At 42.6% G+C, this 128693-nt stretch overlaps 2 protein-coding genes across 2 annotated transcripts; one reads left to right on the top strand and one right to left on the bottom strand.

Moving 5' to 3' along the window:
* Window positions 1-7310: 7310 nt before the first annotated feature.
* Window positions 7311-43620, top strand: SMARCA5 (SNF2 related chromatin remodeling ATPase 5). The gene is made up of 25 exons (XM_037058463.1): window positions 7311-7511; window positions 7646-7911; window positions 11005-11079; window positions 14764-14930; window positions 18060-18160; window positions 19549-19649; window positions 20400-20579; window positions 21761-21916; window positions 22003-22134; window positions 23546-23614; window positions 24938-25047; window positions 27342-27568; window positions 29625-29746; window positions 29832-29984; window positions 31394-31526; window positions 34581-34729; window positions 34925-35044; window positions 35879-35989; window positions 36968-37081; window positions 37268-37390; window positions 38110-38242; window positions 38850-38968; window positions 39394-39606; window positions 41314-41421; window positions 42406-43620. The coding sequence occupies exons 2-25, from the start codon at window positions 7735-7737 to the stop codon at window positions 42469-42471; spliced, it is 3159 nt and encodes a 1052-aa protein (XP_036914358.1). The 5' UTR covers window positions 7311-7511; window positions 7646-7734; the 3' UTR covers window positions 42472-43620.
* Window positions 43621-50491: 6871 nt separating this feature from the next.
* Window positions 50492-71309, bottom strand: GYPA (glycophorin A (MNS blood group)). The gene is made up of 7 exons (XM_037058465.1): window positions 71214-71309; window positions 68181-68252; window positions 59732-59824; window positions 57733-57771; window positions 55184-55269; window positions 54310-54388; window positions 50492-51142 (listed from the first exon to the last, which is right to left on the bottom strand). The coding sequence occupies exons 1-7, from the start codon at window positions 71248-71250 to the stop codon at window positions 51135-51137; spliced, it is 414 nt and encodes a 137-aa protein (XP_036914360.1). The 5' UTR covers window positions 71251-71309; the 3' UTR covers window positions 50492-51134.
* Window positions 71310-128693: the final 57384 nt, after the last annotated feature.

Here is a 128693-nt window from a genome sequence, read left to right as displayed (position 1 = left end):
GCAAATTCGTTAGTTGGTGGACATCGCCATCTTGTGTGTAAAACTGAATCTGCATGTTAAGTCTCTGGGAAAAGTGGAATAAATTTATAAATACCGTTTCATGGAATTACAGCCCACTTTGGTCTCTATAAATTTTCTTTTATAGAAATTTAATATAAATGGAGTCATATAATATGTGATGTGCTCTTCTGTGGCTTTCTTCTTTTCCCTTAGCTGAATGTGTACAGGGTTCATTCGTGCGGTAGCCGTTTCAGGACTTCGTTTCCTTTCACAGCTGAATGGCTGTGCCCCATTGTCGTCAACTGATGGACACTGACATGTCCATCATGTCCACGCTGGCTACTATAAATACTGCTGCCACAAACATCCAGTTGTTTTCCTTTTACTGTTGCAAAGATGGGAGGCCTCCGAGCTGAAATGATAAAGGCTTACAGCAGGAGGAAGGGGTTGTCTCCTCAGGACTTCGCTTTGCCCATTGCCAACGCCACTGCACGCACAGTGGCAGCCACGGTACCTGAGGGCCCCTCTCATTCCCAGTCACCCCAAAGGTCATCTGCAGTCCTGCCATCCATCACTCCAGTTCTCTAAGCCCAAAACAGCCGTCCCTTCAGCTGCCACAGTCTCCCGCCCCTTTCCCTTTCCCAAAGCTTTCCTCTGGTTCTCTGCAAAACTTCACCTTGACATCATGCCCAAGTTGCCTTGATAGGATGTGGCTCCCCTGAGAATTCCACCTCAGGGGAAGCTATTCCAAGTGGAGCTATTTCCCGTCGTACCCCAGGCCCTGGGAGCAGAATCGAGTCCTCTTTCTCTATAGCACTGCTTCAAATAAATTTGCCTTCTTCCTCCCCAAACCCTAGCACTTTGGAAGCTTTATACACTACTGTTCTTGTTGCTGTGATCTAGTGACTTCTGGTCGCTTCTTCAGCGGTCACTCCCTTTCACTTCCCCATAGCTCACAGTCTGCCATCCCCTTCTCCATTCCTCTGGCAGCATTCTGGGCAGCATTCTGGGCCATGCAGGCCACTCCTGATCTATCCAGGAAGCAGACTGACAAGCACACGAGCGACCGAGCGACCGGGAGGGGTCACCGGGAGCATCTTCAAGGCCAGCTGTCACAAAGGCAGAGCTGAGTATTAAAAAACGAGGTGGTGTGTCCTGCACCCTCATGTGGCTGTGAGCCTGGGATCCCCGATTCAGCCATTGATGGTGGTGTCCTCAGCAGGATCCCTGACCGTTCTCATGGCTGGTGGTCCGGTGGCATTGTTCTGAGAAGCATTCCTGAAGGACCCCCCTACCCATCAGTGATTGTAAATTCCTTAATGCTCTCTACTGAATTCTTCTTTGCTTAAAATTACTGGGCAGGCTCATGTCTGTTTGAAATTTGATACAGGGGCCAATCCTCTTACAATCTGGACTTCATTTTCTTACTCTCATATTGTAAAACTGTAATTTAAAAAAACTTCTTAACATAGCTTTGGCTACAGATAATTCTTTTGAAAATATTTCAGTTGTGGTAGTAGTTAAAATTTAACTCTGGACCATAATACTTGGGTTCCCAGGAGTATTTAACCTAGAACCAACTCGTTTATTTATTTATTTATTTATTTATCTATTTATTTTTAAGTAGATTTTATTGATTATGCTATTACAGTTGTCCAATTTTTCATCCCATTATATCCCTCCGCCCTGCACACCCCCTGCCCATTAGTTCATGTCCATGGGTCATACATGTAAGTTCTTTGGCTTTTCCATTTCCAATACTATTCTTAACCCCCCCTCCCCATCTGTTTTGTGCCTACCATTTATTCCCTTCTTATTCTCTATATTTTTCTCCTCCTTCTCCCTCCCCGCTGATAACCCTCCATGTGATCTCTATTTCTGTGATTCTGTTCCTGTTCTACTTGTTTGTTGAGTTTGTTTTTGTTTTTAAGCTCAGTTGCTGATAGTTGTGAGTTGTCATTTTACTGTTTGTATTTTTGATCATCTTCTTTTTCTTAGATAAGTCCCTTTAACACTTCATATAATAAGAGCTTGGTGATGATGCACTACTTGAACTTGACCTTATCTGGGAAGCACTTTATCTGCCCTTCTATTCTAAATGATTGCTTTGCTGGATAGAGTGATCTTGGATGGGGGTCCTTGCCTTTCAGGACTTTGAATACTTATTTACAGTCCCTTCTTGCCTGCAAGGTTTCTCTTGAGAAATCAGCTGACAGTCTTAAGGGCACTTCTTCATAGGTAACTGTCTCCTTTTCTCTTGCTGCTTTTAAGATTCTCTCCTCTTTAATCTTGGGTAATGTAATTATGATATAGCTTGGTGTGTGCTTCCTTGGGTCCAACTTCTTTGGGACTCCGAGCTTCCTGGACTTCCTGAAAGTCTATTTCCTTTGCCAGATTGGGGAACTTCTTCGTTATTTGTTCAAATAGGTTTTCCACTTCTTGCTCTTCTCCTTCTCCTTCTGGTATGCCTATGATTCAGATGTTGGAACGTTTGACGTTGTCCTGGAGTTTCCTAAACCTCTCCTCATTTTTTTGAATTGTGTCTTCATTGTGTTCTGGTTGAATGTTTATTTCTTCCTTCTGTTCCAAGTCATTGATTTGAGTCCTGGTTTCCTTTCCTTCACTGCTGGTTCCCTGTGTATTTTTCTTTATTTCACTTTCCACAGCCTTCACTTTTCCCTCTATTTTGTGACCATACTCAACCATTTCTGTGAGCATATTGATTACCAGTATTTTGAACTCTGCATCTGATAGATTGGCTATTTCTGCATCACTTAGTTCTATTTTTTGGAGTTTTGATCTGTTCTTTCATTTGGGCCATATTTCTTGGTCTTAGCGCAGCTGTTACATTGTAAGGGGCAGAGCCTTAATATTCACCAGGATAGGGCAACCCACAGTTGTGGCACTGTATATGGGGGAGGGGTCCAAGAGGGAACAATGCCACTTGCTCGGCTCTAGGCTGGCTTTCAGTCACATCCCCCGCTACCCATGAGCAAATTAGGCCCTTCTGGTGCTGATTCTTGGGTGGGTGGGCTGATGTATGTTCTAGGACCCTATGGGTCTCTCCAACCATCTCTCCCATGAGGCTGAGAGTTTCTCCTACCACCTCAACTCTCACATATTTTTTTACAGCCAGAGGTTTTGAGGCTCTATTTCCCCACACTGGAACCCTGGGTTGCATGGTCTGTCTCACTCCCCAGTTGTTCCTCCAGTTTATCCTCACACAAATATGGGACCACCTGGTCGACCAGCCACAGCCTTGACAAGAATCTTCTCCTCCCAGCTGCCTGTATCCGCCCCTATGAACATTCTGGATGAATATTTCTTCTTTAACTCCTTGGTTGTAAGACTTCCATGCAGTTTGATTTTCTGGCTGTTCTGGTTGGTTTTTGTTTTCAAATTTGTTGTTGTCCTTCTTTTAGTTGTACAAGGAGAAAAGAGCTATGTATATCTATATATGCCTCCATCTTGGCCAGAAGTCTAGAACCAATTTAATAAAAAAGAAAATATTTTTTATAAGCAGGAAGGAAATGCACAGAGAACTTGAATTTTTAAGTTGCAAAGAGTAAGGAAAAAGCAACCTTAAGTGACTACATGTATTTACACTCAACAGATACAAACTGACCCACTGATGTGAGCTGGTGACCAATTATGAGGGGACTATATTTAAGCCTTATTTATTTATTAAGAGAAGAATATTTTTCTTTCATTGAAATCTGATGCGGACACCAGCAAGCAGTGTCCACAGCGTTATAGATGAGATGAGACAAATTCACATGGACTACCAAGTCCTGTGGAGAAAAAGGGATGGCATGGCCACACTCTCAAGAGGAGAGTGCGATGACCCTTGCCTTTTTATTGGCTTTAATTTGCATAGGAATACAGGGCACAAAAGGAAAGAAAGCTCATCAATTATTGTCAGGCAGCAATGATCAAATAGATAACATTCGAAGAACTCTGAGGGTCTATTTTGAGTCAGGGTCAAATAACTAAAGGGCCATAAAACTTTGGAAAAACAAACTCATTTCAGACTTGGACCCTTATCATTTAAATTGAGGACATTCTCAACAAAGCAAGTTTCACAGGATTTTATGCATTCTTTCTTAGGCCCGATCACCTCGGGGAACCTGCCCTTTCCAGCACAGGGCTGTATCCACTTCCAGCATTGTTTCAGGCTTAGTGTTGATGGCTGCTGACTGGTTGGGGTGGTGGAGCAGGGGAAGGTCGAGCTGGGGAAGTAATGCAACCAAGAGATTGGGAGACTTCCTGCAGACAGAATGAGGACTCAGGCTCTGTCAAAGCTGAGGGGCAAGGATCCATCACCCGCTTTCTCCATAGCTCCCCAAGTCCTTCGCTGAAGGCCTCCTCATGATCATATCTGTCTTAGGTTGTTCCTCCCTTGAGGAGTATTACCTATCATTGGCTAACCAGTTAGGCACTGGTGGCCAGGCAAGGTGAAATAAAGTGGGCAGAGATAGTGCTCCTACCAGGGAGATAAGCTTTGTCTCCTTAGTGACATAGGGTCTTAGGGTCTCTCACTCAGCCTTAGCTGTGAGGGGTTACAGCTTCTGAAACCTGGCAGGGTGGTTCCCAGCAGAAATCCCCCTATAGAGCAAATAACCTATGTGGGAGAATCTGAAAAGGCTACATAGAAGATGTGATCTCTGTCAATCCAGTGTTGGAAATTCCTATTCTTTGATATAAACTTAATACTGTTTTACTGTTGCAATGTAATAGCCAGACTTTATATATATTATTTTAGCCTTTCACAAAATAAAATAAGTACGCAATGAACAGAGGCCCAACATTCCTACTTTTGTCTTCGATTAGCTTAACTTCTTTCTGCTACCATTCAAAGTCAAAACGCTGAGATAGTCCTGGCTCTTTGGCATCTTTTGTCCCCTGGCAATATCTCTTTTTGTCCCTGTTTGTACCCTCTTCAGTATAGTACATGCTGTTTGTTCTAGCATAGCAACTCTAACGAAAGGAATTTCAGTTTTAGAGATATTGCATATTTGAGATAGAATGCTAACATGGTTTTACATTGTAACATCCTGAGAATGTGCTTAAAGCACTAATTCCGTCAAGTGTTTTCTGGACCCTATTCCCCTTACCCTCCTCCTTATTGAAAAAACATTAGGTTCCCCTGCCTCCAACTACACTCTTGATCCTTAGGCTTCAGCATAAGAATAGTTAACACTTGAAGCCAGAGCTCACTCTATGCTGGCACCACATTCAACACCCTACATGTATTATCCCATTTAATTCTGCGCTTCACTTTATTGCACTTTACAGATACTATGCTGCTGGATGGGGGCGGGGGGGGTCCTGTGTTTGTTCTTTTTTCCCTAATTGAGGGTTTCTGGCAAGCCTGTACTGAGCACGTCTTTTGGTATCATTTTCCCAACAGCGTTTGCTCACTTTATGTCTCTGTGTAACATTTCAGTAATTCCCACAATATTCCATACTTTATTATTGCCATACTTTAGTGGTGAGTATTACATACACTTTGTTGATAAAACAGCAGCAGGGTTTGAGGGGACTGAAATAAATTCTTTGAAAGAAGTTCTACTATGGGGAAAATGCTACCAAAAAGCATCGCATGCAATCATTCGTGAAAGGAAGAGTCAGCCATGGGCAAACCTCATTGGTGTCTCATTTTGAGAAATTGCCAGAGCCAGGCCAACCTTCAGCGGCCACCACCCTGACCGACCAGTCAGCAGACATCAACACTGAGGCAAAAGCCTCCACCAGCCAAAAGGTTATGACTTGCTGAAGGCTCAGTGGATGGTTAACATTTTTTTAACAAAAAGTATTTCACGTTGTTTTGTAGACATAGTACTGGTGCAGACTTAATAGACTCACAGTCCAAATAAACTTAACTTTCGTGTGCACTGTGAAACCCAGAAATTTTTGTGACTCACTTTATTGCAATATTCACTTTATTGTGGTTGTCTGGAACTGAACACTATCTTCGAGGTATGCCTGTAAGAATAAAAAGAAAGCTGATTTCGGATAAGTTACATAACGTCTGCATTCACATAGCTAAGTTCTGAAGCCTGCTCTGGAACCTAGGACGCCCAAGGCCTGTTGAAAGTGCCTAAGGCTGTGCAAATAGTTAGTATTGATTATCTGTTAACACTTCTTGAGAAAAGATGAAGGTACATTTTTACTTAATATTTGGTGTTAAGGTGGTCGGTGATATAGGCTGAGAAAGAATTCACAGAGAGAAAAAAATGCAGAGAGCAAACTTTTATTCTTACTTTTACCAAGAGAGGGAATGGCCTCGGTGCAGAGAAGCACACCCGCCTTGAGCATTAGGGGCTGAGTTTTTACTGGATCAAAAAAGGGGTAGTGTTGGGACCTGGGTAGTCATGGCAATTAGTTGTAATCAGATTTCAGGCTGATAGTGTAGGCTTGTTTGGCTTTTATTTTTGGGTTCAGGGTCCTTGTCCACGGGGTCTGGTATGTCCTGTTTGTGTAAGTTTTAAAACACCTGCGCGGGGGGGGGATGCTTTTAGTAATCTTCCCAGGCCTGAGATTAGAAATCCAGAGAAACAACAGCTAATTGTGCCCCACAGACTGGAGAGAGACAGCTAGCAACGGTGGAGAGGGTCTGACACGGGCTTTTTGTCCTTCTGTTCGGTGGTTGAGAAGATACAACCCACTGACCTCTCTTCCTTACCTATTCTCTCACCTACAACTTGGGGCGCTTACTTTCAGCATAAAAACTCAGAGGAAATACCACCTAACTCTGTACGGAAGAGAAGTAGAAAGTATTTATACATGTTTGATACAGTTAAAACTGTATCAAACATGTATAAATGTTTTTACAGTTAACATGTAAAAACTTTTTAGACATCACACTGACGAGCACTTCTCTGTACACAACAAAACACTGAAACGTCACGTGGGGTAACTATAGTGTCGTCAACGCTGTGGCGTCACGCCGCTAAGTGGAGGCAGAAGGAGTTTAAAGCCTGCACAGAGTCATCCAACTTTCATTAGGCGACTTCAGACCTGGGCGAGCTCTCGGCGAGTGATGCCAGCCCGCCGTGGCCAAGACACCGCGGCAGAAGACACTGGGCCGTTAGGAACACGTGGGAGACTGCGCTCGCGCCAGGCCACGGATCTGACGCACGAACCTAAGTCACCAGGCTCGCCATCGAGGCCTCGCCCATTCCTGTCCCCGGAGCCCGCCTGGGGGCCCCGAGGGGGCGTGGCCAAGGGTAAAACGTGGAGAGTGCGCAGGCGCAGTCAAAGCCCAGTCAATTAGCTAACTATCAGTCTCGCGAGGGTTGAAAGTCGGTGGCGTAGGTGGGTGTCCTGGATGCGGGCGAGACAGACGGTATCGACCGAAGAAGCGGCGAGTCCGCATCTTCGCCTTGGTCTTTCTGTGGCTTTCTTTCCCCTTAGCCGCTACTCCCCGCCCTCCTGTAAATAAGCCCGCCTTTCCTGACCTCAGTGACCCGGTGACCCCGCCCACTCGTCGACGTGATTCCCGCCGTGAGGTGAGCCCCGGCCGAACCCAAGCCCTGCGGAAGAGGACGACGACACCAAGGGGAGGTCGCTGGGCTCGGCTCAGGCTCTTCGCGGAGTCCCAGCGCCTGGGGGCATCTGGGTGGTCCTCTCGCTCCTCCATCAGCCCGTGGCGACGCAGCCACCCAGGCCTAGGCCTTCTCATCCGTGCCGCGCCTGGTCTCCGGCAGCAGCGGGTGACGCAGACGGAACATCATGTCGTCCGCCGCCGACCCTCCGCCATCCCCGCCTCCCGAGAGCGCGCCCTCCAAGCCCGCAGCCTCGGCCGCCAGCAGCGGGAGCAACAGCAGCAACAAAGGCGGCCCCGAGGGCGTCGTGGCCCAGGCCGCCCCCTCCGAGGCCGGCGCAGGCCCCGCGGACTCGGAGATGGAGGTGAGGGTGGCCGGTGCCGTGGGGAGCAGGGAGCTGGTGCTCTGCTTGCGTGTTACTGATCGCAAGCAGATCTGTACTTTTCCTCCTGCGCCCCGACTCGGCCTCAGGCCCCTTGGACCTGACATGATGCTTTGGCCCTTGCGACCTGTGCTGAACCTGCCCGGGCTGACGATGGGTTTCTGGCACCTCACGTTTTTAGGGACTCTTGCCAAATATTCGAGCGCTCTTATTAAACAGATGTTCTTGATTACCGAGACGGAGAGGGTTAGTTTGTTTTTTCACCCCGGACTCCCATAATTCCCTCCCAAATCTAGGTTTTAGTTCCACTAAACTTGGGGGAAGGGCGAGGAAGCGACCCCTTAAGAGTGAGGGATACAGGGGGCGGGGAAGGCATTTAAAAGCTGCGCATCCCAGGACTTGGGCCTCCCTTTCTTAATTCCAGTCCTTGCGAGGGCGGTAACAGTTCTGGGTAGAAAACAATGGCGAGAGCTGGATGGCCTAGTGCGCAGTGGGGATGAGCGAGGCGCAGCTGCTCCGGGGAAGGGAATGGTGGCCCCTCCCCGGCCCTGTTCCTTGCGGAGGGGAGCCACCAAGCTGTGGCAGCTGCCTCGGACCCCGATTTCATGTGAGGGGGGAATGGAGGGGTGGGTGAATGAATTAGTAGGTTGGTCGGCTTTCAGTCCAACTCAGTTCCTCTTCGGAGGCCTTGGCCTTCCTTTGAACATTGATATAGCTCGCCGCGGAGTCGGCCCCTAGGGTTGGGGTTGGCCCCAGGGCTGGGGAGAGTGCTGGGGCGGGGCGAACAGATTCCGGAGCGCCAGGCGGGTCTCTTGGGCGTGCTCCAAGGTTTTTCGATGTCTGGGAACAAAGTGCTCTCTTCTTCCAATTTTTATTCTTGGCCTTCGACCGGTTTAGGCTTTAAGCCCAAAGATTTCTGGTATTTTTCCATCCTGGGATAGGCAGAATGAAGGTAATACGCCTCCAAAAATGAACCTTAATGTAGGGTTAACACAATAAAGGAACGGTGGTGCAATTTAGCAATAGTTTTATCTGTCACCATAGGTCTAATTTAGGGAGACGTGACATTGTGTTGCTGGTTTTTGAAAGCACTTTCAGTGGTGAGGTAGATTTTAGTAGAATAGGACACCTGATGCTCTGTAGTTTTCAGTGATTGGAGATTTGTCTCAAAATCTTACCTCCTTGTAGCCTTTTTTTCTTAAGGTTTTGAATGGTTCTTTTGGACTGATTATCAGGGCCGTTGAACCTGTTTTCTGTGGGTGAGGGAGGTTGAAGTCTGTAACACTGAAATTGTGTTTAAATGAGCAGTTCTTTGCAAAGTCATGTTCATAGTCATTAGCTTCTCAAAAGAATCTGCCATTCAAATTTTGGAATAATAACATGTCTCGCTGGCGATCTGATTTAAATATTAGAAAACTAATTTAAAACCTAAACTGAGTATTTTGATGAGTTGCTGTTTTCAAGTTAAACTATGAATATTGATCTGATAACAAGTGCCCTGTGAAGTCTGGGACATTTTTCTGTGCCCCATGAGGAAAGTGGAATCTGTGGTAGAACCTGGGTCTGGCTCCAAAACTGACCTGTCATTGATCAGTTTGTCTTAACCGGCTGGCTTTAGATTTAGATTGTTTTTTTTCATATTACAGTGCAATTTGGGAGGAGGGTCTTTTAAAATAAATGTACCTTTAGTCTTTTTAACCGAGTTTAGAAATTATTGAGGTTTCCTGGTAAAAACTAGGTTTCAAGCATACATGTGTAATGATAGCTGACCATCTGGATCTGTTTCACAGTTGAAAGAAAAAAAATTGATGCCATTTCCTTGTTTGAAAGTAGAATTTTGAGGTAGGTTTTTTCCAAAATCAGAAAATAATTGAAATCTTTTATTCATGCTTTTTTCCCAATAAAACTGACTTTCCCAGAAGTAATAACTAGCTTTTCCTGTGTATTCAGTTAATTTTTTCTTTTTGCTTGGTACTGGTAGATAGGAAGCGATCCTGGTTTTTTGTTTACTTTGCCATTTTTCTGGCAGTGTGGATGGAGCCTGTCTCCCTCCTCACGCCTCATTGTTGACTGGCCTGGTAGGGAGGTGCACCGGATGCCCCTGGTCACAGTTGCCTCCTTCCTGGAGCCCAGGATTTTTTTAAACTATGAAAGAAGTAATGACTACTTTGGGAAACCACATTTTTAAGGGTATATTTGGCTTTTCAAAGTACCATTTTGTGAGGTAGGCAGCTTTGTTATTTTCACTCGTGGAGACCAGATTTGTGATGAGTTTTCATGGGTCCCTAATTTAGATTCTGCTGTTAACACTGTGCTAAAGGTTAGTGATGAAGTTCGACTTGACCGTAGTCACTTGACCTTAATTCTAGTATTATACTAGCCTCTTCCCAACTTTTTAGTCACACATACCTTTATTAAGCACAGTTTGTACATCATTAATGAAAATTATACTTTTTTTTTTTACCAGCTGTTCCTTTGAATGGATGATTGGAACTGTAGTATAGAAGTTACTGCTGGGTTTGTCTGTGTGTAAATGGTTTGTGGCATTTTTTATGTCTGAGTGAATATATTTGCAAGAATGGTACATTTATTACCAATTTAGAAATCAGATTGTTTGCAACTTAGACTACATGGAATTTTTTTGTTATTATTCCAGAAGATGGAAATAAGGGTGACTAATAATGTTATTTTCCAAGTGTACCTTGTTGTAGCACAGTAGATACTGCAGTCTTATGATTAGAAGGACATATATTTTCTTAACTTTTTATACTATCTTATTTGACTTCATAATTCTTTTATTAGAAACCTTTTCTGAAAGTAATTTTGTTCTAGGATGTTGTCAACAATAATCTTTGTTTTATTCTTGGCAGCAGCTATGCAGATTGCATATTTGGGTTAAATGGTTTGTGCTATTTTAGTATTTCATTTCCTATCAGGTTAAAATCTAGCTGTTAGATGTTAGTCATTTAAGTGTCTAGAAAGTTGGAGACAGGAATATATTACTTAGAATGTTTTGGGGCAGAAATCAGTCCTTAACTATTCTGGAAAAACCATGATTTTTTTCTCTCCTACCAGGAAGTATTTGATGATGCATCTCCTGGAAAGCAAAAAGAAATCCAAGAACCAGATCCAACCTATGAAGAAAAAATGGTATGTTCTTGTATATGACTGGAGTCTGTGATGCTGACTTTTTATTAGCTGATTGCATGCACCAAACTCTATGTTTAATTTTTGTAATTGAGGCACAGGTGGCCAATTGAAATATGTGTAACATGGAAGACTATAAAGTTTGTATCATTTGCCTATATAAAGCAAATTTAGAAGTATTACCTGAATTCACATAATGTTATGCAATTATATGGCTTGTGTTAGGAGAATAATATATGCTCCTTATCCATAGCATTCAGTATGCATGATATCTTTAGAAAAGAGAACATTAATGATGTTATGCTGGAATCCTGAAAGACCCAGGTTACATTTCATATCTTCTAGGAAACTTTGTTGCATGTGACTTAACCAGTATGTAGAAAGAGCTTTAAATTTAAATTCAGATTTAGTAACGTGCTAAGTAATAACTTTATGTGAGGGGGGAATGGAGGGGTGGGTGAATGAAGTTCCACTCCACAACACAACACATTTGTCCTGTCCCGTTAAGGGCAGGACACAGTGTCTTTGGTAGAGTTTAGCATGTTTTTTTGAAACTTACTTTGTCCTATCCTTTCACATTTTCTTCAAGATCATTAAATATGTTTGAATCTTTCAAATAGTTTCAAAATCAAGTATAAGTGATTTATTGCATATGGTTTCTAGTATGCATTGTATATGTGCATACCTCTAATTGTCCTATCTCCTATATTTGCTGTCAAACTTTCTTAAAGAAGAAGAGATATTTGCCAGCTCTACTTTTTCACTCTTTAACTGCCACAATTTAGATTGTGTTAACACCGTGCTAGTGAATGTAATGGCCAATTCTTTGGCTTAATTTTAGTTTTATTCTCCCTGATCTCACTTGACTTGGACCTCCTCAAAATTTTTACTTGCCTTGAGAAACCCTTTTTTATATGATGATGTCCTTTGTCCTTCATTAATTGGAATAATTTCTTCTTAGACATTTTGGTCTTTATCATTAGTTTTCATCTACCATATTTATTTGTAGCCCAGATGCCTCCAGCCATCGTGCTTTCATTTGCTTGCTGGAGTCCCTTTGGCGCCTCTCACTCAGTAAGATCCAAAGCTGAGTTCATTATCTCCCATGCATCTTAGTGTCATTCAGTGAATGACAGTTCATCTTACTGTGTACCTAAGCTGTCCCTGACAGTATCTAATAATTTTAATAGTTTTGGAAATTTAATCTCATAAATATAGAGTGGGACAAAAGTAGGTTTACAGCTGTGAGTACATGAACAAAATTACTCTTGTATTAAAGTTGAATAATTATTGTATTACTTTCCGCATGAGCAAGTGTAGATCCACTTTTGCCGCATCCTGTATTTCTCATCTTTCCCTCAGCACTGCCCAGTATTCCTCTGTAGCATGGTTTCACTGGTTTCTTCACCTCCTTTCTTATGATCTGATCTCTTCTGGAGCTCTTCATATTTTTGCAAAGTAATATTTATGACAAATCCGATGATAATTGAAGGTTTTCAGTGTTTTATTTATTTATTTTACAGTACCTTTCATCTTCATGGTGGCCTCACTGCAGATTCTCATTTCTTCTGAGTTTTTAAATCTTCTCATTTTATTTCTTTTTTCAACATCATGATCTTCACTTAATTTTCTTCTAAATAAGTTCCCATATCATCGGCTGGTTCCTAACCATACATAATTCTTAATAGCCAGCCATCTGCTTTCTTCATTCTTTAACCCAAGATGCTGAGTATTATTTGAGGATGTGAAATCCTGTATTTTTTTGGTTAATAAGACACACCTAGGTTTTAGAGGAGGAAAATGAGGGGGGGGATTTGAAGCAAAAAATGTGGTAAAATATTTAATAACAAATAATACAATATTTCACCAATATAAATGTAAACAGAACAGCATTAACAACCATTATGCCTCCCATATTTGGAGGGGGTGCATTTTATAGTCCAAAAAATACTGTAATAGTACCTATTGTACCAGAACAAATTTGTGATATTTTACTCCTTGGGCTTTCAGTATTTATTACTAATAATCCCATTTAGCCATTCCAACGCTTTACTACTCTGATTAAGCTTTGTACTCCATTTCTACCAACACCCTCCTTTTCTGTAAAGACTTGCGGGTCTGTCTTAACTCAGCTTCCTTTCCATTTCCCAACGTGCATGGCCTCTGCTGTCCTGTGTCACTTCCTCTTGTCTCAGAAAGAAGTTTCCCCAAGGCTATTGATTTTAGTCGTCTATTTGATTTTATAATTTATTTCCTTCAGGTTACTTATTTCATTCTTATGTTTCTGATTTTTCATGTTAGTTTTTTTCCATCTCTCCTATTTAATACCTCAGGTCCTTTTTATTTTAATCATATCACTCTCGGGCAACAAGGACTTGTCTTGTTTTCCCCCTTACTGTTTACCATAGTTCTACTGAGAGTATATTCTGTAAATATTCTGACTTCTTAGTTTTTTGTAACTGGTTTATAACCCCACCAATACTTGAATGAGTAGTGGGAGGGAATTTTGAAATCATTGCATAGAATTTCTGATGGAATTTATTCTTACTTCCTTAAGGCAATAATAGTTCTCAAACTCCACCATGCAGATGGTAATAAAGACCCTTGGATGTTTTTGATGTAATGGGTCATCAGTCACTTTGAAAATAGGCTATCTTAGACATCCAGAGCCATTAAAATGGGGTTGTGGTTTTTTTTTAAGATTTTATTTATTTATTTTTAAAGAGAGGGGGAGGGAGGAAGAGGAGGAAAGAAGCATCCACGTGTGAGAGATACATTGATCTGTTGCCTCTCTCATGCACTGGGATGAACACGCAACCCAGGCATGTGCCATAACTGAGAATTACACCAGTGACCTTCTGCTTCATGGGCAATGCCCAACCCACTGAGCCACATGTCTGGTCATTAAAGGTTTCTGAGCATTAAGAGAGGCATGCTACGATCTAAGAGAGGGTAACTCTTCCCCTTTCTCTGTTGAGAGGTCACCTCTGGTTGAAATTTCAGTGCTACTCACTTCCCATCTTCCCTCGCCTTGCTTTATTTTACCTCTGAGCATTTATCACCTCCTGACAGTCTTACATAATTTACCTATTATGATTATTTTTAATATTGGACTAATGAAAAGTTCAATAAGAGACAAAGTGCCTTTCAGTTTTCACATTGGTGTGATTTTTTAAATTTTTATTTTCTTTTGAAAAATACTTTTTACAACACATTGGTATTTGGACACCTGTGTATTTGCTTTGCTAGGTATTTGCTTTGCTAGGTAAAATGTCTGTCTTTGTAATTCATTGTAAAACTGACGTTTTAAACTTTCATAGGCAGAGATGTAAGTTTATAATTCAGTAAGTTTTATCACATATACACAATCATTTAACCATCACCACAATTACGTGAAATAGTTTCATCATCACAAAAGGTTTGCTCCTGCCCTCTTCTCCTTGCTATTTCAGATCTGCCTTCTATCATTGGTTAGAATCTCATACGGTAGACTCATGCAGTATGTATACGTAGTCTTTTGTGATTGGCTGCTTTTACGTGGCGTAAAGCTTCTGAAACTCACCTGTATTGTTGCATGTGTCAGTAGTTTGTTCCTTGTTATCGCTGTGTTCATTGTATGGAGGGATATTGAAGCCTTGATTTCTGAAGTAATATTTCTGATAAAACGTATCTTAAAATTTTTTGCAGCAAACTGACCGAGCAAACAGATTTGAGTATTTATTAAAGCAGACAGAGCTGTTTGCTCATTTCATTCAGCCTGCTGCTCAGAAGACTCCAACATCACCTTTGAAGATGAAACCAGGGCGCCCACGAATAAAGAAGGATGAGAAACAGAACTTGCTATCAGTTGGCGAGTGAGTAGTAGTTTATATATATATTTTTTTTTATGTAATTTTTTTTAATTTAACTTTTGTTCAAGGACAGTTTTCTTTCTTGTATTCCCAGTCCTGCACCCCCCCCAGTGCTCCCCACCCCCCTTCCATCTCCGCCCCCCACCTTAGTTATTGTCCATGTGTCCTTCATACTTATTCATGTGAGTCCATCCCCTTTTACTCTGTGCTTCTCTCCCCTCTCCCCTCTGGACCCTGTCAGCACGTTCTGTATTTCAGTGTCTTTGGTCACATTTTGCTTGCTTATTTGTTTTATTGTTTAGATTCCTGTTAAAGGTGATATCATATGGTATTTGTCTTTCACTGCCTGGTTTATTTCGCTCAGCATAATGCTTTCCAGCTCCATCCATGATGTTGCAAAGGGTAGGAGCTCCTTCTTCCTTTCTGCAGCATAGAATTCCATTGTGTAAATGTACCATAGTTTTTTGATCCAGTCATCGACCGATGGACATTTAGGTTGCTTCCAACTCTTGGCTATTGTAAATTGTGCTGCTATGAACATCGGGGTGCATAGGTTCTTTTGGATATTTTATTTAAAAAATTGTTTTAGTTCTGTTATTTACTTGGCCCCAGTTGGTTTGGGCAGAATGTAGTTTTACATGCATAAATAAATACAATACCTATAATGCATTCCTTTTTATAGCTTTATGCAGTTTGTGGATTGCAACAACTGTATTGAGTAGGGAATTCAACTGTCATGCCATTCCTTGGCAGGAAACGAATGCAGAGGTTAAGTGACCTGTTTAACATCACATGGAAATAATCAGATTAATCCACGTTTGAATTTAGATTTTACTTGTTGTGTACTGTGGTCTCTCCCAAACCACATACCTATATCAAGGATATTACTTTTATTTAAGTCTTGGCTGGTCTGTGGCATGTTGTAATGATTTATGCCACAACAGTTTGTTTAAAATTGTGTTACACTTAGTTGTCGTTATATAAATTGATGTGTGAAGTTGTATGCCACCCTTAGGAGGCTGTTCAGAATGTATGAAATAACTCTTACATGTTAAACTTACAGGAGATGTTACTACTTTTGAACTAGTTGGATAACTTAAGATGATAGATTTAGGGCAGTCTCATCTCCCTGAATGACCATGTGAAAAGTGAAGTGTGATAAGCAATGAAAATTCTGAAGTTTATGTAAAAGAGGAAATTATAGACTGTTATCAACCATCTTAAATTTACTACACAATTTACAGAAACGTGAGAAGTATGATCTGTGTCTTGAAGGAATTATCAAAAGCATAAACATAAGACCTAATTTTATTTGTTTTCCACTCATCCCATGTATCTTGCTCCTTACCCATTGTCTGAGGGGGAACCCGAAAAAAACCCGTATCATCTTTGGGGGGATGGGCCCCTTGTAGTACAGGCCTCTGAGTGTTCTAGGAACTCAGGTGGTGGTGAATTTTTTCTGAAGATTCTTTCAGCACGTTTGCCCATTTCATGATGGGTGATTTAGGAGCGCACCTACCCGTACCATGCTGAGTGTTCAGCAGCTTTTGACCAAAAACTGGCATTTGCCCCACCCCTCTATTCACCGGATCTCACTCTGAACAACTTTGTTTCCCTGGCTGAAAAAAATCTTGAAAGGAAATGTTTTGCCAACGTGGAAAAGGTGAAACAAAATGGCAGAAGCACTAAAAGGCATCAGAATCGATGAGTTCGATCACTGTTTTGAATGGGGAGAAAATGTCTCGATAGGTGTGTTACATCAAATGGAGAGTACTTTGAAGGTGACTGAAGTTTAAACCTGTAAGAATAAATACACACATTTTATTTTATAATGTCCCTCAGGTGAGGATTCTTTAAAAATTTTTATTTATTTATCCTTAGAGGGGAAGAGAAGGAGAGAGGGGAAGAAATATCAATGTGTGGTTACCTCTCATGTATCCCCTGCTGGGAACCGGCCTGCAACCCAGGCATGTGCCCTGACTGGGAGCAGAACCGCGATTGTTTGGTTCGCAGGCCCGCGTTCAATCTACTGAGCTACACCAGCCAGGGCAAATATACACCTTTTAAATAAATTCTGGGATTTTTGGACCCCACCCCCCTGCCCTAGTATATAACCAGAGTGCTATTATTTAACACCTTCGAAACTTCATGAGAAGACTTGGTACTTCGGATGTGTGTGCATTGTTTCAGACTTGAGAAACTTGCAGCTGTATAAATGGCATCAGTGTCATCAGAGGATGCTCTGGACTCGTGAACTGCAGTAGATACTGTAATGGGGCAGCAATATGATGTCGTAAAAACATTTCTATTAAGAGCCTATAAGATCAAGATATTCTGTGATATATATAAAATTGTCCAGCTTGATCTGCTTGTCAGGGTTGTTGGGGAAATGGAATCTCAGTAGATTTCTACTCTGGATAGAAATTAGGCTATAAATTGGATTTAGGGGTCATAAGAGTAGCACAATCTGATGGTCTCATTTAAAAGAAAATGTTTGTTGATCATATAAAGCTATAAAATTGGATGCTTCAGAATTGGGGAATAAGTAGTTTTACTAACCTAAGATTAAGAAATCTGGCAACACAACTTTAGAAAATTAGTTTTTGAAGGGATGTATCTGACCCTTTTGGGATATCAAATCTGGTGTTGTGTGTTCTGAGTAATTCTGATGAGTTGCTGATTAAGAGTCATTAAGCTCCTAAGTGTCTATTCTGAATTTTCTGCAGCTTTTGGGTTAAAATTGTAGTTTTTAAAATGTAATTTATGGGGCAGTATCTTTTCTGGCAAAAATACTTAAAAAGGTAACTTTGAAATACAAATTACGAGGTTTTACTGGCTGCATCTTTTCTTAAAAGTAAATTATCACATCTAAGTTTATTGTATTCTGGTTAACTTAAGGTACTACATTATTTGAACAGTTTTCTATTTTGGAAAAGCATGTAAAACATTTCAGGTTTAAATTTATATTCTGTATTTCTGTGGTTCACTTTCTTAATCTTAATGTAGATGCCTGTTAAAAAATCACTGTTGTGGGGTCTTGGTCAGCCAGCCTGTCAATGTTAATATAGTAGTAATAGCTAGTTAAAATTAAAGCCAAAACTTACATCTCATGATTTATTTTAAATTTGACAGCTACCGACACCGTAGAACAGAGCAAGAGGAGGATGAAGAGCTATTAACAGAAAGCTCCAAAGCAACCAATGTTTGTACTCGGTTTGAAGACTCTCCTTCGTGTATGTTATACATATTTAATTACTTGATGTTTAGACCAGTTCCCGTTTGGGTTTTTCTTAGCTATAATTTATTAAGGGAATTTTTAGTAATCTTTCAAAATTTACTGATTGGGAAGTCAACCACATTTCTGACAGACACGACAGTGTGTGAGCGGTCGCGGTGCGGCCCTTCGGGGGGACGTAAGATGCCGCCGTGTCCATCCCTGTCGGCACGGGCACGCGAAACTCCAAGTAATTTTGCCTTAATATTGTCAGAGGTAAGAAAAGGCACGTGTAAAGGTGCTTGATGAAGACTTCTCTTATACATCTTATGATTTTGTATTGATTTGTTTAAAAATAATTTTTGAAATTTGTTATTAGTGATTTTGTCCAAAAGAAAACATGGTAGTCAGGTTTAAGTTTTACCCGTATGTGATCTTGATTTGTCCAGCGGCACAGGAACTTCCGTTTGTCTTTACTGAAGCCCAGCATTTTTTTCCACCTTCTTCTCTCACCTGATGACTAGTTTGTGTGATCATAGTAGTTGTCAGAAAAAAAAATGCTATATGCATATATAAAAATAAGGGTCAATATAGGACATACTATTGGGATTTGCTTTTTAATTGTTGTTAACGTGAATTCTTAGCAAATTAAACTTACACAAGACCAGGGTCTGGTTAGATCAAGTGTGTCTTCACTTTTTTTGTGGCGGGGAGTGCTATGGAGTACTCAGTTTCCATCTGTTATTTTTTTTCTCATACAGCTGTAGACCAGAGACAGTTACACGGCATAAAGGGAGAGGAAATTGAATTATTTGGGCTATTTCTTTCTCACAATCCTATATTGTAATTAGTTTTCCCAGCATTGGTTAGCTTTTCATCTTTAAATAGTGTTTTTCAAAAGAAGATGGGATACCAAAGTATTAATTTAAAGAATAAAATCAAGTGATTGTGGTGTATATACTTGATAATTGTTGTGGGTGGGGTGGGGGGAGTATGTAGTAAACCCTGAAAGAGATGCAGAAGTTTCAGAGAACCTCTGTTTGGGTCAGGAACATTTGTGATGACATTAAAAAGGAAATAGAGTCCAGAGTCTCCAGGACCAGGACCAGGACCCGGGCACGCAGGAACTGAGCGATCGGGCAGGTATTCTGTCCACGGTCATGTTTCCTGCAGGTGACTCTCATCTTTCAGATCCATCTGTTCCTGCTCCTCTTGGAACCACAGCAGCTACCTTTAGGGGTGTGCAGTGATACTGGAACTTGCAAATTTCCCATTCTAAAACCCAGGAAAGAAAGTGGGCGTTAGCCCGTGCAGGCCCAGACCAAACTCTGAGTATCAGATGCAAGGTACAGCCTACTTATATTTCTTGTCTTTAAAATGTGCCTTGTGTTCTTTCTTTTGTTTTAGATGTCAAGTGGGGTAAACTGAGAGATTATCAAGTCCGAGGATTAAACTGGCTCATTTCTTTGTATGAGAATGGCATCAATGGCATCCTGGCAGATGAAATGGTATGTGGTCAGTAGTTCTTAAGAAGGTCATATTTTGTGACGTAAATATTTTATAGCATTAAACTTGTGGAAGTGAAGGCTGTATACGTAGCTTTGTTGATGACGATCGAGAACTGGTAGCAGACTCATTGTCTCTCAGACTGACACAAGCAGCTTTAGGTGTGTCAGTGGAACCTGTAACACAGTTATGGAGAGTTTTTTATCTATGAAAGTAACATAGTTTTAAAAATACATTTTGAGAAACATGCTTTGGGTTGACTTGTAATATAATGATTTGGTTATTTCTTCGTGCTTCTATAAAAAACAGGTGAGGTCATTGAATGTTTCATTTATTATCAATAAATTTTTTTTCAGGGTGGTGGTTTGTATAGTTCTATCTCATAAAACATTTTCTCTTGTTGTTATCATATCATTTAGTGAATGTTTAAAAACATTTTTATATACCAGTAGTTCTGAAACAGTTAATTGCTTGGAGATAGGATAGAATCAAAAGAAATGGGTTTCGGTTCTAGCCGTGCTGGGTGACCTTGGAAAAGTTACTTAAACTTCTGGCTTTATTAGATGGTAAGATAAGTACCTCTTTCATATACTTATAAAGATTAAATGACATAGTACTCATAAACTTGACATGTACCAAATTTTGGCATTTATCATCTATTAAAACATAACTTTTAAATGTATATGTCAGGAAGTATAAATATGTGTCTGTTTTGTTTTTAATTGCTTTGTGGTTGTTCTGAAATCTTTCAGGGCCTGGGAAAGACTCTTCAAACAATTTCTCTTCTTGGGTACATGAAACACTATAGAAACATTCCTGGCCCTCATATGGTTTTGGTTCCTAAGTCTACATTGCACAACTGGATGAGTGAATTCAAGAGATGGGTACCAACACTTAGGTCTGTTTGTTTGATAGGCGATAAAGAACAAAGAGTAAGTTTCCAGCTTTTGGATGTAAAAAGAATTTGAATGTAGGCTTGGCAGAGGGGGACAGCTGGAGGAGGTATAAAGACCTGGGGTACAGTAATAAACATGGTCTTTACAGATAGTAGTAGTTTGCAAGTGTGGTGCTGTCTTGGTGGTTAAGAGTCATACGGGGAAAGGAGCTACAGGCTGTAGAGAACTGTAAGAGTGTAGTGCATCTCTCCCGCCTTTGGGAGTGCTTGTATGAGATCAAAGTCTGTCTCATTCTAGCAGCATTTTTTTTGTTGTTGTTGAGAGAAAATGAGTGAAGTGGTTGAAAATTTAAGGAGCCAAATTTTTAGATTGATGCATATAATGGTACTAGTCATAAAACAGTAGTTTTTAAAGGTAGTCCAAGTCAATTACAGTAATTTGGTGAGTTGGTATGATAGCTATCGAAGTAACTTAAAATGTCGAACCATTGACACATCCTTTTAGAGGAAGAAAAGGAAACAATACTATTAAAAATACAAAGCTCGTTTTAAAAATTAACTCAAGCTGTATTTAAAGTTTTTCCCTATCATTCACCTATCAGTGGTGATTATAAATTGTTTTCTCCCTTTATAGATGCTTTGAATATTTTAGGTTACCAAGTTGGTTTTTGTGTTTTGGAGTCCAGTTGTTTAACCACTGTTGCTTCGCTTTCCTCGGTTGCTTGTAAAATGAAAATAGTAATAGCAGTGTCTTAGTACATCCACAAGTACGGAAGGTAGTAAATGCTTACTGCAAGCTGTCCTTCAGTCCAGTCCACTGTAGTCAGAACTACAGGACCGCCCCCCCCCCCCCCCCCCGATCANCCCCCCCCCCCCCCCCGCCTAAACCCGTCTCCTAAGAATTTCAGGACCTAGTGGAATCAAAGAGAAACTACTTTAAGAGTCTGTTGAATTTTGCGCTGAATAAGTTTTCAATTATTTTTTACTAAATGGCTCCAACACTGAAATGGTTAATGAAGTTAACTTTAGTGATAAGCTGATTCTAGATGCTTGCATAATATAGGTAACTCTAGCCTTTTTTAATATTCTCACACCTTCTTTGTATTAGATTACTTGTCATCCACAAATTTAATGTATAGTTTATTTCTGCCTGAGATATGTGTGTATACATATATATATATATATATATATGTATTTTTTTTTTGTCTTGCTACACAGGCTGCTTTTGTCAGAGATGTTTTATTACCAGGAGAATGGGATGTATGCGTAACATCCTATGAAATGCTTATTAAAGAGAAGTCAGTTTTCAAAAAATTCAATTGGAGGTACTTAGTTATAGATGAAGCTCACAGGATCAAAAATGAGAAATCTAAGGTAATTTGACACTTACTGTGAAAATTATTTGTGCTATTATGTGATCAGTATGTAGTGTATCGTGATGATGAATTTGGTTCTTTCAGTTGTCCGAGATAGTGAGAGAGTTCAAGACTACAAATCGACTATTACTGACTGGGACACCCCTTCAAAACAACTTGCATGAGCTCTGGTCACTTCTCAATTTTCTGTTACCAGATGTTTTTAATTCAGCTGATGTAAGTATTTCTGATTGTTCTCGGATTAGATTTATGGTGTTTTTGTTTAAATGCTATACATTTTCTTGTAATAGAATTGGCCTGCTTTTCAGCACTGCTTGAGAAAATCATTAACTTTTTGTGCCTTTACCAAGTTAGCCTGGTATAACCTAGTACGCTTTTTACACATCCTGAAAATTTACTTTTGTGCCTTTTATTTTTAATTTCATTTTATGTCATTGTTTTCTCTCTTTGCAATGTCATAGATTTGCGTTTCTGATGGGTGATCATGACCTTTGTTTCAGTGGTTGTGGGTAGACTGCTTATGTTCTTAAGGTCCTGCTCTGGGGTTTCTCCAAATGAGTTTTTGTGCCTCTCCTTGCCTGTGTGTTAGATCCCAAAGATGCAATCTAAAACTTCCCAAGACAGCCTTCAAATTTGTTGAAATATGCCTAGCCATTTTTTCATGTTCTAACAATTGTAGAACCTGACCAATTGCCTTTATATATTATTCGCAGTGAAATGGTTGATTAGCTATTTGAACAGTTGGTTGTTTCTACAAACATAGTATTTATGTCAAGAGTTTATGCTCTTAATAATTTCAGATTTTTGCCTGACCAGGGTCATTTTGAACCTTTTGTCCCATGCCGGGAGGGGAGGGGAGAGAGAGTTTTGAAGAGTTCTGTGTTAGTTTGTTTATTCAAATAAGTTCTTAGGTGTTAATTTTGGTTTGGTATGTTAAGGAACATTTTAAAAGAACAGAAATTTGTGTTTTTGAAAGATTTTTAGTCTCAAAGTTTTTTAGTTGTGCATGTGCACACTTTTGTCTGAGGTGGTTTCTTTTTTTTACTGTATTGACACTGAATCACTTCTGTTAAAGATTTTAGTTAACCATGAATTTTAAGATTCTGTTTACTAACTTAGAAAATACATATATAGTAAATATACTGAAGCGGTAAGGAAAACTAACTTAAGTCGTACCCAAACACTAATGAAATGTTAGTAATCTTAATATCACTTTTAGTAAATTTAATTGAAATTGACGTTGTTCTAGAAACCTTGTATCTGAGTCATCTGAGCTGTCTTAGAGAACAAACTGTAAAGTGATTCTAATTTTGCAGGTTTTCTGAAACAGGAAGGATATTTTTCAAGAATATTAATTTTCTAGTTTTTATAAACTTGCTTTCTGATTATTTTTGCTGAGAATTATATCTTGATATGTTTTAGAAAAATGTTGGGAAGTAATATGATTCTCAAATTTGTTGAGTTGTTAATGACAATGTACATATGAAAAATGGGATTGAACTAAATGATTTTTGTGGTTTACATGTCAAGTATTAAACAGTTCTAGAAATCGTTATAGCTAGCATGATAGGATATTTGCAGTTAATAACATCTCTGATCTTAGGGTATTTTTTATTTGTTAATCTAGGACTTTGATTCCTGGTTTGATACAAATAACTGCCTTGGGGATCAGAAGCTAGTTGAGAGGCTTCACATGGTAAGTGTTCGTAGGGGTTGGAGCAGGTTTCCGGAGGGTGGTGATAGAGACTTAAATTAGGGGGTGGCACCTCTGTTAACCAAAGAGCACAGTGGCTTCAGAATCCCGTCTGCTCGCATCCTGCCACTTAACTGGTCTTGTAACAGGGTAAGGAGTGGTGTGGGGGGTTTAGTGTTAAAGCTTGGCATGCAGTCCTGGATTAATGACAGGAAAAAGTAGTCCCCTGGGGTTAAGAAAAAGTAAGTGGGGGAAAGAAGAGCTGCATAAGGATTAACATAAACAAGCTTCCAAAGGTTAGTTCCATTTACATTCTTTAGAAGAATCTAACAGGTTCCATTTCGAAAGGCTAAAACTCCATCTGTTCTGTTTCGTTATTGTTATTATTTTAGAGAGAGGGGAAGGAGAAAGAGGGAGAGAAATATCGATGAGATACAGTGATCGGTTGTCTCCCTCTCGTGCCTAACCAGGGCCAGCCAGCCTGCAACCCAGGCATGTGCCCTGACTGGGTTTCTGACCCCTGACCTTTCGCTCTGTGGGATGATGCCCAGCCAGCTGAACCACACTGGTTCGGGTTCTGTTTCTAAATCCAGTGACTGTGTAAGCAACTCCTAACAGTACATTGTGAGCAGAGTTGATGTTTTGCTGTGAATTATAGTTCTGTCCTTCCTGTGAAGGTTTGTAAGTGGAAGTTGGTAGATAAGAGAAATTTCTCTAATAGACTCCCAGATTAAGAAATCCTGGCCAGCAGGAAAAAGCCAGACCTTGTAAGTGAGGCATATAAGGCCTTTCATGACCTAACTGGAGTTCTCAACCACTGACGTTTCGGTCTGGATAATTCTTTCAGGAGAAGAAGGTGGTTTCCCTGTTTAACAGTATCCTGACACTTGTGTGATAGGTACCTGTGACAAGCCCCAATGGTGATAGCTGAAAATGCCCATAATTACAGATGTTCTGTTCCAGAGGCACAGTTCCCCTTCCATGATCTAACCTTTCTAATGCTTTTTCAACTTCTATTTTACTTCTTTATAGAATATTTTTTTAATTACAGCTGACATTCAGTATTATATTAGTTTCATAGGTACGGCATAGTTCTTAGGCCTTTATAATTTACAACATGAGTTATATATGCCCTTGTGTTACCCTTCAGGAACTCACTAGTAAATTGTTACATATATGGAAGGAGAAGTTCTAAAATTAACATTATATTCAAGCAGATAAATTTCTTTCCTGTATGATTAATAGGCAAATGTTAAGATCTTGAAATTAATTAAAGTTACAGATGAGGTCATCTCCTTTTTTGTTGTTGTTTGTTTTACTCTTAAGGTTTTGCGTCCATTCCTCCTCCGTCGAATTAAGGCTGATGTTGAAAAGAGTTTACCTCCAAAGAAGGAAGTAAAAATCTATGTGGGGCTCAGCAAAATGCAGAGGGAATGGTATGTAATATCACTATTGATTCTTCACTAATTTTTATTTGTATATTTTCCTAATTTGTAACTTCCAGGAATTTCTGTTTGTTGAATTGAACTCAGCCTGAAGAGTTTTCTGGTCATCCAACATAGGGCTTACCAGTCAAATTTATGGAACTATTAGATGATAGAATCGGGATGAGAGGCTTAGGAATCTGAAAATTCAACTTGAGATTTATTGAATGGGAATACAATAGAAAGCCCTCTACTTGAGCCTTTCAAAAAGAAAGCTGCACAGATGTGAGACATGTATGGTTAACTTGGTAGGTCATAAATACTGGATCATATGGGTTGCTGATAGTCTGATGAAGTTACAGATTATTTGTACGAACATCAGAAAAATTCAGTACTTTATTTTATTCTGCAAAACTACATTTACTTAATTAACTGAAAAGACTCCATGCCTCACCCTGGCTGGTGTTGTAGTTCAGTGGATTGAGCGCGGGTCTGTGAACCAAAGGGTTGCCAGTTCGATTCCTAGTTGGGGCACATGCCTGGGTTGCGGGCCAAGTCCCCAGTTGGGGCACAGGAGAGGTAACCACACATTGGTGTTTTCTCTCCCTGTCCTTCCCTTCTCCTCTCTCTCAAAATCAATAAATAAAATCTTAAAAAAAAGATTTCATTCCTTGTTGATGTCTTGTTCTAGGCAGGATAAAATGTCCTTTTGCAAAATAATGGTGATGATACATGGTAGCTATTTTCAAATACGTACATAGGACAAAATTTAAAATACTTAAAAACCCTTACAAGTTTCTTCTTTTCCTTGCCTAAGTTTTATGGGTGTATGAAATTCAAAGTGCTGGAAACCTCTTAGTATTAATTTTTATTCATTTGTTCTGTGATGGCTCAACATGAATCAACAGTGTGAAGTAGATGCAGAGATGCTGCGACCTTGGCCGTATTAATATAAGTAAAGTGTTTAATGGCAGGAAATCTAATAGCCACCCTATTCTTTATTGGTTACTCCATGTCTCAGGTATACTCAGTTCTGTCCTTAATATTGATAGGAATTTACACAGGGGGCTGGAGTTGTTGGGAAACATACTGAAAGGCTGTAATTTATTTTTTATAATGTGAATACTTTATTGTCTGGTTTTTGTTTTAAGATTTTATTTATTTTTGGTGGGGGAGGGGGAGAGCGATCCCCGAGAAACACTGATGTGCAAGAGAAGCATCACTGGGTTGGATGCTTCTCGCACACACACAAACGGGCATGGCCCAAGACTCAGGCGTGTGCCCTGACCGGGCATGGAACCTGCAGCCTTTGGTTTCACAAGCCAGTGCTCACCCACTGAACCACACCACCCAGGACACCAAAGGCTGTAATTTGAAGAAATGGGTGTGTTATTTGGGAAAGAACTGTCATAGAGCGCAGACCATCTTAAATGTTCTTAAAACTTCCGAAAGGTTTTTATAGGGTAGCAAAGATACTAGACTTACTTTGTATGGCTCTAAAATACAAAACTTAAAATGAGTTAGTGCTAAAAAGGAAGACATCTTTTTTAGTTAAACATACTGGTAAACTTTACAATAGAATTGTAATTGTGATTAGAAGGACCACCTTTAATTATATTTCATACCCCATAATTGGAGTTGTTAAGCATAGGTTGTGTAGATTATTTAACGTGTTGTTCAGAGGTTTCCAGGTTCTTAAACTTTGGTATTCAGGCAGATTGTTCCTTTCTGCGGGGAATGTCTAAAGGGTTAGTGTATAGTCAAGGCTTTCTACTATCTGGCTTGTGGCTGGAGCTTTATTGCCCTATCCCATGTACTTCTGTTTATACTTAAGTCATGTTGTATTTATCTTAGGCTCATCGTTATGTTTTACCTCTCCTGAGTCTGCCTTCCTCCTCAGATTAGTGTTCTTACCCAGAAACTGTACTTGCTACAATGAATAGTAAATAGTGACGCTGTCCTGCTGGAACAGACTACAAAACAAAATTATGTCTAAAATATACAAATTATGCTTATTAATTATTTTTAAATGTGTTGTTTTAATTTATCACTAGATAAATTTATACTATATTGGGCCTCAAGACCCAAAGCATAAGTGTCAACATTAGAACATTGAGGGCAATAAAGAAAAACAGCAAGAAAAAGAAAGAGGTTATGTATGGTAAATGCCTAACCACACCTTAGAAATGGATGGGTTGTTTATATAGGTATTTTCGGGTTGAGATGGGGAAGGGGATTGAGCGTGTAAGGTGGTAGGGACAGGAGAGAACGTGTGAGACCTCTTACGATATTTTTCTTCTCCACAGGTATACTCGGATATTAATGAAGGATATAGATATACTGAACTCCGCAGGGAAGATGGACAAAATGAGGCTGCTGAACATCCTGATGCAGTTGAGGAAGTGCTGTAACCACCCGTACCTCTTCGATGGGGCCGAACCGGGCCCGCCTTACACGACAGACATGCATCTCGTCACCAACAGTGGCAAGATGGTGGTGCTAGACAAGCTGCTTCCCAAGTTAAAAGAACAAGGTACCTGGGTTACTGGTATCAAATGAAGAAGTAGTGAAAACTTCTGTAAATTGAAAAGAGCTCCGGCATTTCCTAAAGTTGTGATGTAGAATGTTTTAGTACTTCTGAGTTCCACCTTTCTCCAAACTACAGGCCTTAAATCTTTTAGAAAGTGATTAGGGCAGCGATAGATATTCCTTGGATCGAGGGGGGGGAGTTCTTGTACGAGGTCTGTCCAGAAGGTCTCCAGCCATGTAATATGAAAAATAAAAACATTTATTGAAGAAGGTACAAGAAACATTGTACATAGAACAGGACACCTCAGTCCCCTTCAAAGTAGGCACCTTCGGGCCTCACATAGTTCTCCCAATCACCATCAGCTGCCCCAGCGTATTTCCCTGAAATTCATCAATGGTCTCAAATCTCATCCCTTTCAAGGATGATTTTAGTTTTTGGAAAAGCCAGGAGTCGCAGGCAGCAAATCTGGGCTGTAAGGGGAGCTTAGTCACCTGGATGATTTGATGTTTTGCCAAAAAATTGCACGAGATATGATGCATGAGTGAGCATGTTGAAACTGCCAGTCACCAGTTGCCCATAGCCACAGCCTTCTAAATCATCTGAATAATTTCCGCAGAGGAATGTTCAAGTATAGTGCAAAATTTGGTGTAGATTCATTGCTCTTGTCACTTAGTCATTTCGAATGTGATGGCCACATAGTACACATGCTCACACCATGGTGTCTGTTGCCACTACTGACTAGTACAGCGAAGTCATCTTTGTTCACTCATGAGCATTCCAGTCCGCTCTCCTGGGCTGCAACGTCACACTGATGTTGCACAAACTGTTCTTGTTGTAGTAACAGTGGCCGGACTATTTCTGGACAGATCTCGTATATGCTTTCCCAGAAACACCAACTCCTTGTTGTGAGATGCCAAGAATGCTTTTCCCACCTATGCACAGTTCCCAGATCTGTGTTGTGCCTGTGGTATTGGTTTTCAGTTATTTGGTTAAATATTACATGCATGGATCCAAAGCAGTTTTATTTACAGCATGCTGGCTTTTTATATCAAAGTGAATATGTGATAGGTATGGGCATATTAAATGAATGTAGAGCAAACTTAGTGTGAAGCCAGCGTCAACAATAATAGACTCATGGCAAAACTTGTTTTTTATTTGTATTACATCTGCTTGTCTCCTCAGATTTTGGATATCTCCATTTGTGTTTCTCTGTGTATCTTGATAAGAATAATAGTTACAGCAATAGATGACTCTCCTACAGGATGCTGACTATGAAAAATACAGTAAAAGTTGTTAGTGAATTGGTTTTATTTTTCCTTTTTAAAACCTTTTGTAAAAATGTACTTTCTAAAATGTTGTAGAAAGTGAAGTTTAATTACTTTGAAAGTAAAGTAATTAAAAGAATTGAATTGGTGGGAAGGGGTGGCAATACTCAGATATTCGTGACAGCCATAATAAATTCTGCAAGGAAAATGGAGACTGTTGAACATCCTTGTGTGCATCTGGGGTTGTGGAAGGTGGGACACCAGCAAATTATCAGCACAGGGAATTTCATTGTCATTTTTTCCAAACGATCCTTTTGTCTTCATACATTCTATGGAAGGTGCTGCACAACTGGCTGAAGCAGTGGGAGGCAGTTGAATAATGTGAATCATGGAGATAAATGAAGGGCTCTCAGTGGAGATGTGAGGCACTCAGGTGTGGTCCTTCAGTGTGGGGTGGGTCTTCAGCACTAGTTGAAGAGCCTCAGGTATTGGGTGGGGGGGGTACGCAGGGCTGTGCACGTGGAAGAGCCGTGTGATTATTTCTATTTCAAATACTTTTTTTATTTAGTGTGCTGTTAAATATTACCTTTTTAATGTATGTCATAAAGGGAAAAACGAGGAATGATTGACTTGGATAATAAGCAATGTATGAGTATAGTTTTTCTTGTAATCAACTAGGTAACTTAAAATTAAGGGATAAAAGGTTAGTGTTGGTTCTGAGTAGCTTTAAAGTTTTAAAGAAATGCCTCTTATTGTTGAAGCTTCTGATCACATACCGTTATATTCACCAACAGGTTCACGAGTACTAATCTTCAGTCAGATGACAAGGGTGTTGGACATTTTGGAAGATTATTGCATGTGGAGAAATTATGAGTACTGCAGACTGGATGGTCAGACGCCCCATGATGAGAGACAAGTGAGTAAAATCCAGGGAGGGGAGATAAAAAAAAATTAGATAAAACCATTTGTTGTCTGACATTTCTTTTCTTTTATGTCTGTAGGAGTCCATCAATGCATTTAATGAACCAAACAGCACAAAGTTTGTTTTCATGTTAAGCACACGTGCTGGTGGCCTGGGTATCAATCTTGCTACTGCTGATGTAGTAATTTTATATGATTCAGATTGGAATCCCCAAGTAGATCTCCAGGCTATGGTAAGAGATAACAAATACACTTGTTCTGTGCTTACAGATTTTTTATGAGTCACACTTACAAGTTCCCTGTTTATTGGCTAGAACTAATCACATAACTGACTACAAGGGAATTGCTTATAGATTCGGCCTAGGATGAAAGGGAAATGGGTTTGCTGAGCTGCTAACCTGCCTGCTACTTTAGATGCTGACCACAGCAGAAAGACTTTTTCTTTTTAAAAGGCGCAGGGAGATGAGAAAAAGAGGGGGGGCAACATTGATGGGTTGCCTTTTGTACATGCCTTGGAAGGGACGAACCTCCAGCTTCAGCATGTGTCTTGAGCAGGAATTGAACCCATGGCCTTGGAGGTTGTGGGACGACATCCAACCAACTGACCCACTCTGGCCTGGGAAGGAAGGCCCTTTTGTGAGGAAGTTTATGATCTGTAGATTTAGTAAAAAACTTAAAAATTCTTAAGATACTGCTAATGACTTGACCATGATATTGGTGACCATAAAAACCCAACTGTTAAATATCTGGTTTTAGTCACTTTCTTCCTGGAGTCTTTGTAAGGGTGGCTAGGGAAAATTGATCAATTAGGGATATTTGGTAGGAATGTGGTTTGTAAACTTCCCAGACGTTAACAGAAAATGGAATTCTCATTAATTTGATGACTTGTCTGTAGTTAATTGGGTAATATTTAAAGACTGATGTTTTTATAATGGTGGAATTTATAGCAGTGAAAATTTATATTTAGGTAGAAAAACATTTTGAATTTAAAGCTAAGAAAAAATGATTTTTTAAAAACTTCTGTCATTTAAAAACTAATTTCTTCTTGCCTAGAGATGTTATGTGTATTTTATCTCGACATAATCTAGTAAAATTAGTCTGGTAGTTTCTAACAGAGTCAGCCACTATGGTGTGCTCCATAGTTTCTAAAAGTTTTCCTTTTAGATAACCAAATAGTGTGATTGAAACTAAGAAAGTGAGAATTTAAGGAATAGTAAGTTTCTTAAATAGTTAAGTTTAATTACTTAACTTTGAAAGTAAAGTAATTAAAAGAATTGAGTTGGTGGGTAGGGGTGGCAATACTCAGATATTAGTGACAGCCATAATAAATTCTGCAAGGAAAGTGGAGACTGTTGAACATCCTTGTGTGCATCTGGGGTTGTGGAAGGTGGGACACCAGCAAATTATCAGCCCAGGGAATTTCATAATCGTCTTTTCGAAATGATCCTTTTGTCTTCATACATTCTATGGAAGGCGTTGAACAACTGGCTGAATACTGTGAATCTGTTTTTAGGTATAATTATTTTGTTACATAGTTTTTAAAAGCTTTGTACTTGAAAATATGTAAATCTTGTTTCTCAGTATACACAAATGTTATTATATGAATTTTTAACGTACTTGGAAAATATGATAATTTGCCTAGGACCGAGCACACAGAATTGGACAAACCAAGACAGTCCGAGTGTTCCGCTTTATAACTGATAACACTGTGGAAGAAAGAATAGTGGAACGTGCTGAAATGAAACTCAGACTGGATTCTATAGTCATTCAACAAGGTGAGCCTCAGAACCTTAAAAAATTTTATCACATGGGATTGATGCATGTTTTTTTCCTGGATTATTTAGGAGATTCTTATTAAGCATCTACTGAATCAAGCCAGCAGGCAGAGATAGTAAGCTTTGGTTTTGCTAAGAGGAGGATGAGTTTGGGCTTAGGAAGGTTTACGTTTGAATATGGACTCTGCCAGTTAGTGGTTCTTTCACACTATCTGAGCCTGTTTTTTATCTTATTAAATGGGGATAGAGGTAACTACTGTTTCGTATTTTTAAGGATTAAAAGGGACAGTGTACATAAAATTACTAGCATTCAATGTGATGCATATTGACTAGAGCTGTGGTGATTATTATTTATGTGTACTAAGCACTGCATTGATTGTTCTTAGTGGGACTGAAGAAATAAAAACAAAACTCAGAGAAGCTCATTATATTCTTTTTCTAGTCTTTATTGAGCTCCCAGCAGATGCCAAGCACTGTTCTTAGTGCTGACAAGATAATGGGGCGTGAAACTGACAACCATTCCGGCTTTCAAGGAGTTTGTAATTGAGTAAGAGGGAGACGTGGAATAAACAGTTATGTGAATGGGACTGCAGGAAAGAGGGGTTTTATTCTGAATTGAGGGGAGATTCACGTTCTCACTGTAGATCAGCTTTTAAAAAGGAAGACATTTATATTTTCATGAAGCTTATAGTAAAGTTGGTGATGGGATTCATAAAATGCCAAAATGGAAAAAAAACCCTCCTTCACTAAGCCCACATTCCTTTCCTTCTTATACTGCCTCATGAGCATCTACTCCTTACCTGTCTGTAAAACTGGGAGGTACACTGTTGACATGTTTACCGAGTACTTCATGTATGTGTCTTGGTTTTGCCAACCTGTCTCTAATTTCCATGTAAATGTCCCATTTCTTTGATTTCCTGTAATACCAACCATAGTATAGACTTTACCATCCATCGTCTCCTTTAGTTTTCATGCCAGTTTGAGCTTGAATTCAGGTAGAAGCAGAAGCAAGGCACTTGTCCACCATTTGTAATTCAAATGTCACTGCTAGGATGTGACTCAGGCAAGGGATCAAGAACTATGTTAACTATGTGGTGAAGCATTTAATTAGGAAAATCTCTGGGCACTTCCAGGGCTGGCCAAAGAGCGAAGCTACTCGTGTACGATGTAATGACTGAGTTGGGGGTTTTTTACCCTCACATTTATCTGTGTGTTTAGATGTGGTTCTTGTTCTCAATTATTTTCATCTATGAATCGTGTTTGTTTTTAAATTAAAATATTAATTCCTGCCCTGGCCAAGGTTGGTGTGGTTGGAGCATTGTCCTATAAACCAAAAGGGGTCGTAGGTTCGATTTCCAATCAGGGCATACACCTAGGTTGAGGGTTTGGTCTCCTGTTGGGGCACATACAAGAGGCAGTCGATCGAGGTTTCTCTTCCCCTCTCCGATCTCCCTGTCTAAAATCAATAAGCACATCCTTGGATGAGGATAAAAAAATAAGTAATATTAATTCCTTTATAGTCAATTTAGAAAATCTATTTGAGTTTTTCATTTTTCAACTTAGTTTTTTTATTTGTCTTTTCTAATTTACTGGGGGAAATTTTGTGCCTAGTAGCTTTGTTAATTCCATTTGTAGATATATCAGTCTAGCAGCAAGCCTTGGGTGCATAGCTCTGTGATACTGTCTTAGGGGCTGAGGGATGTACTTCAAAATAGGAGAAAACCCGGAAGTACTTCTCCCTGTCCAACAGGGAAGTCATTTCCGTCAGCCTAAGAACATTTTGACAAGTGTGATAGGCTTCCCTCCAAAATAAAATACCGTGGATACAGAAGGTCCCCCCCATATCCATGGTTTCACTTTATGCAGTTTCAGTTACCAGTAGTCAACCACAGTTCAGCATCATTAAAGGGAAAATTCCAGAAATAAGCAATACATAACTTTTTTTTTTTAAATCATCACCTGAAAATATGTTGATTGATTTTAGAAAAAGAGAGGAGGAAGGAAAGGGGGAGCAGAGAAACAGCAATATGAGAGAAACGTTGAAACTTTATCCTAAGTATGTACTTATAGGAAAACAACATAGTATATACAGAGTTTAGTACTATCTGTGGTTTAAGGCTTCCACTGGAGGCTTGGAACATGTCCCCTCTTGGATAAGTGGGGACTGCTGTATACTGTAACTTTGCAACTCACAGATGTTTGGTTGTGCCTTCTATTATGGACTTAAAACCATAATACAAGTTGCAGCCAACAGCTTGGACCTTCATCCACCTGTTACAAGGGGTTGGAGTACAAATGCTGAAGCCTTGGATGAGTGTGTGTGAGTGGCCCTGAGAGTGGAAAAGTTCTGTGTGGTGTTTCCTTTTGTTTCGATGCCTTTCTGAAAACACGAATTAAAGAGTTGGCAAAGTTCTCGCCAGTTTAAGACCTAACTTTTCTGATACTGAGTTTTTTCTGTATTCAAAATAAGTTGGCCCTGGCCGGCGTAGCTCAGTGGATTGAGCGCGGGCCTGCGAACCAGCCGATCGCGGTTCGATTCCCAGTCAGGGCACATGCCTGGGTTGCAGGCCGGTTCCTTGCAGGCTAACTACCAGCAGGGGACGCACAAAAGGCAACCGTACATTGATGTTTCTCTCCCTCTCTCCTTCCCCTCTGAAGATAAATAAATAAATAAAATCTTAAAAAAAAAAAAGCTTTCAATGCTTTCAGTTCTTAAGATTGAAGTTTTCAGAAATTGGTGTATGTTTCTGTCCTTATATAAAATTTGCCAATATGGAGGGTTTTTTGTACTTCATCATTCTAAATGGATTTGGGGGTTTAGTATTAACATCTTTCTGCTTTAAGAAACTTCTTCTGTTTATAATACTCTCATCCATTGATACTTTCTAGAAGATAATCTTACTAATTTCGATTTTCACATATCCTATATGTGAATAAACCGAAATGATTGATGTTTGAGGCAAAATGACAGCATTACACCTGACGTTGGAATTCTAGGTTTCCAGTGAAATAAAGTCGGTTAAGTTAACATTATACAACATAACCTGTTTTTAGGAAGACTTGTGGATCAGAATCTGAACAAAATTGGGAAAGATGAAATGCTTCAAATGATTAGACACGGAGCGACACATGTATTTGCTTCGAAGGAAAGTGAGATCACTGATGAGGATATTGATGGTATCTTGGAACGGGGTGCAAAGAAGGTGAGGTACAGATTAAATGATGATGTTCTTAATACATAACATTTCAAACCAAAACTGAGGAGATGTTTGTTCCGTGAATTACAGTAATTTTCGTAAAAGGAAGCTTTTGTATACTGTGAGGCCTGATCCACGTGGACTATAGTTCTCATGCTTTTTAAATTCTTAATCTAACAAGGTGTTTCCTTTGTTCCCTAGACCGCAGAGATGAATGAAAAGCTCTCCAAGATGGGTGAGAGCTCACTTAGAAACTTTACCATGGATACAGAGTCGAGCGTTTATAACTTCGAAGGGGAAGATTACAGAGAAAAACAGAAGGTAATTTAGAATTACTTGAAGGCTTTATTTTGCTCACAACGTAGAATTTTAAATGTTAGTTATAAATTTGTCTCAAACAACAGTCATTTCTGTTATTCACATCTAAATTATTATTTCATGTTAAATTTAATGTCAAAGTTTTAGTTTATAACCCCTGAAATGGTTTAAAGGCTTATGTTATGAAGAGTACTGTATACTGTTTAGTATAGTGAAGTACATGGTAGGGAAATACGTTGTATGGGCATGTATGCAATAATTTGATACATTTGAAAATTAAAATTATTGCCAAAAATTGTGACTACCTTCTTAGAATTTGTTTTTCAAATTTTAAATTCTAATTTTAAATTGGCTGATAATAATTAAAGAAATTTCATAAGCAGTAATTGAAATAGAGAAATTGGAAGTCCCTCCAGAGTAGATGAAAAAAATGCTACCTAGTGTTGTCATTCAAAGGTTACCTAGTGTTAACCCTTAAACATGTATTTCTTCTGAATATTTTCTAGGCTGAATATGTATCAACATTTTTCTCCTAATTTGGATTGTAGCATATGTTCTGCGGCATTTTTTTCACCCAACATAATTATTAATTTGGCCAAAACATCCTTACTGAATAGCTCGGACTGTTAATTAAGACTCTGTCCTGAGTGTTAATCACACACAGTGCGGAACAAAGTACCATAGTCTCTCTTGTCGAGGTTATGGCCCAGGACTTGATGGCTGTCTTTCCATTTGCAAACAGTAGTCTTAATGATACACTCAGTATGAGTTGTATTCATGTAAGATGTACGGCTGTTTGTAATAAAGTGGTGCTTTGAATTGTTTCCCACGTGCTAGATCGCGTTCACAGAGTGGATCGAGCCCCCCAAACGAGAAAGGAAAGCCAACTATGCAGTGGACGCCTATTTCAGGGAAGCCCTTCGCGTCAGTGAACCTAAAGCCCCCAAGGTGAGTTGACAGCGCACAAAAATTTCAAAAGATACTGGAAATGTGAATTTTTTTCTTACATTAGGATAAAAACAGATTGAGAATTACATTTTGTGGGTTTTTTTTAATGGTTGCTTAGTTACAGTTGTCCCCATTCTCTCCCACTGCTTTCCCCTGCCCCACCCCTGTTCCCAAAGACAATCTCCTGCCCTATTGCCCTGACCGTGGGTCCTTTGTACTTGTTCCTTGGCTTGACCTTCCCCCTCTTCTGCCCCTCCTTCCCCAGTTACCTGCCTCCTACCACCCCTCTGGTCACTGTTAGATTGTTCTTTATCTCCTTGTCTTTGGTTCTTTTTTGTTCCTTTTGTTGATTAGGGTCCACTTATAGGTTAATCATATGGGATGTGTCTTTTCACAGCTTGGCTTATTTGATTTAGCATAATGCTCTACAGTTCCATCCATGCTGTCCCGGAGGATAGGAGCTCCTACTTTCTGCTGTGTAGTATCCCATTGTGTAAGGGTACCATGAGTTTTGGGCACACTCACTTACTGATGGGCACTTAGGCTGTTTCCAGCCTGGCTGGAAATTGTGCTGTTGTAAATTGTGCTGCTTTGAACATTGGAGCGCATAGGTTCTTTTGGATTGGTGTTTGGGGTTCTTAGCGTATAATCCCAGAAGTGTTGTGGGACTTTTTATTTTATTTTATTTTTTCAAATTTTATTTAATTATTTTTCAAGTACAGTTTTCTGTCTATTACTCCCATCCCATCCCACCCCTGTGCAGACTTTTTAATAGTGTTCCTTAATTGTTAGATGTTTTCTATAAATTAATTGTGAGTCTGTGCATTTAAATTTCGATTTTTTTTCCCTGTTTTATTGAAAAATTCACTTGCTTGAAAAATTAATTAACTGTCTTGGTTTATGGAATAAAGATGATTAGAGATAGATTTAAAGCAAAATAGTTTCTTTATGGACAATACTATTTTTCTTATTCTTTAGGCTCCTCGGCCTCCAAAACAACCCAATGTTCAGGATTTCCAGTTCTTCCCTCCACGCTTATTTGAATTATTGGAAAAAGAAATTCTCTATTACAGAAAAACTATTGGTTACAAGGTAATACAAATAATACTTTGTTCGTAACTGCTCTAGTTTTGAACTTAATAAATAAATGTAAAATACTGGTATATTTTCTTTCCTGGTTGGATTAAAATTTGTGAAATGTCATGTATTGATAAAGAATCTAGTCCACATTTTTTCTAAAAGTTACTGATTGGTGACATAGAAAAATGTGTTTTTTAGGTGCCTCGAAACCCTGACCTACCAAATGCAGCGCAGGCGCAGAAAGAAGAACAGCTGAAAATTGACGAAGCCGAACCTCTTAACGATGAGGAGTTAGAAGAAAAAGAGAAGCTTCTAACACAGGTATAACGCTGTCCATTGACACAAAATTTAGTAACTTACTTTGTAAGATACTATGTTCAGTTGTGTTGGGATATACAAAGAGGTACAAGTTTTTGCCCTCAAGATGAAGAAATTGGAGATGATAAAGTGTGGGCAAGTGGATAAAGGCTGTGTTTTATTGCCGTTAGTTGTTAGGGTGGTTGCAGAGATCATGGATTCGCACTGGTGCAGTGGGAGTCGTTTTGATTACCTTTCTTCTAGTGTTCTCAGCTTCCCTGTGAGTCTTCCCATGTTGCTGCTGACTCGTAGTTCTCAGTTATGTGTCTTTGCTCGCTACTCCTGTTGCTTCATGTCCTTTAGGGTTCAGTAAAGGCCTTTCAGAATCTGACCTTAACTTTCCATTAAAGCTTCATTTTCCCACCTTCTGTCTCTATTCTGTAACTCATGTTTTCATTCTTCCTGGCAAACTCCTGATCTGTCAAAGCTCAGCAAAAATGTCACCTTTCATACAGTATTTCTTGCTCTCTTCCCCTCAGCTTTAATGGGCTATCTGAGCAGTATATGATGAAATGCTAAAATGGGCACTAATATACAGGAAAAGAAACCACCACTTTAAAAGAATTTAAAAAAGATAAAAGGTGCAACTGAAAATTATTTTCTGTAATACAAGCATTGATAAAATGGAAAGCATCTTTTCCACATTCATTGTGCTGTGATCCAATATTTCTGTTGCTATGCAGGGATTTACCAATTGGAATAAGAGAGATTTTAACCAGTTCATCAAAGCTAATGAGAAGTGGGGTCGTGACGATATTGAAAATATAGCAAGAGAAGTAGAAGGAAAAACTCCAGAAGAAGTTATTGAATATTCAGGTAAGTCTTACTATTTTACAAGGTATAAATGTTTTCCGGCTTGTAGAGAACTGCTAGAAAGTTTGTTTTCCTGCTGTGAATCATGTATTTTGATAAGCTAAATTTTGCCTCAACTTAGAGTCTTGTTTTGTTCAGTTTCTTAAAAACTGAGAAAGTGTTTTCCTTCCTTAAAAATTGTTTAATTTTTTTACCCCAGCTAGGTAGCTATAGCCAAGAAAATAAGAATAGGTTACTGAATGCCGTGCTTTCGTTTATGTCTCATCTGTCTCCATAGCTGCTCAGGTGTCAGATATTATGTGCCTTTGCCTTAAGTCAGTTGGATTGTCGAGTGAACACGTGTGGTTGTGCTGTGCGGAGTCAGCTTTGGAATTTCAGAGTAGCGGAAATCGCAGAGTTGGAAGTTACTTACTCAATCATCCAGTTTAAGTCATTTTTTTTTACAGTTAAGGAAACTCAGAAATTATAGGTACCCATTTATTTTCTGTTACTGTTTGGGAGAACTGGAAACATTTCTTAGCAAGTAAAAAGGGAGCATTTATGCTAACAAGTTACATCGCCGCCCCCCCCCTCCCCCAATCTCATCTGTCCAACCTCTGCTCCGTCACAGCTGTGTTCTGGGAGAGGTGCAATGAGCTCCAGGACATAGAGAAGATTATGGCTCAGATCGAAAGGGGAGAGGCAAGGATTCAAAGAAGAATCAGTATCAAAAAAGCACTTGATACGAAGGTACTTTGCATGTTAATAAATATGGCACGTAATAAAATAACTCCTACCTGTGAATTTAAGAGTTAGAAAAACTTTAAAAAGGAAAGGACAGATGATTTAAAATTAAAATTTTCTTCAAAGAGAAACAAATGTCAATAGTCTCTCAAAATAATTCACTTCAGTATTTGAGTTGATGTATGTCGGTCGGAGGCATTGGAAGTGGCTCCCTCCTACGTAGTATCAGAGTCCGAGTCTCTTTTTCTCTTTAGAACAGTAAACACCAAAACGGTTTCGGGATGAAGGTGATCTGATGCAATTGGGGTGTTATAGATAGAAAGTTCTGATTAGAGATAAAATATGTAGAGCTAATACTACTAAAGCTGAATTTAAAATACAGATTACATAGGATTTATATTTTATACAATATAAAATCTGACTTTTGATAGATTGGACGGTACAAAGCACCTTTTCATCAGCTGAGAATATCATATGGCACCAACAAAGGAAAAAACTATACTGAAGAAGAGGATCGTTTTCTGATCTGTATGCTTCATAAGCTTGGATTCGACAAAGAAAATGTTTATGATGAGTTGCGACAGTGTATTCGCAACTCTCCTCAGTTCAGATTTGACTGGTTTCTGAAGTCCAGGACTGCAATGGTGAGTGCGCGGGCCTCTGCTCTCACGTGGCCCACGGCTCTGAGTGCTCTGCTCTTCACACTCTCTAACTCGGGTAACTTCCTTAAGAGAAAATCGTGGGTCAGTTTTTGTTGCAATATTGTTAGTATCATAAGTTGAATCAGTTTCTTAGAACAGTTCACATTCAGTTAAAAAGCTACTGTCATAGGTAACTTAAGTTTATCGGTCCTGTCCTTTGGTGTCACATACCTTTTAGCTTCACGCTGTGTGACAGGACTAGCTTTTGGTATTTATGTCCCTCGTGTTCTGAAGACGAGGGAATGTCGCTGTCAGTGTAAACTTCGGGATGTGATGATGGCGGTTTAAAATCTGCGCCGTTCAGACTTCGGTTTGTAAGTGGCATCTGCCCGTGAGGATGCCGAGTCTGGGTTGAATGTGGTGGAACCCTTGTTATGTGCTGATCTGATGCTCAGTTTTGTTTTTATTTTCAGTATCTGGCTGTTTCAGTTGGAAGTTCTGTTTCTCAAATGACCTACATTAGAATTCAGAAAACTTATCTTTGATGAATCAGTCTTTTTCTTACATGTCTTTAGCACCTTTAACTTTTAACTTTAGCACGTTCTGCAAGAGGATGGCAATGCCCAAAAGCTCTGTAGTCGTAAGTTTGGGGCATCCTGGAATAAACAAAGTTTGAACGTCTTTATGTTTGTAATGCAATTTTCTTCTGTGTATTTAAAATTGTCAACCTTCAAGATGTAGGATAGTGTGCAGTCTTTGCATGTTTGACCACGTAAGGGTTTTTGGGGTTTTCCGCCACTAAACTTCTAGAAGGGCGGCTGTTTTCTGAAACCCTAGTTTGGGAAATGTCATGCTGCCAATGGCCCCTTAGGATAAACAGTTGAGATGGGACCCTTCCCTAACCCCTTCTGGCAGACGTGCCTCAGTGCGTCTGGTAAGGGGGGCGATGTGGCAGATGTTTCCAAACCCACTATGGTGTATTCTAGAAAATGGCATTTTTCAGTGATTTTGCTGTGACTGTGTTGTATCACTTAACCACAAAAGAAAAATAGAACAACTTTGCTCAGTAAGGGGGGAGCTGCTAGTCAGCAGGGACTCAAATAGACTCCTGTTTCCTTCAGAGTTACGTGCTGCTTTGCTGCACTGTACTACAGAGTCTTCTAGGGCTGTATGTATAGGTTACTGGAGAGAGGCGGAGTAGAGCTTTCATGGGTTTCCATGGCTATGTTTTTGAAATTGGGAAGGGTGACGTGCGGTACATTGTTTACCATAATTCCACTTTTTGGTGCTTTTGAGGGAAATACTATGTACGTATGTCTCTTACTAAAGTTAGTTTTAATTGATTTGACCCTCAGATGTGCATGCTGCTACTTGTTTGGGTATAAATTACAGTTCTCAAGCACAGTCACTAAATGGTGTTGCATTTATTACGGGATGTTCATTTTCACTATTTTCCTTCTTAAGTGAAGGAAGGGTTTATGAAACTATACAGTAGTATGGCTTTAGTGAAATAATGTTTTACAAAATTTTTTATCCTTGTAACATGGATTGTATATGAAAATCAGTTTCTTTTGCTTTTAAAAATTTTATCTATTGGGAATGTGTGGTTTTATATTGCCATATTAAAACATTGTGTGTTTCAAAACTAGTCATGAAAACTTACAGATGGAAAATACAAATTTGCCATGTAAATTTCTGTTTGCAACTCAGGAGCTACAGAGGAGGTGTAACACCTTAATTACCTTGATTGAGAGAGAGAACATGGAACTGGAAGAGAAGGAGAAGGCGGAGAAAAAGAAGAGAGGACCAAAGCCTTCAGTAAGTAGTCACAGATACGTAAACATTTGTGTGAGCACTTAATGTTTTTTGTTGTTGTTTTCTTCTTTTTTTTTTCCTTTTTAAGAATGTGTGCACATTACTTGGCTATCATTGATGTTAGGCTTCCTGGCTTCCTCCCTCCCTCGTAAATCGTGGGGGAGATCACACTATGATGGTAGTCCACAGTGTGGGGGTTTGTGAAAATCTGTGGAGATATGTCTCATGAATGCCAAGGGTATACACTTGACCCTAGGGGAATTATAATTTTAGAAATATTATAATTTTTAAATATTTAAAGAGACATTAGGAAAGCCAATGGCTTTACAGCTTTACAATTAACTTGATTTGTTGTCCTTGCAATATCTTAGCAGCGTGAAAGCACAACTTGTAGAAAAACTATCCTGTTACTTACTAGTACTCATCTTATAAAATCACGAATAGACAGATGTTCCTGGATAATGTCTGATATTTATGTAACTTTACAAAATACTTTTTATTATTGCTTTCTTTTGGAAAGAGGGCATTTTATAAATTTGATGTATTGGTTTACCACTGCTAATTGTGAGTTATTAATTTCATTATTAGCATTAAAATTTTGTATTTTGCCCTGGCTGGTGTGGCTCAGTGGATTGAGTGTGGGCCTGTGAACCACACAATCGCGGTTCGATTCCCAGTCAGGACACATGCCTGGGTTGCAGGCCAGTTCCCAGCAGGGGACTCACGAGAGGCAACCATACATTGATATTTTTCTCCTTCTCTTCCCCTCTAAAGATAAATAAAATCTTTTTTAAAAAGGGAAAATAAAAATACTTTTTAAAAAATTTTTTATTTTATAATATGAGGAGATAAGATGATTCTGGGTAAGAGCAGCTAATACCTGTTACTATGCGGCAGTCGTTAGTGAAGAGCCAGAGTGTGTCTGTCAGTATAGTTCATGCTGTTGTTCATCTCGTGATGATGAGTAACCCTTCTGTTTGCTTGTAGACACAGAAACGTAAAATGGATGGAGCACCTGATGGTCGGGGAAGAAAAAAGAAGCTGAAACTATGAATACACACTTGTTTCCTAATCACTAACTCTAAACCAGTAGTTCTTTAATTTACGGGTCTTCATAAGATGTACTGTACAACGCTCAATTGTTATGTCATTCAGAGACATCAGGTTCATCTGTTTACTGAGCTAGAAACTTAGTGTGTAGTTTCACTTTTTTAAATGCAACAGCTGTGCTGAAATTTTTTTTATCATTAACACTTGAAATAATAAAATAGGCTTCATTTATTAATAAATGTTTCATTTGATTTATTTTTCTATTAAGTTTCATATGTGAAGATTGTGACTTTTCGTTTATAAGCTATAATTTCTACACTTGTAAGGCTTAAAAAAAGCAAACAAGACAAAAATTGCAAATGACATTTGCCCCCTCGGTTGTCACTTGGTGTGTCACTGTTTAATTCACTTTGCCTTTGCCGAAGTTCGGGTGTCATCTGTGTAGTGCTGTTGAGTCTCACCGGAGAGATCCTGGCAGCTACATTCTCCTCGCTTGTTGCGTGGCTAGGATGAGGGCAGGCAAGAAGAATCATTACGACCTGCGCGCATTTCTGTGCCGCTTTCTGTTTCTATGGTTGGTTGTGAGGTGAATGTGCCCCATTCCGTTGGAAAAAAGGCCTTTTAGTTGTGTAGCCAAAGACATTTAGTATCTTCTGGTTCCTTAAGGTGTTATGTACCATTTTATAAGAGGAATATTATTTTTTTTAATTGTTTGGTAAGAATTTTGACAGATTACCTTCTAAAGCAGCCACAACTTTGATGATGTCAAGACGAAGGTGATTTTTTTTTTTTTTCTGGTCAGAATAAGATGTGAATGTCAGGCTATTTAAATTGAAACCTCGATGACAAAGTGTATCCCTTCCAGTTTCCCTTTTTTGAGTTTTAAAGAATTGAAAAATTTATTTTATTATATTTTAAGGTAATTTCTACATGTGAGCAGCAAGACCGACTATAGTTCCGGTTTTCAATTTTTTATGGACAGCCTTGACCAACCGGGGGCCCTGCCGCAGGACCACCCACATGGTGGGGTGGGGCGCCCCCGTCGTTTGTGTACAGTTTTATATGTGCAGGTGGGGGACAGACACAGCGCTCCGTTTTTCTAAGGGAATGCAATAAATGTAGCATCGTGAATAAATATAACTTTTATAATCCTCCAGTGGTCTTTGCTGTCCACTTCTTTATTTTTCTTTTCTCATTTGATCTTAATTCACGTATTTCCTTAGGACCTTCTCTTCCTAGGACATTCTTTTCCCTTATGGTTAGACTCTCTCCTGAAAAGTTCTATCAGTTGTCTTCATCTGCCCATACATATATAAGATTTATTTATAATGCTGATTTATATAGTAATGCAACTAATAATGCTTACTTTTAAAAAATGTGGGATTGCTATCAGTTTCAAACAAAACAGTGCTTATGGCAAGTTGTACAAGAGTTTGAATTTATTTTGTACTTCCCCGAATGATTTCTGTACTACCCTGGATTTTTAAAGTAACTTACGGATATAATGTATGCAAAATTTGAGGAAGCTTACTTTTCTTCATGAAAGGAGCTGTCAAGGGTCGTAGCCTCAATTTGGAAGAAATAATTGGAAAAATACAAGCCTGAAGAAAATGTTATAGGGGTCACACAAGTGATATTTTCAGAGGCAGAGAAGCCGTCTAGAACTGGAGGAGGGACAGGCGGGAGGAGGTGGACGGTGGGTACGCAGAAGGAATCGCGTGTACTGCCGAGCCCCCGTGAGCCTGGGGACTCAGGAAAGAATCTGTTCCAATCTGTTCCAATGTAGCAGTTCGGTTCAGCCAGCTTGGTGTTTAACAAAGCACTCAAGCTGTTGCTACTGCATGTTCATCTAGAGTAAAGCAGAGCCGTGTTTTGTACTATTACTGAAAGAGAAACGGCTCAGACCATTTGTTTTAAGGAGGAGTTATGTTGGAGAAGATGGACTAAAAATTGGAAGTAGCTTTCTAATTTCCCAGTTTCCACAGAGTAAGAAGCTTTAAACATAGAATGGTGCCTGAAGCCAACCTGCAAGAGGCTGGGTGTTCACATGGGCAAGCGGGGTTGCCGCAGCCTGTGATCCAGAACACTCCGTTCAAAACTGAAAAGGCTCTGTGTACTGTTAGGAACATTGTGTTCTGTTCAGACCCAGATAAAATGGTTACCATGTAATAATTTAAACGAGTATTATTTAAATACTAATAAAATCTTGAAGGTTAATGGACATTTTTCCAATAGCAAACTTTAATTTAGGGTTCTTGACATATAGTAGACAAAATGTGCCTGATGCTCAAGGTTTTTTTTGGAATTTTTTAAAAATTTGTTAGAAGAGAAGGGAGGGAGGGAGAGAAACATTGATCTGTTGCCTTGTGCACACTTCGGAGGACTGAACTTGAGACCCTGGCCTGTGCCCTGAGTGAGAGTCAAACTGGTAGTGACCTTTCTCGCTTTGCCAAGCGGTGCCTGACCAACTGAGCCGCACTGGTCAGGGTAGTGTGCCTAAAGTAACAGCAGTGCTAACAGGCTGCTTATAACATGTTAAAGTTATGTCACTTAATAAATCTGAATGAGACAGCCCTGATTTAGGGTAGTTGCATTTAATGGGCCTCTAGATGTTTGTTTTCCTTAAAGGAGACGAAGTGTCTTGAGGGTGCTACATAAAGCATATCAAAAAAGTAGACCGGTCAGTATTTTTAGTATTGAGCACTTTGACCAGTTAGCCTACCAATTTATAGGTAGCTTTCAAATATGTTCCTCGAATAGAATGACATGCCCTGGCTGGTGTGGCTCAATAGGTTGAGTGCATGGGAACCTAAAGGCTGCTGGTTCGATTCCCAGATGGAGCACGTACCTGGGTTGGGAGCCAGGTCGTCCCCAGTTGAGGACCATGCAGGAAGCAGCTGATCCATGTTTCCCTCTCTCTCAAAAATAAAATCCTTGAGCCCTAGCTGGTGTAGCTCAGTGGATTGAGGCCTGCGATCTCGCGGTTCGATTCCCAGTCAGGGCACATGCCTGGGTTGCAGGCTGGTTCCCAGCAGGGGACTCATGAGAGGCAACCACACATTGCTATTTCTCTCCTTCTCCCCTTCCCTTCAAAAAATAAACAAAATCTTTAAAAAAAATCTTTGAGAAAAAAAAAACATGCTTTATAGTGTTTATATTGTCTTTAAAATGCTAACTATGCAAACACTTTCACATGTCCTTAGTTTGGAGGGTTCAGGTGTAGCAGCATGTTAAGGAACGTGTATTAGTCCCATTTCTGCAGCCCCTTGACACGTGACACCATTTCCTGCTGAGTGTCTGTGGGGGAGTCGACGCAGTGCGCAGTCTCAGTGTGTCTGTGGGGAGTCGACGCAGTGCGCAGTCTCAGGTTGAAGTGGAAGGCGAATCAAGTGCCGAATTCCGCACTTGCTCCGGGGGTGGAACACGTTCTTCTCAATTAAAGCTGGGAGCAACGCCTGAAACAATGGTGTAGCCGACTTCAACCAGTCTGTCCCCACGTTCGGGTTCGTGCAGCCAAGGTTGAGAACCTGCTCAAGGTTAGGAAGTGCCCCATCCCTGGTGAAACAGCAGCCGAAGCGTTCTGATGCCCGCGCCGTGCGCATGCGCCTCTCACACTCTTTCCCGAAACCTCTTCCTTTGCCGACTCCTGCATCACCGACACTGCAGGTGTCACTCAGGAAACGTGTCTCCCTGAGTCTGGCGGAGTTTGAAAGCTGTCAACTCGGGGCCTTCAACTATGAGCTCTAAAACCACCTGGGAGCTTGTTCAGAAATGCAGAATCCAAGTCCTCAAGATGAACTACTGAGTTAGAATCTGCATTTCAGTACGGGCTTCGTGATTCGTACACACACCCCCTTCAGAAAAAACAAAACAAAACAAACAAAAAAAACGAAAAGCAGTGTTTTTAAACACTTTGCCAAAGCCAAATACATTTAATAGCCATTGAGCATATTTTCTGATTAATGTGACCTCAGGCTGGGGGCTTGTTTTTTTTTTTTAGTGTAGATGAGGAAGATCATTCGGTAGTATTTCAGAGAAAATGTTTTTATCTTGAATTGTGGACACGGAGATAGCTTACAAGGGGTTCCTCCGGTGAATTTTTAAGTCCTCACAACGTAGATAGGTTCTGCAACTTACAATGAAACCGACTTCACCTGATAAAAGTCCCTAAACCATCCCAACAGCGTTACAACAAACAGCATTCGAGGAACCGCTGCAGTAGCGTTGAAGTCACAAAGCCACACCAAACGCGCCTCCTCCCACCATAGTGAACGTGGTGCTGCTTCGAAGGTCCAGACCTGTAGTTTCTGGTCAGTCCTGTTTGCGGAAGAGCCTTGCCACCTGGGAACAAGTCGGGCGTGGCGATGGCGGTTCTAGAACATGTCAGGGTGACGTGTTGACTATCAGTGCCCCCGTCTTTATCAGCACCTGTGTCTTGAGATGGAGCGAGGATCTCAGGGTTGGTTGGCTCTTGTGCATTTTAAGGTTCGGTCCCCAGACAAGGAGAGTGTGGACATCCCCTCTGCTTTTCCCAAACACTGTTCACATTCTCTCTCGATATATAAATTGTATGGCTCCACACTTTATCCCAGTTACTGCTTTAGAAGAAAAGCCTGCTTTGAGGAAGTTTACAAAGTATAAGTGGTGTGAGGCGGGGAAGTTAGGGGCTATTGTTAAAATGTGACTGGAGGGAGCGGAAACCGACAAACCCTGGCTGGGTCCCTGGAGGAAGTGCCTCCTTGAGGTCTGTGGCCGACTGAGCACCAGTATCCACATTGTCAATTTTTCTAACCCGAGCCTCTGCCTGTGCCCTATCCTAGAAGATGATGTAAGGTGTTAAGTATCAGCTTTTAAGCCCACGTATTATTAAAAAGTAGTAATCAGTTTCTCTGGGACTAAAGTATAAACTTTTATTTCCAAGAATTACCATTCAATACATTTCATGAAACTGGCCTCAAGATGTCTCATCAACCAGCCCCATAGTCCACTGGTAGCAGTAATATTCCCTGTTTGTCACTCCCTGTCCCTCCCTAAGGCAGTGTGTGCACTACTGACCCTAAGCACATGGTTAGTAAAAAGACCAAGAGTCTTGGTCTTTGAACCTGTCGTCAGTCGGGGGGGGGGGGGGGGCGNCCCCCCCCCCCCCCCCCCCCCCCCCCCCCCCCCCCCCCCCCCCCCCCCCCCCCCCCCAAGAAGCCAAGGAGCCACATTTCTTACATGCTGGGTTGTCCTTGGGAACATACCCCTCTCCTTCTGTGATAGGAACACCTCAGTGCTGCAAGTGGAAGAGTCGCCTGAATTCCCAATGGAGACCACTACTGCACAGCCACAGGTCACTGACCCGAAAGGGAACATGTAAGTCTGGTGTCATGGTGACCAGAAGGGAAAATTCAGACCAGCTGAAGAGTGTTCCTGAGTTTGGCATTTAACCCTTCCTCCCTCCCTTCCTTCCTTCCCTTCCCTCCTTCCTTCCTTCCTCCCCCCCTTCCCCTTCTCCTTCCTTCCTTCCTTCCTTCCTTCCTTCCTTCCTTCCTTCCTTCCTTCCTCTCTTCCTCTTTCCCTCTTTCTTTTATTTCTTTCAAGCAAAGCTGTGTTTGCAAATGTTTTAGAAGAAAGAAAAAAATCAAAGACCTAAAGGAGACATTTTCCAGATTCTGTCAAGAGCAGCCAATATATCAGAGGCCGAATAGAGTTTTCCTAGAGTTTCCTAATAAGATTATGAAATACTATACAAGTCATTAAAACAATAATGGCATGGATCTCTGAAGGTTTTATTTTTTAATAAAGAGGTGGCTTATCCTAAAGAAATGGGACACTGTCGATGTCTGTAACCAGAAGTGGTATTCTGGTGTGACTTAAGTTTTCCCTTACCAATACGTGCAAACAGAAGGTCGCGAGACCAGTGGTGGCACCCTCGCTGCTGCTGCTTCTACTGTATTGTAAATCAGGTAATACTGGGTTCTCATCATGACGATCCTGAGGATTAGTAGTAACCACATGGGGTACAGGCTCGGGGAACTTCCAGGTTTGAAGAGTTCCGCAGAAATACATCAGCCATTAGTTCAGGGCGATGAGAGAATCGGACGGGCCAGAACTGGGAAGGCTCCCGCCCAGGGTGCAGAAGCGTTCATCGTCCTCCATGCACTTGGCATTGTGCTTCGGAAGGTTCTTCCAAAAACAGAAAAGTCAATAGAATTCCAGCTGATTTTTATCTTACTGTACTTCCTTGCCTCAAAGTTGTGGCATGAGACTCTTTGACATGGTTTTTGGTTTTTGCTTTTGTCTCCTGTAGCCTGCGGGCTCTGTCGAGGCTGACGATTGTGACGAGTACCCAGAGTCACGGGGTCAGAGGAGATGGGAGGCCTGGGAGGCCGAAGCCTCCTCAAGTTGTTCTTTCGTGACTCCCTGGAGCCTGCCCTGCACTGTGGGGACGCCTTACCTATTTTCATTAAGAGACAATTTTGCTACGTCTATAGTGCTAACAGTGTAATGGTTTTATGGTAAGTGAACAAGACTCAACAGGCTACAAGGAAAAATAACTTTCGTTATGTCTCCTGGGTTCCTTCAAATGTATTCCAGGGAACTGGTTCCTGCTTCTCTGTCCAAAGACGGGTAGACCCTCCTGCTATTTTGGGCACTGTTGGGAGTGGGCGGGATTTTGTGTTGATTTTTGCTTAATGATTTGGCTCTTAGGAGTTTCTTATGAGAAGTTTGCTACATTTGATAAGACAAATGCGTAGAATAAACAAGGCTCTTACTCAGCTCCTACATGTCAGTGTCACTAAAATACCCCTTTCCTCTGCCATCCCTTGGCTTCCCGTGGCCTTCTGTGCTGGTGTCTCCCACCTTTCTCTTGTCATCGTCCCCCTGATTTAGACCTTTTGCTCACACCTATGAAGCAAATGCCCAGGCCCAAAGAATAAGCTTTTCTCATCAGCTTTACTCTTATCCCCTACTCCAGTCCCAAATTTTAAGAAATTCAGCTTGAACGTGTCGGCTTCATAGGTTGAATTTCTTTACTAGCATCTTATGCTGATTTAGTTTTAAAAATATGAAGAGAGGAAAGGTCATTTCTTCCCACAAACTTTACATTCAAACGTGAAAAGTCCACAGATAGAAACACAGGGAAACTGATGGGAAAAGGTCCAGGGGTCACAGCAACTCTTGCCTTATTCTTCTCGGGCTCTGGCCCCAAGGGCACAGTCACTCCACTCCCTCGGTTTCAGCTTGTAAATAACTTCAGCGACAAGGTGGGTCTCTCGTTTTCTCTGGGCTCAACACTTTATTTTTATTGAAAAAAGTACATTTTAAAAAGTGTGTTGTCTCGGTGCTCGGGTCATCCGTGTGATGCCATTAACCCAATCGGGCCGTTAAGACTGCTTTAAAGATGCCCGCCAACAGCAATGTGTTGTGTTAAGGCTTTATTTTACACAGCCCACACAGTATAAAAACGCTCTCTGAACAGACCAGTGGGTAAAGATTCAGATTTCTTAATTCATTAAAAAATAAATTTCAGTTGCCAGGCCCAGATGTGTCCACAGTATTATTCACTTAATTATCATCCAACAAGGGAGAGCTGTGTGGGTTTTTATCAGTGAGAAGAGAGAGTGTCATAGGAAGGTGCATCTTTGTTTTTACGCCACTTTTTACGTTTCACTGCCCATGAGTGACAGAGGCAGAGCACAGAGCCTTAGCCTCACAGCTAGAAGTTTCTCTTAGAGTATTCAAACCAACTTCCAAAGCTTTGTTAATGAGGAAGTCTAGGACCGGACAGATTAAAGCAGTTGATTGAGAACATTAGAAAACAATGCAGTGGAGACCTGATCAAATATTCACCTGCACGTCCAGTTGGCGCCTCTTGTTGCATTTACAGAGTTACTAGGTTTTTTGGACAGTTCTTCCTGTCTCTCAGGGTTCTCTGGCCATTTACATGGATTACTCTTCTAGGGGACACAACGAATGCATTAGCCAGTGGCCTGGAGGACACGATGCCATAACATCAGATGCATTTACATGAGCCATTTAACGCTTTGCTTCTTTTTAATGGGAAAAAAATTTGTATTGATTTATGCATGAGAGGGTAAATACGAGTGTCATCTTATACATCTGAGTCTATAGCTGTGTCTATGCACATGTACAAACGTGTACTTACATGTATGCATGTGTGTGCATGTATGCATGTGTATACATATGCAAAGCATTTCCAATAACACACTTTATTATTGTGACTAAAAATATCATCATCACTAGTGTATTACCATATCTTGTTTATTCAGGAATGAAGGAAATGATAGGATTTAATTTGTTTAAAGAAATGAAAATAGACTCAGAGCTTAGGCTAAGAAGAGAATTTAGATTTCATCTATGAATTACAAGCCTTTGGATCAGAACTCTGAACCCCTGACCTGGAAACATTAAGCTAACACACGAAAGTGGGCATGAAAGAAAACACTTGTTCTTCTTTTTGAAATATTAGCGAGTAGAGGCTTTTTCCATCACTGAGTCACTGGACTCATCAGGAAGAACTTTTCATCCTGAAATTGAACAATCTAAGGGTGTCCACGGTTTATTAATGTGTTCAATTTACACATTAGTTTTTCACTTGACCGAAGTTTCTCGTCTTCTAGTTCTTTCAAAGTTTGGCTTGGTGAGCAATGTATCATTCATTATTGTTCTGTGGAAGGATGACAGAGAAAAAATACAAAACAATAGCATGAGACACAATTATATTTAAATACAATAGGAAATTAATGCATACAATAAATTTCAGAATTTTATCTTCTTACAGTGTTGATCTTACATATAATTGTTAGGGAATGAAAGGAATTTGCTTTTGGACTAACTTTGCTAGAGTTACGTGAAAAGATACAGAATTTCCTAGGAAATCTATTCTACAAGCTTTTGGCAAGAACAAACAGAATCGCCCCGCCCCCAGTGTCTAAAGAGATGATAAACCAAGGGCGAACTCGTGTAGGGGCAGAATAGGTGGGAAGGCAGTGACTGATGAGTTGAATTACATAAGTTCAAGCAAACGTTAGGCTGAGCTCCCTCACCTGTAACCTCTCCTGGGAATAACTTTCTTGGACACAAAAACAAGGATTCGGTACAGAACTCACTGCTGAATCCCTCTCTTACTCCAGCATGTGGAAGAAGGGCACTGGGCTGGTCTCCTCCATCAAATCTTTCTCGGTTGGAAGATGCTGGGTAGATGCTACTCCCAGAGAGTGCGTGAAAGGGGAGGGGGGAGCCTTTGCTCTCGTGGAAGCAGCGCGTTTTCCACGGTTTTCTTCTCTCGGGGTTATCATAAGGACCATGCATCCCAAGCATTATCCAGTGGAAAATGGACTGGTAGAGTCACATATGGCCGCAGGCAGCTGACTCAGATTCCCTTATTCTCATGTCCCAGCATAAACCAAGTGCAGGTTCAAGGAGGTGAAAGCTGTTCATACTTTGCACCCCACCCCCGCTAGTTATTGGTGAGATGGCATGATCACTCCCCTCTCTTCCTGCCTTCGGTCTATAAATTACTTTAGAGATGTATTCTCCTAGAGTGAGACTAAACCACTTTGAAATAACCTGATGTATTTTCTAATGTTTCCTGTGAGGTGGGATCCGATTTTAGAACCTGTTTCACTAACTTAGTAGACATGTTTAAGTAACTTTATTTGCACAAGCACGGGGGAAGGAATGAGCCTAAAATTTGGTTCATCTGAATTTCCACTGCCTTTACCCACTTTTGAGACAGGAGTAGAGAACCGAAGCAGTAACCAATGCCCATGATTCCCTGGATACAGCGTATTTTGGTGTCTTCCATGTCTTTGCTCATGCTGCCCAACTGCCCTGTCCTGAGAACATCCGTTTCTTTTTTAAGACAGGCCCCAGGTGATTTCCTCTCCAGAAGACTTTGCTACCTGCCCCAGTTTCTTTCAGATGCTGTCGCCTCTCCTACCTTCAAACCCGCCACTGCAGAGACCACATTCCCTCTGTTTCCCCACAGGTCTCTAAAGGGCAGAGACTGGTATTGGCGCATCTAATGTGAGTACAGTGCCCAGCACACAGCAAGCATTTGATACATGTTTGTTGCACTTAAACTTAGAAAGATATTTTGATGTACTTTGGTGGATTAAATTGTCCCAAACTACCATGGGCTAGGCCACAGAGGGACTCAAGATTGTATGGGGAAAAAATAGAGGAAACGCTGCCCACCAGCTTTGTCACCAGAATAATAAGTCGTGGTAGGCATATATAAAAATTTAAGCAACAAAAAATGAGGCTTTGGGGGATAAGTGCTCCATTTTAAAAAACACTGTGAAAACTTTTTTAAAATTTTGAAACAATGCAGAAAGTAAATAGATATTTTACAGATATTTGTTCCAGCTGCAAGACCTGGAAGAAGGTAATCTCAGTAAATGAAATGAATCCGGCGCATGACTCGGAACTTACGTTAAGTATCGGCAGATAGGATTTTAATTATCCTTATAGCCGAGAGTTGTGTACATGCCCCTCACTCTGCAGAGCGTGAACTTCCTAGGACTGAGTAATTTTCCAGCAATCATCCTGCAGCTTTAAGGACGCCCGTGATGAGGCGACGCCTACCCAGAAGTAATGTAGCTTTGGTAAGAGCTATAATGTAGCTCTTTACATCTCTGTTTTCGTTTATGATTCCCAAAGTCTAGAAAGCCTAGCAAGTCGTTTGAAGGTAGGAACTTGGTTCAGGGTTAAAACTGGAATCTGGACGTTTGCAGGACCTCGGTTCTGTCCTGATGAATGGTGACCCTGGGAAAACCTCCCCCCGATGTTGCAGAAGACAGAATCGGATGCTTTTGCCTGAGCATTGAAGCCCATTCGCAGAGACTGGTTCTTGGTAGACATCTCCCCAGTAGTCCCTTGGGTTTATGTTTCAGGCAAATGTTAACAGAAACCAGGTACTAAGCTGGTGAGGTTATGTAAGAGGCCTTAATGAATGAAATAAATGAAACCGGCTAGGTATTCACACCAACACTGGCCGCGGCGGCCACTTTTCAGCTCTTGTGAAGGCTCTCGTGCTGGTCGGGAGGCTCCAGCATAGTTCAAGTTTACACTTTTTTTTTCTGTAAGAGATACCAACATGTGGATGTTTCTTTTAAATGTAAAATCTCCCACTTTTTTAATGCTGGCAGTAAACACTTTGTTTTTTTGGGGGGGAAACATTTCATGGGGCACCGCTGTTCTAGATGAACAAAATACTTCCCAAGTTCCCCGAGTGAGGCATATTTTCTTAGCAGCTGGGAGTGAAAACGAAAACAGGAGCCCAAACAATTGGCCTGTTGCTCAGCGGAGGTTCTCTGGGGCCGGAGCCCGCACACCAGACCGTAGGTAAAGGCGGCAGCACCTACTTGGCCCACAGTTGCTCATTTCATCCCCATGAAGCTCCGTTAGGCTGGCTTTACCACTGCGTCTCTACTGAGTCACCGCCAAGTATTCGAACCGTTAACTCCGTATGAGCAGCTTGTGGAGGCTGCGGGTGCGGGAGTGCGGCTTGAAGACGGGTCTGGCTCGGCTCTGGGGACCCTAAACCACACCCACTGCAGCGTCTGCAGTTTGGAAAACGAGCTCACAACGGAGCTTCATCTTTGCACAGTGTTTGTCTATGTTTTTATTGAAAGATGGTTTATGCCTGAGAGTTTCATTCTGCTGCAGACAAACGTCCACATTGAAAGAAAATGTCACAGAAGCAGCACTGATGAAATAGAATACAAATGCATCCTGACTGGGCACACCCTTCCCAAATCAGAAAGAGGTAACTCCTTAGTTTACTACCCTTCCCAAAAGGCAGTAGGCAATCAGAACAGTGACACCGACCTGGATTTCCTGTTTCCACCGAGCTTAAAGGCTCGTCTGCGTTTTGTGGGAACTCAGGTTGTATAGGAACGGAACTTTTCTACAAGTAAAAAGCAGAAAAATATTAATGTTGCAACTTTATAAACCAAAGGCCCTATCAAGAAAAAGGTCTCAGATGAAAAACATTGTTGGCTAAAGTTGTCCCCTTTTGGTTAAAATTCACTTTGTAGAGGTTTTTTAGTTATTCTTTCAAAGATATTACAAACTTTGGTATAAACTTGAATTTGTACTTCTGTGTAATATTTGTCATTTCCGTAGGTGAACTGCACCACAGACATCAACTCTGTCGTATAGTAAAAAGCTAAAGTGAACAGTTTTTTAAGAAGTGGTAAATGCTGTGTCAGATGGACTTAAATTTAGCTTAAGTGATTAAAAAATTCACTCATGCCTGAAAATTTGTGTGTGAAAGTCTGAAAAATTTGTTTCAGGAAATAAAATATGGGAATCGGAAAAAGCAAATGTTTTAAAAATATATAAATCTATCATGTTATTTTAAATATTTTTCATACTCAAATTATATAATACTATAATTACAGATGTCATTATTTCGATAGCCATCAAAATATATTACATCAAGTTAGACAAAAACTGTGGAGGCTCTTTCATTGGCAAAGAGGGGTGGATTTTTCTGGCGGGGGGGGGGGGTTCTTTATAGGGCAAATGCAACACAATTTTTTACCAGAGTAACTCAAGTACCTTTTCTGTGCCCAGTTGAGAAAGATAGATTTTTTATGCCATTTTGTTTCTCTGTGACTTTAATTGAACCCAGAGGAATAAACCCTCCTGGTGATGTTCACCCCAGTATTTACAGCAAAATTAAAAAGTGAATGCTCACCTGCCTCATTTTGCGGATGCCGTAAGCAAGAAGCAGTATGACTGTGATGATGGCAGCCATCACCCCAAAGATAATGACTATGATCACTGCAGGGGAAGAGAGAGGAGTCAGTGACAAAGTGTGACATGGATCGACACAGACCGGCTGAAAAACAGGACAGGTGAAATCCAGGTCACATCACTTTGCCTTCTTATAGAAAGAACATGAACACACTCTCATGCATATTTTGTCTTTCCAAAAGGTAGGGTTTTTATGGGAACCATGTGAGAAACTGAACCTTCGAAGAGTAAAGTCTTTTGTTCAAGGTCACACATCTGGCAGAAGCATGACCCGAGGGTTCCAGCTCCGGGCCCGGCATTCTTTGCGGGGTCTCCCAGGCGTCACAGATGCACAGGGCTGGCAGCCATGAGGACATGCTGCCCCAATATGGGAAGAACCAGAAAGGGTCTCATAGTTTCAAAGTGACGAGAGAAAATGATGTCTCGGCGTAGAGAGGTGCACTGCACAGACCACAGAATCAGGATCGGAAGTGTCAGAGGGAAAAAGCAGTTTACGAATGAGGAAGAGAAGTCTAATGAGCTTCAGTTACTTACCCTTGGCGAGACAACTAGTGAGAAGCAACTCAAGGCACCTACATTCTAAACTTCTGTTCCTTATACATTATCCTTATGCACAGTTTATAATATAGTCACTAAAAATATATGTTCAAATCTTCTACTTGGTTTCTTTGGAAACAAAGTTTAAGTCAGCAATACTCCCGTATATTCATAGTACCCAGGGTTTGGCAGAAGTAATGCCTGCGTGAGTGTGAGTGGTAGGGTAATGTACGGTGTGATAATTTGTCGTTTTATGTTGAACACTAAGTGTCCTGTGCTGTGCTTGAGTGTGATATTGTTATGTTACAGAATGACGTGCTTATGATTTTGTAATAAAATATTTTGTATTAAAAAGGGGTGCGATTTTGTTGGAACTTGTATTTGTAGTGGTTCCAAGTAAGGTACACAGAAGGCAAAACATACAGGTCACATGGCTTATTTATTCGGCTAATTTATACTTAAAACTCTCATGACTGATTAAAAATTAGTAAAAGTACCCCCCCTCCCCCCTCACACACACTGGTATTGCCCAGCCTTCCCGCCCACATAGCTTTAATTTATGAGATAGTGATTCAGTTCCACAATCCAGTTTCTTTTTCTTGTGTGAAGATTGGACATAGGCCAAGTGCAAAGGGAGGCTTAGAAATGCACGACAGTAAACAAGCACAGTCACAGCTGAAGCCAGAGCCGCAGCAGCCCCGAAGGTGGGACGCGACAGTGCCCAGTTAGGGAGGGTTTGGCAGACAGCCCCAAAGTCTGCAGACAGGCAGACAGGCCGCCATGGGGCGCAGAGTGCATCGGGACCAACATGTGAATGGCCTGTGTGTATTCTTTTTTTAAAAAAGATTTTATTTATTTATCTTCAGAGGGGAAGGGAAGGAGAGTAGGAGAGAAACATCAATGTGTGGTTGCCTCTCGTGTGTCCCCTGTTGGGAACTGGCCTGCAACCCAGGCATGTGCCCTGACTGGGAATCGAACTATGATCGTGTGGTTCACAGGCCCGCGCTCAATCCACTGAGCTACACCAGCCAAGGCAGACTGTGTGTATTCTTGATGTGGGGCCAGTTAATGAGACGATGTGAAACTCTGCTTTCTTCACAAGAGGGGTGAGAGAAGTTCAGTTGTTTTATAAGCTCTTAAGAGATTTTTCTCTAGTAACCCTGGGGGTTAGAAAGCCAAACCATCTACCCTAAAAGAAAAAGTATTGTGAAGTTATGTATTGCTATTTCCAAAGTGTTCAGGAAAATAAGAGCCTTGGCCAGGGAGCTCGGTGGGTTGGAGTGTCGTCCATACAGCAAAAGGCTGCCGTTCTGTCCCAAGTCTGGGCGTGTGCAGGAGGTAACCAATCAGCGTTTCTCACATCGCTGTTTCTCTCCCTCTCTCCCTTCCTTCTTCTTTAAGATCAGTTTAAAGGGAAAAAAAATCCTCCGATGAGGGTGTAAAAAAATTTAAAAAAGACAAATACCATATGATATCACCGTTAACAGGATTCTAAACAACAAAACAAACAAGCAAGCAAAATGTAACCAAAGACACTGTAATACAGAAGGTGCTGACAGGGTCCAGAGGGGAGAGGGGAGAGAATCACAGGGGAAAAGGGGAAGGACTCACATGAACAAGTATAAAGGACACATGGACAATAACTAAGGTGAGGGCGGAGATGGGAGGGAGCTGGGGAGCACTGGGGGGGCAGGGCTGGGAATACAAGAAAGAAAACTGTACTGGAACAAGAGTTAAATAAAAATTAAAAAGAAAAAAAAGAAGAAAAGAAACGCCTATTTTTAATTTTAAAAAGAGCATATTTTGTTTGCCTTTACAATTTTGAGTGATTCAAGTTAACAACACACTCTTTTGTTTTTAACATCGACACTTCTTCTTTTCTTAGGCCCGGGGAACAAGCAACACCAGACAGACAATGGGGGAGATGGTCAGCTCATGTAAAGAGTGACATACCTAATTCTGAGAAAGGATGCTCAAATTGTTTTCTTGCTCCTAAAAAGACAAAATGTCACAATTAGTCAGAATGTATAAGTTGGTATCTCTAAGAAAATACCACTTTGGAATTAGGTGGTTTAGTGGGGGTTTTTCCTTAACTGCGTCTAGGGAGTTGTTGTTCAAATCTCAACAGCTGGTAAACCCCGTGAGACACTGTTCCCATCAGCACATCCCACACCCACTTTCAACCACCTGACGAGCTTTCACGGGTCAGAAATCAGGAAAGCATCTCATGGACTAAAGGGCAGGGCGTGAGAAAATAGTGAAAGAATGCCTATTAATTTCCATAAGAAACAGAAGTGCATTTTTAAAAATGTAAAAATAATTTTAAAAATTAGAAAAAATTGTATGTAAAGATGGCGGACAGAAAGGAGACACATCGCGCCATCGCCCAACACGGCTGCATGTATGTGGTGCAGCCCAGAAACAGGTCGCACCACCAATGGCTTTGTAGATCTGGGTCGCAGCCACCAGCCAAATCCATACCCTTACTGGGTCTCATCTGCGGTTTTGTCGATTGTCCCCCTAAATTCTGTCTGCGGAAGTTTCCAGTACTTCCTGTCTCAATGCTTCACCAGGATTAACCTCTCCCTGAGCAGTCCACACTTCACATTTCTTTGTTCTGCTGTCTCCAAATGCTGTTGGATGTTACAAGGCCCTTTTACTACCGCTGCCTTGCAACGCTCTGGAACTTAATCATTACAAATAGCATGTTGCACTCTTTCATGTTCAAGGTCAAGGACTCAGTTAGGTGTGGTCGTTCTGCAGCAGTTATCTATGAAGGTTCACTGGGCTTGTCTTCTCTTTCTTTGTGACAGCTGACACCTGTCACTGGTGTGTGGAGCCCTGGTGCAGAACGAATGGGGTTTCGGCCCCTTACTGGTTGGGCGACCTTGGACAAGTCATTTAACTCCTTTGTGCTTCAGGTTTCTCTTGCGCAAATGAAGATGATACTGCCTATCTCTCTGAGGTTCCTATGAGGATCCAACCAGGTAATGCCTGAAAACTCTCAGCACCACGGCCCCCATGGTTAGCTGTTATTTGTGGAACTCGTGGTCTGGAGTGCTGTGTGTGTGTGTGTCTGTGTTGGCACTTAAATGCTTTCTGGTTTGACACCACCGTGCTGACTTCACGTTGAAATCATTTTGAAAATTTGATTGTTTCATTGGAGCTTCATAATTTGTTCCAAGCACTTAGCCTAATTTTCTTCTCTGTTAACATTTGCCACTTCCATATATCTCAGTGCCCTGTCTCGATGTTTCTACTGGTTAAAGGGTCCCATAGCTGCTCCCAGTCTTCTGTGGGGCTTTATTTTGTCTGGAGACCCTGCTGCAACCGCCCCCCACCCCCTTGAATTTTCCTTCCTGCTCTCAAACCACCCCTGCGAAGTCATCTCCCCTGGCAAATAACCGGAGAGCTGATGCTGCCTGACACCCTCATCTCAGCACCCAGCTGGGTTTAAGGTTTTCGGTAAGTAGGTATTTCTGGTGTGTCAGGCTCCGAGCTAAGCAATTTTATACACATGTCTTCTCCCTCTTCAGAGAAATACCGTGAGCTAAGCATAATGGGCCCCATTTAATAATGAAGGCGACAAAGGCCCGTTGAGGAGATTCCTCTGGGCCAGCAGCTGGGAGAGCTGAGTGCCCCCCCACACCCGGATTCACCACAAGCCCTCCTCCCCCCCGGCATTGGGGGCTCACTGTCTGCAGTCCACCTTTCCATGGTCACTTTTATCCCTTCCACACTTTGCTAAATGGCTTCAATTTCTTTAACTTACAGTGTTGTTTCTGTGAGATATTTCAGAAGTGAGAACTACTCAGAGGCACAGAGACTGTGTCTACCTACTAGCCTCTGTTTCTTAGACTTTGTCACAGTTTCCTAGCAGCGACAGAGCCCATGAAGCAGTGTTGCATCATAGCAATAACTCCAGGGTGACTACGTGAAAATACAGACAAACCTGTTTGCTCTTGTCCTGTGGCGGGCTGACTTCTGGTAACTGATTGTTCTGTTATACTCCCAGGGGTAGAATAAATTTCTGGGGCAGCCAGAGCTGTATAAAACAGAAGTTGAAGAAGGCATGGAGAATGAGGTGACAGAGTAGAACACAGAGCACATCACAAGGACAAATCCGTCCCACGCCGCTCCCATGTGCATGGCGTTTCATGTAACTGGGGAAACGCTCTCCGTTCCACGCCTCCCTCAGTCCATCTCCCAGATACAGTCCTATTTCCTTAGTAAAAATGAACACCAAGACACTCTTTTTTTAAAATGGAATTTATTGAGTGACATTGGTGAACAAAACTATATAGATTTCAGGTGTGCCATTCTATACACATCATCTGTGTGTTGCATGGTGTGTTCACCACCCCAAGTCATGTCTCCTTCCATCACCATTCACTCTCTTCCCCCTTCCCCGCCTTCCTCTCCCTCTGGCCACCACCGTGCTGCTGCTTGTGTTTAGGAGGGTGGTTGGCGTTGGTTTGGTTTCTGCAACAAAGACTCTCGTAAATTCAGTTTTCTCCTTGCCTCATAGGCAGTAAGTCATGTCTAAAGTTCCTCACCCATACTTCTTGTCTCTCTGTGTACACCCTCAGGTGTCTAAGCTACTTTCAAACTTCAAGGTAAGGAAGCCAGAATTCCACAGTGTGTACCCCCGACAACCGCCAAGAGCGTTCTAATGCTTCATTTGATAGCCACGGCCCTCGTGTCTATCTGGGTCTCCCAGGTTTCTCAGGCCCTAATCAGCTAATAAACATCTGTGGACATACTCAGTCCGGCAAAGTTGTAAAATTTCTGTGAATACGTGGATTTTAAACAGGGCTTTTTCCAATAGACCCTTTAGTCGAGTCTCCTTGATAGAAAAGATCCAACTAAACTTGTAACTACTAAACAACAGCCATGGTTTGCCTAAATCTCTTAGGGACTGGATTATGAGAAGGGTCTCGCCCTCCCTTCCTCCCTCCCTCCCTTTTTTCCTTCCTCCCTTCTGTCCCCCTCCTGAGCTCTGGGCCCATAGCTTTCTGTAGCTAAATCAACAAGTCTGTTTACATTGTTTTCAGATTAAAGGCCAATTTAAATATTGTTCTATTTAATTTAGAAGGCACTTCAACATTACAAGGTCACCTGGAACATTCACTGCAGCTTCCTCACTGTGCAGATAAGAAATTTGATGTCATCAGAATGAAATGACTAGCTCAGGTTAACACAACCCGTCGGAACAGAAACAGACCCAGGACTGCCCGCCCCCACCGTTTTCCTCTCCCAGCAAGTCTCTCTGCCTGGCTGAGATCTTGTCGGCAAGATTTCTTCCATGTTTTAGCTTGTGACCTGGTGAACACTGGGGTGCATGGTGCGCACAACAAGGCAAGCAAATCTCCGAAGATTCCCAGCTGTCCTAAGGGCTCGAGGTTTGGAGACCATCGGGTATTTTTTATTTTGATGGTTTTTTCAGACTGGTGTTGTGGCACTGCTTCCATTCCGTCCCTCGGCCCTCAGTGTCCCCCTGCTGCTCAGAGAAACCGGGTTCTGCTCCAGCACCGTTGACACGCAGGCCCTTTTCTTACACGCTTCACCTTTCTCACAGGGACACATGCAGACGACACATGCAGACTACACCTGGCAAAGGCCACCTCTTTCTGCTGGAGAAGGACATTGACCTTGAAGTATTATGGAAGGTGTATCCAGCACGTGGTTACCCAGCAACAGAGGGCTTTGGACCAATCCTGCACATTGCCTTAGCTGCACTGTGCTCTGAAAAACTCACATCATGCCTACTTGCAATGAAGCACTGGCTGAACCTTGAAAGGCAGGTGAAGTTTTAAGCAAAAATGCAGAGAAAGGGGAATTGAGGTAAAGAAAGAGCGTGGGGAGGAAGGAGACCGGGGACAGCTAGCAGGCAAAGGTAGGCAAACCTCTCAAGATTGGCAAAGGCTTAACGTTCAAGTGGAAAATTAGTGCAAAACAAAATAGAGAGGTAGGCCTCAAATCCCTAGTTCAGATTTGCATGGTCGACTCCTCTCACAGTTTACACTTGCGTAACATCTGAATTGTTCCAAGCCTCTTTGGTCTCTTATCCGCCCTGCCCTGCCCCCACATTGGCTCAGGAGCACTGCAGCGGCCTGAGATGTTTGTGCTGGGCGGGGTGGGGGGTGGGGGTGGGCAGTGAGAGGGCCCTGTGGCTGCTTCTCTTGTACCAAGGAGGTGGGTCGACCTGTGGGCCCAGCACGCTGGTAGGGAGGCAGCTGGGGAGAGAGGTCCAGCCTCCTAACATTCTGCTCTGTGCTGTATCCATCGACACCACGTGGCTTCCCTAGCAGTGGGTGTTTCTAACGTGGAATGTTCATAGAAAGAGTAACAGCACAGTGCAATGTTGGGCGAGTCCCCCACAGGCTTGCTCTACAGAGGTGTCAAACTCATTTTCACCTGGGGCCGCATCAGCCTTGTGGTTGCCTTCAAAGGGTTGAATGTAATTTTAGGACTGTATAAATGTAACTACTCCTTAACTGTTAAGGAGTTGAAATTACATTTGGCCCTTTGAAAGCAACCACGGGGCTGATGTGGCCCCGGGTGAAAATGAGTTCGACACCCCTGCTCTACGCCAAAGCTTCCAGTACCCGGACTCCTGTCCCAAAGTGATAAAGTCAGCTCATGCAGCTGCTGGCTTGGTTTTGGTTCCCTCCTGACTTGCAGCTGATGGAAGTCTTATCTTGCAAAAGCAAACTCTTACAAGGTTATACACCCTGTGTATAAAATGCCTTCAGTAGTTTCCAAGTCGGAACACTGAATTTTCTGGGTGTTGTGGTTTTGGGCTGGTGTTGACCATGAACACTGACCAATGCATTTATTCATGGAAGTTCCACACCGCTGACGTGGGGTATCACGGGGACAACAACTCACATCTGCTGATTGTCATTCAGTTATTTTTCTGCTAAACCATACTGTTTTATACAGAACGCAGGCATGAATGGGGAGCTTGCCCATTCCAGATCACATTTGGAGAAGGCTACTGCCGTGGAGCAGCATTTTAAGGGAAATATTCAGTTTCGCTTCTGAACCGAAGGCTTGAAAAACTCATTCTGGGTCAAGTTGTAATGATATAATGATAGGCCCCCCCATCTGTTGTCACTCATTCTTCATTTTTGGAATGGTTTTACTAAGCTGAGGTAGCCAATTATGACGTAGAACAACTGAGCTTTCTAGTGGATTGTGCACTGTGGTAGTGTTCGAGCCTGCTGTTTTGAATATTCTGTTTGACCTCTCTGGTCAGTAGCTCTTAAAGGAAGGTGCAGCCTGGGGAACGAAGCAACCAGCGGGTTAGGCGTCCGACACATGGTTCTCCTATCGCCTTTGTCTAGAACTAAGGCAGCTTTACAAAACCATCTGACATCAGCCTGACATGCTTGAGAAATAATAGCCTTCACCATCTGCCATATTAAATGTGGGTATTTCTTGTGGTTTGACTTAGAAAACCTCCTCTCCCCCACATTGGATTTCACCCCATGCCCTTGCCAAGGCTCCTTTCCTCGGTGTGTGAGACAGAAGGAGTGGGCCCCCTCTGGTGGAAACCAGGATTACAGGCCCAGGTGCTTGCGCCTGAGTCCAAAGCCACCTGGGAGCAGCTTTAAGAAACCTGGCAGGAGCCCTGGTTGGTGTAGGTCAGTGGATTGAGTGCGGGCCTGTGAACCAAACAGCCACGGTGTGATTCCCAGTCAGGGCATATACCTGGGTTGCAGGCCATTTCCCAGCGGGGGACGTAGGAGACACAACCATACATTGATATTTGTTTCCCTCTCTCCTTCCTTTCCTCTCTAAAGATAAGTGAATAAAATCTTTAAAGTTAAAAAAAAAAGCAAATCCCACAGGATTTCAATGTGAAAATCCACAGTCTAAAAACGAGTTTTTAAATTGTAGGCTGGGCTCCCTTAATGCAAGACTTGCTAAACATTTTCTGTAAAGGGATAAAGAATAAATGTTTTTGGCTTTGTGGGCCGTGCGGCTGGTCCCTGTTACAACTTTAACTCTCCTGTCACAGTGTGAAAGCATCTGCAGGCAAGAGGTTAGCCAAAGCGTGGATGAATCTGGCTGCGTTTCAACGGTTATTTACAGATGCTAAATTTTTAACTTCATGTAATATTCACATGCCACAAAATAGACTTCCTTTGATTTTTAAAAGAGTGCTTAAAAATGTGAAAACCGTTCTTAACTTGCAGGCCACGCAAACCCAGGCGAGGGCCTGGATGCGGCCCACGGCTGCAGGTGGCTGGCCGCGGCGTTGTTGCCGTCGGAGTCTCTGAGTGTGGGACTCGCTCACCCATACTTCACAGAGACCCTCAGATGACCCCAAGGCGCAGGTGAGATGGTGAATTCCTGTGTTAAAGGGTCATGAACTCAGTCCACTGGGTTGTCGCTGCCATTAAAAAGTTAAATTGTCTGGAACCGAACCATGGGTGTACCATGCATGGTAAAGAGGTACTCTTCCATGGAGTGTTCTTTCATACATGTGTGTGTTTATGTGTGTGTCTCTTTGTGCAATGACTTGCAGTGTGCATTCACTGTGTCCTTATCATACTTGAATATGCATTGTGGTTGACACACCTGGTTATGCCCTATCTGAACACCTGGCCTCCAGAGGGGCTGGGGGAACCCACAGCCCGTGGCACAACTGAAATCCATTCAAGATGCCCATGAGCTATTGGCTGATTATATCCAGCCTAGAACAAGCTTCTCTGGGCTGTCCAGGGCCCATAAAAGCAGTTAAAGTTTCTAAGTGCACTGAGTCACTGAGATGGGTGGGACTCTGAGAGGGTACACCTTTTAAAACATAAACAGTAGCATGATTACCAGTGTCCAAATACATATATACCTTCAAAACATGACAGGATAAAAACAAATAAACTATAACATATATATCAAAAGGTCAGAAATAAGAAGTCAGTTAATAAAGTATGGGATGAAGATAAAATACACTAAATGTCAGCTGTGAATTCACACAGGCCTGTGGATTAAGTTTCCGTATTAAAAGACACAGACCTTTAGATTAAGTCAAAGCATACAAAGAAACAAGAACAAGAACCCAGCAGTTTATACAAGAGCACAAGGAGCTCAAGTAAAACAAAAGGATGCAAAATGTGTAAAAAAGTACAAAGATATATTCGGCAAAGTAAAGTAAATAAAAACAAGTTACAATTTTAATATTACACAAAGTAGGATTGAAGGCAAAAACATTAGAAAAGATCTAGAAGATTAATTTGCATTATTAAAGGACATGTTACCCAGTGATTCTTAAGTACGTATGACAATTAGAGCCTGATAATATAACAAGAAACATAAAGCAAAAATAAGAACAGTAGCAGTGAGCAAATTTAACAGTCTCCTCCAACTGTGATAGATCAAGAAAGCCAAAAATAAGCCCTGAGAGGACCTGAGGAACATCCACCTTGCCATCACAAGTCAGTAATGCAAACCTCTTTTGGGTGATAAGTCAATGGGGATAAACTTTATCACAACTTCTGACATTCCCATGCACACATTTTGAAGTGACAATGATGCATTGCCTGATAAGATGTTTTTGAGGTCTGCATCAAGAGGCAAATTTTTATTAAATGAGACTAATTAATTAGCCCAAGATGTTATTATTATGAGATTGTTATTAATAATGTGAGAAGTTAAAATAATTGTGGTCATTTGGGGGAATGTTTATTTAGGAGATGCACGTTAAAATATTTAGGGATAAAGTGTCATGATGTCTGTAGTTGACTTTCAAATGAGACAAGAAAAACCCATTTATTTACACACTTATAGAGAGATAAAGCAAATATGGAAAATTATTCACAATTATTAAATGGAGGACCGGTGACCAGCTTCTTGCAGACCGAGCCTCCTGTTCAGAACAAGTAGAAAAGCTGAGCAAATGCAAAGCAAGGGGGGCAGGCAGGGGCTACCCGGACAGCGGCGTGTGCAGTGGTGAGCTTGACATTGACCACCGGCTTTCCTCTGGAGACACCTGTTTGTTGCAGGTGGAACCTGAGAGGCCGTGCAGTTTGTCAGAGATTTTGCTGGTCTCTCAGAACGAGGGGAACTGGGTTCAGGGCCAGGGAGGAGAAGGAGCTCTGGCAAAAACTGATGTGGTCAGCTGGGTCCCCCAAAAGGCTACCCGTTTCCTTCTTGTCACCCCAATCCTCATTATCATGCATCCCGACTGTATTTAAAGTTTTGATATTTTATTCACCATTGATATTTTTGGAATTAATTTTGAGTGTTAAAAAATACTGCATTAAAATGTTTATCTTGTTGCCTAAGGTTTGAGCCGCTCCTTAAACTCTGGGCTGCAGGTAAATGTCCCACTTGCCTCCCCCTAATCGTAGCCCCGAATCCCCCACGCAAAGTGAGCGAATTCCACGGCATGACAATTTTTAGAAAGGCTCCAATCACCTACCCTATTGGCAAGGATGAAAAGGGCTCTGGCACAGAATTTGGCAAGAGGGTATGGAGGCAGGTACTCTCCAAATTTATTGATGGGTATATACATTGGTATAACTTTGGGGGAAGCAAATTTGGCAATATTCATCCCAAGCTTTAATATGTAGATAACTCTAACATGGAAATATATATCTACAAGGATGTCTATCCTAGCACGCTTAACATACTATGGAGTAGAAGCAACCTAAACATTCAAAAGTAAGGTAGAAGTTAAGTAAACCATGGTTTATGCCTCAAATGTAATATTACGAAGCCACAAAAGTGTTTTACAAGTGTGTTTGCTGATATGGACAAAAATGCTCTCTGAGTGAGAAGAAGACAGGTTTCAGAATATTCCACAAAGTAGTTTTTAAGTATGTCTTTGTTAAGCTATCTGGGGAAACACCTGAAAGATTTGCACAAAAATGTCAACAGTGCTGATTTCTGGAGAGCGGAGTCGGGAATAAACCCTTGTCCTCTCCTGGGGAAAGAACCAGAAAATGCCGGGTAAGGACGGGCACTCCATCGGCAGACCTCCCGGGTCAGCATCCAGCTTCCCGGCTCAGTGACTACACGACTTTGGACCGGTTTTTAAAATGTTTTGAACCTCTGTTCCTTTTGTCTGTGCAACGGAAACAACCTACTCCATATTGATATGGTCAGGATACGATGAAATAACCTACATAAAGAGCTTAGCACGGTGCCTGGCCCATAGAAAGTATTTAGTAAGAACAATTAATAGCATCAAATTCTCATTTTTTCTTAATAAAGATGTGAAAACAAAATGCATGCCAGCCCCTCTCTTTACTCTCTTGTATTTTTTTTTTTTTTGAAGTATAGAACTCCTTTTGTCTGTCACTGGATAAGTCACTTGATTCTCATTACCTAAGGTCAAAGGTGGCACAAAGATAAGTGGAAAATCTGTAATTGGAATGGAAACTGTTGAGGGATATTTACAAGTCTCAGTGACAGGAAGTTAAGAGGACAAAGGTCTAATGTGAACCATAAGGAAGTCTCCTTTTCAGGCCGGACTGGAAGAAACAGCTCAGCAGAAAACCTTGAACTTGACTTCTCCCTCATTTAAAACCAAGGGATCTAAACTTCTCTTCCCCTGAGTCAGGATCGTTTGTTTTTCTTGTTCTACCTAATTAATCGATTCAGTTTAAGAACACCTCAGTAGGCTTATGCATACCCCTGTGGAGAGGAAGCAAGGCCTTTGGCTTCGGCCCTTCAAAACAAACTGCTGAGTTGGAGTCTGGCCTCAGCCTGCGCTGTGGGCATCGGTGAGGTGCTAGGGGGCTGCGAGAAAAACTACCATGTTTTATGACTTGGGGCTTACAGTGCTTTTGAGCTCATTTCCTTTTCTGAGGCAGAGATGGGCCTGAACACTGCCCAACCCCCACGATGTGGTGGAAGTCTCCTTTCCGATACTCTTCGCAATCGGAGTGTGGTTGTGGGCCACTAGGGGCATCTTGACGGGAATACGCCATGCCCAAAACTGGAAGTTATTAACCACGGGTTATCATACACTCTCCGCCAGTTGTTAGTCTTTTCTCTGCCAGATCCCTGACATCAGCTGTAGCACCTGCCTTAACCCAGTTGGTTTGAGTAGGAATAAACCACGATGAAATGAATGCTGAAATTCCGCTTTTCCTCCCTTCATGGTTGCTGGCGTTTTTAATGAAACAGGCCTCTTAGAAAGCAGAGATTGGTTTTGTTCAGTTCACTTGTGAAAAAACGTTTTAAACTTTTCCTGATTACACGTTGCGGTTCTCTTTGCAGAAAATACAGAAAGCGTTAAAAAGGAGGAAAAAAGTTACCCACAGCCCCCACACGCAGGGGTGGCCGGAGGATGTTTCTTTTAGTTGAGTTCATCTAACACAGAAAATTACACAGGTAGGTATTTATTAAATATGTGGATTCGATAATAATGGCTGGAAATCTATTACCTAGTTCCGTTGTTAGGAGATCTATTGTAGAGGTGGCCTCTTCTTCAGAGGTGACAACTGAAGACATATAACCTATAATGACAAGTTGAGGAAATTACTTAAAATGGGCTTCCCAAATAGGTTCATACGTATTTTCAAAAACCCTCTAGAAACCAAAGTGAAAACAGATTTTGCACCAGCATGTTAAATTCAGTTTTGCGACTTAGAACCAGTGGAAGTTAATTCTGAGACACCACCATTTTTTTCCCTCTCTGAGGATGCCCTGTTCCAAGGCGTGCAGAGCAGAGCGTCCATGTCTCCTCAAAGCCCCGACCTGACACCAAGCTGAAGGGGCTCCCAGTCTCCCGCCTCTCGTGCCCTTTCCCCGGATTTTGCAAGCTTGGCCCTTCCTCACTATGCGACTCTCATAATGTCACCGACCGGAGGAGAATTTCCTGCCACCCATTTCTAAAGCAGCTCCTGCGTTATGTCCACGACCTTACCTGGTCACAGACATAATGTTCTTTGTCTTGTCTTACACTGCCAGTTACTTTTTTAAAAAATTTTATTTATTTATCTTAGAGGGAAAGGGAAGGAGAGAGAGACATGAGAGAGAAATATCAATGTATGGTTGCCTCTCGTGAGTCCCCTGCTGGGAACAGGCCTGCAACCCAGGCATGTGCCCTGACTGGGAATCGAACCACGATCGTGTGGTCTGCAGGCCCGCGCTCAATCCACTGAGCTACACCAGCCAGGGCTGCCAGTTACTTTAATAGTTTACTTGTTCTGGTCCACACCTGTGTGCCCTCTGCTGTCCGCAACACCCTCTGCCTGCCCCCCCCCGCCCCTCCCCCCCCGCCCCGGGAGCTGCTTTGTCTTACTGCTCTGGCCTCGGTGCTGGGCCTTTGATTGGAATTACTGAATGCACAGACAAGTGAATGATTGGAGATGAAGTTATTTGCAAAAAAACCCCACAAACCCTTACTTTCCATGTGACAATGACACCTGAGGTAAGGAATATTGGCTTTAGCCTCAAGATTATTGGAGAAAGCGGAAGCATCATTTCTTTCTCCCTAGCCATTATGTCTACCCTGCCTCAGGTTGGCCAGGCTCCCTCTTCAACCAAAGAGTGAAGCGGGGAAGCCCTCTCCCCACACCTGGCCCCGATTCTGTAAAGCAGCCACATCAAGAGGCCTTCTTCGAAGGGCTTCAGAAGGTTCAAAGGTGGTAACGGCATTGGCCTTGAAGGCCCAGCGGGCTTCCTCCAGCCTCGCCGGCCTCCTCCTGAAGTGGCATCTAGGGCAACGATTCAGGATGGAGCAGTTGTAGACGTGAAGAATACCTTTCTTTTGCAGGAGCCCTCAAAGGCACATCCGGTTCTTCCAGACATTGTGCCTCGCCCAAGGAAAGAGTCACGTCTACTTCGAATGAGTAGCCCTACTCCGCCCTCTGAGACAACGCAAAGAAGACCTCTTCTCTCTTTTGTGGAAAGCCCTACAAATATTTGAATATATAAAGACCCTCCATTGGGTCTGTTTAAGCTACATGTTTTCATACTTTGCTACTTAAAACAAAAATTGGATCAATCCTCTGTTTTCCTGTAATTTTCCTCTTGTCAGAACTCATCATTACAGACCCTGGTCTGTCCCCTAGTCTATAACTATTATCATCGCTAAATACTTACTGAGGACTGCATTACGCGCTGGGCGCTGGAAGAAGTGCATTACGTTAGTTCACGCCTGTGTTCCGTCCTCATGTGACTACCGTGCAGCAGCTACCAACATCGTCTCCATTTCATAGATGAGGATGTCGAGGCAGAGCGGTGAGGGGTTTGATTTCAGTGTTCCTCAACTGTTCAGATGTTCAGCCGGGTTCGAACCCAGTTCTCTCTGTCCCTATACCAGCACTTTAACCATTATACTATTTAATACTCCGAGGGATATTAGCAGATGCTGGCTCTCTTCCCTGCCTCCCACAGAGTGCCCAGCAGACGCCCGGTACTTGCTCTGGCCTNCAGCTACCAACATTGTCTCCATTTCATAGATGAGGATGTCAAGGCAGAGCGGTGAGGGGTTTGATTTCAGTGTTCCTCAACTGTTCAGATGTTCAGCCGGGTTCGAACCCAGTTCTCTCTGTCCCTATACCAGCACTTTAACCATTATACTATTTAATACTCCGAGGGATATTAGCAGATGCTGGCTCTCTTCCCTGCCTCCCACAGAGTGCCCAGCAGACGCCCGGTACTTGCTCTGGCCTGAGTCAGAGCAATGTCCGACAGCCTACGCGTATTTCAAATGACGGCCTCTCCTTACCTCTGCGCTGGGCACTAGCGTTGCCAGCGCATGAACACTGCATTTCGAGGGGATGACCGCCGTGACATTCTCGGGAACAGGCCAAACAGAATAATAATGTAACACAACTTAAGAATACCCCTATGCTATTTCTTTCTTTTAATGAATTGATTTAGATGTATCCCCAAACCACAGAACTCCTAAGCCAAGGGGGCTGTTTTTTCCCTTCCCCTCCTCATACCTCAGTCATAGACCCCCAGAAAGAGAAACGTGACCCCTGGGGTCTCAGAGCTCATGCGTGTGGCTTGTACCCTCCTGAGGGGAGATTGGGGAAATTATAATTTCTTGGAAAACTTTTTAAACATTGAGGACTGTGTATCCAACTTCATCCTCATTAATGACTCTTGCGTTTGGAAGTTAACCTCCTTAAAGCACCAACAAAGCAACACATTTATTCATGCCGAAATAGTTCTCATAGTATTTGATAAACATTTTCAACTTCTAGCGAGGCCTAGAATGAAATCGTGCTTCTCCTACCGGAGAACTCCGACCCAGCCGCAGTCACCGGCTCCCTCCCGCCAGTCCCCCTCCACCTTGACGTCTGAGTCCCAGTGAAATGTCCCAGCAGCCACAGGACGGCAGATTATACTCACTCTTCTAGTCATTGAAGTCGGATGGAACTGAAGTGTGATAGCTTACATATTAATCTCTAATCTCATATCCAATGTAATGGCATCAGGTTAAAAAACATTTTTTCACTTACCTGACAATAGGAATCCGATTATGACATTTCGGTACATCTTGGGATCATAAGCTGGCTCCCAAAGTCAGTGCAAGGACAGCAGCAGAGAACGAAAGTGTCAGTGTGCGGCCCAGCCCGCACCCTTATCTCTCAGGCCCACCTGCCTGGGCCGCAGCCCCTGATAGGCCCGGTGGCATTTTAAATGAGGCAAAGTTGTTGAATGTTGTCTTTCCATAAAGATACATGGGCATCTGCTTAACTGGGATTATTAAAGTATTAAGTGGAAGCTTCACGTCAAGGCACTGGCTGCGACGTGCTCATTTTACTTTGCCTCAAGTCCGTGGGCACTACCGCGGGGTCTCCCAACAGCAGTCGGGAACCCCCAGGGGGCAGGCAAGTACTGGACTGTGAAGGTCCGAGGCCAGGGCAGGAGCCAGACCGTGGTGGCTGCCAGGGAGTTAGGAACTTGCCATGTTTAATGTGGGGATTCTTCAGTGCCAGGATGGAGCTGGCTCCTGACGTGTGAAAGAAATGCGTTTCAGAATTTCAGTGACTTCCCATATGGGTGCCCTGAGGTTTGAAAAACTCAAACCCGTGACAAAGTCATACAGCAGCGTGAGAATACACGGGACACAAAAATCTCTAATTCAAAAGAGAGCGTGAATTGAACAGCTGCCCAACCAATGAGTGTTTCTCTCTAAAATGTGCCCCACTGAGCAAGCAAAAGTTAGTGCCAAGACAATGAATACGAATGCTCAAAACTAGACCCAGACAGGCAAACCAAAACCCTTGTTGTAAACTGGGTTAAAATGAAGTTGGTGGGCGGGGGGGCAATCTGAGGAAGATCAAGTTTAAAGGCAAATAGAAGAAAAGCAATGTGGATCAGATCTGAGAGAGCTCAAAAGAAAGGATTGGATACTCCAGCCGAATTATCTTACTTCCTGTGAGAGTGTATGTGAAAATTGTCAAATACACCACGTTTACAATTTTACCCCAAAATGTGGTTTTAAAAAAATTATGAGCCCTGGATGGCATGGCTCCATGGATTGAGTGCTGGCCTGTGAACCAAAGGGTCACTGGTTCGATTCCCAGTCAGGGCACATGCCTGGGCTGCAGGCCAAGTCCCCAGTAGGGGGTGCTTGAGAGGTAACCTCACGTGGATGTTTCTCTCCCTTCCTCCCTCCCTTCCCCTTTCTCTAAAAATACATAAATAAAATCTTGAAAAAATGTTATGAAATGACATTTGCTCCTTCAGGAAATTGAGTCACAGTGAAAAAAAAATCAGGTGTGTGGGGGGAAAGATGGAGATAAATATCAACTAACATCCTAAGTGGGGGGCAGGGGGCAGGGAGCAACATGAGGAGGAGGAGGTAGGGAGCCGAGAAGTGGACTTGGAGGAGATTAAGACTGAGGGACGCAGAGGGGGCTCTGAGGGACAGTGCAAGGGCCTTAAAGCCTCAGAATCCTTGAGCCTATCTCACAGCCCTGACAATTCACGTAGAACAATGCAGCGACATCTACAAATAATTAAAATGGCACCAGTATTTCCTGTACCCATTCCTTGGTTAAATCCAGTCATGCTGTTGTGGGTGGTTATCTGGTTGGGTTGCAGACACTGTTCTCAGCAGACAGCTACATGAAGGAGAGTTGGTAGGTGTTCATATAACGAATAAAGAATGATTTCCCGTGGTTTTACGTTGATAAGTGGAGAGCAATTAACATGAGCCTTACAAAATGCTATTTCCCTTTGAAAGGAAGTAAAGAAATCGGTCACCACCCTCCCAGTGGACTATTAGGCAGCTATTAAAACCATGTTTTCAAGAATAGTTCATGACGTGGAAACTGGGGATAAAATAGGTGAATGGAAGCAGCAAGATCCAAAACCGCATATACAAAAATAAAACCCTATTTGATTCTTTTTAATTTTTCTTCTGGCCTGTGTTACTTCTGCCTGAAACATTCTTAATCTTTTCTGTTTTAAAAGATTTCATTTATTTTATTTTTAGACAGAAGGGAAGGGAGGGAGAAAGGGAAAGAAACATCAATGTGTGGTTGCCTCTTGCACGCCCCCTACTGGGGACCTGGCCCACAACCCAGGCCTGTGCCCTGACAAGGAGTTGAACTGGTGACCCTGTGGTTCTCAGGCTGGCCCTCAATCCACTGAGTCACACCAGCCAGGGCTCTTATTCTTTTCTCACATGGCCTACTTCCATGCTGCTTAGGGTCTCAATTTAATAATACTTTCTCTGGGAAGCCTCCCCTGACTTCCTAAGTCTTCACCAGGGGCCCCTCTGCACTCAGATTGTATCCTGTTCTTCCCTTCTCGTTTTCGCATCTCCACTGGACTCTAAGTGGGTGTGCCCTCTCCTGTGGCTATCTTATCACCAACGAGTGTTTGGGGGCACAGTTGACAATGAATATTGGCCAATCAATAAATAACCAATGAATATTTCAATGTACAGGGAAGCAACTTCTCGTGGGCAGTCTTGCTGGTAGGAGCAGAGGTTGGTCTTTACATCCTATGTCATATCTTAGAGTCAGGTTACCCCAGCATGGCGGTCTCTTGCTAAGGCAGGGAGAAAAGTTAAGTTAGCCTAGAATCCAGCTTTCATCCCCCCGGTCAGCCTGGAGTGACTGGCCTTCGAGGTCACTTTCCTGTGACCTCCTGCTTTCCTGGAGAGTCACTCCTTTCGTCTTAGATGCACCAGTGCATTTATCGTCCTGCATGACCCTTTTCCCTGTATGTGCGGGTCCTGTCTCCCTTGTTCTATTTTTAGCTTCAGACGCAATACCCTACAGAGCCCAAGGGGCAGTTAATAAATCGCCGTCCATGCTGAGAAGCAGAGGATATAAGTAGTCACCTGTATGAACTTGAGGCCACGGGAGAGGAAATGGGTGCTTTGCTCTTTGAAATTCAGGACTGGTCAGGGCTTAACGTGTGGAGCGGGCACGGACCCGGGTCCCGTCGGGCAGACCTGCTGACCTGATCGCTGGTGTTGTCATGGGCTCTTGACTAGGCTCTGACTCCTGGTGACCCTGCGACTGAGGGATGTGCACACTGTCCTGTCCCCAGCAGCCCTGCTCGGCTCCCATAGACTCATCCCTTGGCCTTTTCCGGTGGAGTTAGCCCGTCTCAGGTTGGTCTTGTCCTCTTTTCGCTGTCTTCCGTTTTTCCAACATTAACTTCCAGCATTATTTGGAAAAGACTTTCAGAGAACCCTGCCTTCCCATGAGGTGCCTGAAGTAGGACAGCTTCAATGCATCATTTCTGCCTTCAGCGAAGTTTCAGGTTTAATTTACTCAAAACCCATTGAGTTCTCAGTGTAGAAATGGGAAGTTGGACACAGCATCGGAGTGCGGACGTACGACTCTACACTGACCTCTAGTGGCGCATCTGCATAATGCAAGGACAACCGTGAGACCAGAAAATAACGACAGGAAAAAATGCACATCAGATGACAGCCTGCTTTTCAGGCATTTTCCCCCCATCTTCTTTATATTCTAACTGATACACGTGTTCTGGATCACCATAATTTTGTCCCAAGTGTTTTTTAAAAACATATTGACTTAGTTGTCAACATTTAACAGGAAGTGGGTATTAACTAAAAATCAGAAAGGGGATTTAATGCAAAATGTGGTCCCTCTTAGACAACACGAAGACCTGTGAAGAGTGAGCTTGTGTTCCTACCAAACGACTGTCACTGCAGCTGAAGACTGGCTGCACCGGGGACAGGCAGGCTTTCCCAAATAAGCTACCACGTGCCCTCCTGACATTCTCGGCAGTCAATTTAGACTACATCATATGCTGATAAAACCTCAAAACTTCCGTGTCTTATAGCAACTGGAGCTCATTTCCAGCTCCGATGACATTTCTGGGGTGGCTGCGGGTTCTGGGATCCAGACGGAGCAGCGCCCCTCCTGGAACCTGCGGTGCTTGCTCCAGAGGGAAAAGAAAGACAGTCACGTGGGGCGAAGGCTTCCAAAGCTTCTGCTCACACATGGTGTGTGTTGTTTTTGCTCACGTTCTATTGGCCAAAGCAAATCCTGAGCCAAGCTGACGTCAATGGGGCAAGGAAGTCAGTCTACTTGCTCCCAGGGGGAAGTCCTGCAGGGCATATGGCCACAGTGAGAATATAGAAAACACTTATGGGAAGGGCAGTCAGTAACTGAGAACAACAGTATAATTAGCCACACTCATTGAAACTCTCTGCCTGGGTCCTTTCTGCATTGGGCTTGCAAATCCAGTTTAACTAGATATCCACAAAAGATAAAGGTCAAATCTATAGTAGCTTCTTACATTTATTTTTATTGAGATGTAATATATACAATTTTAGGTGTGCAACTTGATGGATCAGTTATACACATACACACATATACACACATACACACAGGTGTGTATGTGTAACTACCACTCAGACGTTCAATACATAGAACGACTTTCACACTCCCAGGAATTTCTTTCTTGCTCCGTCCCAGTCAATGCCTAGGCTGTCTCGAGGTCCTCTGACTTCTAACACTGTTGCAGATCACAGGGTTCATAAGGATATGTTGGTTTTCAGATTTCTCTGGAAGACTCTAGTGGAGAGGTCAAGTAGGAAGATGGATGATTGAATCTGGCCCTCAGAAGAGGCATCTGGACCAGACATAGAGACGTGGCCATCTTGAGCCTGTACCGGAGAGAATGGAGGTGGTGATGGATAGGAGACAAGGAGAGTTTGTAGTGTCTTCAGGCTTAACAGGCAAGCCCCACGCGTCTCTCACCTAGCCTTGGGAACTGGAGACATGAGGTGATCAGGCCATACTGTCTCAGCTAAGTTCCAGGTTCCCATAGCATCTACCTGGAGGACTGGAAAAGGGGGCTTTTGCTCAGAAGTCACCCCTTTTCTTGGAGTATCTCCCTCCCTTTCAGAGGTGGGCCCACAGACAGTAAACGTGTAGGATTAGCTCATTCGTGGATACCTGGTTCAACTTAAGCCCATCTGATTCCCCTCTGGAGAATGTTTTATTGAGAAATACAGGTGATAGAGTTAGCAGTTAAGCTCTGCTAATGATGGAGTTCTTGGGGGAAAAGCAATGAAACTTCCCCGGGCTCTGTGGGACTGCCTGGGCTCCCACCCTTTCTGACGCCCACAGTCTATGAGGTGCCCCAGTGCCTGTCCATTCAGTTCTCTGCTTCTGTGAAGCTGTTTTGAAGTGGGTTTGGGATACTTGTAACCAAAGAGTCCTAATGAGGACAGGCTTTGCTGTGTCTCATTAGGGGATCATTAACAGCATGGAGCAGAGACCAAGGCTGAGCTGAAGAGAGACACTGGCCAGGGACCACAGGAGGCAGCTTTGTGAGTCTCCATGACAGGAGGGAAGAGTGTGGTGCCCACACTCCCTGGAGTCTCTGCAGACTGGTCGGCATCAAGCGGCTGAAGGCCCCTTTGTGCGTGGCTAATCGTGTGGGGATGTTTCGCACAGCCAGTGTGCCCCTGGGTCCTGCCATGACACTCCCCTAAGTGAGATGTGAGCCTACGCTGTCTCTGCCAGACAAACCCTGCTGTTTTTTTTTTTTTTTTATAACTATCTGTCTAGTGGAGAAGGGATTCAATTACCCTTTAGCCTTAAAAATATGCCAAAGGATAGTGCTGGCCTTCTGTGGCTTGGAACGAACTCATAATGCACAAATCTGTTTCTCATTTACGAGGTTCAGCCAAATCACCAGGGTTGTTTTCTTCCTCCTCATAGAATGTGACAGCTCAGAAGGCCGGCATTCCATGCTGATTCTGAACGTGGCGGGGGGTGGGGGGCGGAGAAGGAACTACTGGGGAAGTTTGATGTCTGTCTTTATGGGACAGAAGCTCTCAGAACCACGGGTGATGGAAGAAGCCATTTTCAAATACTCAGTTAACTTCCATGTTACCAGACTCCCATTCTATTGGCTAGTACGACTTCATGAAGGAGTCGTATCATGGTGTTTCTCATGCACCGTGACTGATGCTAGACGGAGTTTAAAAGGATGTGCAAGAGAATAAAATGTCTTAAGAAAGAAAGCAAACTTTGTGGAATGTAATACTTCAATAGAGACTTAGGGATTTATGTGTTTAAATTTTATATATTATAATGATCCTGTGAAAATGCCATAGCTAGTAAAAAAATTAGAATCTAGAAATACCCTAAAAGTTATTTCCTAAAAAGACATGAGGCCGCCAATGGGACACCTACTTGACATGGTTATTCATCTTGGGAGAACAGTGAAGGACGAAATAAGTATGTCTCATTCCGCACAGAAAAAGGACGTAGGCTCTGCTGGCAGCCTCGGCCTTGGGTGAGCAGGGTGGGAGAGCTAGCTCTGTGCACGCCCCCACGCACTGTGAGTGGAGACACTGAAACGCAGAACGTGGTTTGAGCTGGTTCTTCTCAATCAGACCCTGGGGAGGCTGTTCTTTAACACCGTTTTCCTGGATCCCCTGAACGACTTTGTTTATTTATTTACTAGTCATTCTTTTTTTATTATTTATTTTTAGTTTTTGGCTCTCGTTAGCCAGCACCGATTTCTTTTGCTCGCAGCCATACACTCCTGACCAAATACCATAGAAGGCACGCACCTGGGAGATGCAGCCCGAAGCTGTCGGTCCGGGTCGAGGTCACCCCCGAAGACCCGGTGCGCACAGATTCCACCCGCATCCTCTAGTTCAGGCCTCGGTACATTTGCGGCTTCTGTACCTTTGTACCTTTGTACAGGCGGAGGAGCCAGGCTGCACAGCTCCTGTCTTTCTGGAGGTCGTGCTTCTGCTCCTGCCACACTTCATCTCGGGGGGGCGGGGTGGGGGGGAAGCCACAGTGGCTCTTTGGAGCTATCGGGAGGTCAGCAGTAGCTTCCGCCTGTGGCCCGAGGGCAAGGACAAGTGGCTGGACCTGGAACGCGTCCTTCAACGTCACCAAATGATGCTCGGACAGCCGAGCCCTGGCAGTGGTAATCAACTCAGGAAGTTGGTTTTTTTTTTTACTTTCTGTATTTGGTATGAAGAAACAAAGCGTATATGAGTGTGTTATTCTAAAACATCTTCCTGGGAGGGAGGGGCGTGCGGAGTGGTCGCTGAGCACAGTGCGTCCTTTTGACAGCGCGGACTCAGCAGCTGGGCCAGGACCTTCTGGTCCGCAGTCAAGAGAGCAGTTCAGCGTGCGCCTCCCTTTCTTCGGGGACTATGAAAACAGGTGGCCCGAAGGTTTCTTCTCCTTGCTCGCCCCGCCATTGCAAACTTCACCTGAGCATTAGTTACCTTATCAAGAGAAGAAACAGGGAACTTGTATCTTCCCTGTGGGTGCAAAAGCCCTAAACATAAAATCGCCTTCAGCAAACACTCTCCACCCACAGTCTTTGGCGGACAGCTGGGGAGTGGGTGCGCTCTGTCCCAGGGGCGCCTCTAGCTGATGTGGGGACACGCACCTGTTCGCAAAACAGAGTTCCTCGGACCCCGGCAACTCTCTATGAATTTATATTTTTGAAGTGGCGTGACCTTGAGTTAATGGACAAGGGCTGTGACGCAGCCCCATGTACAGCATTTTTTATTATTTTTGGTTTCTTGTTCAGCCACACGCCCCTCGGGGGCAGCCGTCAGCTCCTGGCTCACCACATGCTCCCTTCAGACGACACCATCCAGGTGCTTGGGGACCATTCTTCCTCTTCCAGAGCTGTCTGGGAATTTGATTCTATGTATTGAGTGCTATTCTGTTTTGCACATTTTTTGAGCCAGAAATTTTATTTCTTCTGAGACTTTATTTTAATGTCATAGTGCTGGAAGAGCTTAAAGATTTAGCTTCAAGGATAGTAGGAAAAAAAATTTAAACAACCTAAAGAGCCAACAGGAGAGAATTGTTTAAATAAACTATAGTGACACAGTAAGAGGCCAGTTAAAATAATATGGTAGAAAGACATGAAAAGATATTTACAACATACTGTTAAAAAATACAAGTTGCAAAATAGATGTCCTGTATGATCCTTTTGTGGAGAGATACTTACTTTTTTGTCTTGTTGGGAACGTCTGTGTAAATGGAAATAGACCAAAAAGGACACCCTCTCAAATAGTATTTTTTGAGAACTTGTTGGGAACTTCTATGTAAATAGAAATAGACCAAAATGAATTTCTATGTACATGGAAATAGACCAAAAAGAACACCCTCTCAAATAGTATTTTTTCTTCCTTTTGCTCAGTAAATATTCTACCACAATGCTAGGTTGCTGTTTACTAATAAGAAAAATCAGTTATAGTTATTTAGAGACTGGTTAGAAAAATTACCCAAATAAACAGATACATTCTGACATTGGAAAATTGATTCTTCTAGAACAAAACGTGGTAAGTTTGTTCTCAGTTCTGATCACTAGAGGTCACCAAAGTCATAAAAATTATTAGTCATTTTTTTCTCTGGTTTTTTTATTGAGTCACAGAGGGGTGTTTCTGGCCTCTCCTGTTAGGCAGCTTTGAAGCATTTACTGGAAGACTTCTTGCTGCTTAGTCTTAAGTGGAATAAACTGTTTGGACTAGTTTTTTTTCCCCTAACATTAAATATTCCCGGAAACAGGCAGCCAGCCATCTATCTATGGGACCATTCAAAACAGATGGGCGTTCTGGGAGAATGTGGTTTATTTCCTCCTCTGATACCCAAGGGCCTATTGGCCGATACCAGGTGAATGCGAGTTCTGAGGAGTGTTGTCGAGACAGAACCTCAGAACACCCAGCAGCGCACACACCATTTCAAATGAAACAGCACGGACTGTTTCAAGGAAAAAACGTTGTGCCTTTACCAGTGACACGGATGCCATGAGAGGGCATCAATGAAGCAGAACATTCAAGAACACCATTGCATCTTTGCCTAACAGGCCACACTACCTTTTTGCATATTAATAATTCTGCATTTTTAAAAATTTGACATAAGCCCAAATCCCCAGACCCTGAAATTATGGAGAGGTATGGGAGATTCCAAAACTAGATTCCTGTAAGCATTCAAAGCAACTGTCTCATTCCAAAGGGGCCCATGCAGCAGAGAAAGAGATCTGTAATGACCAGTTTCAATATTGTTCACATGCTCACGTTTCAGGGAGGTGTCATTTCTATGAAAAGATAAGGTTTCTGTAATGGAACAAGATGCAGCGTGTGGACAGTGTCTGATGTGTGTTTGTCAGGAGTTAAATACAATGGACAAAGATACAACAGGAGAGAAGACTCACATTTTTAGTGTTTCAAATACCTACAGAGAGGGAGTTACCTGGTCATGTAGATGAGTCTGTGTTTGAATCTGCCTTTGGAAGGCTGAGCTAAACGAGCCATTCTTCCCCATCAGAACTCCCAGTGCTTAGATACCTGACAACTCCAAGGTCAAGGCTTTGGTACAAGCCATAAACTTAGAGACTTCGAGCCAATGTCAATGTGACACATTTTGCATTATCTTTATGCAGCGGATTCTTTTTGACTTTGATCTCCGTTAACTTTGAAGTATTCAAGGTCCCTACTTTCCATAGGTTTTTTTTTTTTTTAATTTTTAAGTTAAATTGGGCAGGCGGGCAAAGGAAATCTAAACCTTAAAAGAAGTGAAAACAAGTAGGCAGAGTCAGTTATATATTTTCACTACTTTGTTTAAAGTAGCACATTGCTGTACTTAAAAACACTTCACATCACTGAGTTATTTACTAAGTTGTAAATAAAAGTCACCTTCTCCTCTGTCTTAGGAGAGACATTGGGGAACATGCCGTTGGGGCCTGTTGTGTGGTTTGTGTGGAAAGTTCAGGCAGATGCAAAACTGCAGATTGTTGTAAATGATGACCTAAAAATGGTCGCCACCAAATAGTCATTAACTTAAAGGAAATATTTATACAGGGATTCTAATAGTGGAGTTCTTATATCTGAAAGTTGGCTCTTTTATAGAATTCCACAGACGATGTATTCCGATGTCTACTAGAAACTTGGATTTGCATTTGTATTTATGTATAAAGTGACTCAGACTCGTATCTGAAACACGCATTAATCTTATTTCACTCTTATTACGCTGCAGATACATAAGACTATTTTTCATATTATCAGTAAGGCAATTTCATTTAATCACAATGGACATATATGCAACCAATCACACACATGCATGGGTGTGTATGAAATCAGCATTTAGCACAGAAATTGAATCACTTATGCATTGTTTATAAAATTTTTCTCAGAGCATATGAAGGGAGAAAACATTTTTTGAGAGATTTAAAAATTCATTCCATCCAGGCTCCATTTATTTCTTCTGTGATCCGTCACTCACCCATCCTCCTTCATCTAAATCTGCAAGTGGAACTTCCTTCTATTAAAGAAAACATCCAATTTATATTATACCTGGTCCTTAGCAGAATGACCTGGAAGTAGTTCATTATTTCAATCCTATTCTAGGAAGTAGAGGAAAAGTATGCATGCCTTTCAATCATCTCAGATTGATCCAAGGACAAATCCAGGCTCCTCACCGCACTCAGAACCTGAACCGAGACGCACTGAACTCGGTGCCGCTGAGTTACCCAGCGGCTCGAGAAACATTTGGCTGTGGAATTGAGCCTCTGCGTGGATCCACAGACAAGAGGTCTCATCCCCTTCACCTCCCCGCGGACATCGGAGGAAACCCAGAAAGGAATTTATTTACTTGTCTGTAATTGAGAAGCTTAGGGATGAGACTTTAAAGAAGAAAATTTAGAGACACGACGGCGATGTGGGTAATGGTATGTAGGCCTCGCTACTGGTGCTCCTGAAAGACAATTGTGCCCATCGAGGGAGCTGTGTGTGGCGGACGCCAAGGCCCCCAGGGCTTTGACTGTGTTCTTCGGGTGACACTGGGAATCACTTCGGCGGTGGAGGGTCGGACTCAGTGCGGGGCAGGTGCTGGACTTGGGGCATCGGTAGTCTCAGCTAGGATTCTAAAGCAGTGTCATGCTGGGCGACACACTTCCCCTCTTTGAACCTGAATTTCCGCACCTGTGAAATGGACACAACACATGCCGTGAGGGGCTGTTGTGAAGCGAGAGCCCCCGTGTAAAACACCCACCTGCTGTGTGGCTCACAACCGCTGTCTCACACAGGCCTGCTTCCCTGCACGGAAGATTGCTGTGGCATTGAACGACCGTAGCTGTAAGTGTTTTGTAAGCTACGAAGTGTCCATTCAGTAGCAGTCCTCATTCATGTCACTTTTAACCAGTGTTTGGCACGCACTCAGCCCTTTTGGGGAACCCGAGGCAGCGAAAGAGCCTGGCAGCGATGAGGGAATTCTGCCAGGTAATCTGAAGCCCAATGTAAGAATCTGCATTTCCTGCCAAGGAAAATCACCTGATGATTAACAAAGAATTGATTTTTATTAGTTGGAACAACGACCATCTTTCTTCTTCTGAACACTCTAAACTGCCCCAAATGTAGTTAAGAAAATACAGAGAGGGCGAGGGCGAGGGCGAGACGAAGAAAGGGGAAAGGATGAACGAGGTGGGCTAACACTCCGCCAGGTGGGTGGCCGAATAGATGTGATCCTAGTTTCCTACAGGAATGAAAATTCACGTTCAGATGTAGCTTATTTTGAAAGACACAGTTATTAGACCAATATCACTACATAGGTCTGGAAGCAGCGGATTGCTTGAGCTGGTGATACACTGTCAAGGACCAGGGGGCAATTCCTGAAGTGTCTACGTGTGGGTGCGCACATGCCTGTAGGAAACATTTAAATCATGCCTACTAATTCATAAGTCCATCCTTGAAAAAGCTGGTGCCACTGGAGGACAGCCCCTGAGAGAGTAGTGTCCTGGCAGGAAGACTACTGTGTGTCCCCGAGGGGGCACTAAGGACAGAAACTGAGTGTGTAAGTCCTGGCAGCACGGACTACATACAGGTTCCCGCTGTGAGCAGGAAGCGACCGGAATTTGTTAAATCCGCGTTAATACTCTGTGGGGGCGTTTCTTTGCAAATCAGGGCTCTAACATACAGTGACTTTTTCAAAGTCTCAACAGATGTCTTAGAAGAACGGAGGTCCTACGGTGGTCTGAGACGGCACCCGCCACAAGGGAAGACACTGTGTCCACATGAGAAGAACCTGCTTCAGGCTGAAAGCATCGCGTCCCTGCCCCTGTGACCTCGGTCAGCTTGCTGCAACTACAGCTTCAGTGTCTTTATCTAGAGGATGGCCATCATAACGCATACTTCGCAGCCTCGGTGTGAGGACTGGATGAGATAATACATGTGGACATGTCAGCCCTGTACCCAGTCAATAATTAGCCATGACCATGAGTAATATTAATAATAAAACACTCTGGCATCAAGATCGGGGCCTCCAGCCGAAGGCCCCTTGTGGAATGGTAGGAATGCAGGGGCTCTCCTGAAGAATGTTCTGTGTTAATTTTAACCGAGAGTGAAAACCCGGCTGCTCGGACAGAAAGAACCAAAACAAAATGCGAATCCTACTGTAATATGTTCTCTGCATGTCTCTTCCTATAAAGCTACGTTCCACTAAGTAGAAACAGCCTCAGCTTAGAAGATGCCTCCCTCCAACTGCAGACATTGCCTTTGTGCCCATAGAACTTAAAACATCCTCTTTGGGTTTTGCCCTGGAGAAGGCATCTTTCTAAAATATGTCTTGTTTTATTATGCACTAGTCAGCTGGAGGAGATCCATTAAAAGTGCTACATCATTCCGGTAAATATCTGTAAGGTATATTCAAACTTACGTTTGATCGACATTTAGCTCTTTTTGGTAACTTCAGCCAACAAAATAGATGGCCCTGCATTGATAAGGGAATTCTATAAAATAATCCAAAACCAAATTTAAGACAACACCCATTTTTTTCCTCCCAGGAAAAAGTTTTATAATAATGAACAAAGAATCAACTTTATTATTTGGGACAACTACCATCTTTCTTCGTCCAAGCACAAAAATATTCCAATGTAGGCAACTGTTGAAAGACAAGGGAACGATCATCTTCAACACGGTTTAGGTTTTTTTGTTGTTATTGTATTTTTTTTTCCTGGTGCTCCCGGAACTGGCCACCAGTCCTGTAGTGAGGGCCAATTCCATTGCCAATCTCCCTGGGGGGCGGGGGTGGGGGTCCCTGAAGGAAAGCAAAACAAAACCCCAACCAGAAGGAATGCTCCAAAGAGCCGGGAGAAGGAATCATTCTCGCTTGAGGCAGATTTCATCTCCAATTCCCAGGTCCTCTTGGATGGTTCACTGACATCGTTGTTGCTGAGGCTCTGCTTTGTCACACTCAGAGGTACCATTTGCGTAGGTGGTTTTTTTAAAATTAAAATAGTTATGATCTTTTGTACATAAAATATTGGTATGACAGTGTTCAGTAATGCAGTCATATGAGAGGAAGACAATAGTAAGTGATTGTAGCTGAACAAAATCAAAGTATCTTTAGTTCTTCCAAGAACAGGTGTGCCCCCGGGCGGTGGTGGTGGAGCTGGAACGGGGAGGGTGATGTGAGGGTGGGTCCCTGAGAGTGTAAACAAGGGTGAGACAGAGCATAGCCTCAGATGGCCCCAGGCTTCTGGAGTGCTAGACTGTGTGGATGGCGGAGCTATGCCGAGAAGACACAAGAAGAAACAAAAGGAGCACAGCAGTGTGGAGGAAAAGAGAATGTGTTTGCATTGAATGGCTGAATGATCAGACAAGACCAGTGAGCAAATGCATATTGATTTTTAGGGGTTCAGGCTCAGGATACTTCACGAGATTTCAGTCAGGCTCTCGGATGGTCTATAAGCTTCTCAAGGCCTTACTGGGGCTGGAGAAGCCATGTCCAAGCTCATGCACATGGCTGTTGGCAGGCTTTCTGGTGGAGGCTGGAGGCTGGAGGCGGGTCCTGTGGTAAGGCTGCTGACAACATGGCAGCGTGCACCCCTCCTGAGAGGGAGAGAGAGAGAGATCAATATGAAAGACACAGTCATACAAGACCCAATCTTAGATATGACATTAGGTCATTTCTGTCACGCGCTATGGATTGCACAGACCAGTCTGGTCTTGCGTGAGAGCAGACTACACAGTGTGTGAGTACCGGAAGGGAGGGTCATTGAAGGGCCCCTTGGAGATTGGCCACCACTGTAGGGCGATGCCACTGAACAAAAGGAAGGATATAAAGAGACCTTAATTATTCAAGAAAATGCAGGGAAAGACAATGTGAAGACATCAGAATATTAACTATGTCTAGCTCTGTTGCAAGACTATAATATTTTAGTTGCTTCTTTATAGTTATTAATATTTTATAAACATTTTATAATTGACATGTGTTTCATTTATTATGTTCTTGATAAATGTTAAAAAAATTCAGAAAATACATTGAGTTTTTCATTTTAATTATTTTTACATTGACTGGAAGATGTTCCAATACAATTCATGCTGTTTACTGAAAAATACTAAAGTATTTTACTAATTAGTAAGCTTAGGATCGAGAGATTATACTTTGATTTCTTATTGAATAGCTCCAATATATTTCCTATAGTCAGTATTTTATGGAAGTTCAAATGTACTAGCTAGGGTCCTAGGCTGACGACCATTAATATGTTTTTGTTGTTTAGTTTGCCCGCTTTATCAAAAATGCTGTGTCCTTAGGCTAAACAATCAGGGAAACTTCTAAAATTCATTAAAATTTTTTTTAACATTTTATTTATTTATCTTTAGAGGGGAAGGGAAGGAGAGAGAAAGGAACATCAATGTATGGTTTCTTCTCATGCATCCCCTGCAGGGAACTGGCCCCTACTGGAAACTGGCCTGCAACCCAAGCATGTGCCCTGACTGGGAATCGAACTGCAATCATCTGGTTTGCAGGCCCGCGCTCAATCCACTGAGCTACACCAGCCAGGGCTAATTTTTTAAATTATTTATTTTTAGAGCAGGCAAGGGAAGGAGAAAGAGAGGGAGGAAACACCAATGTGTGGTTGCCTCTTATGTGCCTCCTACTGGGGACCTGGTCCACAACCCAGGCATGTGTCCTAGACTGAGAATCAAACTAGACCCTGTGGTTTGCAGGCCAGTTCTCGATCCACTGAGCCACGCCAGCCAGTGCATAAAATTCACTGATTCTTATGAATACATACAAGGCATAGTGTTTCTTAGTCAACTGTACTACAGTCCAAGAATCATGAGGAATTTGAAGGTTTTTTTGAAGGAAAGGTTGTTGTAAATGTTTATTTTTTACTTGCACCATGAAATCTAGGCCCTGCCCCAACACACCGAAGGTTGTCGTTCGGAGATGTGAAAAGCAATACAGAAGTTTCACGGAGTTTCAAGAGCTTGCTGCACGGAGTGGGGCATGTTTGAGGACTTCCTTAGTCCCAGAGTGTCTGTGGACTCTCCAGCAAAGATCTTTCCTGGTGTCCTAATGTTGACTGGTATTTCCTTCTGCGGGGTATCCGCTTTGCTTTCTTCCTGCATGAGAGAGTGCAGATGTTCCTGAAAGCATCTTTGCATGGCTTGACTTGAGCAAGATGCTGAGAGAAGGGGGAACAACTCAAAGGGAGCTGTCGGGGCTAGAGAGAGGAAAGCAGTGGGGCAGGGCCTTCCAGGTTGTGCTAACATAAGCTTTCTCTAGAAAACAGCTTCCCGTGTCTGTCTGTCTACCTGTCTGTCTGCCTGTCTCCCTCCCTCTCTATGAGAACAGGTTCTTGCTGTTACTGGGGAGATAACATCCTACAACTCTTCCGAATTTTCAACATCCAAATATGTCCATTACGATGACACTCTCGAATGTTCTGTGTGTCTCACTGAGGTCCCAAGATCGCAGTGCAATATGTTTTTATTGGTGAGTGTTTTAAGACATGAAATTACTAAAGCATTTCTCAGTGTCTGAGACACAGGAGACCTGCATATAGGGAAGGCAGTCCCAAGGGAAAAAGAAGACCTGATTTGACTCCAAGTAAGTAAAATGAGTGAGCGAGGATGAAATCTGGACAAAAGAGCTCCAAGTGCAACTGTGAATAGGAGTTTGCAGCCACACCCCCAGCAGGTGGGTGGCTACAGGAGAACTGAATTCTGCTCTAGGGAGCTGAGGATTCACTAGAGATGGAGAAATGCCTTGTGGCTATTACTATCAAACAACCAAGTCAAAGAGACAAATTTAGGAACATTGTGATGATAAATACATTCTAAAAGAAGAGACTGTACTCTCCAAATGGCAGGTAAAGCCATGCACTCAGTTATTCAGATTCTTGTTTGTGTGCTAAGAAAGATTCATTCCAACGGAAGCACAGTGGGGCTGTGAGCTGTGCATTTGTTTTGTCACTGTTGTTGTTTTAAGTTTAATATTTATTGTATTTTTGTTCCATTGAGCTAGGCATTTGTACTAAACCAAACCAACTCAGGGTGCTAATGAATGCAGAGACTTCTTGGCTGCGGTCAAGATGCAAGGCAGATGGAGAATCTATAAAGGTTTGTCTGAGAAGAAAAAAAATAGCCCACTGATACCAACTTCCTTCCAACGAGCACAGATAGAGTAAGATGGGGAGGAGGCCTACTTAGAAATGCAACCTTCAAATTGTGGTTCCTAGCCATGAACTTCCAGCTTCTCCCAACCAAATCCTTAAAGGTGTAGGCATGTGAGATTAATGAGGAAGGGTCCACAGATGGATGGATGACAATGTGCATCCCCTTTTAAAACAACCGGTCACTCTCTCCTCTCCCTCTTCCTCTCTGATCAGGCCAAACTGACTCATGTCTTCATGTTATTACGCCCGGTGCTTCCAGAAACTAAGGACATATGTCTGCTTTCCCCTGAAAGGTGGCTGAGATCCACAGAGTCAGCTATGTGGGATACTACTCTCCGACCTATCCCTCCCACCCCAGAACCTGGTTCTCAGGTTATAACGATAGCGTAGTAGGTGCTCTGCACAGTTTGTTATGCTGCTACTTGTTATTAACCTTGAAAAGAAGTATATAAATTTTCTGATACTTATGCCTTGGCTTTTAGTGAAAGGAATTATTACTTATCTTTGTGTGGATTAATTAGGTCCATTAAGAAAAAAAAAGCATTAGTTTGGTAGATTCCCTGTGTTAAGATGTCAGGGTCTCTTTGCAGAACGAAGGTGTTCTCCTTGTTTCCCTGCCAATTGTAGAGATGGGCAGAAAAAATCTCTATTCCAGCTCTGCTTCTTCTTTGCCATGTTCCTTATCACAGGGTTAGTCTGCGCTTTGCCCCTGGTTTGAAACACAGTGTCTATACAAGTGACTAACCAACTATATTTATCTAGATAAGGGAGTTGGTACAATGTTGTTTCCCAGGAATAGACAAAATTTGTTTATTGTTGCTCTTTCATTAAGTAAACAAAGAAGGACGGAAGGAAGGGAGGGAGGAAGGAAGGAAGGAAGGAGAAGAGGAAGGAAGGAAGGAAGGAAGGAAGGAAGGAAGGAAGGAAGGAAGGAAGGAAGAAAGAAAGAAAGAGAGAAAGAGAGAAAGAAAAGGAGGGAGGAAGGCCGGAAGCAAAGAAAAAAGCTGGTTAAACAAGAAATGAACTGGAAGTCAATATGTTTGATTTTGTCAGCTATTGAATTCATGTTTCATGTTTATTTGATGATATAGGAGCTATATCACAACTGTTTTCCTAAGCAATATGAACTAAACAGACAAAGCTATTTTTAAACCTTCTTATTGGTATAAAATGCATGTTAAAGTGTGCATTTATCTTAAGTGTATACTTTTTGAAAAATATTTGATTGATTATGCTATTACAGTTGTCCTGTATTTTCCCCCTTCATCCCCCAGCATCCTCCACTCCCTCAGGTAATCCCCCCACCATTGTTCATGCCCACTGGTCATGTGCAGAAGGTCTTTAGCTACTCCATTTCCTATACTGTACTTAACACCCCCATGGCTATTCTGTAACTACCTATTTGTACTTTTTAATCCCCTCACTTTTTCACCCATTATCCCCTCCCCCTCTCATCTGGCAACCTTCTGGTAACTAACTTGTTTTCTCTTGTTTTTAAGAGTCTTTCTTTAAGAATATTAAAAGCAGCAAGAGAAAAAGAGGCAGTTACCTACAAAGGAGTTCCCATAGATGACAGCTGATTTCTCAAAAGAAACCTTTCAGGCAAGAAGGGGCTGGAAAGAAGTATTCCAAGTCATGAAAGGCAAAGACCTACATCCAAGATTACTCTATCCAGCAAAACTTTCATTTAGAATGGAAGGGCATATAAAGTGCTTCCCAGATCAAGTTAAGGGAGTTCATCATCACTAAGCTCTTACCATATGAAACATTAAAGGGACTTATCTAAGAAAAAGAAGAAGATCAAAACTATGAACAGTAAAATGACAACACACACAACTATCAACAACCAAACCAAAACAAAACAAAACAAAACAAAAAAACAAACTAAGCAAACAACTAGAACAGAAACAGAATCACACAAATGGAGATCACATGGAGGGTTATCAGTGGGGAAGGAGCTGAGGAATGAAGGAAAATGTACAGGAAATAAGAAGCATAAATTGTAGGTAGAAAATAGACAGGGGGAGGTTAAGAATAGTATAGGAAATGTAGAAGCCAAAGAACTTATATGTACGACCCATGGACATGAACTAAAGCGGGGGGTGGGGGATGTGGGTGGGAAGGGGTGTGCAGGGCAGAGGGGAATAAAGGAAAGAAAATGGGACAACTGTAATAGCATTATCAAAAATATATTTTAAAAAAGAGTCTCTTTTTATCTTTAACCTTTGGGCTTTTAATAGTGATATGTCTTGGAGTGGGCCTCTTTGAATCCATCACAATTGGGACTCTCTGTGCTTCCTAGACTTGCATGTCTATTTCCTTCACAAAATTAGGAAAGTTTTCTTTCACTATTTTTTCAGATAGATTTCCAATTTCTTGCCTTTTCTCCTCTCCTTCTGGCATCCCTATAATACAAATGTCAGACTTCTTAAAGTTGTTCCAGAGGCTGTTTATACTATCATCAGTTTTTTTGGATTATTTTTCTTTCTTGTTCTGCATGGTTGTTTTTTGGTTCCTAATGTTCCAAATCATTGATTTGATTCTTGGCTCCATTCGTTCTACTGTTGTTTCCCTGTAAATTGTTCTTTATTTTTATTAGTGTATCTTTTGTTTCTCACTGGGGTTTTTTATGCTGCTAAGGTCCTCACTAAGTTCCTTGAGCATTCATATAGACAGTATTTTGAACTCTGCATCTGATAGATTGCTTATTTCTATTTCATTTAGCTCTTTTTCTGGAGTTTTGATCTGTTCTTTCATTTGGGCCATATTTCTTTGTCTCCTCATTTGGGCAGCCTCCTTGTGTTTGTTCTTATGTATTAGGTAGAGCTACTTTGACTCCATGTCTTGGTTGTGTGGCCTAATATAGTAGGTGTCTTGTGGGGTCCAGTAGAATAGCCTCCAATATCACCCAAGCTGGTGATACTGGATACCCAAACACACATTTCGTACACGCTGGGTACACCCTTCTTTTGTAGTGTAGTGGTTGCCTCTGGCAGATCAATGGAAGGGATTTACCCATTCCAGTCAGCTGCAAGGACTGGTTGTGACCAGTGACCACCCATCTCCACCCTCTATGGAGGATCAGCTGTGCAGGGGCAGGGTGGTAGTGCTCCGACATGATCTGTAGCTGTGCACTGGGTGTGTTGGCCCTGGGGTTTCCCAGGTGGTGCAGGCCAAGGTCAGCCACCACTTATATTTTGCCCAGGGCCACTGTGTCAGCTATAAAGCAACCTGAGATGGTTGTTACTTGTGCTAGGCTTGGAGATTCCCAGGTGAAGCCAAGCCGTGACTCTAATCTGGCTGCTGCCAGGGCTCACTAAAGCCAGCTGTTGCCTGTTTGATAGGATTTGGGAGCTAAGACCAGCCATTCTTATGGAAAAGCAGCGTGGGTGGGTCCATAAATTGGGTGGGGTGGAGCCTTTGTGGATCTCCAAGGTCAGTCACACAGTGTTCGCCAGGTCGATGGAGCCTCTGATGTGGCACCAGCCTGCTGGCTCTGTGGTGGGAGGGCTCAGAGAAAGGACAATGGCTACTGCTCACTCCGATGCCAGACACTTCGGTGTGTGCGCCACTGGTGGCCTTCAAGCTGCCACTCCGGTGCTGGAGCTCAGAGGGAGTGAGTCTGAGTAGGTGAGTCTGTGTGTGGGTTTCCCCAGAGAAACTGCTTAGGGCCCCAGCAGCCTCCTCCCTGCGGGTTTTTGCAGCCAGAAGTTGTAGGAACTTATCTTCCTGGCATTGGAATCCTGGGCTGAGGGCCCTGGTTTGCATCTGGAACTCCTCGCTCCTGAGATGCCTCTCCTGAATTTTTATCCACACGGGTGCGAGGCCAGCCCATTCTGCATTTGCTCCCCTTCTACCAGTCCGGATGCATGTGGTTTCTTCAATTCCGTAGTTGTCAAACTTCCACTCAGCTCGATTTCATAGTTGTCAGACCTCCATTCAACTCAGTTTCTGACGTCCTAAGTGATGGTTTTTCTGTATTTTAGTTTTAATTTTGATGTGGTTGTGCAGAGAAGCGAGCCATGTTTGCTTACGTCACTATACGACGCTCTGATGAATTTTTCCCAAACTGAACAGACCTGTGAGACTAGCACCCAGATAAATGGCAAACAGACATGACCATCCCCCTACAAAGCCTCCACGTTCTTTTCCAGTCATGAGTTGAACCCCTGCCCCAACTTCGCACAGCACAGCCTCGTGTTACCTCTTCGTGTGATTTATACAAACGGAACGATACAGTAGGGACTCTCTTGTGTTGGACTTACTGCACAATTTTTGCAAGATTTCCTCTGTTGCATGTACTTGTAGATCATTCATTCTCAATGCTGTACAAAATTCCACTGAGTAAATATGCCACAATTTATTTATGTACGCTACTGCTGATAGACATCTGGGTAGTATCCAGGCTGGTTTGGAACTATCACAAATAGTGCTGCTATGAGCATTCCAGATAAGTCTTTTTTTCTTCGGTAAATTCTAGTATGTATATTTGTTGAAAAAAATATATCTACCTAGGGAAGAATTTGTGATACTGCTAACCAGTTTTACAGAGTGGTTGTACCCAATTCACCCTACTACCAGCATGTGTATTCCTATCTTTGCCAATACTTGCAATTTTTGTCTTTATTGCTTTACCCAGTCTGGTGGGTATGTAGCGGTACTATATTGTAGTTTAATTTGCATTTTCTTAATGATTAATACCTGAGAGCATTTCCATGTGTTTATTAGCCATTTGGATATCCTCTTTTAAGCAGCCAGTATGTGTCCAAGTCTGCGAACCCATGTCTCTCCTGAGCTGTCTGCATTCTTCTCATCAGTCTGCGGGTCTTTAAATGGTCTAGATAACAGTGCTTTGTGAAATATATGTATATATATAAAATATGTACACATATATTTCCTATTCTGTGAGTTTCCCTTGTCCTCCCTTGATGTTGTTTTTGAGAAACAGAAGTTCTGGATTTTCATTAGAAGAAATTATAAAGCGAGACCAGCATGCTAAGCTTTAAAGAGAGGCGCTGTGGTCTCACTGACATACAAAGGGTGAGATTCCCAGCGCTGTTGGACTGTGTGTCGAACTCCCAGAAGTCACTGGACACGGCTCTGCAGCTGGCTCTGCCCGGCCATGGGGGCGGTGGGGGTGGGGTGGGGGGGTGGGGAAGCCGCTGTGGCCCCAGCAGTCAGGGGAATAAAGGGCAGAGCTCTGGAATTGCACTCCCATCATGGTGTGAGAATGAGTGATGGTGGCCAGACCTGGCCAATGGCACTGAACAGCACAGTTGCCGCTGTCATGGTGGCGATGACCACGACTCCTTTAGGCCACTGTCCGTCTCCTGAAGATAATAAATCAGGGAATTAACTCCGGTGTTTGATAGCACGGAGAGGATGGCAGTGAGAGGTACCATTTTAAGTCCAAAATTTACCTGTTAGAGTCTTTTCAGGCCCTCAGTTTTTAGGTTCTATAATCAGTGACATTTTTAATGAAAATCAAGTCATGGGAGAGTATTATTTTAATGCCTAGTATTGGCTTCTATCCAGCCTAAGGCTCACGTTAAAACAACAAGCAAACAAAGCAGATTACAGCTCTCTATGCAAGGGCACGAATGAATGGATATGTTTCCTGGAAAATGGAATTTACTATGGGAAATCTCATAAATAAGGCATATTTAAAAAAAATCTTGGCTCTAAAGTGATTTGGTGAAATGAGTGTTTTCCTAATAAAACAAAATAAATTCTTGTCATATTATTAAACATTTTACAACCTCAAAATGCTGACTGTACTATGGTCTGGTCAGGGTTGAAGCAGAGGGCACAATTTCTAGAAGCCGTTCCTTCAGTCCAAACGTCAAGCGTTGTTCAGCTGTTTTCTCCCTTGATGGGCCTCAGTTCATCGCCTCCGTGCGCGGCTGGGCCTGTTCCCTGGAGCAAGGGCCAGTCACCCTGCATGCGCTCTGTGCCTTTCTTACGTTCTCATCCTAGTTAATTAGAGAAAACTTTGTTGAACACAAAGCCCTAGTCGAAATGAACAAATGAGCACAATAGTACCTCGTAGGAAATAATACGTCCGGGAAGCATAGATGAGCAGAAACAAGAGGTTGAAACATTACGCTTATTATGACACTCTTTCAGACGTTGCAGAATCTGTCAACGGACCACTAGGTGTTGACCCACTTTGCTGACTGATCAGCTCTTCAAAGGCACGTGCGTTTTACTCACCCCTGGGGCAGTCTCTGTCTCCAGCAGGTTGCCGCACACGGAACACAGGGCCGGCTGACACCCGTGGACCGACTGGAAGTCGGCCTCAACCTCTGCACACGTTACGTGTGAGTTCAACAAATGTTGTCTCTTATTCACCTTCAAACTACTTGGAATGTGAATCTTTTAGTAGTAAACTTTTCTCTGTAAATATGATTTTTTTCCTGTAAAAATGTAGTAAAAGGAAAGCAAAGCAAATTGGAACCCTTAAAAAGTTTTAAAGTACCAACTCTCTCTTCTAGGAATGTGTAAAGGCAGGAGGTGGCCTCCCGTAATTTCTTTACGGGTTAAATTTTCTCTGGATGTGATCTTGCTTCATTTTGAAATACACGTATTTTTAACAGCGTATGTGGTAAGCAACTGGAAAATTGGTTTGAAGAACATGTGATATGAGATTTCACAAATGTTTAGGATCACGGTGCTGTTTGCATGATGAGGAGATTTCATAAACACGCCATATAGCACCCACTTATGGCTCAGTATGCCTCTGCAAAGCTGAGGTGGATTCGCTAACACAGACAAATTCTCTCCCCAGTACTGGCTATGTCTTGTGGAAATTTAAATAAACCTTTGACACGGACGCAAGAGGGAAGTTTTTAAAGATGCTATGCTTGCTGTAAGTGCATGTAGCTTGTAGTTTTCAACACCAACTAACTTTCAGACATCCCTCTGAAGGTAAAGAGTCCGGTTTTACCTTCAACATCAATTCTTTTTTAATGTGCCGCATGTCAAACCTTTGCTGCTCAAGGTACTGAATTAATAGAATTTTCATTGTCTATTTAGCCTTGTGAAACACTCATTTTGTTTACTTACCTTCACCATAGAGTAGAATTAAAACTATAGAGGGAAATTTTTTTTTTATTAAACGGTTGAAAAACATCTCCTATTCTGTGATATCTGTTTCTAATTTGTCTTTGGGGAGAGGAATGCCAAATAGTTGCCTTCTTTCCCCTTCAGACATTCAGAGCCTCACCAAACTGCAGTCGAACCAGGATACACACCCCAGCATGGGATTCCCCACCCCCTTTCAGATCATAGTCAATAAATTTGATTAGTTTGTAAAGCTTTCCAAGCCACCAGCCCGCAAAGCAGGTTGAGTCAGTACCTTCCCTCTCTCCCTGTTCCCGCTAGACCACCAGGGCTCTCGTTTGTATTTTTAAACCTGGGTTAAATTGTGGCATAACCACAAACCATTGTATGCTATTAACAGTGGGGTTCCGACGAATGACTGACAAACAAAATCTTAGCGCACGCGGTCTAGTTCTCTCAATGGTAAACACATGTTATTAATGAAACGTTTCTAACGGGCACAGGCAGTTTGAAGTCTGTCTTGACTGACAGGACTATATTTTGCTATCTGGGCTAAACAAACAGAATAAAACATTTTTAAAATGGCCCATTAGACCATGTTTTGGTGAATCACGAAGGTATAATTTGACGCTCTGGATTCTGAACTTAACTGCCCCTCCTCGGGACCTGGCTTCTCGTGGGAGATTCCTCCAGGGTTCAACGACCGTGCTTAGTTTCTGGGTCTCTCTCTTCAGGTCTGGGTGGTACTCATTTCGAACCTTGGTCCAGCCTCACAGAGAGTCACCTCGGGGCACAAAGGACTCGACACAGGAGTTACATGGGTTCCTGAGGGGGATCCAGGTGAAGATTCGTTTGATGGGCAGCTCTGAGGCCCTGAGTCTGACTGCTCGGGGAGAATGGCTGCTGTGAGGTGGGATGCTAAATGAAGGTCAGATGTGGTCCGTGTTCAGCTGCCTCTAGGTAGATGAGCAAGACTTCGCTCATGCATATTTGATGTTTTTTTCTTTATCAGTAACACTGGCTACTTAGTACGTAGGCATCCATGAAAACAGACAGGGAGTCTTTTGTGCCATTTTTCCAAACTCCTGTTTAACATAAAGGGACAGCAAACCCCAACCCAAACAAAACCACACCGGCACGGCATGTCAGATGTCTTTGGAACATTCCACTGTTCAGGACCACCAAACTGGAGCCCGTGATGGTGGCGTTTCGTTTTGATCAAATTGGGCAGTGCTGCCTCAAGCTGGTTTGCATTTCTTCTCTTCAAATTTCCCCCGACTCCATTAGAGGAACCAGAGAAGTACAGAGGAACAATGTACCATCCACGTGTTCTGCGGAGTTCTTTTGGAAGGGCACTGAGTAGTGAGAAAATGAGGGATGGAAGCTGATTTCAGTGTGAAATACCAGTATCATCAAAACAGTTCCTAATCACAAATATTTCTTGGAATGACGTGTCACTGTCTTTAACCACCTCAAACTAGCCACTCGAGAGTTAGACTTTATACGAATCACATATCCAGGCTGTAAGTTATTTTTGTCCCTGATTTAACTGGCTGGCCTTCCCTCCTCTGAATCGACAGATTCGTGTCATAGGTATGGTCTGAAATTAAGCAGAGAGAGTGCACACGTTAAAACAGTTTGGGGGCGACGCTGAAGACAAGAGCCTAGGCTGTGTTCGAATGGATGAACGTGTCCACGAGTCAGTCTGAATAATCGTGCTTGTGCTTTGGGCCAACCTCTGTTTCTTCTCTGGTTTATTCCACACTGCCTTATTCCCCCCAAGGGCAGTGCCTGCATATTCTGCCCTCCACTTGCCCAGTCAGCTCACCCGTGGTCTGTGCGGTCTTCTCTACCTGCTGCGATGGTCCTTAGTGTTTACTTGTCTCTGAGGGATGCCACAGCTGGGAGCACTGGGGTCCTGGCACCACCATTTTGGTGCCCAGAATCTTCCTACTGCTCTCTGATGGCCCTTCAGGACCCTGACCTCCTAGGCAGCCTCCCGTCACTCTTCATTAAAGCCTTCCTACTTCCTCTTTGTGTCTCCAAGTCTCCTGCTCCTGGACTTGATAATGTAAAAACAGTCAGGCCAAGGTGCTAATGATGGACTCAAACCCTCTTATATGTATTTCAAAGTAGAATGTTTGCAAAGACCATGTTTTAAAGCTCATTAATTAATTGCAATGGGTAAACATGGAGTAACTGCCCTAGTTATCTGTTAAATGCTACCTAGACCCCACGTAATCTCCTCTACCTGAATGCTCGGTGTTCAGAGATTATGCCTTATAGTCTGGTTACTCACGTTTCCATTTCTCAGGTAAAATAAAACAAAAAAAGGTCTACTTTTTTGGAGTTTGATTAAAGAAGCGTGATCTATATTCACCTGATTCAACTAGTGGGTAGAGAAAAATAAAGTGTAGCTTTAACATATATGTTACAATAGGGAATTAAAGAGTTAAAAAATTGCATAGCTGGTAGGGAACTAAAGGAACGAAAGCCAGGGAAATGTCAATGACTAACACAGAATGAGGATTAGAACCCAAGTCCTTTTGGCTTTTCAATTCAGTGTGCCTGCACAGCGTCTTACATTACAGTGAACTGATAGTGTATACATTTTCTAACTATATTACTCCTAACATAGTTCATGTAAAGGTGCATAAGTTTGGTGACTGGTAACTTGGTCAAATAGTACTTATAGTAATGGTACAGATACATGTGCGTATACACACACATACGTAAAGACTTGGGGAATCAGACACTGATCTTTAAATACTTTCAATTTGTTCTTTAAAATTTTTTACTCCTACACATTTCAGGATAAGAAAAATCTAGTACTTAAGTCATCATCTCAGTATTAGGAAACCAGCCACAGCAAGACATCAACAGCCATTTCTCGCCTCGGCTTTTAACTTAGTGAATGGAATGCTCTCTCGTAACACGAGTGCTTCAAAGATTTAGAAGAGGAACCTGAATTATTCATGAATAATTCTTAGGTCTTATCCTAAACGAGGCACTACAGCATCACTGAATACTTCATTCACTCATTTATTCCACGAGTATTTATGAAGTATCTAAACATATTAAGCCAGGTACGCTGCTGGGCACTGGGTAATGCACAAAGTGGGATTACATGTTTCTGCGTGTGGGGGTGCCCATTAATCCTTTCCAATCTTCGTGTTCTTTTCTTTTGGCGGGGGCACGCTACGGAACTGCACTTTCCAGTCTCCTTTTCCATGTTCCGGCCAACAGAATAAAAGTGGAAGTGTCATGTGCCTCTTTCAGACCTGCCTCATAGATCTGTCTGAATCTCTCCCTTCTTCCCCACCTGTGACATAAATGAAGGGGACTCACAGAACCTAGAAGAGAGAAGGGAATCACAAGAAGACAGGGGCCTGAGTTCCTGAAATGCTGTGTAGAACAGAGAGGTCTTCCAGCACTGCCTACATGTGATTTCACACAAGACGTCTGTTTTTCATTGTGCTAAGTCACTAAGATTCTCTAAACTGCTTGACAAAGCAGTTGGTTAGTCACTGTGTCGGTTTTGCTGTATAAGAAACCCCATTCTGTGTTGGCAATTCGGACGTGACTCTGCTGGAACAGATCTTCTCCTCTGCCCAAGGCACCGGCCCGGCTCACTCAAGGGGTCATGGTCAGTTTGCCAGTCAAGTAGAAGCTGGCTGGCACCAAACGGCCTCTCTCCCAAGCCTGGCAGTTGACGCTGGCTGTTTGCTGACCCTAGGTTTGCATGCTAACCTGGACTGCAAGAGGAAAGGCGAGCTCCACTTCATAAGCATTTTTCAAGCCTCTCCATGTCTCACATTTACCAGCATTCTATTGCCCCCGACGAGTCATACAGCCTGTAGAGCTTAGAGTCAGCGTGGGGGACCGACGTGAGGTCAAGGACATGGACAGGCATGACCCATTGGGAGCTAGTGTTTTAACAACCCCCACATCTGATGAGTGAATTGCTGTTAAGGAGCTCAGAATTCTGAGAGAGAGACATATAAATAAGCAATTACGACGCTCTATGAGAAGTGTTAGAACTGAGACATGAAAACAATGCTGCAGGCACCCTGGGCATGAGGGCAAACGTTCAGTTTGTAAACGAGCAGGATTTTGTTAGGAGCACCAGAGCACAGGGCAGTTGTGAGAAAGGGGAAGGACAGTCTAGAGAGGGGAAATCGTGGCACAGGAAAAGCGTGGCAGTCAGGAAGAGTAAGGCCTGGGGGGGCAGGGAGGAGTTGAAAGAAACTGGGGTTTTGGAAGGAAGTACAATGAGATGAGTAAGCAGGACGGATGGCAACCAAAGTTTATGCCAAGGAGTTAGGAGCTGACGCTGACAATGTTAGGTCATTGACTATGCTTTATCAGGGGACTCAAAACTTTGGTAACCACACCACTGTTGGCGACACAGAAAGATTCGCCTGAATGAGACTTTGGGGGGGGACAGGCGGTGAAGGTGGTGTCTGCTGGCACAAGGAAAGAAAATGAATCTCAGTGCACACATCTGAGTGTGCAAGAAAGACTGTTTTCTTGGTTCTACTTACAATTTTGCTATGATTATTGTATTCGTCATTACACTTAATTTTACCATGATTCAGCAGATTTTCTGTCTTACACCTCTAATCTGTGGGGGGTGACAAAAATTGATCCATCATTTCAGGGCTGCCTATTTACTTCAGAGTTGTGGATAGGCTCGGCAGGGCAGACCAAGGCAGAAGCACCCAGGCCTGCACTGGGCACCCCCACAGCCTCTGAAGCAGTCTGCAGTTGTCTCTCTTTACCTTTATGCTATTGGGGGACATAGGGGTCCCTCTAGGGAATGTGTGCCATAGAGAACAGAGGGGCTCTGTGAGCCTGCCCCTGCCCCTTTGCGCCTGGGCAGTTTCTTGACTGAGGATGTCTCCTTTCTTGGGGCTGTGCCAGGAGACAGACACACGTCTTCCTTGCTCCCAGACTCTCCAGGTGGATCTGAGAGGTTTATCCACCATGCGGAATGGCTCAGAGACTGGGAAGCAATCTCCTCTGTTCTAGTCACTGTTGCTACGTAATAAATTAGCGTAAAATTTAACAGCTTCAACAACCTTTTATCATCTTACAGAATTGGTGGGCCCAGAATTCAGACAGGGCACAGCCGGTCCACCGGCTCTGCTCCACGATGTCTGGTCCTCAGCTGGGGGACTCAATGACTGTGGGCTGAGAGCACCTGGAGGCTTGTCCCCTTGCGTGTCTGGGCTGGGATGCTGTGCAGATCTGATGACCGGAGCCTCTCTGTGTCACTCAGCTCCCTCAGAGCACGGTGGCTTCAGGGTCATCAGAATTTTTACATGGCAGTTCCTGGCACTAAGAGCCTGTGTTCTAGAAAATATGGTGGAAGCTTCATTGCCTCTCAGGGTCCAGCCTTTGAAGTCATGCGAGTCACATCTGCCAGGCTCGACTGGTTGAAGAAATCCAAGGCCCATACATATTCCAGATGATGGGACACAGACCCTACCTCTCATGGGAGCGGAGTCAAAGAATTTGGGGGCCATGTTTTAAGATCACCCAACTCTCTTTCCTAGCTTTATCTCTGAGGTTCATCTGCCCTTTCAAGCTGGGGGTTTTGTTTGCCAGCAGCCCGAGGCCCCGTGTGGGGTGGCAAGAAAGGGGTGAAGAATATTGGCTCCGACTCCTGATGTCTTCTCCAAAACACTTTATCCGCACCGCGGTCCTCTCCATTTACGGACAGCCTGAAGGTTTTGAAACTCAAAAAGCCAGAAAGAGGCAGAAAGAACACTCTGTCTTTTGTTATCACATTTCTTGCCTACAATCGAAGCTCTACCGATAAACCCAAGCACCCGAAGGGGAGAGCACTGAGGGGACAGGGGAGGGGACACTGTGGGAGGGAGAGCCAGCTAATCTATACACAGCACCTCATTGTATACAGTTAATGTGTGCTATTCCACCGGACCTACGACAGAAAACAAACACAGCTGCCATTGCTCTTCTTTGATAATTTCCCGGACGATACCACCATTCCTGTTTGAAATAGCCTCTTTCTATGGGGTTCTCACTCTCTTTATTTTAAAATATTTTTAAACTTTCCCCCCCAATTTAATAGACCCAATATCCTGCAACTAGGCCAGCAGTTTTGGGGCACAGGAACTCCTACCCTTTAAAGCATATCCCAGTCTATAGTGCGGTCCCTCTTGCGTGTTTCCCACCATGTGTGATCATATGGTTCAGACTTCGATTCTCTTCACTCTACAGATAAGATATGCAAGCCCGTTTGAGCAAAGTGAGTTATCCAAGAATCCTTTGAATCCGCCATCAAGGCCCATTGACAGGCTAAGAACAGTGCACAGAGGCCTCTTAGGGTCTTTCGAGTCAGGATGAAAAGCCTTTCCAGAGAAACATGGTGTCAATTCTGAAGGGCACAGGTGCTGTTAGTGATTGCACAGGTGTTTAATTTTTGACTTTTGAGCTACCGGTTGGCATATAATGTAGTTGCTTTGTTTGTTTGTACATCTTTTGTGCTGTATGTCCACAGAGATTTCTGACTCCGTCACAGCAATTGGGGAGTTTGAATGTAGTAATCAGTCCCATTCTTGAAACCGGGGTGGCAGAGGTGAGGCCAGGTGTGAGCTTCTTAGAAGACACTTGATTGCATGATAAAACGGTGAATACCTGGGGACTCTTAGGGCTCTCTTAGAGAGGGAGAAGTGGGGAGTAGACACAAGCAGTCGTATTTGTGACAAAGTGGCAAACTTGAAGCGTGTAACCTAAGGCCCAATGTCAACGGTAAGTGCCTATGAGCCTAATACTAATTAATTCCAGAGATGGCCGGCCATCGGCCCAAGGACTGAGATGCTAAGTGTGTTGAGAGTGCTGCTGATTGGATTTGATACAATATCAAGGAAAAGGGCAAGGCAGCCAGTGTGGACAGCACAGTGGCCCCCACGGCCCCCTCTGCCAGCTTGTGGAGATTACCAAGAAGAGGCGTGGGCTTCAACAGACGGTCAGTCCAGACGATACTAGACTCTTGGGAAATGCGCCCACTAGATCCTATATCAGCAAAGAGGAGAAACAGGATCCTTGGTTTTAAAGATAATAAAGATAGATCCACAATCCTCTTTGGTAGAAGTACAATGATGGCTACAGGTTTAACCCGTCTTAGACAACTGGGACTTATAAAGAGGCTTGCAAACAACTGGACAAATGGTCACTGGGAACTTGATGTGGGTTTTTGCATATTCAGGACCCTTTTCTCTGCTTTGAAGCCAAGTGGATCTCTGAAATCCTAGGACTTTTGGCCAGTGGGAAGCACAGTGTTGAGAAGCTAACATTTGGGAACCATTTTTCTTTTGAGTTAGAGCAGGAATCTGAGCAAAATGCAGGGTGAGTCAGCTTCTAAACAAGGCTGAAATTCATGTTAATAAAGCTTACTAGACTAGCAAGCCTGAAGCAGCTTATTTATATATTTTTAACATTCACCTTAAAAAGAAACATTGGTCTATGGCTTCATAAAAGGCTGTGCTGAAAACTCAGCAAAGGCAAACTTAAACTGCCTCTGGCCTTTTTCTCCAACTGGGGCTCGTAGCAGCACCACGTGACAGCACAGGGAACCAGGCACCGACCGAGCTGCCAGATAGGAATCCTGAGGACCCTCCCTGCCTGGCTGCTAAGGAACTTTTGACCTTGGACGAGTCACTTCACTGCTCTAGGTCAGAAATAGGCTAATTCATTAGGCAGAATGCCTAAGGCACTAAAATATGTTAATCGCTACTTTCATCGGACCTTAGGGTTGAGGAATCTGAGTACAGTTAATCCACTTGCCCCCAGTCAAATATTGAGTCAGTAGGCTGGGAGGGGCCTGTGTGCACTTGAGTGCCAGGCGGGGAGCGAGGGTGCTCCCTCCTCGCTGCACTCCAGACTGCAGCGGTCAACCTGGCTGTGTCTAATGTGAGGGCTCCCACTGTTCGTGCCAACCAAGGATAAGTACCTTCAACTCTGGAGCTCTCAGCAGGTCTTTCTAGCATTCAGGTAGGCGTACCCCACGAGCTTTACCTGCCTCGGCATCTCTGAAGCACAGTCTACAAGCAAGCACAGGGCATAGGGAATAATCCTTTGCAATGAACAAATATCTTTTCAAACCCTGAACATGCTCAGGGGAGCATCTATTGGATTAGTGGATTAAATGCATTAGTCGAAATGATTTTTCTAATTTTGCATTATATAATAATGAAAACCTCAGAGTGACGGGATCCTTTACAGAGCCTGGTATTGCTTTCTAAAAGAAAGTTTAGAGAGAAGAGAGGAGACTGCAACATAAAAAGCACCGAATCCTTTGGCTATTGGAATGTCTCTTGCGTCATCTAAGAGACAGCAGGGCAAGTTTCTGATATACTCAGGTCAGTGAGGACAAAGAGCCAGGTGATGGGCTCCCAGGCTTGTGATTCCCCAGTGCGTTTTCCTCCAGAGCAGTTGAGGAAGATGACTTAATTTGCTGGGGCCTTGTAGAGCCGATCTCCTAGCCTGAAAAAAACTGCAGTTGCAATTAAGACCTCACACCACGTACAAAAAGCCTTCTTTTTATCTCCTCATGCAGATAAGGAGATACCCCTACACAGGTGAGATGTAGTTACGACCTTTGATGGTGGTCATCCAGGGTTACGACGACCCTGTTTCACTCACTGGGAAAGCATGCAGGCTATGAGGGTCTAGTGGGGGTGATCTCGCGATAGCACTGGCCCCTTGCGTCCACAGCCTGGGGACCCTGAGGAGACCGTCTGCTCTTGGCTTCGCTCTCCTTCCTGTCCACACATTCAAGGCCCAACGCAACCCTCTGAAGGGCTTAGGACTGCCTTCTCCAGAGTTAAGTCTATTTAACCAAAACAGCACAGAACTGTGCCTTGATTCACATTGGCCTAGCCCTGACCTTGCCTCCTCAGCTGAATGATGGGCTTTGATCTTGAATCTTGGACATGAAACCTCCCTTGATTTTGCTTCCCCAGGACCCTAGCACCTTCTGCCTTGCTCCTGCCGGTCCCATTCCCCAGCAGCTGAGGGCGTGGGCAGAGGAGGCAGGGAAGCTGAAGTTCAGGTCTTTGCTTTATGTTTATTAGTGGAATGACCTCAGGCAGAATTGTTCCCAGGGTATAGTAATAATAAAACCTATCTCCATGGGTTAGTGTGAGGATTAGATGAGATACAGTATGTGAAGAACTTAGCACAGAATTTGTAAAGCTACTCAATAAGTTCAAACAATGAATATCAATATCAAAAGTACATACAGAAATATAACAGTTCTATTGCTCTCTGTTCCACTGATGCAGAATACAAGTCTTTCCTCCAAACCTGGTTTGTAGATTTTTTTTCAGGGGTTATCTTTGAAAGGGTCTCCCAGTCTCCTTCAGAACTGAGCCAAACACAGGGTACCTGGTGGGGAGTGAATAGAGTTTTTGACTGATTTGAAACCAGAGCAAGGTATAAAATAACATCCTATTACGAGTGCTCAGAGTGAAACTTTGTCCATGCATCGTGGGACAATTCTGAGCACTATTCCCTACAGCAACTCATGATCTCGGGGCACGCCAACCACGGAGACCGGAACCAGGACTTCTGCGGGCCCCGGGTTCCGAGTGCTCCGCACAGAAGCCTGCATTAAAATCGAGCTGTCGGGGTGGCACTCAGGAAGGATTGCTCAGTTTGTATGTTAAGCGGTCTTCAAAATGGTTTAAATAAAACACTCATGCTCATCATTTTTCATCCCTAATTGTTAATTTTTACATCAATTCATTTGAGAGAGAGAGAAAAACATCAATTTGTTATTCTACTTATGGATGCATTCGTTGGTTGCTACCTGTACGTGCCCTGACTGGGGAGCAAACCCACAACCTTGGCATATCAGGACGATGTTCTAACCATCTGAGCTACCTGGTCAGGGCTTGACTCCTCATTATTAATTAGATCACCTAGCAGTTGTAAAATGCCACCAGGCATAGCTTTTCTCTGTCAGATACTCCCTAAAAACAGTTTTTGGGAGAGTAAAAGCGACACACATCAGCCATCACCAGTGAAAAACATCTCTGTGGGCGTTTATGTGTGGAAAGTTTTTTGTTTAAACACAATGTGGTTAATAAACACAGATTTATGAAATCCTTTCTTTCATCAATGAACTATGGCAAACTTGAAATACATGGATTATATTTCTGAGTGTTGAAATTCAAAAGGCAGGAAAATGTCTTAGGAACAGATTCTCAACAACAATCACGATTTTTACTGGTTTGGAGATTCACCCTGACATTCTTCCCTCATTTATATTTAGGCATCCAAGTATGTGACTTCTCATCTTTTAACTAAAATAATCTTCACAGTCTACATAAATTGCCTTGCAATGGAGCCAGAAAAAAGAAAGGTAAAACTATCCAGCACATTGTGTTTGCTATTAGTAATTTGGGGAGCTTGAATATGTAATTAGTCTCAAAGACAATAATCACTAGTGTGCATTCTTCAGAATTAGAATTTTGCTCATGAAGTTCAAAGAACAACACTGTAAATTCCACAAGAAGAAATTCTGTGCTTGGTTTGTTTCACAGCATGAATAATGCAATAGAGCCTCTTCAATCACCATTGGCTTTACTGTTAATTCTTTAAGGTGAAGAGTGGATTTTTTCCCATGGTTTTCTTCTTTTTTTCAATGATTTGTTCTGACATTTTCCAGGTATTTTCCTCTTCCCTTGCCTCTTTTAATGATACTTTTCTATTACAGTTGCAGTAAGGGATTTTGGGCAGTTTCTGAAATCAGGTGAAAGACAACTTCATTTAAAAAAATAGTTCTAAAAAAGTTTTTGTTCTAATGAGCAGTGTTGATTTAGAATATCAGGACTGGTTGTCTGGAAGAAAAGTTTTACAAACATGGTGCTTTCGAACTGATGTGTTTCTTGGACTTGCAAAGCACTGTCTTGGATGAAAGCACATTAGGGTAAGATTTATTGACACAAGGGAAGCAAAACTCAGGACACTCAGCTTGCTGCATAGTCACCTGGCACGAGACGGAATACGTGTTCTCCAGGAGGCTCCTAGATCATCACGTGTGTGTGTGTCCACGCGTGCAGCTGTGTGCATTCAAATTATGCTTCCTCTCAGTGCGATGCGATGTTCTCCATGCCAGCTTCTCCCTTTGCCACCACACTTCTCCTTGTGCCTTCCTCCCTTTGATTGCTGTGTGGCTTCCCTGGGTCAACAGGTCTCAATCAGGGAGGCAAGCCTATTAAAAATCTGTGCATATTGGGGATATCCTCTCTTTTCTTCCCTATCTGAACAGCCTGGGGCAGCAATACTAGGGGTATGGATCTGTAGTTTCACAAGGCCTGCATTCAGAGTGTGGCAGCATGAGTGGTTAGAAACAATCAACCTACCATATTTTGCTGTGTGTGTAATGTGCACTTTTTTGCTCACGTTTTTGAGGGGAAAATAAGGATGCATATTATACACGGGTAGTGCTAATTCCGTATCTATATCAGATATTCCGTATCTGTTTTCAATTCTTTTATTTATGCTTATGCATTAAAAGTGTAACTCCAGAGAGCAATAATGATATCTGTAGGTTCAAAAATAAATGCTAAAATTCCTTTAGGATACAAAAAAACAAGTATCTAAATATAAATAAAAATTGAATTAAAAATTAAAATGAGAGATTTTTTCCCCCCTGAGAGTCAAAAACATGGGTGTACACTATACATGGCAAAATATAGTGTTTTGTTTCATACCTAAGCCATTACTTCTGCTTTAGCTACTGGATAAAACTGGCATTTTAATCACGGACTGGCTCCTCCTCATTCACACATTCAGAATTTAGGCAACTGTTCAGAACTCAGGGAGAAGGGGTATCATTCTGGGCACCCTCAAATCCTAACAGTTATGTGAAGAACCATGATCCAAATTTCCCCACTGATACACTTAACCTAGTGATTTTCTTAAATAAAGAAGGGTTGAAACTATATCTCAGGTCGACACGGCCTCGGTCTTTGCATTCCTACAACTTTTATTAGGTGACTTTTTTAGTAGCTGTAAAATAGTTGCAGTTTATGTCACTATATAATTATTATGTCAGAATTAAGTCCTTTAAAAAAATCTCCAAGTGTCTACAATATAAAGCTTCTCTGAGAATTTCTAGAATTTCAACTATTTATATATTGCCACCATGTGTGTGCAATTAAATTCTTATAAACAATGGAGTTTACTCATTCTCAGTGAGGCTGGTTCCTGACGACCGTGGTACAAGCACCGGGTTGGGAAGCAAACAAACTAGAGCCAGAGCACGCTGACCCCTAATGCATAAGCTGAGACGCGTCACTTAACTTGTCTGGATGTGGTCGTCTTACCTGGACCTTGGGAAAAACACTGTCTGCCTTGCCTTCCTCAGAAGATTGATGTGAAGGTGAGATGATGTGAAAAACTGATGCAACATGAAGTGTTTGCAGCTCTCTTCACCTGACTTGTCCTTGAAGGACCCTTCAGCATAGTTGACCCCCAACCCCGACCCGCTGTACCTCTCAGCATTTGTGACACTCACTGTCTGTTTTTTTCTACCACTCTGGCTTCCCTTTCACATCTACTGAGCTGGCCCACCTGGTCCTTCTCCACCAGACCATCCTAGCCTGAGTTTCCCAGAAAGGAGATAAAAGCTTGCAGGCAGAAACTTTATTCGGGCAGTGGTCCTAAGAAGCAAGGTTGAGAGACAGCAGCGTGAGACAGGAGAAGAAGAAAACCAATGCAAAAATGAGTTGCCATCACTCAGTGAAATTAGTGCTGAACCCTGCAGGAGCTTTTGAGGAGCCTTAGGAGAGGCATCTCAGAACTGTCTGCCTGGGGAGGAAAAGCAGGAGCACCTGTCCGCGGTTCTTGACCGCCTGTGAGTGACCCCTGGGCAGTAACTGTCCCAGACTTCCTGGTTACACACGCGTGGTCACAGAGTGGCTCCTGAGAGTGTCCTGGGCAGCCAGCGGAGAAGCTTCAGTCTTGGCAAGAAGCTCCGGGGCTGAGGAGAGACCTTGTCAATTTGTACCTGTGCGATGAGCGTAGAGGAGTGCATGCGACCAGTCGCCACACACTGGCTGAAACGAGAGGGAGGGCAAAGGGACTAAAGGGTGCACAAGAGGTGTGCATACACAGACACCTGGGGATTGCTCATCCTACACCCTCTTCTCCCTTCCTATATCACACTTTGCCTAGGGGGTCACATCTATTCTTATGGCTGAAATAATTATTTAGAAGCTTATTCCCAAATTCATAGCATTAGCTCAGGTCACAGTTCTGATTTCCATGATCTGTTTATTCTGATCTCTACATGGCATCAACTCTAGAATATTTCAAGGAAAACACAGCTCTCTATGTGTAGAACTAACTCTTGATCTTTCCCCACAAAGGTATTCTTTCTGCAGTATTTTTGTTTATGTAATGCATTTTGATATATTCTCTTTTTATTCTCTTCTCCTTCTCTAGTCTTCAGCAGTTTAACAAATAGTACCTCCAATTGCTCAAGCTAACACATTACTTACCTTGGCCATGTAAAAAATTACCACAACATTTAGTGGTTAGAAGAACACTCTGTTATCTCCCGGCTTCTGTGGGTAAGAAGGTCAGAGGCAGCTCTGTTGGCTGGATCTGACTGAAGGTCTCTCCTGAAGCTGCAGTCAGGATGTCAGCTGGGGCTGCGGTCATTTGAAGGTTCCACCTGGCCTGGAAGTCTCACTTCCAAGCCGTCCCCTCGTGTGGATATTAGCAAGAAGCCTTCATTCCTCAATGGCTGTGAGCAGGAAGCCTCAGTGTCCTGCCACACGGGCCTCTTTGTAGCGCTGCTTACTCCGGAGCAAGTGACCCAGTTGGGAGGGAGCACGGCAGAAGCTACAGTGTCCTCCATGACCTTGGCTTGGAAGTCACGTGTCATCACTATCGACTCATTCTGTTGATCACACAGGCCACCCTATGGTGACGTGGAAGGGACTTACACAAGGTATGAATTCCAGGAGGTGGGGAAATTGAGGACTGTTAGGGAGACTGTCTACCGCCACAAGAAACCTGAGAGTAATCTTGGATCTTCTTCTCAGATCCATGGTCTCATTAGGTCTTGTCGATTCACCTCTTAAATACATCTCAAACCTGTCTCCTTCTCTCTCCACTGCCACGTGGCCAGTCAAGTCCACACAGCGCTTTGCTAGGGTGACAGTCTTCTAACAGTCTTTCTTTTTTTTTTTAAGAGGGGGGTCTCTACTCATGTTCCCTTCTAACCTATTCTTCAGAGTAGCTAGAGTGAGTGTTTCAAAATACGCCACATTATGTCACTCTTGCAATCCCCCAATCATGCCACATTACTCTTAGAATAAAGTGAAAGCTCTGACTAAAGCCTGCAGGGCCATTCTGGTTTTGACCCCTGCGCACCCATTTCTTTGTCCTCACCGGTCGCTGCTGTCCCCTAATTCTCTATGATTCAGGTCCCTGCCTTCCCCACCCTGCATGCCTCTTCACCAACTACTGGCATGTCCACTCTTGTTTGACTAACTTTGACTGATCTTCAATAATCAGATTAAATTTTAGGCAGACCTTTCCTAGCTCCCCAATTATGTCACATCCTCATACTCTCTAGCCCCATCCCTTGTTTAGGATACTTATTGATATTTACCATCGGAAATGTTGCAATGTGTTGGTTTGACATCTGTGGGCAGGAACCATGTCTATTTCACTCATACATGTTCTATCCACAGAAATGCACAATACTTACTGTCGCATAGTTATTAATTAAACAGTGGTTGGGTAAATGAACGCTACACCAGAGAAAGTCTTTTGTTGTCATAGTTTAAACAAAACATAGTTTTGTCTGCCTATGTCAAAATTTCCCACAAGCTATGAGTGATTGTTTATCAAAGAATAAAGAAGAATTCTACGAAGGATATAAAGTATGGGTCACTGTCCTCCTTGCCATAAACTTCATGGAACAAGATACAAGCAATCAGAAAAATGGCAAACACAAACAGAGAGAAACAAACAAAAAGTTATTTCAAACAAGGCCACGGAACTCACGAAGTATGTTGTTGTAAGTGAAGATGCCAACACAGACTTGCAATATGGTTAGAGTTCAAGTCAAACTGAACAATAAATGACTTTACATGTAATGTTTTGCTTTCTAGGTGATTAATCTCCTAGTAGTGACAAAACATGAAGATACAACTAACGTCTTTGAAAAGGTCACTGTTCATTTGCCGTGCTCTGAGCACGATTAATCAAATGTAATCTTTTTATACAAAACAACCCTTTCTTCATGCTTAATGGTATCAAGCTGAAGCTGATTACACACGGGAAGCTGAGTGTTCACACATGATGTCCATACAACGGACCACTCCTTCAGACAAAAACATTTCAAATCTTGACCGAGTTACAGCTTTTAGAAGTTATTTCCCATCCCTATCATTATTTATCTCTCACCCATGAACACTGGTGTTCAGCACTATGTAAATCTTACTTTTTCAGGAAAATCAGTGGGTTTTTTTTCTTTAAAATTCAATTGTTATTTGTACACGCTCCATTGTGTGACCCCCCAAGGCGCTGAAATACTATTTCTTCTCTCTTCCTTTTCTCTCTCTTCTCCTTCCTGTCTTCTCCCCTCCTCTCCCTTCTAACCAGCCACACATCAACCCAGGGAACCTAATGCACTTAATTATCATTTTTCAAATTCATCCCTCTACAAACTGTTTTTTTCTCTAAACATTTAACAAGCCTAGCTGATGAAGGGGGCAAATGATCTGCTTTGAATCTACAAAGGGCCAATTATAACCATCTTATGTACATCTATAATCAAGAAAGATTTCTCTTTCAATTTTTGAAGTGAGAACTAAGGCCTCTTTGAGAATATGAACTTTCAGTGTTGCCTCTGTGAGTGACTTCTCTTTGCTTAAAGAAGCAAACTTAAAAATTACCTTTCCATGGTCAGTGGAGACCTAACTCTTTGGAATGAACATGTAATTTCTTAGAAGGTGATGAAAGAAACAGTAAAAAGAAAATGAATTTCAGCACTGGGTCATATAAAACATCTCTGGAAGCTCTTACTACATCTGCAAAGTTGATCTGGCCTAATGAGCAAGTAAATGTTTCCTTAAGTAAAGGGGAATATATATTTTTAAAAACCCTACATACCATTTAAAGTGAGTTACAAATACCTTATAGCAACAGGTTGGTGTTCCAACACAAATTTTGCATGGATTTCAGAAGTATTGATAGAATGAGACCTTAAGAAATATGAAGGGGGACTTGTTGATAGAATACACATGTTACTATGGTGATATTTTGGATCATACTGTTCGCCAGGAACATGGTGTAATTCTGGCTAATTTCAGTTCAAATTAAAGGCGGTTGTGACAAAACAGAAATGTCTCTAGGTCACATCAGTGTGATTTACACTGGGAAATTAGATTAGCCCTCACGGCAAACATCAGCTACAAGGCATGACTACACGGCTTCATAAATCTTTCTGATTTAGAAATGGAAAATGTGCTCTGGTAATGTAATCATTATTAATTAGCGCCCTCCATGCTCAGGATGCTCATTTGGAACGAGAAAAGAACTCGGAGCGTCACCCCTCTCACTACTCCAACAAGTCCCGACCAGGGCTCTGATCGTCAGCTGGTGGGGTGTGGCGCCCACCCAAAGAGCCAGCACGGATGGCATCTGGGTGAAAGCTCCCCTGGAGCCACTGTGCAGATGTTAGGGCCCGTCTCGGCCGGGTCTGTTTCACGGCCTACTTGATGGTAGATTCTGTTCAGACCTTGTGTAAGTTGATGTCTTCGTGTGGACTTGCAAACAGCACTTAGGAGGCAGATTTATTGTTTCTGTCCCGTGGAGTGAGTGGAAGCCACTGGTCCCAGTATTTGCTGGGTGACATTGGGTGTTGGTGGGTACCCAGGAGCTAATCCAAATGCGTACTTACATAATGCCAATTAATGTTCCCAAGGTTCAGGTGCTAGGAAGGAGCTAGCAAAATATTTATTTGAATAGTGTTTTTTGCTTATCTTCTGAATACGGCCTTCTGAGTTGTCCTTTTTCTGAGTTGTCCTTTGTATATGTCAAATGGAGATGAAAGCAACCCCTCCCAACTGTGTGCTGATGGGACATGTAGGGGGTGATAACATCCATACAGCACATCACGGTGGGCGAATGGAGTTGTTCGGGGCTGGAGGGAACCTACCAAAGACTTTAGGCCGAACCTGCTCTCAGGAGAATGGAGCTGGTCATTATTCTGGATGCCCATAAACTGACACCGGAGGGTGGCACGGCTGAAGAATGGGAAGCTCTGGCAAACCCATCTGTTTTTCTGCTGTTTTCCATAGAGGCCCACAGTTCTCTCCTCTGATTCCGGTCTAAGTCACCTGCACCAATTCAAATCACACAGTTACACGGCCCAGAGCTGGATCCAATGTCAGGGAAGAAACATGATACGTTTATTTAGATATTTATCTTTTGGTTCCTACAAACGATGGCTCAGGGTTAAACATTTTAGTGTCATGTTTATTTTTTCTAAATAACAACCACACGCACCAAGCAAATAACAACAAAAGTACGAGTTCTATTGCAGCTGGCTGTCAACTACAGTCTCTGGAACTTGATGAAGTCACACCCCTATTCCAATTTCCCAAGGGCCAATAAGCATTAGATACATTCTACAGAGTCTAAATCTGGGAAATATTCTCCTTAAAAGTAAGATAAACCATCAGTTAGATATTTGACTCCCCAATTAGAATACCTTCAATATGCAAACAACTGACTGTTTTTCTGAGTCAAATGAGACCTACTAGTGAACATGATTCTGTTTATACTCAGTAGGTTGGTAGGCCTCAGATCCCCATGGGTGAAGGTACTTTATCTGATTTTATTTTCTCTAATCTGTGGGTAGCACACCTTCTCATACCTTATCTGTGTGTGTGTGTGTGTGTGTGTGTGTGTACATGTACACAAACGTTTGTATGTATACAGCCATAATGGAAAAGTATTCTCTAAAGCAGAAGGCTAGAGGTCACAAGTTATACTTTATTTTAAATATTCTGTATTTCTTTTAGCCCTTGTCTGCATAGATTCAAGTGAAATTTAGTATGTTATTTTATTGGGAATGATCAATTCCATGGGGTTTATCTCCTGAATAATATTGAAACCAACCTGTCAAAATAGCCAAATACAACAGTGAGAAAAACAGACCCCATTTCTCAAAGTTTTAGAGACAGCTTCGTTTCTTTTTTCCTCCCCCAAACCATTGTGCATTTATCTGTGACTGCCTGGAACCCCGAGTCAAAAACTCATTGCGTTGTCCCAGGACCAAGAAATTACAACTGAGGAATGTTAAAGCTGCAAAGAAAAGCTTAGAGGTTAACTTGTTTAACCTCATAATTTAAAAAAGGAAGACACTAACATGGAAAGATGGAATGACTTTCCCTCCCAGTTACTAGTGGCAGAAGGACCGGGACTTGAGTGTTCTGTGCTTTTGCTGGTATACCGGCTATATCTCAGAAGAAAACAGGATTAAGTGAAATGAAGACTCAGGAAATGATCACTGAGTCTTTCATTTATACATATTTTCTAAGTACTCTCCCTAGTAAGGAAGGTATTAGCACTATGCGTATATTTTTTCATCTGAGTAAATAAATGGTATCTTTAAAAATTGCAAAAATACCAAAGAAGTTGCATATCAAGAGTTTGTGAGTGTGGTTTGTGTATGAGGAAGGGTTGTAGAGTTCGTGTCTTGAAAGAGCTGTGGAAGTTCCAGCGACCTTCTTTTGTTTTTTTTTCAAATATTTTATTTATTTATTTTTAGAGAGAGGGGAAGGGAAGGAGAAAGAGTAGGACAGAAACATCAATGTGTGGTTGCCTCTCATGTGTCCCCTACTAGGGACCTGGCCTGCAACCCAGGCATGTGCCCCGACTGGGAATCGAACCAGCGACCCTTTGTTTCACAGGCCTGTGCTCAATCCACTGAGCTACACCAGCCAGGGCTCCAGCGACCTTCTTAAAAACTTCTACGCAAGTTACACTATGGTCTATGCTCTTTTTGGAATTCTCTCCTCCCCTTGCATTCCTGAGTCCGTTAGTTATTAGATCTGCATTCTTTCTCTTTTGCTGTGCCCATTTCTCACTGGTCTCCCAAAGGCGAGGCTGCTGCTGGCTTGAGTCCTTCACTGTCCACTAACTCACATTCACACAAGCATGCGGGGTGGGAGAACTGGCATTGAACTGGGAGTTTGGGGACAGGTTCCGGAGCTGGCTCTGTTCTCCAGTATGAGTCCTTGAGTGAAAAGCTGAAGACACAGTTAGGTAATTTCTATCCCCCTCTTCTAACATGCCTTGGGGTTTATTATTAGAGTTTTGCCGGGACGCCAGCAATTTTAGTCTGGAATCAGCAGCCCACTCTGTCCCTTCCTTCTGCATTGCAGGCCTCAGCAGCAGTCAGCTTGGGGCCTGGTCTCCTCCGTGGGTTTGCCACGGAGCCGTGGGAACTGGACGGGAAGCGCTTTGACGGGCCACATTGCCACCGTATCTCTGTTTTTCCCTATTTGTCCATGCCAGGAGGGAGATAGATGTTGACACAGCGTGCCTTTGCTCTGTGTCCCTAATCGGATTCCAAACCTGTGCCTGTGGGGCACTGGGTGTGGCTGCCGGTGTGACCAGGAGGAACTGGTACTCGAGTGTGGTGTGGGGTCATCTTTCCACCACTGCCGCTGTGACCTCTCCACACCTCTGCTCTTAGTTTCTCCCTCGAATACAACAACAGCTAATCACTTTTATGTCACCCTGAAGATGGTTCTTGCTCTATTCCTCTGGGTGAACCTGTGTGGCCACCTTGAACTCTCCACCGCCGAACCCTTGGTCCTACACACACACCCATGCGCACTTACTGTTGTGCATTCACGTGTGGCCTTGTTTCTTTAAAAGCAGTTTCTTAAGAAAGATGATTGTTTTTTTCTTTTAAATGTTCACGATCATATAAACTGGAAGAGATATCTGTTTTAGGATTTTAAAAGAGCATACAGTGAATTATCTGTCTGGAAAATAGGTAAACTTATGAGCAGCTTAGCTAAGAGTCAAGATATCTTTATAAGATGATAAAATCCATACTTAAGGCAAATATCAGACTTTATACATTTTATGTAATGATTTTAGGCTGAATATTTCATTCAAATGTCTTCTCTCTGTTACCCGAAAGTTTGAATCTTTTTCTCTTTTCTTTAATGATCGGAATGCGTGGGGAAATGGGTGTTAAAACCAGACAAGAAGGTCACTGAACATGATTCCATGTAGTTTTAAACTGTGAGCATTCTATCCTCCAGTGTTTTAAAAACTCAACACTTTTCTACATTCCAGACCATGTGTGGTTGTGTTTAAGTTCTTAAGGACCTAGGACATTTTGCAGCATTTGAAACTTACAACCTATGTAAGCTTTTTGAGAAGATGTGGCCCACAAATATGGATTCGGGGAGGGGCCCACCCAAGTGTAAATGTAAGTGAACTGTAGAGCAGAAAAATAAATAAATAAGTAAAATTCCAGATTTCCGTAAAGAATTCTAGAACCCCTTGGCCAGCTTCCCATAATCTATGTGAATCTCAAATAGTTTCCTGACTTTGCTTTTGAACTTCAGCTGGAAGTTCTGGTTTTCTAATAGTGAGGTATTAAGAGAATTTGGCTACCATCTCTTCCCCAATCTGGGATCTTTGTCCAGCAGATGTTTCCAGTTGTGTTAATGGTGTTGAGTTGTGCGTGGGGTGTGGTCATGTGGAAAACCAGAGAGTAGTTTGAGAACAGGCCAAACATTGTTGCTCACAATGCGCCAAATTTGAACTCAAACTTCCAAAGGTCCAAAAGCACATTTAGCTTCTCCTGGAAAATGCAGGCTCCAGAACCATCCATCATTCTCAAAAGAGAATTGAGTTATTTTTGCACACCAAGTCACTACTCCACGAGCCGACAGTCTTTTAAAAGTGAAAAGATGCATAGTGTGTCAACACTCTAAAACCCCAAAGCAAGCTCCTTTTGTAGATTAAAGAGACTATGACCTGAGGAGGCAATAGCCTAAAAATACTGTCAGCGTAAAGCCCACAGTTGAGACACTGGTAACGCATCCAGTATCTACAGGGAGGATGAAAAAAATTGAGCCAAATGGTATTATATTGCTTCTGGGGTTTTCCTTTCTCTCAGTGTGGATGGGAGCTTGAGGTTTTATCATAAAGGGATAAAACGGCAAGAAATCATTTACTGGCTTGCAGTCATGGAGAAAAGGCACTCACATCTGTTTCTGGTATTCAGTTAAAGAATCTCTCCAGTTGATAATTTGGATTGGAAGCAAATTGGTTTGTTTTCATAGGTCCTTTCCTTCCAAGCTCAGATAAAACAAACCTATCCTGTGGGTCCCATGGTTTGCATTCTGAATTCTTGGTTTACATGGCAGGGAGTTCCTCTATTATATTGCTAACACATTATCTATCTCGAAGAGAACGAACCAGCTAAGAGTTAGCAGGATTTATATTATATAAGCTTCCATGACTGACTACACAGTGTGTGTGTGTGTGTGAGAGACAGAGACACATTAGAATTTTTATGAATTTCTAATGTAATTCTGTCTGTTAATTTTATACTTGCTTTAAATGATGACTTGTATCTACAGCAGTTATCATGACTTCTGGCTTAGAAGACTGCCCTAACATTTACCTGGCAAGATAAAAATAAGGATGCAATCAAGTGATTGAAGGTGACAGTAACATCGTGTGATAAGGCAGGTGTCCTTTTCCTTACTTGACTTTTGCTACTTGAGGAATATGGAGCTGTTTTTTTTAATCAGTCAGTAATAGATGAAGAGAATACCATACGTAGATAAGTTCTCAAGCTTGTTTTTAAGGTCAAGGAAAGGCAAAGTCCGTGTCTTCACAGACTATCAAATATATTAAAGGGGACAAATGCAAAGTAAATAAAGAGAAACTAAAAAAAAGGTATAATATACATAAACACACAAAAACATGCACAAACATGCTAAATATGGCTATTTATTAGGTTTGGTGAGAGGCTGAAATGCTCAGGCCAACTAGAAGTAAGCCGGGACATAATAGGAAGTGGTGTTTCTTAGGGACCATTAGATAAAAAGAGAAGTTTGTATTACAGGAAGAAAACACCAAAGTCTTAGATGAAAGATACTTTATTGAATTAATCAGAAAAGCTATTTGTACTTGTTTTACTTTAATGATGCTGGAATTCTGCTGTTGTTTTCTGCTAAATCAAGTGTAGAATGAAACTACTATCCAAAATTATTACAAAATGAAGTGAGACTCTCCAATATGGCTTTCGTTTCTTCAATTAGACTTTTTAAAAAGATATTCAAATAGGGTAAATAACAATTCTTTTGAAGTAACAGACGTTTTAAAAATCCGTACAAAACTAATTTTGGGGAGTCATAATAAGAGACTGGAAAATGTGAAATAGTTTTAGAAAAAAAAATGTTGTCTCTTTCTTTTCTCAAGACTCAGCAATATAAACAAGTAGCGGATTTCCTGTATGGCCTAATGAGACATAAACACAGATAGTACAAGAGAAATGAGCACCAGAACACATTTTTTTCTTTTTAATTATGAAACTGGTGACATTCATAGATCTCTAGAGACATATTGTTTGGGACCACCAGATTTTTCTAGCTAAAAATATACATTAAACTGCCCCAGCCAGGAGCAACCTAGTGTACTGACGCCATGGTGAGGCTGTTTAGCATCCGTCCCGACAATAGTGTGGACTCACCCCGAGCACCCCCATAACCTCCACCTTCCCTGTATCACATAACCCAACAGGGGGCATTCTTTTTTTCTATTGCAAGAATTCACCTTCCACGTGAAAAGGAGCAGTTTTTCTTTCAGATACCCTCAACTTGAGAATCTAAGAAACCAGACACACAGCAGTAAAAAAAAGAAAAATTATGTCTCTTTCTCAGAGAATGGAACACAAAGGATGAATCACATCCTTATAAATACGGCATCATACTGAAGAATTTCAAACCTGGCTTAGGAAACGCCTGCGCACTTAGAAGAGATATCCCTTCCCTCCCTGTGTGAGTTCAATTGTTTCATATTTTTATTACTTTTTTTCCTGTCAAGACCGAGGGTACATTTAACCATTAAAAAAAGTATAAAACATCAAATAAAAAATGTAGTAAAACTACCCTGAGGTATTGTTAAAATTTATAACCTGAGTCACTCAGAGGAGAAGTGAAGATGAGTTTTATAATGTTAAAAAAGGAGTATTACCCATCCAAAATATTTGGGAAATGGTCCAGATTATGAAATATTCATGTATCATAACAATGTACTTAGGGCATGAAACTTAATTTTTAAAATGACTGCACATAAAAATATACATAAACTGAATTATTACTGCTCGTCTTGCTGACAGATCCATTTCTTGGGTTCACATAATGATCGTGACCTCCTTCACAAGGGAGGGACCTTCTTCCCAACTGTGTATGCGTGCTTCCTCCTCGGGGGAAGCTTGCAGGGTCGGGAAGCTGCACCCCTCATTATAGGGTGGCCTGCCCTTTCCAGGGGTGTGCGGTACCGCCGTGTTTTTGTCCCGAATTAGGGTGGAGGGAAAGTTGGTTGCAGGCAACATCACTTTTCACAGTTCTTTTAAAATCGGTGACTCATAAGTAAATTAGCCTGTTGTAGAAAAACCCCCACCCTCCTCATTCTTCTGGGAAAGATAACGAGGGTCATAACAATTCTGAGGAGGAGGAGGAGGAGGAGGAGGAGGAGGAAAAAAAGAAATGAGGAAGGAGAAGAGAAGGAAGAAGAGGAAGGAAAGATGGCCAAGGCTCTATTTACAGGCTCACTTTCAAGGGTCACCTTGAGGACAAAATCTCAACATTTATGCTGCAGGAGAATTGTCTAGAAGCTGTATTTTAAGTGCAGATTTCTGGGTTCTGTCCCCAGAAATTTTGGTTCAGCAAGTTAGAAGTCGGGCCTAGGAATCTGTATGTAACATGGGTGTCTCTCCAGGTCTGTAGACTGTCTCTTGGGACATACTGCGTATTTTAGGAAATGAAAGAGCTGTGTCTCCAGTCGGCTTCTGGAGATAGCCATTGACACCGTGGTTCCGGCTCTGCTGGGGACCACTGCTCACCTCCTAACACGTACTGCCCGGCCATCCTTTGTTTGTGTGCGAGGGGGAGCGTGGAGCTGCCCACTCTGGGTCTTCGCTCCCCGGCCACATAACACCCACGCGGGAGGAGTCTCGCCCTGCACTGGAGGGCTGGGGTTGGCTATGGGAAGCCAACAGGCAGATGTGAAAACGAAGCTACATTGTCTGTGCCCGATAGCTTTTCCCCCAAGAGTCAGGAAAGCCACGGATTGTCAGCAAACCACCAGGGTGAGAAGAGGTTCTCTCCTGCAGATTTCAGGGGAAGTGTGGCCTCACAGACACTGTGAGTGTGCACTTCTGGCCTGCAGGGCTGGGAGACAACACATCTCTGTTTAAACATTCTCAGGACGCTTCTGTTTCCCTTTAGTTTCTACGCCTGCCTTCAGATCCCACTGGCTTGCCCTTTTCATACCATCGATTCTTATTTAGACAATGCTAAGTGTCAATATTTCATTCGATTACTTTGCTTCTTTATGATTTTTTCTCTGTCAACTTGGTACTCTAGCTGGCAAAGTTTTTACTTAACACACCCGTGATGCTATTCAATCAGTCTTTTATGTTTAAATTTTGTAGCTGTTGATTCTTCCTTCTTAGATAAAGCCAATACCCTGGTTTTTGTCTAAAAATATTAATTACATTTATCTGAAGTCTAATTTTGGATGTTCTATTAACTGAGGTGTCAGTTCTGCTCTTTGCTTTTCACTTTAATAGTATTGGTCATAAAAGGATGAACTATACATCGAAAGTGGCCCTGTCCCTGAAATGAGTGAAAAGCGTGGGTTTATTCCGGACTCCTCAGCCTGGTCCCTGAAACGTCCTGCTGGATCGTCAGCTCCCTCCACTTGGCCAGCCTGTCCAGGAGGAGGTAAAAGAACCTGCTGGAGCTTTGGCTCTTTGCTTATTTTTGGTGCAAGAGGCAGGCTCATGAGAGAGATCCTGCTTAACTAGGAGCCCTGGCTCCTGGTGTTTTTCTGTGTGAAACGGCCAATTGTCCCTTCCTGGTGTCACCAGCCATCAGGCCACTGCTCTGACACTCAAGGTCGTCACTTCCACCATTGGATGACAGATATTCCTGCTGTGGTGTCCTGGGCTACAGGGGTGTTGGCGCATTTGGGGCAATCGGCTTGGCTGGTACCACTGTAGTTCTCCAAATAACCCGTTAACTGTTCCTCAGCCTCTTTTCGTCCTCTTCTTCTGCCATGGTCAGGGCCTGTGTCCCTCGATGTTGCCTGTCTGTGGCCTTGTACTGTGATTTCTGTTCTCTAAGTTTTGTCCTTTTAAAAAAACGTGACTATGGAGTCACTCGAGAAATCTTTTCTATCAGTTCTAGAGTTTTGGAAAGGAGACTGAACTTGAAACAAAAAGACTGCTTCTGAGCACTCCAAATTTGGAAAATCAGAGTCACCTAAGTTGGAAACTCAGAGGTCATACAAAAGGAGAAGCATTAAAGGCCTTTGCATTTGGGGGCAAAAATTTTAGCAAACAGCAATCTTGTTCCATGAGCACTTCTAAGATGCAAGTGTAAACTGGTCAAAGTACAATGTAACTCAGGGAAAATCAGGATATTACAATAAATGTTTGGCATGTAAAAACTGCTTTGTAATGATCTATGTATGTTAATACTATGTTCATGAATATAAATTAATCATTATTTTCAAGAGATCACACATAGAGACATTTTATAAAATAAAATTTCTAGGCCCTGGCTTGTGTAGCTCAGTGGATTGAGCGCCGGCCTGCGAACCACACGATTGTGGTTTGATTCCCAGTCAGGGCACAGGCCTGGGTTGCGGCCTGGTCCCCAGTGGGGGCCGTGGAAGAGGCAACTGAGGCAACCGCACATGGATATTTCTCTTCTTCTCTTCCCCTCTCTCTAAAAATGAATAAATAAAATCTTTAAAAAATAAAAAATTTAAATTTACATATGTTTGATATTAACGATAAAAATCTTAACCTCTATTTCTTTTTTGCATTTTTAAAGTATATTTTATTGATTATGCTATTATAGTTGTTCCATTTTTTCTCCCCCTCTGCCCTGTGCTCCCCAGTGTCCAGTATTCCCTCCCACCCACAGTTCACGTCCATGGGTCATCTATACAAGTTCTTTGGCTTCTCCATTTCCTGTACCATTCTTACCCTCCCCTTGTCTACTTTGTGCCTACCAATTATGTTTTTTATTCCTTGTCCCTTTTTCCCCATTCCCCCCATCCCCTTTCCACTGATAACTCTCCATGTGATCTCCATTTCTGTGAATCTGTTCTTGTTTTACTTGTTTGCTTAGTTTTTTTTTAAGTTGTTAACAGTTGTGAGTTTGTTGTCATTTTACTGTTCATAGTTTTGATTTTCTTTTTCTTAGGTAAGTCCCTATAACGGTTTATATAACAAGGGCTTGGAGATGATGATGATGATAAACTCTTTGAACTTGACCTTATCTGGGAAGCACTTTATCTGCCCTTCCACTCTAAATGATAGCTTTGCTGTGTAGAGTCATCTTGGATGGGGGTCCTTGCCTTTCATGATGTTGAATACTTCTTTCCAGCCCCTTCTTGCCTGCAAGGTTTCTTTTGAAACCTTCTGCAAAATCAACTGATAGCCTTATGGGAACTCCTTTGTAGGTAACTGTCTCTTTTTCTCTTGCCGCTTTTAAGAGTCTCTCCTTATCTTTAGTCTTGACTAACTTAATTATGATGTGTCTTGGTGTGTTTCTTGTTGGATCCAACTTCTTTGGGACTCTCTGAGTATCCTGGACTTGCATGTCTAGTTTCTTTACCAGCCTGGGGAAGTTTTCCTTCATTGTTTGTTCAAATAAGTTGTCAATGTCTTGTTCTTCCTCTTCTCCTTCTGGCACCCCTGTGATTCATATGTTGGAACATTTAAAGTTGTCCCAGAGGTTCCTAAGCCTCTCCTTATATGTTTCGAATTCTTGTTTCTTTATTCTATTCTGGTTGAATGCTTCTTTCTTCCTTCTCCAAATTTGTGATCTGAGTACTGATTTCCTTCCCTTCACTGTTGGTTCCATATATATTTTCCTTTATTTCACTTTGGGTAGCCTTCATTTCTTCCTTCGTTGTGGGACCAAACTCAATCATTTCTGTCAGTATCCTCATTACCAGTGTTTCGAACTCTGTATCTATCTCCTTGTTGCTTAGTTCTTTCTCAGGAGTTTTGCTCTATTCTTTCATTTGGGTCGTATTTCTTTGTCTCAGCGCACCAGCCTGGATGAATATTTCTTCTTTAACTCATTGGTTGTCAGACTTCCATGCAGTCTGATTTTCTGGAAGTTCTAGTTGTATTTAAACTGGTTGTTGCTCTTTTGGTTGTATGCGGAAGCGCAGTGTTTCTACCTACACCTCCATCTTGGCTGTAACCTCTATCTCCGTAAAAGAGAAATAGGACAAAAATTCGAGTTTTGAAATCTGAAAGGTTCACAGACATTTCTGGAAGTTCTTACTTCATCTAAGTTGACTGAGACCCAATCCATCTGTAGGATAGTTTTTCTAATGTTTTCTTTTGTAGCTTTTATCCAATGTTTTATAATTTGACCTTTTAATTCTATTCTTTCTGCTAGTCCAACTTGCCCCTGAGTTGGTGCCTTCACTCAGTTTTCCTTTGTGAGGACCCTGTTCTATTACATGTACCCATTGTGGGCAGCCAGTGCCCACTGAGCACCTGCTGTGTAGAACTGCCCAGCCTAGCAGAGGTAATGATGACGATCGTAGCAAGTTTACGTACTGGAGAAATTTACTGAGTGTGTGCACCAGCACTTCGCATGTGACGTCTGACTGAATTCTCACAAAGGTCCTTCGTCTGTTACAGAACAGGAAACTGAGGCTAAGAGGGTTTAAATGACTCGTGTGGAGGTGTGGGGACGGCAGTGGCAGAAAAGGATTTGAACCTGAATCGTTTTAACTCCAGAGCCTTGAATATCGCAGATGTTTAACAATTAGGCTGAAATTACACAGCTGTTCAAGAGCTTAAAGGCCCCTCTAAGAGGGCAGCAGTTTCTTGGTTAACATGATGTTCATATTGTTTCCAATGTGTGTTCACTGACAGTCTGCCTTCTCTTACAGCCAGGCTGTGCGGTAACCAGAGGGGTTAACGAGCCTGTCCGGGGGCAGGGGGTAGTAAGTGACCCACGTGAGAGTGGACCACCGGTCTTCTATTGCACTGCTTTCTGGGTTCTCTCCGGTGCACGTCACATCACGTCATGTCACGTCACTGGGCTGGGGGCCTCGCGCCCTGGCTCCCACTGAGCACGTCGATTTGTCTTCTCTGGATCATCTCAAGCCCAGTGATAAAAAACCCACTGTGAAATGAGAAACTTCTTCACCCCTGCCATTGTCCATCCTCTTTTTGTTGAAAAACACAAAACAAAACCATGAGCAGTCTCTGTTCTGTGCTATTAGCAGATCCAGCCAGTGCAACAAACACTGGGCAACAAGTGTGTCCAAATATGTGTTCTCCCTACTGTTATTTTCTATTCAAGGGTGTGTTTGGCGATACCGATGAGCTCAGTTTACCACAGACTCTTGCCAACCTGATACCACACTGTATGTTCCTCTCCACGGAAGGCAGGGGACCCTTAGGGGAAATTCAAGGGGAGCGGCTGCTTTCCCATAACTTCTGGAGAGAGTAGGAACAGTGGCCGGTGAAACACACTTTATCAAACAGGGCTGGACCAAGGTGAAATCACATTTCACTTAGAGTTAAATTTCTGGTTCAGTGCTTTTGAGAAACTATTTCATAATGGAAAACAAATGTGTTTTACATGCGAAACAAAGGGGAAGTTACAAACTATTCCCCTAATTAAAGAACGGTTATCAAACATGTGGTGTTTTTCATTGTAAATAAATCTGGAAGATACCTTACTGAGCTGTATTTACTTGGCCTTGCATATCTTGGGTGCATTTGTCTGTGACAGATCATGAAAAAAACACTTGTGTGACTAGAGCGAGTCACTGGCTTTTTTTGTTTTTACATAGTGATAATCATGATCTCTTCTCATTAACATTCCTACAGACTTCCAACATACAGTAAGGGTTTTTTGTTGTTGTTGTTCCACTTCATCGGAGTTTTTCTACACATGAAATGGTCTTTGAAGTTCATTGGAGCCCTCCATGTTGACGCAAGATGAGGGTGAAAGGGGGAAGCGAGACTGGTGAGGCCCTCCGTGGCAGGACCAGCACATCCTGCTCACTGCACAGGGAGCCCTGGTCCACAGAGGCCTGCAGGACCGTGTGCCACGGAGACAGCCTAGCCCTCGCCTGCTGTAGATGAGTCCAGTGTCCTGAAGATGAAAAGCAGAGCTCTTGTTCCTTTTATGTATCTAATAGCACTGAGTGGCTGCCCTGAAAAAAGAAAGAAATCAGAGGAATCTTATTCACATTTAACCTACCAAATCAAGGATGCCCGTTGGAGCAGTGATTTGAAGCTCTACATTACGGACCATCTGTCTGCTTTTAAACTAAGTGTCTCCTAGACTGAATATTATCACATGTTCCTCTGCAGGAATGTTACAGCCTTCGGTGACCAGATGACCTTTCTGATTCTTTGTGACTTGCTTGTTGACCAGGGCTTTGTTACTTGGACGGAGACTGTCTAGTTATAAAACAGGAGGTTTCTTTCAGCTTGGGCAATTCACTTGTTAGTTCTTCAGCCGTAAGTTAGGAGCATACACATGTTCCGAGCACGGTGTTACTCACGGGGGGTTCTGTGGTGAACAAAGTAGGAAGAAGGCTTGCGTTTTTCACTTTGCGTGAAAGGTCAGTTAGTGGCTATATTCTTTTTTCTCCATTGGTTGTCAAATGATCTGTAATGGAAATATTTCCTTTTTTAGTTCTTAACTAGCCAGGCACTCACTGCGCCACAGTTGATGGCATCTAGGATGTCACGAGGGTGGCAGCCATTGACTTCACAGCTTGGGGGCTGTGCCCAGGACCCCTTCACAGTTCCGGACAGTCCCCAGCTAACGGTCAGTGGTGTGCCTGCCGGGCAGTGCCGGTGATCTCACCAGAAGTGGCGTTTCCACTGTACTTAATAACTGTTTGCTTCTTTCTGTCTGGTGGTGGTTCTTTGGGGGCTTTGATGATCAGGGCCTGCCGGTTCTGAACAGTCAGGGTCACTGTCATCCTCAGACCCTTCCAGTGCTGGCTTGCTTTGGCGATGTCATCACCAACCGTTTTTGGAGACGGGCCCAGGATGCTGATCTTGGGGGCCAAGGCAGTTGTGACACCAAGTTCCCCACTGGGTACCTCAGGTACATGAGGTTGATGTCACTGGGGCTGAACTTCGGTGACATGGTAGAGGTAGCCTGTGCAGAATGAATCTGGATTCAGGGTGACAGAATGAAGTTGCACCCAGACCTCCTCCGAACTGAAAGCCAAAACCCTATTCTTTTTTTTTTTAGATTTATTTATCTTTAGAGGGGAAGGGAAGGAGAGAGAGAGAAACATCAATGTGTGGTTGCCTCTCGTGCATCCCCTGCTGGGACCTGGCCTGCAACCCAGGCATGTGCCCTGACTGGGAATCGAACCACGATCCTTTGGTTCACAGGCCTGCGCTCAATCCACTGAGCTACACCAGCCAGCACCAAAACCCCATTCTTGATTAGAAGTTCTATTGTGGCAATTTTTAGTAATATTTTCTAAGTTGTGAATGGTTAAGGTCCAATTTTAATATTATTAATTTATAGTGCTTGTTATTGCGAAGCACCTTTCTTCCATCATCTCATTTGATTTTTCAACAGTCCCTTTCTCATTTTAGCTGCTGTGAGATGGAAGGGTACGCACCTGGCTCGGGGTCAAATCTGGGTGGAGAGCTCAAACCCGAGTCTGCCTCACTCTGAAGTTTAAATAATCAACAGGCTATAACCCGTCCTTAAAACAAGTGGAACTTGGGCGACTTTCAGCACACATGATATGCAGAATCTGACTACAGCTGGGGCGTGACTAAGAAGTTTAGGGACGACACCCAGAATCTCACTTTCTCCTTGACAATGGCGACCAACAGGAGGCAGAGTGTGAATAGATTTGAGCACCAAAGTACGCATTTTCTTTCCTTAGGCATTTCATGAAACACTGACTGCATTGGGGTTCATTTCTTTTTGGGATATTTTGCTGGTGGGCATTATATGAAACAGATGCTTAGCCGGACCCAGGCAAGGGGAAGCCGCACGGGCAGGCGTTTGCCTATGGCACTCATTCAAGGCCTTGGGCTCTGCCCCGCCCACTTCCCCAGCTGCCTCTTCACACTCCCAGGGGTCTGGACACTGGCTACAAAGTGTCTTCACTCACTTGAAAATGGGTCTGAAGAAAGCAATCCCCTGCATCCTGTTTCTGGGTGAGAAGTTAGATCATGCCGTTGGCAAAGGTATAGAAGTCATTGTGAGTCACTGAGGAAAATCTATACTCTAAACAATTTCATGAGAACTGGTTCTGAAGGCAAGTCGGAGGTATGAAGATCCTCTGAGAACTCGGCCTATGCACCATTCATAGGCTCTGTGTAAAGCAGGTCAATATATTTATTGACTAAAAACGACACTGCTTTTAAATGTTATGCCTGAACTTTTTCCCATGTTGCCATAATCTTTACCTTTGAATAAGCAGCACACGACTGTCAAGTAATGATATTCTAAGTAGGAAATTTGCTTAAGTGAATGTGCATGGTAAGATCTATTTCAGCAGCTGCCTCACAAATAAATACAAAGACATAAATGTGCTTCTTTTTGTCCAGTGAATCCCTCAAAAGTGTCATCTCATGAACAGGTTAGATGTTTGGTGCAACCATCACTTCTTTTCTGGAGGAAACAACAGGGTCAACCCTTTGCTCGGGGGACCACATGCTGCTGAGTGCACTGGCCGCAGCTGCTCTGACACCCATTCCGCTCTGTTCGGAATCCTCTGTCAGCGTGACCTTTGCAGCCTCGAAAGTTTCTCGAACTGGGCCATCTGCCTCCTTCTCCAAGACTCAGCCAAATTCCACTCTTGCAGCGTAGGTCATTCTGATATCACCAATCCCAGATGAAATGTTATATGTGATTCTTTATTTGATATTCTGTTTTATCATCATCATCGCCATCATTATATTGTTGTTATTATTTATTCTGGAATCTCTGTGAGTTTAAAGGCAAGATGGGTTTGTTTGCTTACAGTTGATGCCTAGCAGAGTACCTAGCATGTATTAGGAGCTGAACAAGTATCTACTGAATAAATTAATAAGTTGGGCTAAAGAAACAGATCAAATACGCCTGTGTCTTTTCTATGTTTAAAAGATTCTTCTGCATGGAGCCATTAGAAAGGGTTTCGGAGTTCAGGTCAAGCAGCAGGCGAGGAACTCGCATACACGCTCTAACTGGATCCTTCCGACGGCCTGAGGGAGGCGATTCTCTTGTCCCCATTTTACAGGTGAGGAAACAGGTTTAGACAGATCGCACATCTCAAAAGTGGCACAGCCACGCTTCCTCCTGATTGATCCGAGTGCTCAGGCCACAGGGACCCCACACTGTACAGTCTCCCACACATTGTTTGATCAACAGGGGTCAAGAGTTCTCCACGTGGGAGAAGTAGCGATGTTGATTTCAAACATTAAAACGACAAGATTCAAAACTGGTCCAGATCACTCAGTAGGTTGAACTAGTACTGGACTTACGACCAACCCAGTGAGCTCAGGCCGGCCGCTCATCGTCTCTGGGCTATCGCAGTCTCCCACAGCGCAGGCAGCGTCCACCTGCACCTGCTGCTCAGGGAAATGTGCACCTGGCATTGCTGAAACAGTCCCAGCGTGTGCCTGCTGTCCCAGTGGGGTTATGAATAGCACCCCTTTTATTCTCAAAAGTATCGCCCTTTAGATAACGCATTTGTCCCTCCTACTTTTCAGGGATCTTGTGGACTCTGCCTTCTTAGGATCCACTGTGACCCTGCTATGTGAGGACGGGACTGTGGCATTCTACTTGGTAAGTGCTTTGTCTTACCTGACACCCTTTATCTAAACTGCTTGCCCCCTGAAGCACTGCCTCCAAGCCTTACTCTCTGCTACCAGCTATTCTGTTCCATACTCTGTTCCATACCTCTCACAGGTGACACAGGTGTAATTTCAATGGAGCTTCATATACATATATACATATATACATGTATATATATGTATATATATATACATGTATATATGTGTATATATATGTGTATATATACATGTGTATATATACACATACATACATGTATATATACATGTATATATGTATATATACACACATATATATACATGTATATATGTATATATATGTGTGTGTGTGTGTATATATATATATATATATATATATCCAAAATAAATGGACCCTTCTAATTAGGCAAGGTTAATGTGGCTGCCTTAATCTACTTTAACATGGAAGCTCTTTGGACTTGTCCCCAATTTTCAGCAATGATGGGTTTCCTGTACCTCACACTAAAACGTCACAAGCCAGTCTTCACATTTAGGGGAAGGGACTACATTTTCTGCCCTTTTGTAGAGATCCTTCCTTTGTAGGCTTATTGCAATCCTATAGATGTCATGAGCAAATATGGGTGTGATACTTGGTACGCCCACCGGTTTGGAGTGAAGTGTCCCACAAAGCCTGGAAGGAGTCAGAGCGGCGTGTGTCTCCTTGGTGTCCGTCCCCACCAGTGCTGTACTGCACCCCCTGCCTCCTGGGCTTGGTTCAGTTTTAAGTGACATGAATCAGCCAGCTCCTATCACAATTTCCTGTGACATAGGAACTCATTTGATCCCACAAATCTTTTATTGTTTTACTCGGTGTCTTCCAGAAAAA

This window comes from Sturnira hondurensis, unplaced genomic scaffold (assembly GCF_014824575.4).
Source record: "Sturnira hondurensis isolate 20B ecotype Veracruz unplaced genomic scaffold, ASM1482457v3 Scaffold0010128, whole genome shotgun sequence".
Classification (NCBI taxonomy): Eukaryota; Metazoa; Chordata; class Mammalia; order Chiroptera; family Phyllostomidae; genus Sturnira; species Sturnira hondurensis.
The sequence above is the reverse complement of the archived record's forward strand: the minus strand, read 5'-3'. Positions and strand labels throughout refer to the sequence as shown.

Bases quoted from the DNA above. Each gene is read 5' to 3' on its own strand.
- SMARCA5 (XM_037058463.1), top strand. From the start codon at position 7,735: ATGTCGTCCGCCGCCGACCCTCCGCCATCCCCGCCTCCCGAGAGCGCG. The intron at 31,527-34,580 runs GTGAGCCTCAGA...ACCTGTTTTTAG, and splicing joins TTCTATAGTCATTCAACAAG to GAAGACTTGTGGATCAGAAT. The intron at 38,969-39,393 runs GTACTTTGCATG...GACTTTTGATAG, and splicing joins AAAAAGCACTTGATACGAAG to ATTGGACGGTACAAAGCACC.
- GYPA (XM_037058465.1), bottom strand. From the start codon at position 71,250: ATGTACCGAAATGTCATAATCGGATTCCTATTGTCAG. The intron at 68,253-71,213 runs GTAAGTGAAAAA...TTGTCATTATAG, and splicing joins AATCGGATTCCTATTGTCAG to GTTATATGTCTTCAGTTGTC. The intron at 59,825-68,180 runs GTAATAGATTTC...TGTTTTATACAG, and splicing joins TCTCCTAACAACGGAACTAG to CTCTGGCTGCCCCAGAAATT.